General features: G+C 43.8%; 2 protein-coding genes across 3 annotated transcripts; one reads left to right on the forward strand and one right to left on the reverse strand.

The window, feature by feature from the left end:
* Nucleotides 1-46,209: 46,209 nt before the first annotated feature.
* On the forward strand, nucleotides 46,210-61,060 carry ACP6 (acid phosphatase 6, lysophosphatidic). The gene is made up of 10 exons (XM_060234446.1): nucleotides 46,210-46,733; nucleotides 49,794-49,922; nucleotides 50,005-50,135; nucleotides 50,461-50,540; nucleotides 52,081-52,168; nucleotides 53,818-53,950; nucleotides 58,632-58,732; nucleotides 58,956-59,051; nucleotides 60,191-60,350; nucleotides 60,577-61,060. Exons 1-10 carry the CDS (start codon nucleotides 46,539-46,541, stop codon nucleotides 60,700-60,702), a joined length of 1,239 nt encoding a protein of 412 aa, XP_060090429.1. The 5' UTR covers nucleotides 46,210-46,538; the 3' UTR covers nucleotides 60,703-61,060.
* Nucleotides 61,061-62,651: 1,591 nt separating this feature from the next.
* Nucleotides 62,652-105,814, reverse strand: BCL9 (BCL9 transcription coactivator). 2 transcript variants are annotated; one of them, XM_060234448.1, is made up of 10 exons: nucleotides 105,001-105,277; nucleotides 95,161-95,240; nucleotides 83,298-83,379; nucleotides 78,969-79,274; nucleotides 77,060-77,376; nucleotides 75,345-75,534; nucleotides 74,689-74,785; nucleotides 72,255-74,484; nucleotides 66,551-66,811; nucleotides 62,652-64,812 (listed from the first exon to the last, which is right to left on the reverse strand). In XM_060234448.1, exons 4-10 carry the CDS (start codon nucleotides 79,019-79,021, stop codon nucleotides 63,704-63,706), a joined length of 4,257 nt encoding a protein of 1,418 aa, XP_060090431.1. In that variant the 5' UTR covers nucleotides 79,022-79,274; nucleotides 83,298-83,379; nucleotides 95,161-95,240; nucleotides 105,001-105,277; the 3' UTR covers nucleotides 62,652-63,703. The 2 variants fall into 2 exon arrangements, with proteins under 2 accessions (XP_060090431.1, XP_060090430.1); XM_060234447.1 differs by lacking the exons at nucleotides 95,161-95,240; nucleotides 105,001-105,277 and adding an exon at nucleotides 105,646-105,814.
* Nucleotides 105,815-110,728: the final 4,914 nt, after the last annotated feature.

Raw genomic sequence — 110,728 nt, forward strand, 5'->3', positions numbered from 1 at the left:
GTGTCTACATCCGCTATCGCACTGATGGCAGCCTGTTCAACCTGAGGTGACTAAAGGCTCACTCCAAGACAATGGAAAAACTTATCCGAGAGCTACTGTTTGCTGATGATGCTGCACTCGTCTCCCACTCGGTATCAGCTCTGCAGCATATGACGTCCTGCTTTGCAGAGGCTGCCAAGCTATTCGGCCTAGAAGTTAGTCTGAAGAAGACAGAAGTTCTCCACCAGCCTGCACCCCAGGAAGATTATCACCCTCCCTGCATCACTGTGGGTGAATCAGTTCTGAAGACAGTCCAGCAGTTCAGCTACCTGGGGTGCATCATCTCCTCAGATGCCAAGATCGACAAGGAGATTGACAACAGGCTGGCAAAGGCAAACCGTGCATTTGGCCAACTGCACAAAAGAGTGTGGAGCAACAAGCATCTGAAAAAAGGCATAAAGATCAATGTTTACAAAGCAGTTGTGATGACAACCCTCATCTACGGCTCCGAATCGTGGGTTTTATACCGTCATCACCTGCAACTCCTTGAGCGCTTTCATCAGCGCTGCCTTCGCACCATCCTCAACATCCACTGGAGTGACTTTGTGACCAACACTGAAGTCCTCAAGAGGGCGGAGGTTACAAGCATCGAGGCACTGCTGTTGAAGACGCAGCTGCGCTGGGCAGGGCATATTTCTAGGATGGAAAACCACCGCCTTCCCAAGATTGCTCTGTATGGCAAACTTTCCACCGGCCATCGAAATAGAGGGGCACCAAAGAAGAGGTACAAGGACTCCTTGAAGAAATCCCTTGGCACCTGTCGCATCAACCATCACCAGTGGTCTGACCTAGCCTCAGATCGCAAAGCATGGAGGCACACCATCCACCAGGCTGTCTCTTCCTTTGCGAACGCACGCATAGCTGGTCTTGAGGACAAAAGGAGATTGAGGAAGAATCGCACTGCTACAGCACCAACCCCAAATCAGACTTTTCCCTGCAGCCACTGTGGCCGGATCTGCCTGTCCCGCATTGGTCTTGTCAGCCACCAGCGAGCCTTCAGCAGACGTGGACTACTGCACCCTTCTTAAATCTTTGTTCACGAAGTCAAGCCGAGATAGATGCTGCATCAGGGCTGCTGCCATTGCATCCTAGAAATATCAGCTTTTTGAATTTGCTCTGATTTTAAGCAAAATCCCTATCAAATTTTGATGGAGAGTAGCTCCTGTCCCTCCTCCACTGGTATGACTTCTCTGCGCACAACACACATGCTTGAAACTTCCAGTGTCTGACTGCTGCAGGTAAGAGGGAAGGGGTTTTGAGTAGAGGACTGGGGGAAGGAAGGCTGTCTTTTACCAAACAGCAGAGTAGTGTGTCCCAATTCCCATAGGGTATTATGGAGAATTGATTTGTGGCTCTGGGGGAACTGTGTTTTGAGGTAGAGTCACCAAATTTTCAGCATAGCATCTGATGCCTCTCCTCAAAGCACCCCCCAGGTTTCAAAAAGATTGGACCAGGGAGTCAAATTCTATGAGCCCCAAAAGAAGGTGCCCCTATCCTCCAGTATTTCCAAATGGAGAGAAGGCATTTAAAATGTGTGCGGTCCTTTAAATGTGATGGCCACAACTCCCTTTGGAGTTCACTCATGCTTTTCACACCCTTGCTCCTGGCTCTACCCCCAAAGTCTCCTGGGTCCATCCCCAAAGTCCCCAGGTATTTCTTGAGTTGGACCTGGCAACCCCATCTAGCATGAATGGAGAAAAGGGAGAGGGGCTGGGGAGGTGAATCATCTCTGATGGCTTCAGCTTTACCTACCATTCTTATCCCCCAAGCCAGGTTCACCTTATGTCCAGAGTGAATGGGGAAGGCAAAACAGCTCTATCCACATATAGAATACATCACCCCTCCCCCACACACTCTGTTTGTCACCCAGAACCTCCGACATGACATGGCCTTCTGCTGCTGCTGCTTCTATTCCAGGGTTCCCTGTAAGAAAGAATGCTGCTGAGGCTTAAGGATGCAGCGCTGATTCTAAAGCCCTTTGATGATCAGCTGTTGAGTTCTGCATGCCACAGCTGAGTGAGCAGCACCAATATTGAATTCTGAATCTAGCCAAGGTCTTCCAGCAAAAGCATTCCAAGTCTATAAAAAGAAAGCCTATCTTTTAAAAATTCCATTAAATAAAAAAGAATTGCTATTCATTTTGGTATCCCGGAGTTCTCTTCATCTAATAGCAGAATTCTTTTTCATAACTATTGCCTAAGAGCCTATCTTAAGTGGAGATGCCAGGAACTTAACCTTGGAACATTTATACACAAAGCATGTTCTCTACCAGTTTTCCACTATGCATAATCGATTTAGGGTTCACTGATAGACCTCAGAAAGCTTGTGGATCTATAACAAAGTAAAAGAGGTGGAATGCTTACTTGGCCTTCTCATTTCCAGAAGCCCAGCTTACACCTAGTCACAATTCTGACTGAACCTTTCTTTAGTCCAGATTCTCCTGTGTAAATTCACAGTTCTTCTTAATCTCCATGCCTGTAGACCAGAGGAGAGCATAGCCAGAGCCAAGGGTTGCCAATCTCCAGTTGGGGGCAGGGGAACCCTTGGAGGCCCTCCCCCCACTTCAGTTATCAGAAAGCAGGAGAGGGAAGTGTTCCCTGGGCGCTCCATTTTACCCTATGGAGACTGGTTCCTGTAGGGTATAATACTAAAATGATCTGTGGGTATCTGGGGCTCTAGAAGGGCTTTTGTTGAAATAGAGGCCGCAAATTTTCAGCATAGCATCTGGTGCCTCTCCTAAAAAAACCCCCCATGTTTCAAAAAGATTGGATCAGGGAATCCAATTCTAAGAGCCCCAAAATTAGGTCCCCTCCCCCATCCTCCATTATTTCCAATGAAGGGAGGGCATTGAAAAGGAACACTGTCCCTTTAAATGTGATGCTAAAACTCCCCTCAAAGTTCAATCATGCTTGTCACAACCTTGCTCCTGGCTCTACCCCCAAAGTCCTCAGATATTTTCTGAGGTGGATCTGGTAACTCTATGATTCCTTTTTTAAAAATGCATATTAGCTGTGCTGGACAGGGCACTCCATCACACCCCTAAAGTCCCCAGACATTTCCTGACCTGACAACTCTACCGGGACCCAAAAGTTTATTAAAATTAATACATTTGTATGATATCCAACTTGTGTACATAATTAATTTGCATAAATAATTTCTAACGATACCTAGAATGAAATCAATGGACAAGAATGTAGAAGGGTAGACTAGATTGGACCTTTTTCCTACAAGAAAGCTAGAAAGGAAAAGACTAATTTCTCATTCAGGGGCTAAAAGGCCCTTCTTTCTGCCACCTCCCTGGGGAAGGGAGGGGCACTTAGGAACATGACTAGGAGGCACATGGTGGCTGTGGGAGTGGGGCTTCCCCACCAGGGACAGTTAAAGGGACAGTGTTCCTTTTCAATGCCCTCCCTTCATTGGAAATAATGGAGGATGGGGAGGGGACCTAATTTTGGGGCTCTTAGAATTGGATTCCCTGATCCAATCTTTTTGAAACCTGGGGGGTTTTTTTGAGGAGAGGCACCAGATGCTATCATTTTTGAGGAGAGGCACCCGATGCTATCATTCTATGAAGAGTCCTTGGTTTCGACCCCTGAAGAGCAACAGCTAAAAAACCATAGCAACAGAGAGGTCACCCGCAGCAACTTTTGTCTCCTGAGATTGTGCTTTCCAGAAAATTGATTCTTGGCATTCTCTTTCAGTGGGGGAAGTCATCCAGAACTGGTTAGGTCATTCCTCCACTCACTCAGGTAGGGCTATGCAAGTTTTTGTGTAACTCTTGTTGGAGAGCTCATTGGCTGACCCTCCAGTTTTGGATAGCCCTACTACTTGGGTAGGAAGCTAGAGCTCCGCTCCAAGCCATAACCTTTGGGTTTAATAAAAACCAGAGCAACATAACCCCACTGAAGGAAATCCTGAGAGGGGAAAAGAAAGTTTAAAAGGAAAAGTTAAGACACAATGGAGGTGGAATTTCAGCAAGCTGTAGGGGCACCAGTGACGACAGCAGCCAAAAACCAGCTAGCAGAAGCAAAACAAAAGAAGGAAACAAAGGACAAGCCACCCCCACCTGCTGCTTCAGGCAGCATGGAGGCAGCCAAGCAGGGCCCATCAGGGCTGAAACAGCAGGCCTCGCAAGGAGAGCTTCCCAAAGCTTCAGGTTGTAGCTCCCTCAGCATGCAGGACAATGATGTAACCTCAAAGCTCCCCTCAGCCACTCAGACCATGAAGCACAGACGTATGGATATCTGAGTGGAGAGCCTGTGTAATAGGAGTACCTCCCCATGGAAAGGGCCCTCAGGAACATGACTTGGAGGCACATGGTGGCTGTGGGGGTGGGGCTTCCCCACCAGCCAGCTGACTGGGGGAGGAAGTAGCCTGCAAAACCAGGGGAACCCATGCTGGGACCTAGGGACTGGCAAGCCTACCAGGACCCCACATAGCACCAGCCAGGGCCCATGGAGAGGAGTGGAGATGGGTTTTTCCTGGGACCCAGCAGGACTACTTTTGTGGCCATGAAGGCAAGCCCCAATATGACACTGCCCAGAGTAGTGAACCCTAACATAGTGGCCACCCATTTTTTCCAGTCTTGTTTCCAGCAGCCTTACCTGCCAGCATGGAGTGCACCATTTCCCAACCTGGGTGCCCTCTTTCCCAACCCGGGACTGGCAGCAGCCATGCTCACTTACCAATTGGCCACATGGCCACCAGAGGAGAGGGAGCTAAAGCCAGGGTCCAGAAAGGAAAGGCAGGATATCAGAAGCCCCTGGAGGAGGGCACACCCTCCACCATGCAACTCACCTGGGTTATAGACAAAAGTGCACGTTTATTACAAAAAAAACCATACAAAAAACCTTGTGGGGGCCCAAATGAAGCCTCATAAAATCATCAAAGTGACAAATGCACATGAAAGAACCATATACGAGCTGACACATTTTGGCCTGCAGAGGCCTTCTTCAGAGGTCAAATAGTACAAATTTCAACATACAAAGTCCTGTTATGCTTGTAAATCAATAAACAATTAATATAGGACCCAAAATGGAATGATGGATGAATGGATGAAGGGATGGCTAGATAGATAGATAGATAGATAGATAGATAGATAGATAGATAGATAGATAGATAGATAGATAGATAGATAGATAGATAGATAGATAGATAGATAGATAGATAGATAGATAGATAGATAGATAGATAGATAGATAGATAGATAGATAGATAGATAGATATCATACTACCCAATTGGGAAATCCCATCAAATATTGATGATGTTTTATATGTTTTTGTAATACTAGTATTCTAAACTTCCTTTAGAGACAAATGCCAAGTGCACCATGCTGGTGTCTTCCAGCAAGGCCAGATCTCCTACACCAAGGTCCAGTATTCCACCCAGATCCAGCACAGCTACAGCTGATGGCCTGGAAAGCAAGAGGCCATACCTAGAGACTCTAAGGCTCCCAAGTGAAGTGGTGGACATTGCGCTTCAGTAAAGTGTGTTTTGGATCCTATTACTGTCATGTGCAGGGCTTTTTTTGTTACAGAAACTCCTTTGCATATTAGGCTGCACCCACCTGATGTAGCCTGTCCTCCTGGAGCTTACAGTAGGTCCTGTACTAAGAGCCAATCTTGGAGGATTGGCTAGATCAGGGGTGTGTGGCCTAATATGCAAAGGAGTTCCTACTACAAAAAAAGCCCTAGTTATGTGGATCTGTAACTGGTTGACAGATCGCACCAAAGGAGGGCTTGTTAATGGTTCCTCATTTTCTTGGAGAGGAGGAACAAGTGAAGTGCCTCAACGATCTGTCCTGGGGCCTGTTTTGTTCAACATCTTTATAAATGATTTGGATGAAGGGATGGAGGGAATTATTATTAAATTTGCAGATGATACTAAATTGGGAGGGGTAGAAAATAGTAGAAGATAGAATTAGACTACAGCATTAGACTACAGGATGATCTTGACAGGCTGGAAAACTGGGCTAAAAGAAATAAACTGAATGTTAACAGGGATAAGTGTAAAGTTCTGCATTTAGGTAGGAACATTATAGGATGGGGGAGACTTGTCTTTGCAGTAGTATGTGTGACAAGGATCTAGGGGTCTTAGTAGACCTTACACTGAACATAAGTCAGCAGTATACGGCCAGACCTACCTTTTTTTTGAGTGGGGCCAAAACCAAAAATGGCACCCACACTCAAAAAATGGGAAGCATTGAGGCACTGTGAGGGCCAGTGGGGGGCGGCATGAGGGGCGTGGGCCGGAAGCCTGCCTGGAGCACTATGTGGCCTCAGGCCGGCACTGCAAGGAGGCTAAAGATCCTGTCAACTAACGAACACATAAAGTGTTTCATAAGGGGTAGGACAGTTGGCTCCTCAGGTCTAACACAGATTCCCCATTAGGAGTCTCATGAAGGCACTACAAGCTCTCACATAACCACCCTTTGAACCCCTATAACTAGTTGAACTAGTACCTGTCATGGAAGGTGGTTTTCCTGGTAACAGTAACATCCACCAGAAAAGTATCTGAGTTGGCCACATTGTTACAGGCAGTGCTTTAAGTCTCTTATTTTAATGGGGAAATTAGCTAAGAGACTTGGTAGAGCGAATTAGGAGCGAAGATCTTTGCTTTCAATAATACGAAGCTCGGGTTTTTAGCCAAGAAATAGACCAAGCAATTGTATCCTTTATAATGTTTACTCAGAGGATGTAACAAGAGGAGTCATACACACATATCTTTTACACAATCAAACAAGAGTCTAAGAAAAATAGAGGTTATCAATAGAGGAGCTCAAGGGTTGTTGAAGTGGGTAATATTCACCTGATCCAGAAGAGGAGACATCTGTCCAAAGGAAAAATACATGGACGATCAGCGTAATGCGCCCTATAGACCTAATTACAGGAGTAACGGGTGGTACAGACTGTAAAATGGCACCCTACAGAATGCACACCAAGGTAGGTTTTTGACCCATACTTTATAGGGGTATGAGGATGGGGGGGGGTCAGTAGTTACCAAAGGGGCTTTGATGTTCCATCAATGACTATCTTGAATCGCTATGTTGGGAAACTTCGCACATTTTGCTAGGATGATAAGCTTGGAGGGACTGCATAATTTGTTACCGGGTTTTTTCCGACACTCGGAAAAGCAATCAAAGACCTTAGAGGTAGGATCCATCAAGTTATGCATTTGATTGAATTTAGCAAGGTAGAGGTGATAGACTGGAGGAAGACACAACTGGCAAGTTCCAGGAGATCAGAGTGAGAGTAGTACTTACTCGCAGTTCCCATGCTATTATGCATCCCGTTTGGGTGGGGACGCTGGAGGGGAAAATGGGTGAGATTGTGCTGAGATACAGACTGCAGGCGCCAACCAAACCAGACTCTCTACTGGGTCCACTCCACCCGTTTAAATGAAGTATTGTCTTGGCCTGTCTTTGGTCGGACTCAGTTTTGTTTACCAGAAATAGGAGACCCTCTCTCTTTATTTGCACTGGGGTACTCCGTTTATATCAGGCAGCACCTCTAAATAACAACATTATCAGCCAGAAATGAGCAATGTGTATTCCAGTAGGATTCAATGACTCTCAAAACAGACCCTCCCTTCGTATCCAAAGTAAACTCAGCTTTTCATCTAAATTAACTGCTGGTTCTGCCATCATCCTGTCCCAAGTTAAAACACTCAAAGGAAAGGAACTGGCACCAACTAGATGTGCAGAGAGTCCTACGCATCTACTTAGATAGAACAGCTGCCTTTAGATTACTGGATCCTCTGTTCATCTCGGTAGTCAGAATCTGAGAAAGAAGGTCTCAAAGTCTACCATCATCTTCTGGGTAAAACAGTGCATATGTAAAGTATATGAAGCACTTGGATTGACACCTCTCACAAGGGTCACAGTGTATTCTATGAGAGCAGCAGCAGCAGCCACAGCAGTCTTTTCATCGAGAGTGGCAGTGGAGGACATTGGTAGAGTGGCCACATGGGCCTCTTTCTCAACCTTTATCAAGCATTACAGAATAGACCAGGCAGCCTCAGCAGAGGCAGCCATTTGAAGACAGGTGTTTCAAGAGGTGGTGGAAAAGGCCAAGAGAGGACTCCCACCCAGAGTTACAACTTGAGTAAAGCTTATCAGTTCTTGATAACTTCCCCCACTGAAGGAGAATGAAACATTGGACCTTACGTAAAGGTTTCTTCACTTCAGTGGGGTGAAGTCATCCACTTCCCATACACCGCCCCCAAAATACAAATGAGACCACAAAAGGAGCAAGATCTGCCCTCTCAACAGATGAAGCAAAGAAAGATATATGTACCTAGACCACATGAAGCAGGGCTTGGACATGATTTATGGTTGCCAGCCTCCAGGTGTAGCCTGGAGATCTCCTGCTTTTACAACTGATCTCCAACTGGCAGAGATCAGCTCCCCTGGAGAGCCATATGTAGATCAACTGAAGATTATGTGTTAATCCATGAGTGAATGGTGTCTTTCTGTGGCTCCAAGAAGAATATTTGTATTATTATGAGGCATTGAGCTGACAAAGATATACAAAACTATCTTTAAGTTCTGGAAGGATGAGTTCTCTTTCTCCCTCCTGTTAAATGTTTTCTGTGGATTCTCTCATATGTTCACCATCGCTCCACATCACTCCATAGGAAATGGATTTCATCTAAGAAGTTATAGGTACTTGGATTTTTGTATGAACATTGGGAGCAAGAAAAAGTGATTTTGGTTAAGTTCCCTTGGTATAAATTTGGACTGTAGAAATTTTAAAGAGACAGTGTCAATATGGAATCCCAGAATAGTGGCTATTGAAAATAGATATAAATTGTCATTGAACTGTATTTTGTATGATGCTTGACTGGGAATTTTGTATATGTAAGCGGCAGTGTTTTTCACTTTAATGAATTGTAGTAAATAGTGGTGATTATTTTAAAAAAATTTCTTTGGTGAATTTACCAATTTGTCTCCTAGATAAAATGGCTGCTTCGAAGGGTGGATTCTATGGCATTGTATCCTGCTGAGGCCCTTCCCCTCCCCAATCCCCACCCTCTTCTGGCTCCACCCCCAAAGTCTCCAGGTATTTTCCAACAGAGACCTGGCAACCCTAACATGATTGGAAGGTCAGCCAATAAGCTGTCCAATATGAGCCACACAAAAATTTGCATAGCCCTAGCTGAGCAAGCAAAAATGTGACCTAATCAATTCTGGATGACTTTGCCCCATTGAAGAGAAGAAACCTTCATGTAATGTCTAATGTTTTGTTTTCTGACAATCCTCTCTTTTTAAGGTATTGCCGTTCCAAAATACAGGATCACGGAAAACTTTGAAAATGTAGTCTCAGATGAGCCAACTGATAACCATCAATGGGTAGGATTGTTTTTTAAAAAAATGAGTAGGTATTTGTGAGCTGCAAATAGAACGAGACATTATAAACCTTTCAAAAAGAAGATTTATAATGGAAACTTTGACAAACTTAACTATTCTAGCTGGCCTGCCAGGCATAATTATAACCCACACCATCTTTCAAATCAGTTGGAGCCTTCTGACTATATGCATGTGCGTATACACACTAAAAATACATTTCAAAATTGGAAAATAGATACTGTATAGGAAGAGCAGTTGCTGCTTGGAAGCAAAACTCAAAATGTTCTGTATACTGTGATTTGCCCTTGCAGATGCAAATAAGTGCCTTCCCCTGTTTTCTGCTGCATTATGTTAACCAGCAAATTGAAATCATCTCTTCCCAGTGCTCTTCCACTACAGTGCAGGGAAACTCTTGTGCTTTGCACCCACTGTTGCCCCTCCCCCACTATTCACACTATCCCCCACACAACCCCCTTTGGGATTACTGAGTTTCTGAAAATAACATGCATCCAACAGCTGGGCAGACTAGCAATGTCTTGAATGTGCATACCATGATCCCTGAGACACAGCTAAAACCCTTTCCTATCCATTGCCTGATCCCCACCCACATCAAATATCGGGGTAGTAATTAAAATAGAAAGCAATAGAAGGGAGCTGATGAATATGGAATATGCAAGATCCTGCAGGCTTTCTTATGCCAGTTGCTTGTTATATGGAGGAGGAAACTGTGGCCTTTCAAACCATTGCTTAGAGATTTCTCCACCTTATACACTAATAGAGAGATTTTGTGAAAGCAAATAAGGATGATAAGTATTGTGATGTAAGTATTGTTCCTGGGGCTATTAGATGAGACAGAATTATAAGCTTATGGTCTCTCTATAATATTTGCTTTAATTATGATTATGCAAGCAGAGCCTATTTAAAACTAAACACAGGAATAAGATCCCAAGAGAACAATTTGTAAAGCCCTAGGACTACAGCCAGGGTTTCAACTATTCAGATAAACATTCTGCCCTTTATCCTATCACTAAGCAAAGTTTGAAGCCTTTTTCCAGCAGGAGACGGTTCCTTCAGATGGAGGAATTATCTTACATCCCAAAGTGCTGTTTTTCACAAAAATACTTACCTTTATGTCCACTCCATAAGTAGGGTTGCCAACACCAGGTTGGAAAATTCCTGGAGATTTGGGTGGGTTAGGGAAGTAAGGGAGATCAATGAGATATAGTGTCATAGAGTACACCCTCCAAAGCAGCTGTTTTCCCCAGGAAACTGTCACCTGAGTTTTATTCCAAGAGATCCCCAGATCCCACCTGGCAACCTTATTAAGGTTTTCCTAGGTACAGTCCTAGGTCCGTTGAGCATCTGGGTTCTGGGAGCCCAGGTCTATCAGGTAGGGTTGCCAGGCTTTGACAGGCAACTGTTGAAACAGTAGAAAGGAGCTGCAAAGTCAAATAGACAGCAATAGAAGGGAGCTAATGAGTATGGAATATGCAAGATCCTGCAGGCTTTCTTATGCCAGTTGCTTGTTATATGGAGGAGGAAACTGTGGCCTTTCAAGCCACTGCTTAGAGATTTCTCCACCTTACACTCTAATAGAGAGATTTTGTGGCAGCTGGGTTCTGCCAAGCCCCCAGCAGAGGTGGGGGAATGCCCTGCCCCAGATCCCATTTTTAAAAATTAAAATAAGGCCTCTTCTATTTACCGAAAATTCTTACTATATTGTTTCTGGCAATTCATATAGCTACCCAGAAGTGACAAAGGGTAGCTCTAGGAATCTCCAAGAACTCTATGGTAAAAACTTCCTGTAAGTAGATAAGGTTTTGTTGTTTTGTTTTTAAATCTCCTGGGATGCTGCGCTTCCACAACTCTCCTGCTGGTTGCCAGACATTGTCTAGCAACCCTACAAGACTTGGAGGGGTAGGGATGGGGAAAATGATGGCACACCTATAGTGTAATGTCAGTTTTGGCACAAAACCAGAAATGATGCAGGCCTGTAGCCAGGGTTTTTCCAGTGGGGGCATTGGGGAAACTGAGAGGGGGGGGAGGCTGACAAAATTAAAACGTCTCCTCAACTCCTCTACACCAACCTTTGGCTTCATTTCCCTCCAAAGATTTACTTTTTCCTCCCCTCCTATCAATTGCCTGGGCTTTCAAAGGGCCAAGAGGCTGGTCTCTGTGCTTTTGTAGACAGCTTTAAAGTCAGTAGCGAGAAGCAGGAAGACCCGCACAGCTCCCTCTCGCCATCCCATCCTATTCAGACAGGTCAGGGGGCCCTAAATGGGAGGGGGGCTCAGCTGGAAATCAGGGAGCTGGGCCCCCAGAAGCCCCCCTGTAGCTACAGGCCTGCTGTGTTGGAGTGATACTGTAGGATCTCCACAAAACTCTAGAGTTTTGCATCAGAAATGATGCTGCAGCATCAACACAAATCTCTCCCCAATTTCCATAAGAACATAAGAGAAACCATGTTGGATCAGGCCAATGGCCCATCCAGTCCAACACTTTGTGTCACATTGTGACCAAAAACCCCAGGTACCATCAGGAGGTCCACATCCTAATGCCCTACTGAGAAGCAACAGGGGCAGCAGGCAGGATAACTGGTAAGTCTACTGCAAAGTAAACATGTCTTGGGATAGTTGGTTAATATAGCAGAGTTTTGCCCAGTCCTAGAAACATGATACTGAATGCAGCAAACAAATCTCCCATGATGTGTACTGCATAAAAAAGAGAGGTAAACTTACATTTATTCAAGTAGATCCAGTTCACATTCAAGTTGCAATCAAAAGGAAAGAGAGAGAAGCTTAACCTAAGAGTACTTTCCCTATCATAAAGGCCAGCTTGGCCAGCATCATGTCTGTGAGTTTGAGGGTATTGCATCTACAGGAGAGACTTGCAGAGAGACATGTGTCTCCATGGAAGGTCATGTGAAGAGAGGAAGTGAGAGGACAAAGAAGAGGAGGAGAAGGGTAGCTCCCAAAGAAGGGTAGCTCCCAAGTTATGACAAAGAGAGGCATTCCATTCAAGGAGGTAACACCTATACACTCTTAGAGTGATGTAGTGCCCTCCAATGTCCAGGCATGCTGAGTTGTTCACTCCAACAACATGGACTCAGTTTGGATTGGGACTAGAGTGTGTCAGGAGAGGGGGCTTTGACCTTCCCTCCCGCACCATTGTCTGTGCACAAAATGGCCTCAGGAAGCCATTCTATGTCCTATGTACTCAATCAGTACAAGGCACAAATAACACTTCCTGCGGTTATTTCAGGTCAGGATAACAGTGCAGGGGAGAGCTTCAGCTCCCTGTCCCCATCTGAATTGGACTCATGCACGTCCATGTTCAATGGACTTTCAGAATATGTCTGCTAACCCAGCTGGGGAATGTACCCAGTAAAATGTATCATGTGTCCTGCAAATGAATTGCCTATTCAGAAAATCACAGGCAGGCATTCATGTTCTTTTCTCAGGCCTCTGATTACTCATTAATGGTGACCAAAGTAAGCCAAATACACAACTATGCCTACTGCTGAGATAACTTAAAGGCACATACTGTGATCAGAGAGACATTTTATGGGTAGATCCGGTTGTAAGGATGCAATGTTCATCAACTGAGGAATGCCAACAGCCACCATAGTCACCACCACCAAACAAGAAACCCTGCTGATGGACCTCCAGGGATTTTGGCCACTGTGTAACACTGAGTGTTGGACTGAATGGGCTATTGGCCTGATCTAACATGGCTTCTCTTATATTCTTAAGGGAGACCTGTCAGCATATGCTTGCTGCTTGATAAGACATCTGGAGTCAGATCCCAGTGATCTGTGACAGTTCATGACAGCTTCCCTTATCTGGTTCATACCGGTTCTGTTCAGAGTATTGTGCCTATGCAAGATGACTCAGCACTGAGTGCTGATTGGTGCTTCTGTATTGCTGCAATGTATATAACTATGAATAGACTGTACTGTTCATCTCTGCTCTCAATCGTGTTGTCTGGCGAAGCACTTTGTCAGTGTATACCAGCATAACTGTAAACTTGTAAATAAATGTAAATAGTTAGCACAAGTCAGAGTGCCACAGTTGCTTTCTATTATTAAGCGTTGCAAGTCCAGGGCATACCCATGGATACACCAACAGGGTTATGGGTCCAGCAAGCTTCTGCTGCGCAGTGCTCTGGAGGTTCTGAACGAGGCTGGACTGGAAGCGATTCTGGGGACCAGCTGCCGGACAAAGATGGCAGCATGGCCCAAGCACCGACTGTTCTGCTGGTAGAGAAGCTCACCTCTACTAATTATAATGTGTGGGCTCTTCGGATGGAACATTATCTTAAGCGTGAAGGTCTGTGGCTGTATGTTGAGGCTCCCCCAAACCCGCCACCTGCTGGAGATGATGTCAAGGATGAAAAAGCCCTTGTGACCATCATTTTGAGCAAGGCAGACCAGCTTGTGCACGTGTCCGGTAAGACTAAGGCTAAGGAAGTGTGGAACAGTCTGAGGGCAGTATACGTGCAGAGCACAGCCGGGTCTCTAATAGCGATCACCCGTCGCCTGTACTGGATGGTAATGAGACTGGGGGAGTCTATGAGGGCTCATCTGAACACTTTGGCTGAGTGCTTTCAGCAACTGGAACAGTGTGGAAAAACCGTACCAGATGAGGATAAGGTGTTTATTATTCTCAGTTCCCTGTCAGTGGATTTTAACATGCTGATAACTTCACTCGGGTCTACTGAGGCAAACAGATTATCCTTGACTTACGTCACTGGATGGCTGCTGGAAGAAGAATCCAGGCAGGGGAGTCAAGTTTCTCGGAGACATTGCAGCGTTCAAGATCGGGGGAGGCGACTAAGGCCAGCTGCAAGACCGGCCGAGCAGAGAGCACAAAGCAATGTGGAGAGGTGTCTCAAGTTGCCTTAAAAGTACACAGCTGTTTCTGCTGTGGATCTACAATACACCTGAAACAATTGTGGAGGAAGAGAGGCAGACCTGGGGGACCGCCTCACAACTCTTTACACAGCCAGAAGGCCACATTGGTGGTCACTGACATGGCTGCTGCACATGGGGTGTGGATTTTAGATTCAGGAGCATCTCAGAACTTTTGTTGAGACGAATGCCTGCTACATGATGCACAGTGCTCAATGCTGCAGCATGTGAGTTTAGCTGACAGCAGGAACTCTGAGGTACGGTGTCAGGGAAGTGTCACATTCCCAGCCCTTCAACACACATTCACGGAAGTGCTGTGTGTCCCTGTGCTTGAGAACAATTTGCTAACCATGCTTGCTTTGGACAAAGCTGGCTTTACTGTTACTTTTGCCAGCACCTCTTGCAAAATAATGAAGGGTGGTAGGGTGTTTGCTGTGGGAAGGTTGCAAAACAATGTCTATGTTATTGATAATTTATCTGTGGGAGCACAGGTGGTAACTAACAAAAAACCTCATGATAACTGTGTTCATTTGCTCCACTGAAGGCTGGGGCATGCCAATTTTAACACTATCAGCAAAACACTTGCTATAGTTGGGCATGAGGGAGTGAATGAGTGCAAGCGAGGTGATTGTGAGGTGTGCAAACGCACAAAATCAAAAGCATTTCCGGTTGCCAGGAAAAGTGAAAGAGTGTCTGCAAAACCGCTGGTTTTTGTGCATGCAGATGTAATAGGATCTTACCCCAAAAGCCATTCTAATAATAGGTTTGCACTAAGAACATAAGAGAAGCCATGTTGGATCAGGCCAACAGCCCATCCAGTCCAACACTCTGTGTCGCACAGTGGCAAAAAATTTTATATATACACACACACTGTGGCTAATAGCCACTGATGGACCTGTGCTCCATATTTTTATCTAAACCCCTCTTGAAGGTGGCTATATTTGTGGCTGCCACCACCTCCTTAATCTTAACTGGTGATTTTTCCAGATTCTCATGCGTGTATGTGCTCAAAAAGAAGTCTGATGTGTTCTCAACAATAAAATATTGGGTCCGCACTGTACAGAAACAACTGGGTGAATTGTGTGCTTTGCAAACTGACATGGGGGAGAATTTATTTCTTCTGAATTTAGCAGATGATGCAAGCACAAGGTATAACCCACAGAGTGGCAAATGTGTCAACGCCACAGGAAAATGGTGTGGCTGAAAGAAAGCGGGCGGGGGGGTTGCAAGACATGATGCAGTCTATGCTTACTGATGCTGGTTTATCTATTACTTACTGGGCTGAAGCATTAAAGGCTGCGAGCTATATAAGCAACAGGATTTGGTCTAGGTCCATAGATAAGATTCCCTACAAATGTTGTACAATAAAAACCCCAGTTTGGGACATTTAAGAATTTTTGGCACCAAGGCCTGGGTGAATGTTTCTTTAAACCAGAGGCGAAAACGAGGAGCTCGCTCCAAAAAGCTTCTCTTCATCGGTTATTAAACAGGAATGAAAGCATACAGGTTCGCAAACAAACATCAAACACTAAGCTTTAACAGGTCTGCCAATTTTTGTGAAGACCAGAATTGGCACAGAGTGCATGCTAACGAGTTGCCTTCACAGGTTGCGCGCTCCATATCAGAGGAAACCAAAAGTGTAAAACAGGAAATAGTCTCTCCTTGGTGACAATCCTCTGAGTGTGAACAGAGGGAGCAACAGGTGCCAAGAGTTTCTACCAGAAGTACAAAGGGTATACCACCAATCAGATTTGGGTTTGATACCACTACTGTGAACCATGTGTATGTAAGAGAGCCGAAAAGTTATCAAAAGGCGTTAACCTTGCCTGAGTCAGAGAGGCAAGCTTGGCAGACTGCCATGCAAGCCGAACATGATTCTCTTTCTGCAAATGGGTGTTTACTCTGACTAATTTACCTGCTGACAAAAATGTTATCAGTTGCCACTGGTTATTCAAACTGAAATCTTTACTGGATTGTGGGATGCAGAGGAAAGCCAGGCTAGTAGCAAGGGGGTTTTCCAAGTTGAGGGGGGGGGGGGACTATGATGAAGTGTTTGCTCCTACGGTCAAATCTGATATGCTAAAAACAGCATTGTGCAAGGCCAGGCTCAATAAGATGCAGGTGCACCATTTCGATTTCACAACTGCCTATTTAAACGACCGAATAGATGAAGAGCTCTACATGGAGCAAATTCCGGGGTTTGAAAGCACTAACCAGAACCTTGTGTTAAGACTTAACAAAGCTCTGTATGGTTTGAAGCAGAGTGCAAGAGCGTGGAATCAATGTTTGAGCAAAGCTTTAACTGATCTTGGGTTTACACAAGGAATTGCAGATCCATGTATGTTCAGCAAAACCATTGGGAAAACGAAATGCTATCTGTTTATATTTGTGGATGATTTATGTTTTCTGTTCCATGATGACATGCAACTGCAATGGTTTACACATACAACTCAATGCCTGTTTAAGATTAAACTTTTGGGCAGTATTCAGCACTACTTGGGTGTAGGCATTACAAGGAACACAAATGAATGTTTTGAGCTCAGTCAGGAGAATAAAATAACAAAGCTGCTTGAAAAATATAATATGACAAATGCAAACTGTGTTACCACACCAATGACAACAGGCTATGGAAAAGAGCCTGATGACAAAGCGTTTGAAAGCAAAGCATTGTATCAATCACTAATTGGGTCCCTATTATATATAGCATGTTGGTCAAGACCAGATATCTGCATTGCAGTTCATATGTTGTGTCAGAAGTGTGCATGCCCTTCTATGAAGGATTAGACTGCAGCAAAAAGGGTATTGAGGTATCTAAAAGGTACTGCTGCAAGCAAATTAGTGCTAGACACTACTTCAGCGCAACAAGTAACAGCTTACAGTGATTCAAGCTGGGGGGAGAGAAAGGATGGAAGGTCCACAACAGGCTATGCTGTGTATGTGCATGGGGCTCTTGTGTTGTGGAAATCTTTGAAACAAACACACATCTCAACCAGCACTTGTGAAGCAGTTTTCTGCATTAAGTGATTGTGTTGTTCAGCTGGAATGGTTATATCAGCTACCAATAGACCTAAACATGCAATGTAACTTACCTATGTGTGTATTTTGTGACAATACTGCTGCTCAACAGTTGGCAGTTGCACAAGGTGTCAAAACAAGAAGTAGACACATTAACATTCGCTATCAGAATGTCAGGGAGACTGTAAATAGAGGCTTGATTATGTTACAGTACTGTTCTTCTGATGTTAACATAGCAGACATGTTCACTAAGTGTTTAAGTGTGGACAGATTTGTAACTTTGAAACAAAGACAGGGACTCGGCACCTGAGTCTTAGGGGGAGTGTCAGCATATGCTTGCTGCCTGGTAAGACATCAGGCTGGAGTCAGATGCCAGTGATCTGTGACAGTTCATGACAGCTTCCCTTATCTGGTCCATACCGGTTCTGTCCAGAGTATTGTGCCTATGCAAGATGACTCAGCAATGAGTGCTGATTGGTGCTTCTGTATTGCTGCAATGTATATAACTGTGAATAGACTGTACTGTTCATCTCTGCTCTCAATCGTGTTGTCTGGCGAAGCACTTTGTCAGTGTATACCAGCATAACTGTAAACTTGTAAATAAATGTAAATAGCACAAGTCAGAGTGCCACAGTTGCTTTCTGTTATTAAGCCTCACAAGTCCAGGGCATACCCGCAGATATGCCAACAAGACCAGGGCTTTTTTTTGTAGCAGGAACTCCTTTGCATATTAGGCCATACACTCCTGATGTAGCCAATCCTCCTGGAGCTTACAGTAGGCCCTGTACTAAGAACCCTATAAGCTCTTGGAGGAGTGGCTACACCAAGGGGGTGTGAGCTAATATGCAAAGGAATTCCTGCTCCAAAAAAAGCCCTGAGGGAGACCAAAATTATTAGGGGACTTGTCCATCATTTGTACTAAATAACCACTTAAATATGAGTAGTTATCAAGAATCATTTCATTTACCAACTTGCCTTCTGACCTGTTTTATCATATATAAACAGATAACAGTAAATGCCTCCCTGGAAGAGGTGGTGGTCACTCTTGCCTTGAAGAGGGGCAATGGTGCATCCACTACTACAGAAAAGAAACCTATTCTGGACCCAGGAGAGCTGAATAGCTATCACTCAGTCTTGAATATACCATTCCTGAGCAAAGTGACAGAATATGTTGTGACTGGGCAACTTCCTGAATGAAGGAGATTGTTTCAATCAATTCCAATCTATTTTCAGGCCTGGTTATATGGTTCAAATGCTTATAAGGCTCAAATCACTCTGGTGGATGACCTGATCCAAGAGATGGATGGAAGCGTGCAACTCTGTTGATTCTTCTGGACTCTCAGAAGCTTTTGATACTATTATTCATGGTATCCTTCCGGACCAGCTATTCAGGCACAGTTTTGTGGTGGTCCAGTCCTACCTTAAAGTTGCACTTCAGAGTGTGGTGCTGAAGGACAGCTACTTTGGCCCTTCGCCCCAGGCCTACAGGGTACCACAAAGTTCCATCCTGTCACTTTGTAACACCTATGTGAAACCACTCTGAGAGGATATCTTGACTGAGTTATCACTAATATGTGGATGACACACAGGGCTATCTCATACTTCCAGCAAATCCCAGGGAGGCTGTGGAAACTTCTGTCTTCTTCAGACTAACTTCTAGGCCGAATAGCTTGGCAGCCTCTGCAAAGCAGGACATCATATGCTGCAGAGCTGATACCGAGTGGGAGACGAGTGCAGCATCATCAGCAAACAGTAGCTCTTGGATAAGTTTTTCCATTGTCTTGGAGTGACCCTTTAGTCGCCTCAGGTTGAACAGGCTGCCATCAGTGCGATAGCGGATGTAGACACCATCGTCATCATCTAGATCTACTGCGGCTCTTTGAAGCATCATGCTAAAGAAGATCGTAAAGAGAGTTGGTGCGAGAACTCAGCCTTGCTTTACACCTGTGCCTATTGGGAAGGGCTCCGAGAGGTCGTTGCAGTGTCTGACTTGGCCTCGCTGGTCTTCATGTAGCTGGATGATCATGCTGAGGAACCTTGGGGGACATCCTAAACGTTCCAAGATTTGCCACAGGCCTTTCCTGCTAACGGTATTGAAAGCTTTGGTAAGGTCGACAAAAGTCACATATAGACCCTTGTTCTGTTCCCTGCATTTCTCTTGGAGCTGCCTGAGAACAAATTCCATGTCGGCGGTGCTCCTGTTAGCTCTGAAGCCGCACTGGCTCTCTGGGAGCAGTTCTTCTGCAATGGTGGGCACCAGTCTGTTCAGTATTCTGGCAAGGATTTTGCCTGTGATGGAGAGCAGGGTTATCCCGCGGTAGTTGGAGCAGTCTGACTTTTCCCCTTTGTTCTTGTGTAGAGTGATGATGATTGTATCGCGAAAGTCCTGTGGTAGTTTGCCTTATTCCCAGCAGCCATTTGCTAGGGGAAAGCAAAAGGGACCACTCAATTGGCTGCCAGCCATTTCACAGCCTGTTTAGCCCCCCCCCCTTCTAATTAGGAGGGAGGGGAGCAAAACTGATCGCTGAAAAGGCTTGCAGCCAGTTTGTTAGGCTAAACTAGCTGCAAACCTTCTCAGCATGATCACTGAAGGCTTGCATCCATTTGAGTTGTCCTGAAGCAAAAGGGACCACTCAAATGTCTGCTTCAGGAGTGGCACCTCTAGGTTTTGGGAGGTTTTACTGGAAGTAGTCCAAAAACATCATTTTGGGGTGGGAGTTCCCTCTGCCAGCCAGCTGACTGGTGGATGGGAAAGCCCTCCCTAAATTAGGGGATCCCCCATGTCAGCTGGCGTGTTGGGATCCCTAGCCCCTGCTATGTGGAAGAAACTGTCAAAGAATGCCCCCCATTGGTCCAAGCACAGCCGCTTTATGGTGTTTGAATATGGTGACCATGCTGGATTGTCTGCACCCCCATGTGCAAATGCTGATCCCCACAGCCATTTGGGACAGCATCCCTGGAGCTGCAAGCTGAGCAGAGAGGCATGTGACCTCAATTTGGAGTTCTGAACTGGCATGAATCTGGCTGCTGTGGCTCCCAGTTTACCAGTGAGGTTGTCACTGAAAAAAGGGGTTCTGCTTGACTGCTGCAGACAAGCTTGTTCCACACTACAGTTGGAGCCACAGTCAGAGTGGCTCTGCTCAGTCTCCTCTCCCAAACAGCCTCCTGTTCCCTCCCTCACAGGCTTGATAAGAGCTCTGGACAGGTCAGTTGTGGCCCTCAGGCCTTAGATTTTGAAACCCCTGGGCTTTTTTACTACCTATAGCTTTAGATTGTCTCCCAGGGCAGCCCCGTGTACAGATCATTGTAGCAATCTAATCTCTATGTTACCAGGGCATGTACCACAGTGGCAAGATCTTTCCTGCTCAGGAACTACTACAGCTGACTCACCAGTCAAAGCTGGCGAAATGTACCCCAAGCTATGGGCCTGTTTTGTTAGAAGGAGAGCAGCCCCATCCATAACAAGAAGTATCTAGTTTCCTGGGTCAGAACCCTCCCCCTCCCAGTAATACTTCCATTTTGTTGGAATCAAATTTAGCTTCTTAGCCTTCATCTATCCCCAAACTGCAGGGTTCATGGTTCTCCACCAGCCTGCACCCCAGGAAGATTATCACCCTCCCTGCATCACTGTGGGTTAATCAGTTCTGAAGACAGTCCAGCAGTTCAGCTACCTGGGGTGCATCATCTCCTCAGATGCCAAGATCGACAAGGAGATTGACAACAGGCTGGCAAAGGCAAACCGTGCATTTGGCCGACTGCACAAAACAGTGTGGAGCAACAAGCATCTGAAAAAAGGCACAAAGATCAATGTTTACAAAGCGGTTGTGATGACAACCCTCATCTACGGCTCTGAATCGTGGGTTTTATACCGTCATCACCTGCAACTCCTTGAGCGCTTTCATCAGCACTGCCTTCGCACCATCCTCAACATTCACTGGAGTGACTTTGTGACCAACACTGAAGTCCTCAAGAGGGCGGAGGTTACAAGCATCGAGGCACTGCTGTTGAAGACGCAGCTGCGCTGGGCAGGGCATATTTCTAGGATGGAAAACCACTGCCTTCCCAAGATTGCTCTGTATGGCAAACTTTCCACCGGCCATCGAAATAGAGGGGCACCAAAGAAGAGGTACAAGGACTCCTTGAAGAAATCCCTTGGCACCTGTCGCATCAACCATCACCAGTGGTCTGACCTAGCCTCAGATCGCAAAGCATGGAGGCACACCATCCAAGAGGCTGTCTCTTCCTTTGCGAACGCACGCATAGCTGGTCTTGAGGACAAAAGGAGATTGAGGAAGAATCGCACTGCTACAGCACCAACCCCAAATCAGACTTTTCCCTGCAGCCACTGTGGCCGGATCTGCCTGTCCCGCATTGGTCTTGTCATCCACCAGCAAGCCTTCAGCAGACGTGGACTACTGCACCCTTCTTAAATCTTCGTTCGTGAAGTCAAGCCAAGAGAGAGAGAGAGCGAGAGCAAATGGCTGAATCTCACTTCCTGTTTTAGTGGTCCAAAACATCATTTGTAATGTCCCCACCCACCCCCGAAATGCCCCCCAAAGACCCCTCACTGGCAAGGTAAGAGGACCTGGCAACCCTATTGGGGGCCTAGTCATGCCACCCAGCATGCAGCTTAGTGGCTGCACCCTGCTGTAGGCAGCTGCTGCCTCATGGGAGGCAGTGCTGGCTATCTTTGGTAATACTGGTTGCTGGGCAGCCTGGGACCTCTGCCACATATGTAGACTTGTGTGTGCAGTGCTCACTCCCCCATCAGATATTCTGGCAACCTTCATCATGGGGTGGCTACTACTGCATTGGGGTGGCATGGCTTGCTGGTAGGGGTCCCAACCCTCCTGCCCTAGCGGGGGCCCCCAGGTTTTCCAGCCTCTTCCCCCGCCCCCCCCAAAAAACGGAAGCGGGGGAAGAAACGGCGCGAAGGAGCGTGGCGAGACTCCCCTTCTTCGCTTCACCATGGCTGCTCCTCCGAGATGGGCTCAGGCTGCGCCCATCTCGGAGGAGCAGCTGGGATGGGGCGGGGAGAGGGCGGCAGTGGGCAGCGGCATCGCCTGCGCCGCCTCTGAAGTGGAGTGGGGGGGCGGCCCACGGGGGCAGGCCAGGAGCGTGGTGGGAGAGAGAGTGTGCCGCTCTAGGCTGCGCTGGGAAGTGCCTCCTCCTCAGACGCCTTAGCTGCCCGCCCACCTTCTGGCGCGGCCTCCTGGGGGGGGGAGGAAAAGCGAGAGGGCCGCTCCAGGACACGCGCGGAAGTACCTCGCCTTCCTGCTCGGTCTCTAGGGCAACGCCAAGCAGAGGCTCGCTCTCCCGCCACCCGGCAGCTGCTGGCTTGGCCTCCTGGGGGGTGGGAGTGCGGCTCCCAGGGAGGGCGGGTGGGGGTGGCTCCTTGCCTGCCCCCTGGGTCCACTTGGGATAAGGGGGGAGCCGCTGGTGGGCGAGCTGCTGCCATGGCTGGTCCTGCCGCTGCTGCCGCCACCATCCGGATCGGGGACCAGCTCATCTTGGAGGAAGACTATGACGAGACCTACATCCCCAGCGAGCAAGTTATCCCCTCCTCGCCCTGCCCAGGGGTGGGGATCGCCCGAGGGGGGTCTGGGCCCTCCTCCTCCCGCTGTAGGGTTGCCAATCCCCAGGTGGGGGCAGGGGATCCCCTGGTTTGGAGGGTCGTCAGAAAGCGGGGGGGAGGGGAGGGGAATGTCTGCTGGGAACTTTATTATTCCCTATGGAGATGTATTCCCATAGGAAATAATGGAGAATTGATCCGCGGGTATCTGGGGCTCTGGGGGGGCTGTTTCTTGAGGTAGATGCACCAAATGTTCAGTACAGCATCTAGTGCCTCTCCCCAAAATACCCCCCAAGTTTCAAAATGATTGGACCAGGGGGTCCAATTCTATGAGCCCCAAAAGAAGGTGCCCCTATCCTTCATTACTTCCTATGGGAGGAAGGAATTGAAAAGGTGTGCCGTCCCTTTAAATGTGATGGCCAGAACTCCCTTTGGAGTTCATGATGCTTGTCACAGCCTTGATCTTGGCTCCGCCCCAATGTCTCCTGGCTCCACCCCAAAGTCTCCTGGCTCCACCCCCGAAGTCCCCAGATATTTCTTAAATTGGACTTGGCAACCCTACTTGCTGGCAATCTCTGGCTTGAACCCCCAGCATCACCCCGTCATGGATTGCCTGGTGGCCTTAGCTGGAGGTGGCCTCTGACGCACAGGCATCTTTGGTTTACCAGTCTTTGCTTGGCCTGGGTCTCTCTATGCATATGGCCTTGATCCTGGGCTCCACTTCCGCAGCCGGTGGGTGGGGTGGTGGGATTAGTTCAACTTGTCTTCCTAGTCCCCTTCCATGGTGGTTTGGGGGCAGCGGGGAGCTTGCAACACCCAGCTGCTTTGTGTTTTTACCCTGGGGCCTGGGATCACAGCACTGGCAGCAGAAGCAGGTTGAGGGAGGGAGTTGCCCATTTCCAGGCACCCAGGAACATCTGCTCAGCACTGACCAGTCTGCCCATGTGGGTTTTTCCTCTGCACCCCCCTCCCCCAATCCCATGAGGCCTTGCAGTGAGAGCACACATAAGAACATAAGGGAAGCCATGTTGGATCAGGCCAATGGCCCATCCAGTCCAACACTCTGTGTCACACAGTGGCCAATATATATATATATATATATATATATATATATATATATACACACACACACACACACACACACACTGTGGATAATAGCCACTGATGGACCTCTGCTCCATATTTTTATCCAATCCCCTCTTGAAGCTGGCTATGCTTGTAGCTACCACCACCTCCTGTAGCAGTGAATTCCACATGTTAATCACCCTTTGCGTGAAGAAGTACTTACTTTTATCTGTTTTAACCTGACTGCTCAGCAATTTCATTGAATGCCCACAAGTTCTTGTATTGTGAGAATGGGAGGAAAGTACTTCTTTCTCTACTTTCTCCATCCCATGCATAATCTTGTAAACCTGTATCATGTCACCCCGCAGTCAACGTTTCTCCAAGCTAAAGAGCCCCAAGCTCTTTTAACCTTTCTTCTGAGGGAAAGTGTTTCAAACCTTTAATCGTTCTAGTTGCCCTTTTCTGCGCTTTTTCCAATGCTATCGTTGTGTCCTAGGCTCAAATGGGAGAACTGTTACTTTTGGAGGGAACTGTTACTTTTGGAGGGAAGCTGAACAAGCCAAAGCTCCACACCAGGGTTCCAGAAAAGGCCTAAGCGTGCCCAATCAGGGGAAGGATTGAAACATAAGTAGCCAATCAACATCTAGGCTCATACTGTACCCTGATAGGCCCTTACGGCCCTGTAAATAGCCAATCCATGTACATAGTTAAGGACCAATCAGAAGGGGGCAAGAATTGTATAAAGGAACAGGAAGTTTGAATAGAGCTCAGTCTGTGTGTGTGTTCCTGAAGTAAAGCTTGCTGAAATCACTCTCCGACTCTGGTCTCTTACTGCGCCGACCCCAGTACTTTACACTGGCGACGAGGATGGGATGCCAGTAAGAACCAGCAACAGAACCAGGAACACGGAAAGGTGGCTAAATCCAAGCCATCTGGGTCCGCACCTCCGCTCTGCTCACACCCCATCTCGCAAGCCGCCCAGACACGCTGCCAAGAATGGAGGCTCCAGCCAACCTCCTACAGCCCTTTAGCATGCCTCGCCCCGAGCTGTGGGACTCGTGGGTCGAAGGCTTCCAGTCATACCTGACCTTCCGGAAGATTACAGAGACTACCATGCAGAGAGCTCTGCTTATCAGTACGTGTGGCACGGAGACCGTGGACTTAGCCAGGGCTCTTCTCCAACCCAGGAAGCTCTCAGAGACGCCGGTGGACGACATCATCAGCGCTCTGGAGAAGTATTTCCAGCCCCAGCCAACCAAGCTCACCCGGCACTGGGACTTCCGACAAAGGACACAGAAGGCAGGCGAAACCACCATGGCGTTCTTGACAAGCCTGCGCCGGGTGGCAAGCCAATGCAGTTTCGCAGACCTCAACGAAGCCCTGCTCGACCAGTTTGTATGGGGCTTGAGGGACGAAAAACTAGTACAGAAACTCCTGTCCCTCTCCGAGTGCGACCTAACAAAGGCAATCGACGTGGCCACCAGCTGGGAGAAGGGCAGATCAGCAGAGCCGCGGCTGACAAGACAGGCTGCGACACACCAGATCAACCCTGAACCATCTATGGAGGACTCGGACGAGCACAGAGCTCTACAAACCGGCTATCGTTCAGCAGGAAGGAAGACCACCCATGCCCCACAGGGCATGAGACACAAGACACCACCTGCATGTGCAAGCTGCGGGGGCCAGCACGAGCGAAAGACCTGCCGATTCCGGAATGCCACCTGTCGACTCTGCAACAAGGAAGGCCACATCGCCTGTGCCTGCAGATCCACATCCCGAGCACGCGTCCCACAAAGATCTGCGCACTCCGAAGGCCAGCCAGACTTCGAGACCGACGCTCTCCACGCCCACCCATACCCGGTACAGTACCTACCCTCGCCAGTCAGGCCCTCCAAAATCCGGGTCAATGTAGGGATCGGGGGGGTGCCCTGCCAAATGGAGGTGGACTCTGGGTCAGCATCATCTATTATAGCGGCAGAGACATTTTTAAAAATCCCCACCAGGCTGAGGCCTCGTCTCAGGGACCCGGGGTTTACCTTAGTGGACTTCCAGAAGAATAAGGTGCCTATCTTGGGAGTGGGCCCGGTCCCAGTCCAATACAAGGGGTTCAAGGGCCAGCTACAAGTGCTAGTGGTCAAGAACCACCTTACAAACCTTTTGGGTCTCGACTGGTTCAAGCCCCTGGGAATAGAGATCAGGGGGGTCAATAAGACTGTCGGAGTGGACTTTAACAAGGTTCCCGGCCGTTTTCGATGGCACCTTGGGCTGCTACATGGGTCCCCCGGTTACACTACACCTCTACCCCACAGTGCGGCCTATTAGGCTTAAAGCGCGGTGAGTTCCATTCGCGCTCAAGCCTAAAATTGAGGAGGAACTGGATAAACTGATTGCACAGGGAATACTAGAGCCTGTCACCCACGCAACCTGGGAAATTCCCATCGTGACTCCAGTCAAGCCCAGTGGGGACGTGCGGATTTGTGCAGACTATAAGTGCACCCTCAACAAGGCTCTTCAGGCCCACGCATACCCTGTGCCCATCATCAGCCACGTTTTAGCCACCCTAGCCGGCGCAAAAAATTTTGGCAAGTTGGACTTGGCCCAAGCTTACCAACAGCTGCCGGTGGATGAGGCCACGGCCAACGCCCAAACAATTGTGACCCACCGGGGGGCCTTTAGAGTAAAGCGGTTGCAATTTGGCGTGAGTGTGGCTCCGGGGTTGTTCCAGGAACTCATGGACTCTCTTTTAAAAGGACTTCCCGGAGTCACTCCATTCTTCGATGATGTGCTGATCGCGGCAGCCTTACCTGAAGAATTCGCCGCCCGCCTTAGAGGAGTCCTACAACGTTTTGAAACAGCCGGCCTCAAGGTCAAACGGGAGAAGTGCCTCCTGGGCATGGATCGGGTGGAATTCCTGGGGTTCTCCATCGATGCCCAGGGGGTCCACCCCTCCGACGCCAAGCTGCGTGCCATCAGAGATGCTCCAGCGCCCACCAACAAGCAAGAACTCCAGGCCTTCCTCGGCCTCCTAAACTTTTATCATGCTTTTCTCCCCCACAAGTCAGCGCTGGCCGAACCCCTGCACCGGCTTCTAGACAAGAACCGACCCTGGGCGTGGGGCCGCCAGCACGCTAAAGCCTTCCAGGATATCAAGGGCCTCCTGATGTCCAACTCCGTCCTTGCCCATTTCGACAAGACCCTGCCCTTGGTCCTTGCATGCGACGCATCCCCTTATGGCGTGGGGGCAGTTCTGGGCCACCAACTCCCTGATGGGACCGAAGTCCCTATCGCGTACTACTCGTGGACCCTCTCGTCGGCGGAGCAGAACTACGCCCAAATCGACAAAGAAGGGTTGGCAGTCGTGGCCGGCGTCAAAAAATTTCATGATTACATCTACGGCCGGCCCTTTACCCTCTATACGGACCACAAACCCCTCTTGGGCCTCTTTGCATCGGACCAGCAGACCCCTCAGGTGTTGTCCCCACGGGTCCTCCATTGGTCCATTTTTCTAGCCGGCTACACCTACACCCTAGTGCATCGCCCGGGCAAGGCAATTGGCCATGCTGACGCCCTGAGCCGCTTGCCCTTGCCTGACGTGGATCCCGATCCAGCCCCAGCTCATCAGATCCTACTGATGGACATGCTTCCGGACAGGCCATTGCTCGCCCGCGACGTTGCTGCCCGCTCCGCTCGTGATCCAGTCCTCTCCCGTGTCTTGGACTGGGTGGGGAGGGGGTGGCCCAAGGGCTCGACTGGGCCGGAATTTACTCCGTTTGCAGCCCGGAAAGACGAACTATCCACCCACAAAGGCTGCCTACTATGGGGCAACAGAGTCGTCATCCCCAAACCCTTGCAAGACCAAGTGCTGAGAGCCCTGCACGAGGCACACCCGGGCATAGTCCGCATGAAGGCTCTCGCACGGAGCTATGTCTGGTGGCCCGGCCTCGATGCAGAAATTGAGGCTTGGGTTAAAAGGTGCCCGACATGCCAGGTGTCAAGGCCTGACCCCTCACGTGGCCCAGTGCAATCATGGGAATCCACCAAAACCCCCTGGTCAAGACTGCATGGGCGGACTCTACTCATACTAGTGGATTCATACTCCAAGTGGTTGGAGGTGGTCCAGGTGCCCTCGCCATCATCGCAGGCGACCATCACAGCTCTGAGGGCCATCTTTGCAACCCACGGGTTGCCGGAGACCATCGTCACTGACAACGGCACAGCATTCACGTCCGCAGTGTTCCAGGACTTCTTGGCCAGGAACCTCATCAGGCACATTCGCTCTGCCCCGTTTCATCCAGCCACCAACAGCCAGGCAGAGCGGATGGTGCGCACAGCAAAGGAGGCCTTGAACCGTCTGGGCCCCTCAGACTGGCCAAAAGACATGGCATGTTTCCTAATGGCCTACCGGACCACACCCACCGCCTCCACAGGTCGCAGTCCAGCCGAACTCCTCATGGGCCGCCGCATCACCACCCTGCTGGACAAGCTGCACCCTGACCGAGCCCCAGAAAGGCGACCGGTGCCGGAACACCTTAAAGCCCCCAGAGGGTTCTACCCAGGTGAGACAGTGTGGGCACGGAACTATGCCACCACTGGCCCCGCCTGGCTCCCTGGAAAGGTGGACCACGTCACCGGACCGGTCTCCTATGCAGTGGCCTTGGAGGGTGGACATCTCCTGAGGCGACACATCGACCAACTCCGAGGTTGCCTGCCTGCCGGGGAGCCAAGGTCAGAGGCTCCAGATCCGGACAACGTAAGTCCCCGAGAGCCTGACACAGAACAGGGTTCTGTGGAGCCCGCTTCAGCCCAGCAGGAGGAGACCCCCGACTGCGCAGCTGAACCCAGGTCTCCCGAGGCCGCCGTCCCAGATGTCTCCAGCTCTGCAGCCGCGGAACCACCAACCAAGTCGGAACGCCCAGTCCCCTCGGAGCTCCGACGCTCGACACGAGACCGCCGCCCTCCGGCATATCTCCAGGACTATGTCACCTGATAGCTGGAACTATGGGGGGAGGGGTGTTGTGTCCTAGGCTCAAATGGGAGAACTGTTACTTTTGGAGGGAACTGTTACTTTTGGAGGGAAGCTGAACAAGCCAAAGCTTGTACTCCACACCAGGGTTCCAGAGAAGGCCTAAGCGTGCCCAATCAGGGGAAGGATTGAAACATAAGTAGCCAATCAACATCTAGGCTCATACTGTACCCTGATAGGCCCTTAGGGCCCTGTAAATAGCCAATCCATGTACATAGTTAAGGACCAATCAGAAGGGGGCAAGAATTGTATAAAGGAACGGGAAGTTTGAATAGAGCTCAGTCTGTGTGTGTGTTCCTGAAGTAAAGCTTGCTGAAATCACTCTCCGACTCTGGTCTCTTACTGCGCCGACCCCAGTACTTTACAGCTATAATATCCTATTTGAGGTGCAGTGACCAGAATTGTACACAGTATTCCAAACGAGACCACCATCAATTTATACAGGGGCATTATGATACTGGCTGATTTGTTTTCAATTCCCTTCCTAATAATTCCCAGCATGGCGTTGGCCTTTTTTATTGCAATCGCACACTGTCTTGACATTTTCAGTGAGTTATCTGCCATGACCCCAAGATCTCTCTCTTGGTCATTCTCTGCCAGTTCACAATCCATCAACTTGTATTTGTAACTGGGATTCTTGGCCCCAATGTGCATTACTTTGCACTTGGCCACACTGAACCTCATCTGCCACATTGATGCCCACTCACCCAGCATCAACAGATCCCTTTGGAGTGCCTCACAATCACACCAACTCAGGACTTGCCAGCTGCTGTCCTTTATAAAGTTTATATCTTTGGTACCTGGCATTATGTTTTATGGTACACATTTATGTCAGATCCAGCTTTTATAACAAATGGGTCTGATACCTTTGCATAGATAGTATGCTGACTGGAATGGAATTATACAGGGCCATAACACTTGTTCTTAGGCCGGAAGGATGGTAGGGCTGCCAAGCCCCCAGTCTGGGCTTGGATTCCCCCGCCCAGGAGGTTCCCAACCCGCCGGCCAGCAGGGGGAACCTCCGCCTACATCGCAGGCACAATGACATCACCCAGAAGTGATGTCATCAAAATGGTGGTGGGGCCACTCTAGGCATTTCCAGGAAAACTCTATGGTACAATAGGTACCATAGAGTTTTTACCTCTCAAATGGCTAGAACATCCAGGAAAACCATAGAGTTTTCCTGGAAACACCCAGAGCAGCCCCACATGCGCATTGCCATTTTAATGACATCAGTTTCGGGTGATACCATTGCATTGCATGTGTGCTTCGTGCACACACGAAAGTCCCCCACTGCAGGAAGCAGGGGACTTGGCAACCCTAAAGGATGGCAACATGAGAAAGGATCTTCTCGGTTGTGGCACAGAAACATTAGAATGCCTTCTCAAGGGAGATTCCTCTCTCTCTCTCTGTCTCTCTCTGTCTCTCTCTCTCTCTCTCTCTCTCTCAGTATAGTTGTTTTTTGCCAAATGAAGGGGTTTTTTGCTTTTTTTCAGCATTCCCTCATTACACTGGCCCTCATCCCTTTGTGTGCTTTATGTCTTTATATTTTATGTTTATGTGATAAAGATATTTTATGTTTATGTTTCTATATTTGTATTTCAAATAATGTTTAATATTTTAAAATTTGTACTTAACATTTGCCTCCTTGGCAGTACAGAATTGATTGCAAAGCCTCCTAGAAATGTTTTCAATAAAATACATGTGTTTAGTTGACTGATCCAAAGATACTCTTCTCTTAGTAACTTCACTTGGAATATCTTTTAGATACCTGGAAGTAATTCCTGTTTTCTACCACCATGTATGTAATGGAATAAATTTATTTCATAATTGCTTAATTACTATTATTCCATTGAATAAATTGAGAACTAATTCACTGATCATAAGCCACAGAATACTCAGCTATTGCAAAGAAGCATAATCTTCAGCCCAATTAATTTAGGACTATTGAGACAGTTATATCAAATGACAGATCACAGACATGTTGGTTTCGATCTCATTAGGAAAGCTCTCAATCAAATCTTGAGCCTCCAGGGAGAAAGGCATATTTCACAGAGGAAGCATGGGCTCTGGAAACCAGCTCCTTAATGTGGAAGATTCATCTGAATGAAAATAAGATTAAGACTGAACAAAATTTTAAAATAATGTAGGAGGCAATGTTAATTCCCCAGGGTCAATATTCCGCAGTGTCTTAGTTAAAGCTCTCTTGATGTCATAAATTCAGCTCAATCCAATTACAACTAACTTAAAATTTAAGCTAATATTAAAACTATCCAGAATTTGCAATTAGAGGTTCCACAATTTTTCTAGTGCTGTAACACTGATGCTAGGAAAACCGCAGTGGCAGAGGAAAGTGCAGTCAAGTCACGGATGGCTTATGGCAACCTGTGGGGTTTTCAAGGCAAGAGATGTTCAGAGGTGGTTTGCCATTGCTTGCCTCTGCACAGCAACCCTTGGTGGTCTCCCATCCAAAGACTAACCAGGGCCAACCCTGCTTAGCTTCCAGGTTCTGGTGAGATTGGGCTAGTCTGGCCCATCTAGATAAGGACAGTAAAACCATATAAAAAAAATTTAAAAAAAAAATTCTTGCCCTCTTTTTCCCAAAATGCATTCCAAGTGCCTCTGGCTGCCCATCATTTTGGCCTATCTAGGGGCTGGAGATGGTAGTTGGATGAAACAGGACTCCTGGTGAATGCCCTTTTCAGCCAGGTTAAGACTGAACAAAATTTTAAAATAATGTAGGAGGCAGTGTTAATTCCCCAGGGTCAATATTCCGCAGTGTCTTAGTTAAAGCTCTCTTGATGTCATAAATTCAGCTCAATCCAATTACAACTAACTTAAAATTTAAGCTAATATTAAAACTATCCAGAATTTGCAATTAGAGGTTCCACAATTTTTCTAGTGCTGTAACACTGATGCTAGGAAAACCGCAGTGGCAGAGGAAAGTGCAGTCAAGTCACGGATGGCTTATGGCAACCTGTGGGGTTTTCAAGGCAAGAGATGTTCAGAGGTGGTTTGCCATTGCTTGCCTCTGCACAGCAACCCTTGGTGGTCTCCCATCCAAAGACTAACCAGGGCCAACCCTGCTTAGCTTCCAGGTTCTGGTGAGATTGGGCTAGTCTGGCCCATCTAGATAAGGACAGTAAAACCATATAAAAAAAATTTAAAAAAAAAATTCTTGCCCTCTTTTTCCCAAAATGCATTCCAAGTGCCTCTGGCTGCCCATCATTTTGGCCTATCTAGGGGCTGGAGATGGTAGTTGGATGAAACAGGACTCCTGGTGAATGCCCTTTTCAGCCAGGTTTGGATAATGGAAGAGGCATGGACAAGATAAGGGACAACCTGCAAGGGAGAGGGGCTTGGTAGACTAGTCCTGGAGTGATCCACTCCATCAAAGAAGGGACTGAAGGGAACCAGCTGCATCTTCAGCTCAGGGGTGACCAAATTGTGGCTTGGAAGCCACACATGGCTCTTTCACACATATTGTGTGGCTTTTGAAGCCCCCACCACCCCATCAGTCATTTCTCTCTTTAAATCACTTCTCCAAGTCAAGTCAGCCAGCAGCTTGGAGAATGCATTGGAAGTTAAAGTTGCTTTCTTTCCACCTCCCTCCCCCTTCCCCATCTATTTTCACTCCCTCCCTCCCGTCCTTCCTTCCATCTTGTGGCTCTCAAACATCTGTTGTTCATTTCTTGTGGCTCTCAAACATCTGACTTTTATTCAGAGAGAGCCAGTTTGGTGTAGTGGTTAAGTGTGCGGACTCTTATCTGGGAGAACCGGGTTTGATTCCCCACTCCTCCACTTGCACCTGCTAGCATGGCCTTGGGTCAGCCATAGCTCTGGCAGAGGTTGTCTTTGAAAGGGCAGCTGCTGTGAGAGCCCTCTCCAGCCCCACCCACCTCACAGGGTGTCTATTGTGGGGGAGGAAGGTAAAGGAGATTGTGAACCGCTCTGAGACTCTTTGGAGTGGAGGGCGGGATATAAATCCAGTATCTTCTATCTTATTCTATGTGGCTCATACATTAATCAACTTTGGCCACCCCTGTTCTAGCTGATAACCGAGGAAACCGTGGACAGGCAACAAGTGTCTCATTTAAGGGACAGGTGGACTATCTTCTCATGGTATCTTGTACAGTATCTTTGGCCTGCAGGTATGCATTTGGATCAGTCTTTCTTTGAGTCACCACAAATACAGAAGTTTATCTAAGTAAATATACACAGGATGTCCAATGCAGAAAAAAGGGAGGAGTACCTTTTTAAAAAAAACAATATACCAGTAAGATTCATTTTTTATTTTGCTGAATTAAAATTTATCAGTAGGTTTAATTACATTATTCTGAGTTTAAATACAGATCATACCTTCCATAGCCACTACAGGGGTTAAGTTGCTTAATAAAGCTAGACAGCTCGTGTTATTGCCCTCTACAGCTGTTGTAAATGGTTACTGTGCTTTTCTTGTACATTTCTGAGTTTTGTATAGAAGTTTTCCCATGAGTCCATGGTCTTTTTGCCCTACAGTTCACATTTTTTCCTCTTTCTGCGTAGATATCCATATATTGAGGTTTTACTTAATGCACTGGATGAAGGCTTTAGCCTCAGAAAGCTTATACCTTAAACTGGCTAGTCTTTAAACTGGTGCAAGACTTTTTTTTGGCTTGGCTGCAACAGATTAACACAGCTATATCTCTCTGAAATTAGTCTTGGAAATGTCACAACTCTTGCTTGTTTTTATCCCAGTGCTGATATCTCCAAGGCAATATATTTCAAATATTATGAACTTGCATTGACATTCTAAAAGCACTAGGACTTCACTGACACACACACACCTCTGCCTAGAAATCAAAGTAGATATGTGGTCTCTATGTTGCTGTTTCCACACCCACTATCACCCTTTTTCCACATATACACCCTGCCTCTGTCACCTGACTCCTGATAGCAAAGACAGATCTATTTACAACAGTTACTACAGACTTTTGACTACTTATAAGCCTTTATCTGCACCCTTCCGGATGAGCACCTTGGGTTTTCAAAATTGGAGAAAGAGCAGTAAATATAAATAACTGTTTACACTCATTTATACTTATTTTCAATTGTACATTTTGGAAGGAAGTCTCCCCACCACCACCCTCACTTGTAATAGATTTTTGGAGAGGAGATCAGCAGCTAAATCTTTATCTGATTCTCTGTTGTTAAGAAAAGAAATTATTTTCCCTATACGGTTTTCCCATAAGTCCTTCTGAGATAGTCATTTCAAACCCAACACCGCATCCTTACCCAGAAGACACATATAGATGTGGGTCATAAAATACTCAGCTTGGATAGTGGGAAATACCGCTTTGCTTCCCCCAACATAAAAAGTGAAGATACTACTGTTTCCCCTTGATTTTCTCAGCAGAATGGACTTTGCCGTGCAATCCATTGCTCTCTAGTGGCCAAAAAAGTTATAAATACTTTAGAAAGCCCCATACATAAAATTCTATCAAAAGGTGGGTCAAATTTTTTGGATGAATTAGAAACCATACTATATCTTTATGCGTATTTATATTATTTTATAAAATTCCAATAAACAGAATGTTAAAAATAAGTCTGGCTTACAAGAAAGTACTAGTGAATAGGGCTGGCTAGCTTAATAGCTTGCTGTTTGCTTTTGAAGACCTGTTTGCTAGGCTGTTCTACTAGGCTTGACTGCATGTCTGTATATAAGCAGCCATCAAAAACATGTCCTAAGAACACCTTTCTCACAAGTGATCCTTTAGATAAACTGCCTTTGGAACTTCATGCCCCTAAGGGAAATTAAAGCATGAAACAATTGTTCACATTGGCAATTCAGAGTTATATAGAACATTCAGGTTGTTCATTGGGGCTGCACGGCATTGCTTTGTTATTTAGTAAATGGCAACTGACACCAATAATGACAATAATCAAAGAAGACAGTTTCAACTGGGTAGCCCAGTAGTTGTAGAACAATATTTTTGTGGAGGTCTATTGTGGAACTATACAGAACTATTTTTAAAAAAATTATTCTGTTTTTACAACAAAAGGAACAGCAAAATTGGTGTCATCGATACCAAAAACATATGGTTTGACACCAATATGAGCATCCTACAACAATGTGAAAATCTACCATCTTGAAAAATGGTGGCTACAGGGGAAATGACTGTCTCTACAATTAGTATAATAGTATTTGACTTTATCAACCTCAAAAACCTTTTAACACCAAGATGAGCATCATCTTCTAATCATTCATTTTCCACGTTTTCCCTTGCTTTGCTCTGATCTTTCCCAAACCTAATTTTATACAATATTTTGGAAAGCTCACAGCCAAAGTATGTTGGCATACCATGTGGATGGGAAGGGGCACATTTTTGAAGGGTCAGCTCATATCAGCACTACTTGCCTCGACTCAACAACCTCACAGCCTCCATTCCTCCCATGCTTCTAGTAGGGTGTAATGAAAGTCATTTTCTCCTGGAAGGCTTTGTTGCTTGCTGTTCAATCACACAGTCAAGTCCAACTCTTTGCGACCCCATGGTCAAAGTCACACCAGGCCCTCCTGTCTTCTACCATCCTCTGAAGTCTGCTCAAATTCATGTTAGTTACATCAATAATGCTGTCCAGCCATCTCATCTTTTGCCGTCCCCTTCTTCTTTTGCCCTCTGTCTTTCCCAGCATCAGGATCTTCTCCAGTGAGCGCTCCCTTCTCATTTGGTGGCCGAAGTATTTGAGCTTCAGCATCTGACCCTCCAGGGAACAGTCAGGGTTCCCTTAGGACTGACTGATTTGATCTTCTTGCAGTCCAAGGGACTCTCAAGATTCTTCTCCAGCACCACAGCTCAAAAGCATCTATTCTTCTGTGTTCGGCCTTTCTTATGGTCCAACTCTCACAGTCACACTTTGACTATACGGACTTTTGTTGGCAGGGTGATGTCTCTATTTTTTATTATACTGCCATAGCTGTCCTCCCAAGGAGCAAACATCTTTTAATTTCATGGCTACCAGAAATGTGAAGTCTGTTACTACTTCATTCATTCATTCATTCATTCATTCATTCATTCATTCATTCACATTTTATTTGTATCCCGCCCTCCCCAACCAGGTGGCTCAGGGCGGCTAACAACAAAAGCTTGATACATACAATATAATAGATAACAAATAATTACAGTTGATTAAAATCCATTAAAATTCTAAAAACATTAATACTTTGTGCTACAATCGCTGGCAAGTTTACTAGTAATTTAGTAGTTTCAGCTGGTGAAGGCCGTCTGGAACAGGATGGTCTTGCAGGCCCTGCGGAACTGTTCAAAGTCCCGCAGGGCCCGCATTTCTTCTGGGAGCTGGTTCCAGAGCAGTGGGGCCATGACAGAAAAAGCCCGAGTACGAGTGCTCTGGAGTCTTACCTCCTTTGGCCCGGGGATAGTCAGCAGGTTCTTCCCTGTTGACCTCAGTGCTCTCTGGGGTTCATGTGGGGAGAGGCGGTCCCTAAGGTAGACAGGTCCTTGGCCATATAGGGCTTTAAAGGTGATGACCAGCACTTTGTAGCGAATCCGGTATATAACTGGCAGCCAGTGCAGTTCACGCAGCCCCGGCTGTATGTGCTCCCGCTTTGGGAGCCCCAGCAACAGTCTGGCAGCCGCGTTCTGCACTAGCTGCAGCTTCCGGGTTCGGCACAAAGGCAGCCCCATGTAGAGGGCATTACAGTAATCCAATCTCGAGGTGACCGTTGCATGTATCACTGTTGCCAGGTCCCGACGCTCTAGGAAGGGGGCCAACTGCCTTGCCCGCCTCAGATGAAAAAAGGCTGACTTGGCAGCGGCTGCTATCTGGGCCTCCATTGATAATGAAGGCTCCAGTAGAACTCCCAGGCTTCTGACTTGGCACGCCGCTTTCAGCGGTGCCCCATCAAAGACCGGGAGAGGTATTTCTCCCCCCAGAGCGCCCCGACCCAGGCAAAGGACCTCTGTCTTCGCCGGATTCAGTTTCAGCCCGCTCAACCTTAACCAAGTTGCCACAGCCTGCAGTGCCAGGTCCAGATTCTCTGGGGCGCAGTCAGGCCGGCCGTCCCTTAGCAGATAGAGCTGGGTGTCATCTGCATATTGGTGACACCCAAGCCCGTACCTCCTGGCAATCTGGGCAAGGGGGCGCATATAGATATTAAATAGCATCGGCGAGAGAACTGCTCCCTGAGGTACCCCACAATGTAGTGTACGTCTCTGAGATAGCTAACCCCCGATTGCCACCCTTTGTCCCCGATCCTCAAGGAAGGAGGAAAGCCATTGTAGGGCCGACCCCCTAACCCCAACATCGGCGAGGCGGCGGGTCAGCAGCTGGTGGTCGACCGTGTCGAATGCAGCTGACAGGTCTAACAACATCAGCACCGCCGCACGGTCTTCCCCTTCTATTTGCCAAGGAATTCTTCCATGTCTTCCCCTTCTATTTGCCAAGGTGTGATGGGGTCGGATGCCATGATCTTAGTTTTTTTGATGTTGTGCTTCAAGCCTACTTTTGCGCTCTCCTCTTTCACCCTCAACATGCCCTCCCATGCTTCTAGTAGCATGGGAGGAATGGAGGCTGTGGGGTTGTTGAGTCAAGGCAAGTAGTGTTGATATGAGCTGGAAGGCTGGCAAGCAGCAAAATTCCACTTGGCATTTTAAATTTTTTAAAATATTTTCTCTGGACAGAGCATGGCTGGGAAGAAGGAAGTTCATCAATGGGTTTCCAGGCTCACCTTCATACAAATACTAATGGGTTTAGTTTAGACAAAGGGATGGTGAAGCTTCCCCTTTTTCCCCACCCCTTCTTCAGGCAGGGAACAGAGAGTCAAGGGTATCCAATTCTAGAAAGGCTAGGAAGGAGCTTTCTGGAGACAACAGGAAAAGCCATCTTGACCTGGGCTGACCAGGGTCAAGTAGGGGGAGAAAACACCTCCTTGCATGAAAAATAGCTTTTTTTCTTTGGGACGCTGACTTGAGGGTAACTCTGAGCTGTGGTCTGAAAGCATGAAGCCATTGACCATGTACTCACCTGAGAGACTTGTAGCAAGCTGGAATGTTAACCTTGTACAGAGCTGTAACTTCCTAAGCTAAAGAGCCTTCTCTGTTTTGTCATCAGATAGGGCATGTATAGGCAGAGGGACAGAGGATTTGCATTTCTACCAATGTATTTTGTTTTCGTTGTTCAGTCTGCCTTAGTGTTAAAAGTATGCTTGTAAACATTTTCTTTCTAATAAATACTTCAAACTTTTGTTGCTGGAAGCTGTTCTCTTTACCACATAGTCCTCTAACCATTTCAGACATACTGTTTTAAAAAGGGATTCCAGGTGGGTTGGCAAAAGCTGTTCCTCCTGAGGTGCCCAGGGCATTAATCTGCTGCTGTGGTGGCCAGGCACTGGGAACAGATTAAGGCCTCAGAATTTAGAAGGAAAGCTGGGAGACCTCCCAGCGGGCAATTCCTTGAAAAAGGGCAGGTGGTGGTAGTGGCTACCCTAGAGAGAGAGAAAAGCCCCTCCAGAGAGTCGGAACCTCTAGGAGGGCAGGGTGGAACAAGGCCTGCAGGTCAGAGTTGGCATGTTTTGCCACAGAGGGCTTTGAAAAAACCCTGATAATTGCTAAACTGCTACAGTGCTGTAATGCTATAGCAACTTATATCCATGATCTATTCTTCTGAATTCCCAGCTTTTATTGTTTAAAATCTCTAGCACTTTTCACTGTGGCTATATCAGGGGGAAAGTGTACCTATTTTTAAAGAATAAAAGCTAAGAATTCATAGGAATTAATAGATTGTCACAAGAGATCATTATAATGTTCAAGCAAGGGACCCACTAAGGGCTATTATGTATGGGTGTTTCCCCTCTCTTTCATTGTGGATGACTGTTGGGTTTCTTCCCTCATTCTGCATTGGTTTTCCTCCCTTCAGCCCTCAATTCACTTTCTGTTCGCTGTTTCCTCAGGGTTTTTTAGTGCAATTTTTGTGCTGATTTTTTCCTTGTTTTGCTTCCAAGCCAAAGGTAATCCAAAAGCGTAAGATTCCTTCAGATTCCCCCACATCCTTTTGCTGCCTCCTTTTTTATCCCTCTTAACCCATTCCCCCATACATCAGGGTCATTCCACCCACTCAGCACCCTCCTCCATCCTTTTTCCTTCATTGACATACAAGCACCATTTTTAATTTTTTTAAAAAAAAAAATTACAAGTGGTACAAGACTAACAATAAAACTCTAATCAAAATTTAAATACCCATGACTCTTTTTCTTAGCACTTAGAATTTGGCGATAGGATGCTATCAAGTGGCCTCCTCTTGGAGGTTCAGAGCGGGGTACTTTGGGATGTTTTCAGAAAGCTATATTGGAGGTACTTTTTTTGGTCAAAGCAGATCAATTTCTCCGCAGTAATTTCTGTAATATGGGTGTGCTCTAGTAAGTCTCTGCAATGTTTTTATTACATGCATCATATGGGACTTAGGACTTTGCCAGCCACATGTATGTAACCCTCATGAGTTGTTCTATGTAGACAGGAATGTTTTAACACCACTGTTTCCAAACTTTTTTTCATTGGACCATGGTCATTAGAGTGGTAATACATGTTTACTCCATAGGGGGAATTTTATAACTCTCATTTTTTCCCAGAAGCCACACAACCGCATACCAGAGAGTTCCTTTGTGGTCACATTGTGGTCAACGACACACCAGAGAATTCCCTTGTGGTCTCCTTCTGGCCAATCCAGATTTTTTGTGGTTTGCCCATCCAATAGGAACAATGTTAGCTGAGGGCCATAACCATGGCTGTAGCCAGGATTTCATGTCTGGTGGGGGCCAACAGCAGGATTTGTTGTTTGTGGGGCTGGGGGCCACCCTGTTTGGCGGCCCTAGGCTCTCAGCACTGTAAGCTGCCTTTAATTCCACAAGCTAACCCCCCCTCCTCCTGGGCAGTTACAGCAGCTCTGCTCCTCCATCCCTTTTCTTATGTGCCCTTCTCATGGCAGAGAGACCAGCAGCAATGCTACTACTTGTTCAGAGTGGCAGTGAGCAAAGGGGACAGATTGAAAGGATGTTGAAAGGATGGGCCTGGCCCCCTCAGGCCTCACTGTAGCTACGGGCCTGGCCATAACTTTGAAGATACAAAAGGGATGAATCACACAAGTACCTCAGGGTCTTTATGACACCATTTTACTCTGCTGTTTAAAGCAGGACAATATAGCAACCAGCAGCAAACCTAGTAGTGGCAAATATGGAGTGGCCTGTTGACAGTCGGAGACACTGGCTCTCCTCTCCCTCTGGGGAGAGCAGAAGGTGCAGTAGGCACTGGGGTCTTCCCATAGAAATATAGACTTTTTGAAAAAGTTTTCAATAATCTGAATATTTTTGATCACAGTTCTTGTACTGGCCGCAATGCAGATAGATCCAGGTGGGTAGCCATGTTGGTCTGAAGCAACAGAATAAAGTTAGAGTCCAGTGGCACCTTTAAGAGCTACAAAGTTTTATTCATAGTATGAGCTTTCATGATCAAGCACACTTCGTCAGACAAAATAAAATGGAAGAAAACCATTCAAACTTATAGACAGGGCTGAACAGCAAATTAGCATATAACATGATGAAGACATTTTGAGACAAAACAGAAGCAACAAGGCAAGTGTACAGGGTCACTGTATGGATCCAATTAAAAGGGAACAATGGTTGAAGCAATAAGTAAAAATAGGAGATAAGTGTGTAAGCATGGCTTTTTTGTAGAAAATACCCCACAGGAACTCATTTGCATATTAGGCCACACCCCTTGATGTCACCATTCTTTCACACAGGGCTTTTTGTAGAAAAAGCCCAGCAGGAGCTCATTTACATATAAGGCCACACACCCCTGCTAACAAGCCAGCCGGAACTCTTGGGAAAAAAACCTCTTTGTGTAAGAGAATATTTTCTAATTGTGGGGATTTAATTCAGATTCCTTTACAATGTCCCACTCATCTCCTCTCAAGCATGAAGTTAACAAACAGCAATTTTTCTTTTTAGTTGGAATGGAGTGCAGTATATTTCAAGCTTCAGTGAATTACATTATAATCACTATATGTTGTTCTAAATACTATACCAATATATTGTTCTTAGAGGTGTTATATCAGGGGAAAAATCTATTCCTATATATTGCATTGCATTACAAACAGTATTCCATTATATTATTCAAAAAAGAGAGAAAGAAATGCATAAAAATACAGAGGATGTATAGACTTTCTTGGTGAGAATGAGTTCAGTATATGTAATGAGATAAGAAAACAATATCCCTGTTAAGTCTTGGGGAGGTGTTTGTTCCTAGTGCTGTAAAAACTTGTAATTCAGCAATTTCCCTTTTGATTTTATTCCTGAAGTTCCTTTGCAATAAAACAGCTACCTTGAGGTCACCCACTGAATGTTCTGGGAGTGTTCTCCTACAGATTTCTCAGTCTTGTGATTCCTGATGTCAGATTTGTGTCCATTTATTCTTCGGCGTAGGGTTTGTCCTGTTTGCCACAGTGCAGTGATGCTGACTCTCACTATTATCTTATACAAGTTTGGCTTTATTGATGTTGTGTTTTTCTGCTGTTTAGGAGGCTTATCTGGAGATCCAGGTCAAGAAGAGTTGCCCAGTTTGCATCCATTGCCAGCCAACTGAAAAATTCCAGTTGAGACTTGCTTATGCCTTATGACATTAAGTTCTTGTACACAATAGTTATGATTCATTGAACTGATCAAATTGCAGGAATGCTGTTTCCCATCTGTCCTCCGTCCTAGATCCAGTCAGCCTAACAACAAAGTAGAGTCTGGTCTTGGGAGCATATCAGCCTGTTTCATCAAGCAGTGTAAGGTTGGGGTGCAAATGTGGGTATAGAATGCTAAGCAACTGTGGCACATGTAGTCCAATTATGAGACTGCAATGTGGCCAGTATGGATCATAATGAGGATACACTGAGACTGTCTGGCCATGGCAGGTGACTTTCCACTGATGTTGTATATGGGGGGGGGCCAACATTTCTAAAAACAACACTCATTCTGCTTTTAGCTGACAAGTCTGATGGACAGCAAGAGGGGTCCCTGGGGCACTTGTCACCAGCCACACATTTGGCCAATGCCAGGGATTCAGCAACGTGAGGAGTTTATGGCAGCTGAAGAGAGAAGCAATGAATAAATCCTGGCCAAACAAAGGCAGTGATATGACTGCATGGTGGAAGAGACAAGCATGGACAGACAAACTTTTAAAGATACCACGGACAGGAGCACCCAAGGGATAAATGTTGTAAGCCGCCCTGAGCCTGCTCCGGCGGGGGAGGGCGGGATATAAATAAAATTTTACATTACATTACATTACATATCCTCTAACCCTGCTCAAAATGATTCATCAAGATGGAATCACCAATGGTATTGACTGTAGGTGACAGAACTATGAGGATTAAAAGGAACACATTTCCCTTATCCTCCTGTAGATGGAGATCAACCTCCAGTGCCAGAAAGCTGCTTTCATCCCTTAACTGGGTCGAAAAACAGATTTAAAATGGCCAAGGGTAGAAAAGTTGCCTGAAGTTGCTCTGTCACTATTTGTTCTATAAGTTTTCTCCAAACAAGCATGTTAGTGGCTCTTTATTTAGTTTGCAGTAGGTCACCCTTATCAAGTTTTTTTATGCAAAGCATGTTCTTCAGGTACCTAGCAAACTGACTGAATCAGTTTCCTGTTGCAGAAGCTTTTATTTTTTCCCAAACAAATTTTAACTTTACAAGAGGCAAGTTTAGAGTTGCCAATCCTCAGTTGGAGGCAGGGGATCCCCAGTTTGGAGCCCCTCCACCTGCTTCAGGGCTATGAGAAAGTGGGGGGAATGGCCACTGGGTACTCTATTATGCCCTATTGAGATCAGTCCCCATAGGGTACAGTGGAGGTCCAATCTGTGGGTATCTGGGAGAGCTGGTTTTTGAGGGAAAGGCACCAATTTTTCAGCATAGCTGCTGGTGCCTCTCCTCAAAACCCCCCCAAAAACCTAAGTTTCAAAAAGATTGGACTAGGGGGTGCAATTCTATGAGCCCCAAAAGAACATGCTCCCATCCTCCATTATTTTCAGCTGAGGGAAAGCATTTAAAAAAGAATGTGGTCCCTTTAAAACAAAGTTAGAATACAGTGGCACCTTTAAGACCAACAAAGTTTTCTTCAAGGTGTGAGCTTTCACGTGCAGGCACACTTCCTCAGACAAACTGGTATGAAATTTACCAGCCCATACATCTAAGGCAGGTGCTGAACAGCAAATTAGCATACAATATAATGAAATATTTTAACAGATTTAATTTCAGGGAAAAACATTGAGGCAAATAAAGATGTCAGAATTGGCAATAGATGTGAAAATGTATCCTTAATTATGAGCAATCATCTGACCCTGCTGCCACACTATCACCTGTTAAGATTCAACTTCTGTCTTATATGTATGGACTGGTAAATTTAATTCCAGTTTGTCTGAGGAAGTATGCCTGCACACGAAAGCTCACACCCTGAATAAAATTTTGTCAGTCTTAAAGGTGTCACTGGACTCTAACTTTGTTCTATTGCTTCAGAACAACACAGCTACCCACCTGTAGCTATGGTTCCTTTAAATGGGATGGCCAGAACTCTCTTCAGAGTTCAATCACTTCTTTCCTTCCCTTCCCTCTCCCAGAGCCCTTTTCCCCTCTCCTAGAGCCTCCTGATAAGTCCCCTACCATCTTGTCAGCCTCACTTGGCAGCCCTAAAGTTTCCAGGGGTGGCATTCAAAGCCTCAAGGACTCTGTAATGCAGCTGGGTAATTTCAGACTCAGAACCACTGTCTTATGGTACCTTTTAGAAAAGTTTCATTTGAACCTTTAAGCAAGGACCCTCAATTTCCACCTCAAAGTATAGCCCTAGCACCATCACTGCAAGGATCTTGGTCATTTCATTCTGGGTGACCTATTTTAAACAATCTATACAAATCTGACAAGAAACTGTTTCTGAAACCTTTACCTCAGGAACTGCCCCAAAATTGTTCTTAAAATTGATCTGAGAGATTTGTAGCGAAGAATCATGTAAAAGAGCCCCAAAAGACTACAGATTTGCTGGATTTAGATGGGATATTGCTACACTTCTTGTGGACTTGAAGCATTACTGAACCATTCTGGCAAAAGACAGAAAAAAATAGATTAGTTTTGTCCTGGACTCTGCTTATTTTATTTGTTAGATTTATATCCTGCCCTCCCTGCAAGCAAGCTCAGGGTGAGTAACAACAGAAAATTTTACATAAATATTAAAAACAATTATTACAATAAATTAATTAAAAACATTTTAAAAGATAGCAAAGCATACATTACTTATAAGAATTCCAACAAGCAAGAATCACAACAGAATGACAGTGACATCTCTTTACATTCTTGTTCAGTCACACAGTCGAGTTCAACTCTTTGCGACCCCCATGAACCAAGTCATGCCAGGCCTTCCTGTCTTCCACCATCCTCCTAAGTCTGCTTAAATTCATGTCCAGCCATCTCATCTTTTGCTGTCCCCTTCTTCTTTTGCCTTGTCTTTCCCAGCATCAGGATCTTCTCCCTTCTCATTTGGTGGCCAAAGTATTTGAGCTTCAGCATCTGACCTACGCAGATGTAACAGGGCAGTTATCAATGCTCAGCTTTCAACCTAGTATTAGGCCACATACCCTTCACGTGCAAAACATAACTGGGACAGACCTTCAGATTGTAAGGGCTGTCCTTCAGTCAAACACTTCAGCCCCCAGTGTTGGAAAGTTGCAACTACACCAACACACATCCACAGTATTCCAGTGTATTTCTCTTTTAGAACAGTGTATCAGAATAATATGTTTCTTTTGTATTGACATACTCTAATAAGGGTTTTGGGCTGTTTGTCTCATTACATATACTAACCCAACTTCCACTATATTTTAATGTAACCTTTTTTCTAATGGCAAACTAGAATGTATTTCTTTTTTAGAACAGTGTATCGAGTGGTAAAGCTGCAGTACTGCAGTCTGAACTCTTTGCTCACAACCCGAGTTCGATCCCAGCGGAAGCTGGTTCAGGTATCTGACTCAGGTTGACTCAGCCTTCCATCCTTCCGAGGTCGGTAAAATGAGTACCCAGCTTGCTGGGGGGGAAGTGTAGATGACTGGAGAAGGCAATGGCAAACCACCGTGCAAAAAGTCTGCCGTGGAAACGTTGTGAAAGCAATGTCACCCCAGAGTCGGAAATGACTGGTGCTTGCACAGGGGACTACCTTTACTTTTTATCAGAATATTGGGGGGGGGGGGTGTTGTATTTACATACTCAAATAAGGGATATTGGTTGTTTATCCTATTACATATACTAACCCATCTTTCACTATATTTTAATGCATTCTTTTTTTTCTAATGGCAAACTATAATGATGTTATAACCTCTTGAGAAACTAATGCCTTCTATTTAAACCCACAACAAAGCCAGAATGATACCCAGATTTATAGCACTTCACACCTACGACATCTATCTGCTTTTTATCACTCTCCACTGTTGTTTCAGCCCAGTTAACAACATTAACAGACCCCAATTTGTGATTCTTTTAATCTGCTAAAAACATTTCCATGACTCTACATACCAGCTCACTACCCACTTTCTATATAGGACTGCTTGCCATTCCATTTTTGTCTGATGAAGTCTGCTTAGAGCATACGAAAGCTAATATTCTGCATAAAACTTAGTTGGTTTTAAAGCTGCAACTTGTCTATTGTTTTGTTCTATACCTTGAATAATACTTCGTTGGTCTTAAAGGTGCCACTTTGTTCCACACCGGAGCTTGAACGAAATAACGATTGGACATAGCAAAGAATATAAGTATAGCATGCAATACATGGCTTGCAGGAATGAAATTCAGTTGTATTGGGGCTGATTTTTTTATCCCCTTAAGAAAATTATTTGTTTGAGCCTGCTTGAACCGCTCAGTACCTTCAGCCTTATAATTAATTGTGGTTTTATTTCACAGAACTGTTATACAAAATAACAAAGCTGTTCTCCTTGAGAAAAGCAGGACATAAATTTTCTACCTAAAAGCGAAAAGACTCTCAAGCTGTTAATAACATTCAAAATCAAATTCCTCCCGCTCAGCAGCCAACCCGTCCCTCACCTGCCCCACTTACAGACGCTTACTAGCCACGCCTCCTTTCCCCAGGACGCACCACCCCCTACAGACGCTTAAAGTGCCCCGCTACCCTCTGGGAGTTGTAGTCCTGAAACGGCTTCTTGCGTCAGAAAACAGAAGTCTCCGGAAACCTCATTTCCCACAGTCCATCTCTGCCAGCCCAGAGAGACCCACCAGCGCAGGATTATCTCTTCTCGAAGGCAGCCCCAAGCCGTAGAAAGACGTGCAGGCTGCAGCTGGGGTCTAATGAGGGAGTTGTAGAGGGGAAGCAATTAAAGCAGAAGTGGATTTCTTTCGGGCGGCAGCTTCTGCCCGCTCGGATCGAGCTACAAGGTGACAGGGTGTCCTGACTGTTCTTGTCTCTCTGTTGTCATCATCCTCGCCCACAACTTACTCTGAGACTTTGTCCGGCTTCCCCGAACGATTCCTCTCTTAGCATGAGTCTGTGGGCTCGTACGGGCATCTTGGGCGCTCTCGCTTGCTACGTGCACGGCAGGCGGAGAGCCCTGGCCGAATCCAGTGGCAAGTTCAGCCAACAGAGTGGCAAAGACCAGCTGCAACTGAAGCTGGTGCTGGTTCTCTTCCGGCACGGAGCACGCACGCCTCTCCGGGCCATCCCTGATGTAGAGCAGGTGAGCCCGGGCTGCTGGGATGGAATCAAACCCGACTGTGCTTTACAAAGTGGGACAGTGGCGGCACGGGAAGCGGAGACGAGAGGGGAAAGGGCAGCTGCATGACCCCGGGGAGGGGGGCGGGCCCCCCTTCACATCAACCGTAAAGGAGGACTCGGGGGGGGGGGGGATGTCGCTGCCCTGGTATCAGGTTATAATAGGCAGTGATCTTTTTTTAAAAAAGTGATCCTAACAAATAGCAGACCTTAACGTAGAGCTTTGGAGTGTTTAGAGCACTTCACTTACATGATCTCATTCATAGTTGTCAACCCGGTATTCTGTGGCAGTTATTTGTAAATTGCTTTTGTTCCCACTGCTGGGGAGAAAATGAAAGGTATAATCATCTGAAAAAAATGTGCATCATTTTGCAAACGTGAGGTGAAGATGAGAGCCAAGTTCTCTGGTGAGTTAAGGACAGAGGCCAGGTGTCAACTAGGGACTTACAGTTTCTAATGACAAGACTAGCTAGCTATCCCACCCCTTGAAGGGAATGCTGCAGTTTTTCAGGTGGGTTATAAAAGCAGGCTATTTAAAATGGCAGGCCTGGGCTGGCCTAACCAGAGCAGGTGGACTGCTTTGCTAGTGGATAAACATACAGAAAGTATGGAAACAACCCAACTTTACCCTGCATGTCTAGTCTTGTGTATTTCCTGTCAGGTCTGGAAACATAAGCTGCTGTAGAAAACACATTTTGGTGGTGGTGGGTAAAGTAACTGTGCAATATTGGTAACAGCCTGCAGTGGAAATACACATGAATTCATGTCAGACTAGGGCAAGGAAGGCCTGATTTCAAATTCACACTTGGCCATGAAGCATGCTGGATGACTTTTGACTAGTCACTAAGTCATCCTAATGTGTCTATTACATATTGCATCCTTATTTTGCTTTTCCATTAGGGTTTTGCCTCAGGTGACTCAGGATTCCTTATGATTGAGTGGGGGATCTGTACTCTTAACACTGCATCACGTCACTTTTTAACAAGGTTATTTTGAGGATAAAATTGTGTGTTTGTGTGTGTGTGTGTATATATATATATATATATATATATATATATATATATATATATATATATATATATATATATATATATATATATATATATATATATATATATATATATATATATATATATATATATATATATATATATATATATATATATATATATGCAAGCCATTTATGCAGCCCCAAACTCCTTCACGGAAGAGTAGGGGGAGGGAATCTTGTAAATACCTCATGACTATTTTATTTTTTTTATAAAACTGTTATGTATTTCATATTATTACCTAGAACAGCACTTATTTAAATTTGTTAATTTCTACAATAGAGACGGTACCTTACCTTCTGGTTTTCTCTACTGTACATGGTAGACTGTTCGGGACCAGGGGAAGGAAAGTATCAAGCTAGACTGAGAGTTTCTGATCCTCTTTTGATCTTCTTTTGATACATAAATATTGAACCTGTTGCCAAGGTTTTGCAGCTTCTGCTCACACAATTCCTGAGTTTTACTAAATTAAAAAACCATTTGTATGGGGTGGGGGGAGGTGGGAATAGCCTTTAGTTTCTAAGCACATACTGCCCCTGAATAGCCATGATTTATTAACAGCAGATGTATTTTCAAATATAAACACAGAGAGGAAAGGATGAATGACATTCCAAAGATGAAGAAAGCTCTATTGAATCATTCAATCATTCAATGAAATGTTGTTAGCCGCCCTGAGCCGCCTAGGCGGGGAGGGCGGGATATAAAATTTATTATTATTATTATTCACGTTTAAGCATTCTCTGCAGTGTTTCAAAGGCAAGTATTCAGCACATGGACTTCTGTAGCTGAATGCAAAGGAGTCCAACATTTAAATCAGTGGAGAAGACCCATCTCTGAAGTTGCTGATGTTCTTGTTCTCTTTGCATGACTAGAATAATTAAGAGAGCAATTCTAAGCAGGTCTAATCAAAATCCTACTGTGGCTGGTTCAATGGGACCTGCTATGAAGAAAACATTCTTAGGAATTTATTTTATTTTTATTTTATTTTATTTTTAGTCCGCCCTTCCCATAGAACAGGCTCAGGGTGGGTTACATCATAAAAACAGTCAACAGTAAAAACAATAAAAGACCAGTTTAAAATATATAAAATCTAAAATTAGACTAAGATGGCAGATTTTGCCTCCCAGATGTGAGCTATTGTCCAGGTCCAGCAGATCTTGTAACGCTGGGTTGGAATGAGGGGGGGAGGTGACACCCACTGAGGAATGGGGGGGGGGGGAGGTAACAAGTGATGCCCACTGGGGAATGGCCAATGTGCAGTATTTCAGCCAGGACTTTCTCTAATGGTTATGATTTAGCACAACTTTCAGACATTATGTTGTATGTTTCAAAATGCTAATCCTTATGTCTTATATATTTTGCATCAGCACAGCCTGCCTGTTAAACTAGATACAACTGTGTAATCCAGGGGTCCCCCGTGTGGTATCCACCAATACTTTTCCTGGTGCCCACCAAGGGTTTATAGAAAATGGACAAGGCCAGCAGGCCTTCTGATTGGCTGTGCAGATTTTTTAAAATGTTGCTTTGACAGCATCTGCCACCATAGTATAACTGTCTTCACTGCATGGCTGACGGTTAAGCTGTGTGCATGCAAGAAAATATTTTTAAAACACAGTTTATTTGTAAAGACATCCTGTTAAACAGAGCTTCTGCCTGAAATGTTGGAAGTGTTACTATTAGAATTAAGCATAATCTCACTCCCTGACCTTTTGTGGTTTGCTTCATTTCCCACAGCAGCCACTTTACGCTAGTGCCCAACATTTGATGTCAGAATTTCAAAGGTACCTAAAGGCTTAAAAAGATCAGGGACCTTGGTGTATTCTGTAACTGCCTAAGCCTATTGAGAATTAGCTTTCTCTAAGCCCATTAACAAAAAACTAATTCTGCATAGGAATGGTCAGCCGACCTGTTTTCTTTAGCTATTTGGAGTGTCTATGTTTTTAAAGAGCCACTCCCCTGTTGTTGTTGTTGAACAGGTAGAATGGAATCCTACACTGTTGGAGATCCCGGCTGAAACAGAGCTTGATTATTCAGTAACTGATCTAGCTGGAGGTCCACAGCCTTATTCTCCTTATGAAGACCAATACAGAAATGTTGTGCTGAAGGTGAGAGACCACTTTGAGTGTGTGCACTTTGCTTCACCGGTGTGCTACTTAACACAATTGAAGACAACTTCTCTACTTTCAGGGTGGTGTGATTGCTGGGCAGTTGACCAGAGTGGGCATGCAGCAGATGTTTGCCCTGGGGGAACGGTTGAGGAAGCGTTATATTGAAGACATTGCTTTCCTCTCTCCATCATTCAAGCCTTCAGAGGTCTTGTGAGTCTCTTCTTATGCCAGTCTATTTCCTAACTGCTTCCCATTAAGAACCTCAGCGAACTTCCTGCAAGATCTTAACTGGTCTCCTCTCACACAACAGTACTGCAGTGCGTTCTTTGCCTTCCAACTTGCACAGATGCAGGCATCAAGTCCTGTGTGTTTCTAAGAGAATCTTACAGAGTGATATTGATAGCAGTTGTCCAGAGCTGGTGGTTACCCATAGTCTCCTCAAGTCCATTAGAGACTCTCCCCCTGCCCATTAGCGTGTATGGGAACAGACAGTCACATGTTTTCTCCACTTCATAGGCTATCTTCTGTCTTTCAGTGTTCGTTCTACTAATATTTTTCGGAATCTGGAATCCACACGATGTTTGCTAGCGGGGCTCTTCCAGCAACAGAAAGAAGGTTAGAAATAAAGCTTCTGTTCTTAGTCCTGCCTTTGTTTCTCCTGTCATAGATCCTTGTGGCACCAGTGTTCTTTGAACATCTCTCCTTCCCCCCCCACATCAGTTCCTACACTGGTGATTTTTTTAGACTGCATCTGCACTGTAAATGAGGAACTGACATTTTATGAGTATGACAAGAATTTCTGTAATAGTTGCCTAGGCCATCGGTTGTAAAGGAGCTGTGACTTGCAGTATTCATAGTGTAGACATGTTTTGTATTTTGCTAACTAACCCTGAAAGAGTGTCCTCCCCTTGATACTCCCCTGGAGCGGCAATCCTGGTGTGATTAAGAACAGGATTAACAGTTTCAGAAATGAGCAAAGGCTGTTAAGTAACTCATCAAGCTTTTTTTTCTGTACTGAAAGAAACCCAGCTTAGAACCTAACTGTCAGGCAGAAGTTGGTGAGCCCAAGTTTTGAATCTGGAGAAGCAAAGTAGTCTCTGTTTACCTTCTAGCAATATAAATGAGGATTTATAACAGGATTTATTATTACATGAAGAGACTCCCACTGGGTTGAGATGGTTATCATAAGGATAAGGTCAAACCGATGGAAATGGTGGTTCATTTCATTTTATGATTCATTTGATTTCTGACCTGGTTCAAGAGGTGTTAAACTCACTGGGAGTCTTCAGCAAGCTCTCTTCCACCTGCCGTCCAAGCAGTGTTCCCTCTAAGCTGAGTTAGTGTGAGCTAGCTCACAGTATTTTAGCTGCCAGCTCACACATTTGTCATAGCTCAGGAAAAATGGCCCCAGAGCAAACTTATTTATGCAGTAGCTCACAACTTTAATACAAGTAGCTCACAAAGTAGAATTTTTGCTCACATGACTCCACAGCATAGAGTATAGCCCCCAAGGTAGATGAAGATTGGATTTGGAACATCCAAGTTATAGCCCCTCAAATCAGGTGCCCCCAGGAAAGCACAGCTTCAGCTCTCACTTACAACTTGTGATGCAGAATGGAAGCTCCATGATCAGCTCCCAGAGCTGCCAATCAAGCTATAGGCAACTGTTAAGGATATTTCTAGGAAGTCCATCCCCAGCGTTGCCTAGCAGTTGATTGAATCAGTGCCAGGCTGTCTGGAAAAACAAACTGCAAAGGTTAAACAAATGAAGCACCGTAGTCAGAAGCAGTTCAAAACAATCCATAAATTGGCCCAATTCATGGTTCGGTTTGTGCCCATGTCTAGGTTATCATATATATACAATATGAAAAAGTCTATATTGCCATGAGGTATGTTAAAGCACATATTAATGTTGGCATATTTTGCTTCATACTTACTACTGTGGGCTCTGTCTCTTGTAGAGGCTTGACAGCATACAAAGCACATAGGAAGTTCCCTTTAAACAAACCAGGGTAGATGGAATGGTTGAGTTATGCTACATCCCAAAAACCCAAATTGAGCCCGTGGCTTGTAACAATCATTAAATTAGTATGAAGTTCAATATGTCATAATTACTTTCACTTTATTGCACTGAGACAAATATTATATTATACAGGGCCTATTACCATTGTCACAGATGAATCAAAGTCTGAAGTCCTCTATCCTAATCCAGAGAGCTGCCAGCGCCTAAAACAGAAAAGCAGGTAAACTGCCATAAAGCTGCTGAGTGCATTGGTGCCACTGTGTTATGGTGTTTGAACTGTTATGTAAATATACATTTTTAATCCCACCCCTTCCTCCAGGAAGCTGAGCATATGTATCACTTTTCCTGTCCTCTACTCCTCAACAACCCTGTGGTCAGCTAGGCTGAGCATGCGTGACTGTGGGGCCAGGACCTATCAGCATGTTTGTAAGCCACATTTGGTTTGTCCTGGAATAAACAGGCAGTTGCACCTAGTGACTAGAATTGGTTTAAGAGAAGCCATGTTGGATCAGGCCAATAGCCCATCCAGTTCAACACTGTGTCACACAGTGGCCAAAAAACCCAGGTGACATCAGGAGATCCATCAGTTGGGCCAGGACACTAGAAGCCCTCACACTGTTGCCCCTCCCAAGCACAAAGAATACAGAGCATCACTTGCACCAGACAGAGTTCCAACAATACCCTGTGGCCAATAGCCACTGATGGACCTCTGCTCTGTATGTTTATCTAATCCCCTCTTGAAGCTGGCCATGCTTGTAGCCGCCATTACAACCTGTGGCAGTGAATTCCACACTAATCACCCTTTGGGTGAAGTACTTGCCTTTATCCATTCTAACCTGACTGTTTATTGTGGCATGTCCTGTCAAAAGCAATATTACTTATTTTAGAAACACATCCCCCCCCCGCATGTATGCACTTGATCCACTGTACAGTTTCAATGAGAGTGCTTCTGTACTCTGGCTGCTGGAGTGTATTCTTCTCTGAAGCAAGTCCTGCTTTGCCTCCTGCATTCTGTGTAAAATATAAGCAACCCCAAAAGCCTTTGAGAATGTCCATGCCAGATTCTGCCGTAGCCTCAAATAATACTATGTGGGAGGACTTCAGAATGGAGGAGTTGCCCTATAAGACACTAAAGGGGGAGGGAAGCTAAGTTGTTCCTATTCTCTACGCAAAAAAGGCAAAAATCTGGGCATAATTTGCACTTCTCATATTCACTTTGGTAGGTAGGCAGGAAAGGAAAGGTCCCCTCTGCAAGCACCAATCGTTTCCAACTCTGGGGTGACGTTGGTTTCACGTTTTCACGGCAGACTTTTTACGGGATGGTTTCCATTGCCTTCCCCAGTCTTTTACACTTTCCCCCCAGGCAAGCTGGGTACTCATTTTACCGACCTCAGAAGGATGGAAGGCTGAGTCAACTTTGGGCCAGCTACCTGAATCCAGCTTCCGCCAGAATCGAACTCAGGTCGTGAGCAGAGAGTTCAGACCACAGTACTGCAGTACTGCTTCTTTACCACTCTGTGCCACGGGACCGTTTTTGTTGAATGGTTATAAAACTCATTTTCACTTATAGTCATCTACTAGTCCAGTTGCGATCTCTTTATATTTCAGGGAGTGGATGTTTGCTGTAGCATCTTTTAGGAGTAAGTTGATGTAAGTTTAAAAAAATCTATCTACTGCTGGATCACCCCAGTGGGGGTGCTAAACTCCAGCAGCATTGCCCAAATGATCCAAGCAATACCAAAATTTTAAAACTTCAGTGGCAGGGAGAAAGCAAACTCTGGCTCCTTCATTTCTTGTCTAAACTAATGTCTTCCACTCCCATGACAACTTTTTTTGTAGTGCCCTGAAGATTTTTCTTTTCTTTACTAGAAAGAGGATGGCTACCGTGTGTTTACAGCCAGGCATCTCTAATGATCTGAAGACAATTAAAGAAAAGGTGGGAATCAACAGTGAGAAGCAAGTGGATTTTTTTGTCCTTCTTGACAACATGTTTGCAGAACAGGTATGCAGCACCTTCCTAGAAAGAGGATAGTAATTGCCAGGGGCGTAGACTTTTCAATTTCTCAGGGGTAGGGCTGGGGCCCAGCCAGAGGCATTTGATCCAGTGACATCATAGGGAGGAGCCAGTGACATCACAGGAAGAGGCCTTCATTATCACTACCTATGAATTTAAAGAGAAGCTCCCTCCCTATAAATTTAGAGAGCACCGCCCCCCCTCCAACAATGCCCATGGACTGGGCCAACCCAGGAAAAAGTGGAAGTTTGCCAGTGGTTATAATGGTATCTCAAAGGTCTCTTGCTGTGTCCTGTTTTTGAAATTCACTTTTAGAATGGTTACTTTAAGATCTGCATAGAACAAACCAATGGTCAGAAATTTGACAGTAAAAGGCAATACAGAAAAGCTTTAGGGGAACAGTTTATAAGTTTCCCTGGACGTTCACTTACAGGTGTCTTGTTTCTGCCTCATTAATAATGTATGATTGTACTGAAATTAACAAAACTATGGCATCACAGATACCTTTGTTTGATAAATTCATGGGTCTCTGACCCAGGGCAGAATACAAAACAGTTTCTGGGTGCTCAATTTCTGAGCAATGTGCAAAGTTCAGAGTTAGTGGCAATGTTCTTCTCACTTCAAACTCATATCCTACAAAGTGAGTGCAAGTACATTTGGGGGCAATTCAGAACAGTGCCATGGCCCATGGCCCATGACCCCATACCACCTAGGATTTTATATACCTTGGCCTCTTAGAACACTGTTTTGAAATTCCACCTTAAAAACACAGATATTCAGAATAAATCATTAATAAAAATCACATGATTCAATTTATGAGAAATGACTGCATTCCTGTGCATGGTATATTTCTGCTCTTTAGGTTCAACTTGCAAAACACATTGGGCTTCAACAAATGATCTTCAGACAGCTGAAATACAACTTTAACTTTTAATTAACAATGCAAACTGTTTCTTTAGAAATTACACTACAATCATATATTCTCCCAATCCTGTTACCCCTTCTGCTCCCACCCCTGCAGTTGCCATGTGCTGCATGATTTGTGGTAAACCTTAAAGATTGCTTCATCTAAGTACAATCGATCTCTATAGGGAGTAATGGAGTGTCTAGCAGACATTTCCCTCCCCCCCCCTGTTTTCTGATGACCCTGAAGCAGGGGGAGGGCCTCCAAACTGGGAGATCCCCTACCCCCAACTGGGGATTGGCAACCCTATGCCTAGGTGGTGAACAATTGTCAATACATAACTACTTGACCAAGTCTTTAAGAGTGTAGTCATTTTGGGGGGTGGAAATAGGCTTGCTGGTGCCATTAGTTTTCAAAAGGATCTGGTTCAGCACCCACTTAAATGAATGTAAACAATCACAGGCTTGAAGAAGACACAAAATATCTATCTGCCAAAAGAACCTCCAAATACTATAGCAATATGTATGCAACATAGCAATACAGTGTTATACTTCCCCCAGTTTCTTCTGCAATCATTAACTAGTTGAACAAAGTTTTGAGTCCAGTATCACCTTTAAAACCAACAAAGTTTTATTCTGAGTATTACCCAGAAACATTATCAAGCTCTGACTTTCTTTTTTTCAGCCTAGAGGAAAAAACATGGAGTAGGGGGCTACTGCTTCACACACAGGATTCTTGTCTTTGAAGATTATCTCTCCTTCTTGAAAATCTAAACTCAAAGAAGTTTGTCACTATGCCTGGCATTGGTTGATTGGTTGCTGAGCCCTGAAGTCCTGTACTGATTGCCCGGCGGGGCTGAGCCCCCCCTGAAAAATTCAGCGGGGGCCAATGTCCCGGAGGCCCCCCCCCCTAGTTTGCGTCTATGGTAATTGCAAGCATGTGGAAGAAACCTCATTGAAGGCAGGTTTAAATACCATTTGGCTGAATGATGCTCATAATGGAAAATGGCCTGTGCAGAAGGCTGACAGAGGAGCTCATAACATGGGGAAAACTGCTGCTCTCCTCCTCCATCTTAATTTCTTCAGAATTCACCACTCTCAATGCTTTAGTCATAACCTCTTTAAACTTGGTTAAAGCAAGCATTATATACATTTAGATCAGATTGTGCCTGTCTTGTTCATCTCTCTCTTTCCACCCTCTATTTTATCCCCATTGTCAACTTTCTCTCAAGGGATGCTCATGAAACTCTCTGCAAATGGCTGTAGTGCCTATATAAATAAAATTATATTCCTTCCCCGTCTCCCCCCCCCCCGCCCCCTGTACAGTGGTTCTTCAGAGATATGATTCTTGCAGCATAGAACCAGATCACACAGAGGGATTTCCCATGCAGCAACTGTGTAAATGGGCTCAGTCATGTAATTCTGTTAACAGATTCTAGTGGATTTCTTCAGAGACTAGTTATATTAATGCACCAGATCCATAAAGATCATGTACTCTAAGCAGGAGTCAGCCTGGATCATTTAAGCATCACAAGTTGAGATATTAGCATTAGGGACTCCTAAACAAAATGGTTTCCTTTTCTCCACATACATACACAGCTTTGGCATTTTTAAAAAAGTATTTTAGGCCAGAAAAAATTATTGTGTCAAAACACTTTGGGGAGTGACTGTAACAGAAACAAAGGGAATATGGCCCTGTTCAAGTAAGTCATCTTTTCTATGTGGATTCGTATGCCCAAAATCCTTCATGTAAGTATTGGCCAGGCCTGTGCACCTAACCCTTCTCCAGCATAAACTGTAAGTACAACTCAACACTCCCATTGCTGTCAGAGAAAAGTCAGTTAACAGCAGGCAAACTTTCAGAGAAACTTGTCTACCATTACTTGCCTCATTTAGAAGTCAAATATGCTTCTAAAAACAAACCAGACATAGTTTGAAATGTATCCTTGTAGTACACTCTACACGCTGGACCCGATGTTGGTAGATCCCAGGAGGGTGCTTCACCTTTTATCAAAAGAACACTGATAAGTGTATTCTCAATTTTCACATTTTTCTCTCTCCAGGATTTCCCTACATCCTACTGCTGCCTTCCTGATCAAGTCATACTTGCTTTAACCTTAACAAAACTCTACTTCTTTGGCTTATGTACCAGTGATATCTTTTTGCAGGGCAAGCTGTTCATACTAATAGTAAATATGGAAGAAAATGATACCAGTGCTGACACATTCAGGAAACATGCTGCGTAGTTCAGGGTTCTGCAGATCTGGCAGCCACAGCCCCACGATGACAAAATTTCCTTGTGGCACTTGGGAGTTCCATTGTAGCTCCAATCCCATCCTGGACCATCTGGATGCAATCATGGGTCAACTCACCTGAAGGCCACTTGAAAGAAGCAAAGGAGCACACCTGGAGAGATGCAGTTCGGTTGGGCATCAGCTGAGAGTCAGAAAGGGGATGTCTGCAGCCAGGTGCAAAGGCTGGACTGGGGGAGAAGTGTAAAAATCATTTTCTTTTACATTCTTTTAAAATGATTAAAAAGGTAAAGGTAGTCCCTTGTGCAAGCTACAGTTGTTTCCGACTCTGGGGTGATGTCACATCACAGTGTTTTCATGGCAGACTTTTTTAACGGGGTGGTTTGCCATTGCCTTCCCCAGTCATCTACACTTTACCCCCAGCAAGCTGGGTACTCATTTTACTGACCTCGGAGGGCTGGAAGGCTGAGTCAGCCTTGAGCAGGCTATGTGAACCCAGCTTCCGCCAGGATCAAACTTAGGTCATGAGCAGAGCTTGGACTGCAATACTGCAGTTTACCATTCTGTTGATCTATGCTCAACAGGTTTTTTTCTGAATAAAACTACAGGGGCTCACCCACAATTCTAAAGATAAGGCTATGAAACTGGAATTCCCACCTACCCAATTCCAGTAAAACTCCTGGGATTACATAGATTTTAAGGGTTATTTTGTGCATGCATTTCTGTTCATTGACACTTTCTACTTCTCTCTTTGTGCACCACCTTCCATCTAAATCTAGATTGTAAGCTTCCTGAGGAAGAGACCTGTCCTTTCTGCTGACATTTACACTGAAAGGAATTGTGCATTTGTGTTGTGATTTATGAGATGGTTTCTGTAAACAAACGTAAGAGCAGGGAAAATGCATAAAGTTTTTAGGAAACTAATTTCTTCGTAAACTTGTCAAAAGGAATATGTAGGATTCTTAATACTGCACTGCCATAATCACTCCAGTTGAAGTCCATTGAGATCAGTGGGCTTAGACTTAGGTAAATCTGCACTGTCACAAAGACCACCCCCTGGTCTCTTTGTCAACCCAGCCCTGTACGTTTACTTGGAAGTCAATTAAACCCAGTACACCTTTGCTCCTAAGTACACATGCTTACTGTTTCAGTTTGCAGCTTTCTTTTGGCAGATCTTCCCAGAATTGTATTAATCTCTTTTCTAAAGTACATAATCAAGAAAGAAGCCTAACCAAGAAGTATTTGGATAGCAAATTGTCTGCCCCCTCCCAATCCATTCCCCTGGTTGGAGGGAAGTCTGAAAATGAATGTGCACACGTGCACAACAGAAGTTGTTTCACTACTAAATATTAGGGGTATCTCGAGAAGGGTGAAAAATGAATCTGGCTCCTAAACTCAGTTTGTCAAGATTTGGTTCCGGTTAGACACTGATGTTAAGATACCTGATTATGGTCTGTGCTTGGATGGTGAACTGCTTGCAAGATATATTAATTCACACACTGCTATCTTTTCAGGCACACAATCTGCCTAGCTGCCCTCTTCTGAAAAATTTCCTGCAAATAATTGAACAAAGGGCCATTGATTCACTCCTTTATGTCACAGAATACAATTTAAGGTGAGCAGCCCTTACTCTGGAGTGGCAGTTGTATGCAGAGAGGGTGGGATGAATGCTGGTGAGCGAGACTGGTATCCTGATTTCTGCTAATCAAGCACAGCTTCATTTTAGTATTTAGAATACAGGCACCTCACTTAAGCCAGTAGTTTTCTAGTGTGATACTCAACCATAAATTCAAGTCTTAATATAAGCATATGTGTTCCTAACTATCCTGTTTACCTAGGGAAACTCTTCAGATGTCTGTTGGTCCTCTTCTTTATGAACTTCAAAAGAACATTAGAGAGGCAATAGAGCCTTCCTCTGCCAACATCAAAGCCAGGTAAATCCTTATCTTATAAGAAACAACTTGGCCCCATCATGGATCAAAAAGTCCACAAAATGGGTCCAATTCCAGATACAAGTTACTCCTGCATACAGAGAGGAGTCTTCAGCTTTGCAGAAAACTCCAGTGTATTTTAAGTCAATGGAATGCTAACAATCCTAAGCCAGGTAATGGTTGTACATGCACCAGTTCAAATAATACTCAACCATTATTTTTAAAGGCTGTTCACAAGATACTGTCTCATAGGAACTGGGATGTCATGGCAACCCTTCTCAGCATAAACATCCCCACCTCATATTGTATTTTGGGGAAACTGACCTTAAGAGTTTACTTTCCTCTCCAAACAGATGGCAGGTGAGTCACTTAGTGCTCAAGAAAAGAGGATACTACCTGTACAGCTGTTTCAATGAAGCAAGCAAGGTGAAGGCCTTAGCAATCCAGAATCTCCTGCACCTAGTGGCCACTAGGGGAAGGGGCTGCGTGATAAAGCTGAGAAATAGAGGTTTTGCTCTTTAGCTCCTGTGTGATTGAGCAAGCTTTGCAAAGAAAGCTGTTATGCAGAAGGAAACAGAGAGGGAGGAGATGACAGCCAGTTGCTCGGGGGCCTGATTGGAGCCCTCCAGGGGCCTGATTTGGCCTCCGCGCTGCATGTTTGACACCCCTGCTCTAGTTTCTTCCTGTCCTTTACATCAGGTTATGCATAACCAAATGCATCAGATTGGCACAGACCAATCCATTAAGAACATACAATATATGCCAGGGAAAGAATTGTAGAAATGGGACTAAAGCAACTGGATACACACAAAGTTCGACAATAAAAAAAGTATTGTAAAGATGGAGTGCATTAGACCTTTGCTTTCTGATAAAAACTGTTGGAGAGATCTGGCAAAACCATCCTACTTCAGATATTTGTAATATTAGATAAACCTAAGTTACTCACAAGTGGCTTCTACCTGATTAAACATCAGTACGAGAAGAAACAGTGATGACCACCTCAACTGTTTTTGTTAATATCAGAATACTACATGTAAATAAAGCTGAGATGACCAAAGGCTAACACCCAGAATGTGTGTGTGTGTGTGTGTTGGTGGTAACAGCTTCGGTTGTGCTCATGTAGTTTCCTCTCCCCCCTTTAGAAAGCTGATTCTGTATGCTGTTCATGATGTTACCCTCTTGCCACTATTGATGGCTCTAGGAAGCTTCAACTACAAGTGGCCTCCATATGCTTCAGATGTGACACTGGAACTCTACCAGCATACCAAGGGCTGGTTGATACGACTGTCTTATAATGGAGAGGTAAGGAATCCACATTGATGTACAAGCACATTACCTTGGTGGATGTGCAGAATGCAAGCTCTGGCTTGTGCTTCATGTGAATATCAAGTAGTATAACAAGTCAAGCTGCCTGCTCAAGTTAGCACATGGGGCCTTAGTACTACTTTGCTTTGGGTTCTCTCAGCTGTCTCAATATGTTCTGGAAATGCTTCAAACATGTTGCTTAAGCTTCATTTTCTCTCTGCAGGAACTGACTGCAAGAGACTGCAGAGCTGGTCTCTGCCCCTTGGAAGATTTTCTGAATGCTATTTCACATTACAGCACAAATCCGGAGGAATACAATCTGCTTTGCTCCAAGTCTGTAAATGGATGACTAGAATTATATTCTTAACTACATACATTTCTAAATATATAATGAAAATAAGGCCTGTTATCTCTCAACATTTCAAGTGGCACATCCGTAGAATGTTTTCTACCGGAACTGAGGAAATACTAATCCATTTTGGAAACAGATTTATCTTGATGAAAAGATGTCTAAGACTCCATAGCATCTTCATAGCCATATTACAGCTACCCAACAGAAGCTGATGGAGTACATAATTCTGCTTGCTTGAAGGGAATCAGAGGTGCCTTAAACATCAGCTGTCTTTTTTTTTAAGCTCCTGCACTTTTTTGGCCTTTTCAGAAGTTTTAGATACTTTTTTAGTGAAGATAGATTTATATTGAATCTAGTCCTAGTCTTTGTGTATTATTTCTCCACAAAAAACTGAATACAAACACCCAGAGAACAAGAATAATATGAACACTTTAAAAAGGAGAACTACCATCAGCTCTTGGCAAATGCTCAAACTCCAGGGTTTTTGTCCACTGTGTGGCAAAACTACCTAGACTCACCATACTGTGTAGTTCATAACAGCGTCCTCATACAGGACCACTTCTGTGGAAAAGGACATACACTAATGCTGAATTTTCCAGCATTACTTTGGAATTTAATGTACAAAATTCCACACAAAGTGTGTTCCCCTTTCTGTTAACTTCAAAACTAGTCACACAGACCAATAAGAATATGTACCATGTTTGGTTCCAGACCCCTTCAGTCATGTTTCAGAAGTTCTAGAAGAACATATTAATTTACCATACAAAAGGAAATGGCTCAGCCAAGTAACATCACCGTTCCTTGACACAGACTAGAACAGACTTTGAAGAGATAACAAGAAAAATGCTCACAGAGCTGTTTTAAGATTAGCATTGGAATGTAGCACAATTAGCTAAAAGGCAACAAAATATGTAAAACAGCTGATGGGTACCTAGAAAGATGTTTTTACTTTTATCCAATTCTAGTGCTTGGTAGCAATTGAAGGTGAGACTGTGATTATTGCAAGGCAAAGGGGCATATGACTAACCCAAAGTTGTTAAGTCTGACAAATGAACTCAGTGGGAATTCCAAACAGCTTGTTCCTGTAGCAAAAGGCAGTGTTGTACATTTGGGACATACTGAATCAGAGCACAGGCCCAAGAGATGACAGTGCAAATAGCAATGGTACTGTTGTCTCTAAACATGGCATTACTCTTTGTACTAGGTTTGTGCAGAACTTCCCCATCCAGCCCACTTCCTTTTCATCCAAGAAGCAGTGTGGTAGTGCTTCCTTTGAAGAGCAAAAACTGCCCCTTAATATATCTCAGCTTATAAACTACTTTGAATGGTATTTTCAGGATTTTAAGATATCCCCTAGAAATTTTCAGGCAACTTACTGATATTTAGTCATTTAAAATGAATTGAAAAAAGAGGCAAAAGCTGAAAGAAAGTCACCACGGGTTGGACTGCAGTAAATGTTCCTCAGAAAACAGTTACGATGTGGTAAGCAGAACTTTGTGCAGACAGGAATCTCCGTTTGCTAACACTTCCTCCTACCATGAAAATCCTCACCATTTTTGGTTACTGGGCACAAGTTGTTTTCCTCAAACAATTCATTATTCCAAGCTGTTGTTTTTTTTGTTTTTAAGAAGGCTTGCAGTATACAAATGCTACACACTCCCTGGTCAGACATGCAGTTTACCTTTCTCACTGCAACAGAACGAAGTTGTGCAAGTTTGTACAAACTCACTTTTCAGTGAGACTGTTCTGGCACAAACTGAGTAGAGATACATAAGCCTGAATATGCATCAGGAGTTATCACCCGTTGCTAAACTTTACTCAAATGAAATGATTTCATACCTTGATGCCCAGCTTTTTAAAAAAAAATCTGCCAAAAATCATGTTTGGAAATAACTCAAATAAAAAGCAACACTGGGCTGTAGTAATAGAGAAAGGAACCGGTTCTATTTTTTGTAAGAAACAATATATTTTATTTTTCTGACACCACAGCCCTGGCAAGTGGTTTTGTACCAAATTTAATGGAGGTTACACAGAGAACGTTTTACGCTGGGGAACGAAAAAAAAATAGCCACAAAAAAAGTCAGGGTAACTTTTAGTGTCTGTTCCACTCCCACATTAATAAAGTCACTTGAGGGGTTCTAAGAAAAGGAGAATAAGAAACAGCAAGACTACTGTAGAATGTAACAGTGTCCAAGTCCAGCCTCTTCCTGAAAGTGGCAACACTCCCAGCATGAGAAGTGGCTCTCCTAGATTTACTCCCCAAAATAATACAATGTATTGCAGCTGCCAAAGGAGGAGACAGTAACAGTTGGGGGAGGACCGAGATTTTTTTTTTTAAGAGTGGGAGGGAGAGACAAAAGGTGCTGGACAGCACTCCATAATTTTGAAAAATATGTCCTTAACTTATTTCTTTTAAAAGTTTCCCCCTCTTTGAACTTAAGTTCCTTTTGTGCTTTTCATTAATACTCTGCTCTGAGGTCGTAGTTTGGTTTTTCTATACATTGGAGTTGAAGGAAAATAGTCCAAAGTTCTGAAGATGGATTTTCCATCTAAAAGTAAACAGCCTCTCACCCCAAAGACTAAAGTCTCTGCTAAAATCCCTTTTACAATATAGTACAGTACACAAAAATAACCCCCCAAAAATAACCAAGAGTCCTGGGAGAAGCCAGTCCAAAGGACGTAAACATACAGAGAATGGTGCAACTTGTGACAAATGGCAATTCTCAAAATACAGCTACAGATTCTCAAAGCAGGTGCCATCACAGGATACCCAAGTACACAAAAATAATTTTTAAAAAATAAATCTTAAAAAAACAACCTGTTAAAATGAATTCATTTGTTTTCAGGTAATTCCATACATTCGAGATTTCCCAAAGCATCCTCTGGTCTGTTTTCACCTATTGCATGGCAAACTGTGCTCCTGGAGCTTTCAGACAGCCCCCAGGACCTGGAATCTCATCTCAATAAGGATCAGAACCATCCAGTCTCATGTAGCAGCTTAAAACATCATGTTCCCTGGATTTCCAGGGCCTTGGCTAAATCCTCCCATTCCTACGTCAGCAGCCATACCCCGAGGTCTCATCTGTGGAGGAATCATGATGTTCTGTTGGGGGCCTATCATGCCCTGCATTGACATCATCATACCAGGTGAACCCACAGGTCCTGGGTGGCTGTACAGCCCAGCAGGAGCTCGGTCCTTGCCTGGAATCATACCCACTGGATTGCTCATTAGAGTGGGCTGGCCAGGCATTGCTGTTTGTGCTGGTGACATCATTCGATGGTGGGGTCCCATCATGCCTTGTTGCAGAAAGGCAGGCGGTCTCATTGGGTTATGGCCTGGCATGGATGATGCTGTTCCCAGAGGAATGTCAGGAGTTCCCACTGGCCCTGGTCCTCCCATGCCAGGTAATGCCAGCCCCATTCTTGGATTCTGTTCTGCCATCATTCCCTGCATGTGAGAAAATCCAGGACCAACACCCTGTGGCTGCTTGCGGCCTGGCACTTCCCCACGAGGGAAATACTGCAGTGTCTGGCTAGGCTTCTCTGATGGAATAATCCTGGACAGATCAAATTCTGGTATTCCAGTGGCTCCAGGGCGAATTACTTCCTGCAGCTCTGGATCAGTAAAAACTGAAGGCATGTTGTTTCCTAGAACAGTGAAAGAGTCCGGTCCCCCAGGCCCTCCAGACTTGCAAAGTGCTGGATCCGTTGAACCTTGGGGCATATTGGTGGGACGCCCCAAAGGTCCTTCACCATGGAAGGTCATTCCGGCTGGAAAGTTGCCTTGTCCTCCACTAGGTCCATTATGGGGAAATGGTACCTGCTGTGGAGGGGACTGTACTGGAGGAAACCCTTGTGGAAAGCCCAAGCGTCCTTGAGGTACCATTGGAGAATCTTGGGAACCATGGCTCATCATTGAATTGTGTGACATTAGGCCAGGTCCCACAGGGACACCATGAGGAGGTATACTAGGTCCCATAGCATTTGGAGAGGGCATCTGGTTACTATGAGACAGAGGCTGAGTCATTCCCATTGGGCTAAGTGTTGGCATTGGGCCTGTCTGGTTGGGACCAGAAACACGAGGATTCTGGGAGTTAATGCCCATTCCTGGAGAAAACAGAAAGAATCAAGTTTAGAAATCATGGAAGCTTTATATCATGCAGCATAACCACTCTTTTCAGAAACTGCAGCTATCAAAAAAGTTCTTCATTACTATAACTCACTCGAAATCCTGCATAATACACCATAGAAAAACAATACTGCTATGCCTGACTTTTTTTTTCATGCTGTATATGTCATGGATGCCATTCTGTACAACGGCATTTCATGCTGCTAAAATATGCCACAAGAGTGTTGTTCCAGTGTTACTTTTTCTCCCAAGGAATTCCTTGTTATACAGCAACACATGCTGTTCGTACAGAATACAGCTATTGCTTTGATTGTTCTTTATCACCCAGCACTCATCTGTTGGTATGTACTTCAGGATAAGACCAGGAACAGTAGCCCAAGCTTTTGGGGGGGGGGGGGGCACACTGCTTTGCCATATCAGCTTCCTATTATGGAAGATGTACATAATGAAGTAGCAGCACAATGGTATTCAATCCTACTCTCAAATGAGAAAAGATGCTTTCTTATTCCTTGCCCTTTTGCATTAGAAAGAGAAAGATCTGTAGGCAAAGACTACAGGTAAATGTCTGAAAATGAAGACACAAAAGCAAAAGTGTAGTTTTCTGGGGTTTCCTGTCAAAGTACCTGTTCCTGGCCACAGGGCAGGTAAGAAAGTCAACCAGCCATAATACTGCCCCTGAAGGACTCTATTCAACCTGATTCCCCTCTCTCATCTTTTCCAACATGCTTGAAAAGGAAGGGTGCCTACACAAAACAAAAGAGAACAGAGCTCCAGCATTTAACTGCCCAAGAATCTCACAAAAGCATGCACACTTGCTCTCTCCAACTAACCCTAGCATTTTTTTTTTTGCTTTAGAAGGAGGAGGCCCAACGGCATTCAACTGAGCCTAATTAAAGCTCAGCAATTTAAGTTTCCCTTAAACTGATCAGAAAAAGTCAAATAAAGCCACTATCTGAAAAACAGGACTGCTGGGCTGTTTCTACTTCCCAGTTCCTGGATATTCACAGACACAATCCAGTCCCATAGCTGATATTCACAGATGCAGGACCAAACCCACAGCTGATAACATATCAACAATGAACAGATTTGCAAACTGGGAACTAGCTCTCATTTGCCTATAACGAACTCTCAAAGAAAAAACAGGGCCACACAACGATGTTCAAGGAGACACACTCTGTTGTCTACTTATTTGTAAACACTGTTGGTTGGAAAGGTAATCAGTCTGAAGAAACTGTTCAAGTGTATGCATGGGAGCAATACTAAAAAGAATCTGAAAGATTCTCCCTGATGAAGCTGCGCATGAAGTATGTACAGGTTATATAATTATTAAAGTTTTTTTCTTTTGCACCATTTCATCTTTTTCTTCTTCGACTGGAAAGGTAAGCCAATATGTGGGAAAAGAGGAAGGAAGATATTAACTAGTTTTCAGAAAAGCCTTCTGGTAAATCCTAATTAATTACAACTTAACACTTTTCAAAATCCCATTTTAGCACACTGCTAACTGAAGCTTCGTCAAATATTTGGAGAATTGACACCAACAGGTCTGTTTTAGTAAGCCAGAGTTCACAGAGCTGGATAAATTATCCAAACAAGGAATTAAGTTTACTGCAAGGAATTAAGAATTTTATCCAGTTCTCTCCTATCACATCTTTCTCACTGGCTAAAGATGAGAACTACGTGTTACATGTCCCATCCCTGCTGGCACTCGTTTTTTACCGGAAAGATTGTTCATTGGTGGCAAGTTTGGGGAACGTGCTGGAGGAGAGTCATCATCTGATGAGGCTACAGTCTTGATAGCATCATGGTAGAGTGGTGTAGAGCTGGGCATGGCAAACTTGGACATCCGAGACATCATGATGGAGAGAGGGTTCTGAGACAGGGTAGGTTCTGGAGGCATTGTGTATGGGCTGCTAGAAGGAAGATTTCCAGGAAGGGTCACAGGAGCTGCTTGGCTAACCGTTGAAGGGGGTGCACCACCTAAAAGGAATATGTTCAAGTTACTTTATTATTAAAGTCTGTATTTTACCCAGAATGTGCCAGGAGCATCACCAGGAGCATCACGAACATAGCAATTTTCTGAACTCCAACCTAGGTAGGTGCTATTGTTACTGTTTGTTTTATACCAACTCATATTATTGGTTATCCCGTACTGACTGCAGGGAGCTCTCCATGGTCTCAGAGGTCTTTCTCAGCTCTGCTACCCACACTCCATGCCCACTGAATGTTTCTGACGCAGTGCACTGCACCAGGGACCTTCAGCATATACAGCTCGTAATCTACCACTAAGCTACAGCTGTCCTAAATGAACTTCATTTGTGTCAAAAGGCTGACTTTCAGCTAAGCTGCATACATGAAACCTTAATCCAGAATTTGTTCATTTGCATAAACATAGGGTACGGGGTGGCCCCTTTCTGACCATGGCTATCTAACATCAAGCCATGTGGCCCACTTCTTAGGGCCAAAGACTTCAATGCACTATCCAATTTTCTTAAAAGGTATCATGGTAAGAACATAAGAGAACTCATGTTGAATCAGGCCAATGGCCCATTTAGTCCAACACTCTGTGCCACACAGTGGCCCCCCCCCCCCAAAAAAAGGTGGTTTACAAGTGGGGCTAGAAGCCCTTCCACTTCCCCCCCCCCAAGCACCAAGAATACAGAGCATCACTGCCCCAGACAGTTCCAAAAATATGCTGTGGCTAATAGCCACTGATGGACCTCTGCTCCATATTTTTATCCAAACCCCTCTTGAAGCTGGCTATGCTTGTAGCTGCCACCACCTCCTGTGGCAGTGAATTCCACATGTTAATCACTCTTTGGGTGAAGAAGTACTTCCTTTTATCCATTCTAACACTACTGGCTCAGCAATTTCATTGCATGCCCACGAGTTCTTGTATTGTGAGAATGAGAGAAAAGTACTTCTTTTTCTACTTTCTCCATCCCATGCATAATCTTGTAAACCTCTATCATGTCACCCTACAGTCAACGTTTCTCCAAGCTAAAGAGCCCCAAGCGTTTTAACCTTTCTTCATAGGGAAAGTGTTCCAACACTTTAATAATTCTAGTTGCCCTTTTCTGGACTTTTTCCAATGCTATAATGTCCTTTTTGAGGTGCGGTGACCAGAATTGTACACAGTATTCCAAATGAGACCGCACCATCAATTTATACAGGGGCATTATGATACTGACTGATTTGTTTTCAATTCCCTTCCTAATAATTCCCAGCATGGCGTTGGCCTTTTTTATTGCAATCACACACTGTCTTGACATTTTCAGTGAGTTATGTACCACGACCCCAAGATCTCTCTCTTGGTCAGTCTCTGCCAGTTCACAACCCATCAACTTGTATTTGTAGCTGGGATTTTTGGCCCCAATGCGCATTACTTTGCACTTGGCCACATTGAACATCATCTGCCATGTTGACGCCCACTCACCCAGCCTCAACAGATCTCTTTGGAGTGCCTCACAATCCTCTCTGGTTCTTACCACCCTGAACAATTTAGCGTCATCTGCAAACTTAGCCACTTCACTGCTTACTCTCAACTCCAAATCATTTATGAACAAGTTAAAGAGCATGGGACCCAGTACTGAGACCTGCAGCACCCCACTGCTTAGTCTTCCACTGCGAAGATTGCCCATTTATACGCACTCTCTGTTTCCTATTAATTAGCCAGTTTTTAATAATTTAATAATAATAATAATTTTTAATTTATATCCCACCCTCCCTGCCGAAGCAGGCTCAGGGCGTCCTTTTTGATCCACAAGAGGACTTGTCCTTTTACTCCATGACTCTCAAGCTTACTACGGAGCCTTTGATGAGGAACTTTATCAAAAGCTTTCTGGAAGTTAAGGTAAACAACATCTATTGGGTTCCCTTTGTCCACGTTTGTTCACCCCCTCAAATAACTGTAACAGGTTAGTGAGGCAAGATCTTCCCTTACAGAACCCATGCTGAGTCTTCCTCAATAATTTGTGTTCATCAATGTTCCTACTCATTCTGTCCTTGATAATGGTTTTTACCAACTTTCCCGGTATTGAAGTCAGACTGACTGGCCTGTAATTTCCTGGATCTCCTTTGGAACCCTTTTTAAAGATGGGGGTGACATTTGCTACCTTCCAGTCCTCAGGAACGGAGGCAGATTTCAATGAAAGATTACATATTTTTGTCAGGAGATCCACACGTTCATCTTTGAATTCTTTCAGAACTCTTGGATGTATGCCATCTGGACCTGGTGACTTATTAGTTTTTAATTTGTCTATCAGTTGTAGGACCTCCTCTCTTGTCACTCAATTTGACTCAGGTCTTTCAACACCCCTTCCAAAATTTGCGGTTCTGGAGTAGGCAAACACTTCTCATCTTCCACAATGAAGACGAAGGCATGCTCCTCATGGTCCCTTTTTGCCTGCCTGATCACAGTCTTGCATTTGATTTGCCACAGCCTGTGTTCCCTTTTATTAATCTCACTTGGACTAGCTTTCCACCGCTTAAAGAAATCCTTCTTACCTTTTACAGCTTCCATAACTTTGTTTGTTAACCATGCAGGCCTTTTCTTATACCTGTTTGTGCCTTTCCTAACTTGTGGTATATATTTTATCTGAGCTTCTAGGATTGTAGTTTTAAATAGCCTCCAAGCTTCCCCAAGGGTTTTGACTGCATTTACCTTTCCTTTCAGTTTTCTCTTCACATGCCCCCTCAGCAAATTTATCCCTTTTAAAGTTAAAAGTGGTAGTGCTGGCCTTATGGGGCAACTCCCTATTTATACAAATAGTGAAACCAGTAACGTTATGGTCACTGCTCCCAAGCGGTGCAATCACTTTTACATCTCTCATCAGGTCTTGGGCATTACTTAGGACCAAATCCAGGATCACCCCACCCCTTGTAGGTAATTCTGTGGATGGGATTTCACTATGATGAATTAGACACAGATTGCACAAATAACTTTCTACCCATTACATTAAAGCAGTTCAGAGGGTTGTTGTTGTTGTTCAGTCGCAGTCAAGTTCAACTCTTTGCGACCCCACAGACAAAGTCATGCCAGGCCCTCCTGTCTCCCACCATCCTCTGATGACCCCCAGATAAATGCATCACTCCATTGGATATGTATTCAGCTGAAGAGCCAATGTCCAGAAACAAAGCTTGCCACTGAACACAAAGATTATTCTCTTTTCTTACAAAATGTTCTCCACCAAGACTCCTTCAGGCTAAAAACTAGCTTTGCCAATAGCACAAACTTGTGGATCTGAAATGAATACACCTATCAAAGTATGAAAGTTTTGGATCTCCTGAAAATGGAAAAAAAAATGGCAGAGTTCACTAATTTCCCTCTGAGTGTCACAAAGTAGCTAGTAAGATGATACTGTAGTAACAACATACATACTGCACAGATACTGTAGTAACAATTTATAAGACTGAGTTTCATGCCAACATCCAGTTTTAAGTTGGAACCCAGTTTAATTTATCAGGATCTTCTAGACATTAGCCTTCTTTGATGGGCCAGACACCAGCTACTATTCCTGATAAAGCCCTACATCTCAGCAATGAGGTAGTTAATTTGAATTTCTGGAAAATCATTAATGTCCTTCCAAGTGCCATATGCTTTTCTAGTGGAGAAAGCATGTGTGATACAAGCATTTAATATACAGTGTCAATCAACACCATTACAAGCCACATCAGTAGGGGGTCCCACATCAACCTGCACTAAGGTTTCTATGATTTTTTCCAAGGGCAGACTGGGGTAGCAAGCTGTAATACAATTATAGCAAAGAGTCCAAAGAGGAGAGAAAATACACAAGAACCCCATTTTTATAATTAAAACAAGATAACAGTTTTGCTTACTCTGAAGCCAAGTGTATAATGAATTCCAGTTACCTAACCGGTAAACACCAGTGCAGACACAGAACCATGGCATATGTAAAGGAAAACTGAGCATGTGTCAGGCTAGGCTTTGAGAAAGAGCCAACCAACTTGTCACAAACCATGTTCTCTACCCAAGTGAAAAGTTTATTCAGCAATACAATCATTACAGGTTTTAGCTGTCAAGCAAAGTTGCTTTCCGCCAAAAAGCTAAGTCTTAAAAATAAGATTTCATTGCAGTTTTGTTGGAATGGAATTTCAACTCTCTTGAATTAGCATGAGGAAGGGAGAACTAGGAGAGTTTTAGTTGTCAACTCTGAATCTGCTACCATCCAAAATCATATCACTACTGAATTTTTCTAAAGTATCAAGTGGATGGCCCATGCCACTAATTTAAAAAAAAATTGCAGAGTTCCACTAAACATCTTGGCTCAGAAATGCCTGAATGCTTGCACTTTTGTAAAAAGGATATTATTGCAGTGATCACTTTAAAGCACTAGAGGGCAGTGTAGCCAAACAGTTGAGCTAGTTGCTTTCCTAATTCTTGGAATAACGATTTCACAGACTGAAGAGCTCCCAAGGCTGGCTCCATCAAACAATTGCAAGCAAACACTGCACACTGGGGACTGACTTGTTTTATTAGCACCTTGCAGAATGAAAACTGCCAGTCGCCTTTAAACTATAAATCTGTAAGATTAAATAGGACTTGAAATTCTGCAGGGCAACTTAGTCCCTGTGAATTAAGATAAGGGACTACTTTTGGTGGAATGGCAAGATCTATGCAGAATCCAACAGGCACCTGCAATCAAACAATCAAGAAGCATGCCAACCCCAAATCAATTGTTAGCTTCTTCCCAGAAAGGATGGGTGAAGATAAGCAAGGGGGCAGAGAGTTTACCAAAAGCCATTCCCTACCTGAACTGTTTACTGATAATATTCTTTCCCCACCTGCTCCACCCACCCCAATCTGCAGTCCTTGGTCACTTTCACCAGTTCAACTGGCAATTGTCTTTATTTTATAAAACTGCTACCTACACAGGAATTTCCACAACACAAAAATGCTGAAGAAATCAACTCATGATATTAACTCCTCCCCCAGTGAAAAAACTCAATATACCACTCAGCAGCTTTGCTTTGGAATTAAAGAATGAAGGGCAAGACTATATACGCCCCATTGGGACCATGCAAACACATCTTGAATGGAGTTCTTTTCACACTATTTAGGACATTTTAATCTAGAAAGTAAATGAAGGAAGTCAACATTTCTAATCTAGGGAGACTGATCTGTTTCAGAAACCATATTTTTGTGGCTTAAGACAAACCCATACATCACTCAATAGTTTTACCTCTCTGTCTCTCTCTCTCTCGCTTTTTAATTAGCCTTGCTCCAATACCTAATGCTGACAATTAGCAAGGGATGGATTTTCATACAATTCCTCTATATGGGAAGCAATCTGACTTCCTAAACTTCTGTACTTCCAGGTTGCTACTTAAGCCACAAGATCAGAGGATTTTAAATAGTAGCAAGCAACCTATGCCCAGAAAAATACAAAGAGGAAAAACTAACCTGACTCAACATTCCCCATCATGGCTGGCGAAGACATGGCAAGAGACGCTTTGTGGTTAGGGGGGATTCCAGGACTCTGCAACGGAGGCTTTGGAGATGAAGTCCACCCTGGGGAAGGTGCAGGGAGGGATGGAGACTTGAGATGGACAGGAGAAGCGGCAGCAGACCCCATAACAGGGGGAGATTTTATTGAAGCCGCAGCAGCAGCAGCTGGACCTGCAAGTATCCCTGCCAGTTGGGATGGAGTCTGAGGAGATTTGAGATTCCCAGAAGGTGAACCCAACATTGGAGATTGGACCTGCCGCATTGTGGGAGATTTGAGTGGATTTATACCCGGCGAATGAACCTGGCTGGCACCAGAGACATCCAAGGGCTTGCGGCCAAGGTTGCGTTGAACAGGAGGAGCTGTGTTGAGGCTGTTCGGGTTGCTGGCGGGGTTCAGAGGTAGTGGTGGCATGTGGCTAAGCCGGTTGTTAGTCCTTTGGTCAGGCCCGATTTGTTCTCGATGATTCCGAAGACTGACTCCTGGGCCCTGAGGCATGGGATGGAAAGGTCTTGGGCCCATTCCGTACTCCTGCTGTGGATGGTCACCAAATGGCAACGGTACCATTTTCTGCTGAGAGGGGAGCATTTCTGAGACACCTGGACGCATTTTCATAATCTCCTCTGGGCCCACTCCAGCTTCCCTCATCTTTTGAGGTATCATTGGTGGATTAGAACTCATGTTAACATTCAGATTCACATCCCCCTTCAAGCTACCAGGGCCCATCCCAAATTCCAAATCCCGTCCAGCAGTCATCTGAGGTGGCATTCCTTTTGCGAAGTCTGCCCTGGAAGGGCTCATTGATCCTTCAACTGGCATACGTGGAAATATGGGGTTATTGCCAGGCTCTATGTGTCGCTGAGGGGGAATCATCCGGTTAATTTCCATTCCAGGTCTGATTCCTTCTATGCTCATGCCATGGGGAAGTCCTAGCTGTTTTTCAGCTAACTGCTGCTGAAATATATCCTCAGGCAAACCCTGAGGATTTGGAAACCGCTCCCCTCGACCAGGACCACTGAACACCCCCTGACCAGGAGGGAAGTTTCGGCCATCTGGAATTTTTGGCACATCTTCTGGCCAAGGGACACCTGAAAGCCCAGGTCTAGTTGTGGCATTTGGGACAGTGGGGCCTTCTATGTCAGGATTTATCATTCCAGGAAATCCAGGCAGACGCATCTGACTGCCAGGCACATTGGGATGGGGTGCCATGCCCCTTGGGGGCAATGAATGAGAGATAGTCATGCCATCAGAAAAGGCTTCTGGGCCACTAGGTCCCCAACCCTCACCTGGGGTTATCTGGTATGGCGGTGGGGGACCTCTGACCAACCCTCGAGGCCCATGCTGGTGAACCATCATATCCTGCAAGGAACACTGCTGTACAACTTGTTCTTGCTTCCTCCTCTTTTCTTCATAGAACTCCTGTTGAAGCTTCAGCCAGGCCACCTGTTCAGGAGTCATGTGGTCCAAGTGGTCTGGTCCTATAGGGCCAGGCTGAGAGTTCATGGATGGTGGCCCAACTTCATCTGGTGAAAAGGGCATGTCTCTGTGTCCTTGGGGGCCAAAGGGAACCCCTCCTTCAGTCCGGGGCCCTGGCCCTTTACCTAAACTTTGGGACTGAGCCATCATTGCTTGTATTGGCCCTTCAGACTTCTTTTGGGGTCCATCCAGTACTCCTGAATTTGGCTGAGGCCCACCAGGTTGTCCTCCAGTGAACTCTTTCTCATCTGGAAAAAGCATGCGCTGAATATCTCGTAGAGTCTGTAGTGAACGTTCTCTATGTTCCAGCTGCTCTTGGGATAGCCCATCTGGATTTTCACCCATATTTTGTGGGTCCCCTCCAGATACCTGCTGGTTGGGACCTTTAGGATCTGCAGTGGAACTATTACTCCCTTGAGATAATGGACTTACTGCTCGATTATTGGGGGTTGAGGTTTGCCCAAATCCTTCAGTTTGCAAAGGAGTGGAGCTTGCAGGACTTCCTGCAGAGATTACTTTATTTTCTAACTCAGGATTGTCCTGGTCAATAGGACAAGGAGGGCCTGTAGATTTGGGTGCTGGTGTTGGAACTGGAATGGGTGGAGTCTGCTGCATTTTGGCATTCTGGGGTGGAGTTTGCTCTTGGGAAACAGGAAGCTGCGACTGAGCCTGGGGCTTTGTATCATTGCGGAGTGGTGGAATCTGAGTGTTCTGTGAAAGGATAAACAAGAAATTTCAACTGGCTCTAGTAAACGGAAAGAAAAATAGATGGAGAACACACAAGGAAAACACAGCTTTTGACAGCTCAACTAACCAAGCTGAAGCATGTCTTTGGGGTGCTAAAATTCTCATGCAAGTCAGGAGCAACCTCCCCCCACTCCAATATTTTTCTTCACCTATGAATATGTTACCTACCAATGGCAAAGTATTTCGCTCTGCCTTATTAGAGATGTTCTGAACGTGAAAAGATACAATGGTTTCAACTTGTCCCTTCAGCACAGCTTCTGCAGCCCTGAGAAGACAAAAAAGAAGTCTGGATCTCTTTCTACAAGTTAGGATCACACTATCTAAGGGGGCAAAAAAATCCTAAGGAGCAATATATTTTACTGTTTGTTCATCCACCATATGTGCTGGATCACATTCAAGAACACAGCCACACCAATCTTCATTCACAATGAGGTTTCAGTGGGTAATAAGAGAGCTTCAATGCAAGGCTACAAATACATTTTCACTGGCCTTCATACCCACCAAACTTCAACCAGACTTTTCAAAGAGGTATTTAAGTATTTCATTTTAAAGTAACTTTCCTACATGCTTACTATTTCAGTGAAGAAAGCTACACAGTTCTTCATGTGATGTGGGCATACAAGCAACTATGTGATCATACGTGCTTGGAATACAACATCATAATTAGCTGCCATTTCATTGTGTACTAATGCCTTAACAGACTCACTTGCAATGCATCACATGACGAAGTGATAACCACAGAAAAAAGTAATCTGGTACAAAGGTGTCCAGTCTCATATCTTAGGCTAATCTTGAAATTGTAGCTGTGTCCAAAATTCACTTACTTATTTGCCATCTCAGTTGAGAAGACATAAACCACTTTGGATGGTGTCTTCTGCATGCTACCTGGATCTGATGTGGCAGTCTGACCATGGGAAGGTGTGGAAGATCGTGGGGCTGAGGCATTTGAAGAAGCCATGGAGTGTGCTGAATGCTGGGAATCCTGTGATTTTGCATGATCAGTGACGCCAAGATCTGGAATGAAACATTTCAGTACTGAAGCACAGAAACTGTTCCCATGTCTGTGAAAGTTTACTTTAAACACAGGAAATCCAGAAGTATATTTTGTCAGTTCATATTGTTCAATTAAAAAAAAAATAAGGATCCTTTTTTATGTCAACAGCTATGTCAAGCAGTTTTTCACCATGTATACTACCTACTACATGCTATAGATCATATTGCAGAATATTTTGAGGCTATCTTTAGGGACAAAATTCTTATTTAATGCAGTGTAGCAAGCTGATGTGCAACTTTCATTCCACAAGCTTTTTCGGATTGATTAACCAAGTTCTAAGAGAATGGCACTGCACAAATTCAAACCTTTGGCTCCTTTTACTTTGTTTAGCTAGATAAGAGGTGTTTTAAAATCATGTACTTAAAGGGAAGAAATTCATACCAATATAAAGTTGCCCTGCCACTATTACTACCCATCTTTAAATATTAAATACATGTGAAAACAGCATGTTTCTGTAGCTTTCCATCAGGTGCCTTAGCTACCTTCCTTACAGAAACATACTAGAGTTAAACCTGGGTTTTTTTCAAGAGCACCAAAATGTTTCTTTAAGCATCAATAGAGTAGAACATTTCAGTTACGTGAATTCTCTTACCACATTTACATATTTAGATAAATATTAACTTCCACCATGAACCTGAAGAATAGGAGAGAGGTTCTAAGGCCAAAAAAAGATAACTCTGGAGCTTTTGAAAAAGAAAGCAATACCATGAAGTAACACAGGACTCATACTATCCTCCTTTGGAAGAAAACAAACATGCAAAATATCCAGGCATGCAAATTGTTCACAAAAAGTTAACAGCTAGATAAAATGAGAAAGCTGCTTACTAACTGTTGCAGTAAGCAACCTGATTTTAATTTAGGAGTCAGAGGCTAATAAGTATCTTGAATCTGCACTCCTGTTAACACCAGATAAGATGAAATGTATTAACTGAACTATGAGGAATGTTACTGTTAAAAATCTAGCTACAAAAAGGAATTATCTTGCTCAGACAAAAATGGATCTTGCTCAGTCAATAATGAAACACCAGAGTACAGGTATGCCATCCTGTCTCATTCAAGCAGGTGCTGGTGGGAAGAAAAAAGGAAGTTCTCACATTATTGGCATGTTTCTATCAGTGGTTCACCCCCACAATGATTTGGGTAAAAACATATTGCTATGACCATTCAAATCATTGCAGCCCCATAGCAACTCCCACCCTCCCTGAGGCACCAGTTCATGCAGAAGTGTTTCCACATAAGTGCTGCTGAGCCACACCCTCAACAGCAGCTGCCCAAGATACTCGGAACACTATCTCCAATACTCCAGTCATTGCAGGGCCTTCAAGACCTATGTTCCAGAAGTCTCTGCGATGCCACACTGCTGCTAGACAGGTCTTCCCCACCTCCATTAAGGTTACATTCCAAGTGGCAATGTACAGATCTGCTATAAGTCTCAATCAAAATCAGCAACCACTAATATTGCTGCCCTTTCTTGTATATGCATACCTTTGATTTCAGTTTCATCACTGGGAGTTCCAGCATCTCTCTGTTCAAAGGAATCCGCTGAAATGCTCCTCTCTCTCTTTCCTTTCCCCTTTGAACCATTGCCAGCCCCATTCTTCAACCCCATGCTTCCTCCTTGTCCTGGGAGCACTTTTGGTGTGTGGCCCCCACTCTTGGGGTCACAGGGAGAGGGCTGGGATTGGCCTGTTGAGCCCCCCTGTTTACCCTGGTTGGAGAATTTAGAGTCCAGCTGGGGGTTACCAGATGGGGACATCACTGTAGGGGGACGTACCATCACCTCCTGCTTTGATTTGGGACTACTGAAAAGGAGAAACAGAACAAGAATGCCAATTCACTCAACTGCCACCTCCTCAGTCTGTCTTTATACATTGCGGCAGGCACCAACAAGTCATCTGCATGCTTAGCATCACCTAACTGCTATTTCAAAAATGTCTTGCAACAGGTACTACCCAGTTTAAAGTATCACTATTTGGGGGGGGGGAGCAAAGCAGCAGCCACCCATACCCCAGGAACTAGCCAATCACATGAAGATATACCTCTGCAGCTTCTGTTAATAAAGACAATGGTTTCTATGTACAAAAACGTGCCTCATACTAAGAGCAGCACGAAGTAATCAAGATACCATAAAGTCACAACGCCACTCATCTGGATTCAAAGCACAGTTCATTTCTCAGAGAATTCAGGCTAATCTAGAGAGCTCTGTCGTGTTTGATAACTACAATTTAATTTACGTACATATGAATTTAGATCCCAAGTTTACTGCTAAAAGACAGGTGTAGTAGATAAAAATAACCCAACTCAATTGCTTTTAAATGGCAGCTAGATGCATAATTTACATATTTGCCATCAGAAAAAGAGCAGAGTCATAAAATAGATTTGACTAAGCCTCCTACCTTATACAGTGATTGCGAAGGTGGTGAGAATATAATTTAGAGTTGATCTATAGAGCAGCTAATATATGCACTAAGCAACACGTACAGGATCCAAGATCAGCTTCAATGTGAGGGGAAACTTAATTTTAATATCATTAATGCTAATTGGTTTGTTAAGATTATACTGTAATGTTTAAGGTAACCCTTCCTGCATACTTCACAGGGTAAAAGGAATAGAATAGAAATCATCTAAATAAAAAAAAATCTGGAATATCATACAAAGTTGCCCAAATATTACAATTCCATGTAAGCAGACCTCTTAAATGTGTACATCAGTGATCATCACACATAACATATGGATCTGTCTTCATATAGGATATACTTAGTGCGAGCTATAAGGCAGAGTAGAATGAATTTAAAAAGCAAAAGCAGCAGCCACACAAAACATGCATGAGTTTCAGTTATTTTAGCCAGACTTCCTTCAATCAATCAATTAATTTAGTCAAGTTCAAAGGACTCTGAGTGTCAATTTGCTGGATTTGCAAAATCACTTTGGGCCACCCTGTATTCTCTCTGAGGGAGCAGCACATTTCCAACACTAGAGCACTTCCTTCCCATTGCAATATTTATTTCCCCCATGAATAGTGTCAGGCATATTGATCAGATCTGTCACCTCCCTTCAAAGTTCTCTAACAAATCAGAAGGTTGTATAAAATGTTCAATGGGTCAAACACACACACAGGTCTGTACTGAAGCAGTTAGTTTCCTTGACCAAGAAGAGAGGCTGGGAAACTTTGGTCTTGAAAGTAAACCTGAAGAGGACACCGGCACAGACCATGCTTGGCGAAATAACACACAGAAAAGGTCAGCATGTGTTCTCCCATCTCACAAAATTCAATAAAATTAGCTAATGAAGCTCATATGACAGAGTCTCCCACGGTCCAAGTACAGAAGGCAAACTGCCCTTCACATGCCACCCTGTTGTAACCTTTGTGGACAAATTAAGACTTACAACTTACTTCTGGGCATTTCCTGATGGGGAATTTCTCACTTTGGGGTTACTGGAATGCATTGACAGAAATCCTAAGCACACAACCACACACACTGATTGGCTTCTGTCAAGTTCCTCTAGGGTGCCTGCTATTGCTGCTGGCAGTTTTGAAGCACTTTCTGTCCCGTGCTTTCCTCAGTGCTGTTGATATGCTTGTTTTTTTCCTCTTTTCTTCTCTCCGTTGTTGCACTGGGCCTTTCCGTCTTGCAGCTCCAGCATTCTCCAAATGTGTGACTCCTGCTGCTGTGAGGAAGTCTCGCATCTCCAGGGCACACTGCACCAAACCAGCCAAAGAACAGTAGACTAGTAAAAAGAAATCTCCAATTAACTAAATTAGATCAATCAGTACCTGGTGATTCTCCCAGCTTTCAACTGAAAAAGGAGGGTGAGAAGTGTTCAGCTAAGTGGAAGTTGCATGAACATAAACAATTCAAAGTAAATGTTTTTCCGATATCAGATATTTAAACAACCAGGTGTACTAGATTTAACAGATAAGAAAGGGAAAAGGTTTCCTGTAGTCAAACCATGTACAAACACACATCAACAGCAGCAAATGTTTTATAAGTCTGAGCCTTCAAATATATATCTTTATGTGTGTGTGTGTGTATATATATATATATATATATATATATATATATATATATATATATATATATATATATATATATACATACATACATACACACACACACACACCAGCCACAGCAATAAAATCTAGTTCTAGATTTACAAGACCAAATCTAAAACTAGGTTTAAGCACAGGCAACAAATACTCTAGTGCAATGGATGTTAGAACTGAAGAAAGGAGACACGGGGGAGGGGTGTGTGCTTTATTCCTAATTCCAAATAATATTCAACTGGGATAAAAGTACTTGGCTTCCCCAATCTGACCAAAGGTACATTGTTTCTACTGAAAGTGTTATGCATTCGCTGAGCTGCCAAGTCAAGTTTTCCAATCTGTTACCAACAATATTTTTAAAAACACATTTACCACAGAAATGTAGAGACACTAGGCATCATGTCAGGTATAGATTTTTAAGCTGTTTAATCATTGTTACTAAATAGATCTGAAGTGTTTTGTCCTTCAGGCAAAAGAATTCTGGAATAATTTTGTATCTTAACCATATCAAAACTAGATTTATCGCTAATATAGCACAACATAAATTTTCACTCAAAATTAAATATTCCTTTTGTAATTTAGCAAACAGTTTGACAGGCTCCAACATGTTAAGAAGAAGCTACTGTTTTAAGGAAACAGCATTTAACAGACATTTGTTTTGAGACAAGGAAATACCACTGAAAAACTAAAGTATCTGGTGCTGCAGGAAAATACAGTAAATTATGAGACCAACTAGTTATGATAGTAAATTACTGGTACTGAATTTTGCCTCAGCATAATGTCACATCAACATACTTTAATGAGGTAAGTTTCATGCGTTGCTTTGCTATCTCTTCATCTTTTTGGAAGAACAATGCTTACCTAGAGTAAGAGATACTTAATGGTCTCTACAAGTTTGCCAGAGGATCCTAACCTTTATTGAATTACACAAATTTATTTATTTATTTATTACATTCTACTTATATCCCGCCCTTTCTGCAAGCGGACTCAGGGCAGCTCACAACATCATGTCAATACAATTAAACCAATAAAACATATAAAACCATAATTTACATATTTCAATTTTTAAATAATCATTCTGTGGTGCTGCATCAGTACAATATAGGCGGCTTTGAATTTTCGAACAGCGATCGCCAGCATTCTATGCGATGTCCGGTGGCAGCCCTCTTTCAGTTAAACATTGAAGGCCTGCTTAAACAATTCGGTCTTACAGGCCCTGTGGAACGCAGACAGATCCCACAGGGCCCTTATGGCTTCCGGAAGAGTGTTCCAAAGTTCTGGTGCTGCCACCGAAAAAGCCCTAGATCTTGTCACAAATAACCTGGCTTCTTTTGGTCCGGGGGCGGACAGTAAGTTTTTTGCCCCTGAACACAGTGCTCTCTGGGGAATATATGGAGAAAGGCGGTCCCGTAGATAGGCAGGTCCCTGACCATAAAGGGCTTTAAAGGTCAATACCAACACCTTGATGCGAACTCAGAACACAACAGGTAGCCAGTGCAGCTCTTTCAGCACTGGCTGACTGTGCTCCCATCACTGCAGCCTCATTAACAGCCGTGCCGCAGCATTCTGCACTAGCTGTAGTCTCCGGGTTAGCGTCAAGGGTAGCCCCATGTAGAGAGCATTACAGTGATCTATTCTTGAGGTGACTGTAGCATGGATTACCATCGCTAAATCATTGAGCTCCAGGAAAGGAGCCAGCTGCCGCACCCGCCGAAGATGAAAAAAGGCAGCTCTAACAGTGGCTGCTGCCTGGGCCTCCATTGTAAGGGAGGACTCAAGGAGCACACCTAAGCTCTTGACCTTAGGGGCCAGTATTACTGGCACCCCGTCAATAGTCGGCAGATGGATCTCTCCCCCTGGACCACCCCGACTCAGATAGAGAACCTCCGTCTTTGTCGGATTCAGTTTCAGCCGACTCAGTCTGAGCCAAGATGCCACGGCTTGTAGAGCCAGGTCTAGATTTTCCGGGGTACAGTCGGACTGGCCGCCCATCAATAGATATAGCTGGGTGTCATCCGCAAAGAGAAGTTCATTGTTTTGCACATAGCAAAGAACAGAGTGTGCCAATCAAACCTATTAATTCTAGACAAGTCACATCACAAGATAGCAAATACTAACTCTGATACTCAAAAAGATACAAACATTTCTGTGCCAAAGATAAGTGTTGTACTTTACATGAACTGTATATAGACAGCAATACCGAAGACCATGTTCTCACAACAACTTGCATTCTACCTGGGAAAATATGCTAATGTTCATAAATCCTTTATTCTTATCCCACTAATAATTATATTAAGAATGCATTCTCAATCATTAGATCAAGCCCACTGACAGACAATATGCAGCACAGAATGGCATTTACAACCAATGTCAACATGCAAGTAAGATCACATACCTGTTGTGCCTGCTTTCGTTCTTAACTAACATCCTTTGGAGCAGGGATTGAAGATGATACAGAAATGGTATTATACACCCATTAAGATGTATTATATTTCTAAATCAGGGAGTAAAAATTGTTGGAGGAAATGTGGAGAAATTGGAACTTTCAGTCACATGTGGTGGGATTGTCCCTTAGTGAAAAAATTCTGGGTTCAGGTTGGCATAGAGATGACAAAGATTATGGGAAGGAAGATAAGTATATCTAAAGCAATGGCAATTATTAATTTGGATGGTGTGGGATTAGGATCAAAAGAGGATAGTAAATGGATTAATTTGATGTTAGTAGCAGCAAGACAAATGATAGCAAGGAATTGGAAAGAAGCTGAGGAACTGACAATTAATCACTGGAGGGATAAAATGAATAATATAATAATATTGGAGTATTTAATGATGAAGATACGAAGAATGAATGGATTAAAGGTTAGGGAACAAGAGGAGGGCTGGTTTAGAAAGATGGTGAGGTATCTGGAAAAGTTTAAACAATTTAAGACGATTGGTTGGTTAATAAGGAAATGAATGGATAAGAAGGTTAAATAGAGGGAAGGAGTTGTATTTGGATGAAATGTTTATAATTATAAATATATGGAATATTATAATGTATCTATGGCCTGGGACTCTCACAGAGGTGTAGTGGTGTTGGAATATATAACAATAAAATTTTAAAAATTAAAAAAAAAAAACTAACATCCTTTGTTAAAGCCAATAATAAAATCTTAGCGCTGACCATCATGCTATATGGATTTTTACACTATCAAGCATTTTTTATACCTAATGAAAGACCACGATAGGTTGGAAACCTGGAATGAAGTCAAACGAAATTCAGTGGAGACAAATGTAAAATTCTGCATTTGAAAAGGATCTTGGGATTGCAGTTTATCACAAGCAGAACATGAGTCAGGAATATGATGTGTGAGAACATGGTCTTGAGTAGATATTTGAAGCACATTTCATATTTGAGGCATGCTGGTATATTTGATATTTAAAGCACATCTGGGGCACACTGGTATAAAACACAAGATCTTCTACATCATATCTGGTGTTGTCATTGCCAATCCTCTGCTGTGGGTTCTTGTCATTGGGATAGCGAAACTTATTCTGCACAGAGCTAGCCTTACTGCACTGCCTCATGTGACGGCTAGCCTATAAGTTTAAAAGAGATTTTAGTAACAAATACTCAAGTCATCTTGAGAGCCTATGTCCTTGTAAGTTCCCTAAACTTCATATTTACATGCAACTTACCAGAACTTCACTGTCATAACATGATGCTGCTCATCCTGAAGGAGCCCCTTTCAGAAGTCCTTTGCAAAAAAATTAAGTTCACCTGAAAGAAAACAAAAGTATTACTAAAGAAGGATCCACAGTAAAAGAGAGTCTCCCCTTCCCACACATACCAACAACTGTTATGCCTGCTCATACATAACAGTGTGTCTGGGTACATATTCAGCAACCAGCTAACAAACAAAAGTCACAAATTTTGGCTGGTCTTTAGTTCATGAAAGCGATGTTCACAAACTGAAGAATTGCTATAAAGTCCCACAAATGTTGATGTAGTTAATGGAGGTTTATGAATGAAATGATTTAAAAATAGCTCAGCTGCTTGGGTTAAGTTTCCTGCTCCCTGTGAGAAGTCATGGGGAGCAGAAAGCAGGGGTTCAAACTGTAAATGGCTCACAAACCAATGCAAATTGATTCAGTTTGTGAATCAGCGTATCGGTTTGTGGTTCAGTTCACAGTTCAGCCACGAAACACCTCTCCCCCCTCCCCCCCCAAAAAATGTGGTTCATGCTTATCCCTATTTAGCAACTTTCTGTGCTCCTCCCTTCTACTTCAGAAAACAGCAGGGGGTTTTTTGAGCAGGAATGCAGTTCTGACTGGCCTGGTATCAGGGGTGTGTGGCCTAATATGCAAATGAGTTCCTGCTGGGCTTTTTCTACAAAAGTCCTGGAAAACAGTAACAGGAAACAAAATTGAAAAGCAGTCAAAAATAGCAAGAGAGGCAGGTGCAGCTGCTAACTGATATTCACCAGGACTGCATGATGAAAGTCCCCTTGGTAGGCAGAAGGCAGAGCATCGAAATAGCTGGAGTGCCCTTTAATGGTGGTAATAATAGTAATAATAATTTTTATTTATACCCCACCCTCCCCGCCAAGGCAGGCTCAGAGCGACTTAAAAAGCATGATATAAATATCATGATATAGCAATAAAACAAAGAAATACAATCAATAAACAGGTGACATAAATAAATACAATATATAAGTTAATGTTAAAATTAATCTAAAAACCATACAATGGTGCTACAATCTCTGTTTGTACAAAATGGCTTGATACAGCAGAAAGCTATGAAGTTCCAAGAACAGAAAATGGTGCCGTAAGCAGAACAGAACATCCAGTTGCTATAATACTAATGTATATTTTTTCCTACATATATTGAATTTAGCAAAACGCCTTGTAGTTCTTTTATATTCTGTTTATTGATCCACTAAGGCACAAACTCCACCCACAGCATACACAATCAGGATGGATAGTTCACTTGTTTTAGTAGCAACCACCAGCACGATCAATAGAAGTATCATCCTGTATCTGCAGCAGAGTTTAATTAACCAAAAATATTTTGTTTAGATACTTGGGCTTAAAGTAATAATTGCTGTAGATTATCAAAGCCTGCAGAGCAATACTATGCAAGTTTTCTCAGCTGAAAGTCCTATCTTGGGGCTTACTCATAAAGTATTACACAACAGAACTATCCAATGGTGGCACAGTTCTAGAATAAGATCTGAAAACATTCCTTTATCTTCAGTATTAAGAGCATGCAAAAAAAAAAAATTCCAATTCAAGTCTTAGAAAAAAGGTAAAGGTAGTCAGTCCCCTGTGCAGTTGTTTCCAACTCCGGGGTGACACTGCTTTCACAATGTTTTCACGGCAGACTTTTATAGGGTGGTTTGCCATAGACTTTCCCAGTCATCTACACTTTCCCCCCAGCAAGCTCATTTTATCAACCTTGGAAGGATGCAAGGCTGAGTCAACCTGAGCCAGCTACCTGAAACCAGCTTTTGCTGGGATCAAACTCATGTCGTGAACAGAGAGTTCAGACTGCAGTACTGCAGCTTTACCACTCTGCGCCATGGGGCTGTAATTTAAGTCTACCTGACCCCCCCCCCCCCCAAAAAAAAGCAGTGTTCCCAAGTATTTCCAATTCCTACTATTGCAGGGGTGGCCAACGGTAGCTCTCCAGATGTTTCTGCCTACAACTCCCATCAGCCCCAGCCAGCATGGCCAATGGCTGGGGCTGATGGAAGTTGTAGGCAAAAAAACATCTGGAGAGCTACCGTTGGCCACCCCTGCACTATTGTATTGGGATTTGGGTAAATTTTGGGGAAACCAAAATTTATTCAGCTCCATTATACCCTGGGGTATATTCAGCTCCATTATACCCTGGGGTATAATGATGTTCAGAAAGCATTTAAACATTAAATGCCTTCTGAGCAATGTTCTCTCTATGCTGAGTTAATGCAAGCTATCTCACAGTTTTTTAGCCTCCAACTCACACATTTTTGACTCAGCTCAGGAAGAATGGCCCCAAAGAAAACTAATTTATGCAGTAGCTAAATCATTTGCTCACAACTTTAATGCCAGTAGCTCATGAAGTAGAATTTTTGCTCACAAGACTTCACAACTTAGAGAGAGCATTGCTTCTGAGTTCATTGCCAACCTGTCCTGTGGCTGCAGCACAACTTGAGTTCAGAAGACATTTAATAATAAAGGCTGAATATTTTCATATTTTATTTGGGCACAACTATTTTGGTAGCTAAATCAGATTCTTAATTTGATTCAAGGGAATAAGTATCTGAAAAATACTCAATAAGGTATTTTGGGGGTATTTATTTGACTCAATATATATTGAGCACATACCCCTATTTGGTACCCAACACATGAAGTAGTCATGAAGCAGTTAAAAATACTAACAGTAATCAGAAGTTTAAGATTTGGGAAACAGAATGGTCTTTCCTCAAAACATTGTATCTACCAGTATTATTCCAAGAATCATATGGTGTCTGCAACATATTGCAAGAAATCTTCTAACTATCAGAACTTGTATCTTCTCACCCACATTACTTGTCTACATGCAGATATGTGCTACTCTGAAACAAGGTGATATCCTACTAAACTTGCTTGATAATAAAAATATTATGACTGATGGTTCCCAGTATTCTGATGCAGGTGCTGGGGGACGTGGAGACAGAATAGCCCCATAAGCCTCAACCTCGTGTACAGGAGAAACTCTCTGAGGTTACAGATTCTCTTTATCTTTTCCAACAGGAAAGAATAGAGTTCTATGGTTTGATACATGATGATCAGAACAAAACCTGCTCTGCTATCCCATCTCTTTCCTAGTAAGCCTTAGGAAATACAGTATAGCATTTTATTCCTACAGGTTTCAGCAATGCAATGACTTTTGCACTGAAATTGAATGCAACGTTAGGTCTGGAGCTAAATGGCCAAGGACTGATAGGTCATAACATGTTTTCATGGAAAGAATACACAAACAGAAAAGTGCCAGTGCAACAGGTCTGAGCAAAAACTGTTCAGAATGTAAATCTTCCCTTGTTCTGTAAGACACCACTACTTCAGCAGTTTATTTGATGCATTTTATCCCACCCTTCCACTATTTTTCCCTCACTTGTGAAGAAAATGTTGAAGAATAGCAACTAGCTCGAGGACATCCAGCAAGTTTCATGGAAGCATGGATATATGAACATAGGTCCTCAAGACTCTAGTCTAACCTCTATATTAAAGCATTGGAGGCAAAATGAGGACCCAGTTGTAAGTATAGCTTCCACAGAACTTTTCCACATAATACATATTGGGGCAACTGTACTTGGAAAGGTAGCCCAACTATAGTGTTTTACAAGTATACAGATTTTAAACGAAAGATTTTATCATTTTAGTTTGATTTTTTATGGTCTGCTTCTAGCCTGAGGTGTTTTAAGGAGACTATTTTAGGTTGCTTTATGCCCCCGGCAGGCTCTTGACTTATTTTCATATAGGCAATTTTAGTGGGTGGCTTTTAATGATTTTTATTGTTTTCGGTTTACAATCCACCTTAAGCCTGTCTTTGGAGAGGCAGAACATAACATTTACAGTACTGAATACCACTTTTAACTTGGAGAGATGGAACAAAAATCAGGTTTGATGTCAGCAATTACTACTCTATGAACATGCTTAAGCTACAGAGACAAGGCTACTGACTTGTGCTGCTGTAGTGTGATCCAATGCTAGAAAGCAGGGCAGAGCTGACAGGCTGATTTGAAAACACTATACAAGTCATACCAAAAACAGGACATAAGAAAAATCACTGAGAATTAATCTTATGCTGTGGATTGATTATAGTAGTCATAACTTGGACAACTTCAGCCATTAACACATCCAAATGGCCACCTACACCAGAAACTTAAAAAGCTGGATTCACTGACATACTTGAGACACTATCTATGCAGTTAATATCCTATGACCATCTGATTACAGAGAGGTAGCCTAGGGATTTTAAGCCTCTGCAGGACCTGGCCAGCTGGTATAGGGGGTCATTTATTTATTTATGTTATTTATAGTCTGCCTCTCTCACAGGAACTTGAAGCGATTACAGAAAGGAATCCGTACAATCAACAAAACGGAACATTCACTAATCAATGTATTAGGATTTTAGAGCCACCAGAAAGAACTGAGGTATAAATACTAATAGGACACGTTGAGTGGTACAAAAATTATATAATAGGAACCTACTTACAATACACTACACACAGTAGTATAGACCACAGTCTCTAATCATTTATCCAGTAAGTTTGTGAACCATTTTACAGAGCACAACCCTATTACTTATGCAGAAAAACCCTCTTGAATAATTCAATTCTGCATAGTTTGCAGAAAGTCAGGAGAGTGTGAGTTTTCCTGACCTCTTTGGGCAGGCCACTGCATAAGGTGGGAGCCTCAATGGACAGAATACACGTACAGGCAGTTGTTGAGTTTGCCCATTTGCAGACTGGCTCCCATGGAAGCCCCTACTGATATGAGTGAAGATGATGTGGTGCAGCATAGGGGAGAGTCAGGATTGCAAACAAGAGGTGCCAAAGCTATGAAGGGATTTATATGTGATAGCCAGAACTTTAAACTGAGTCCAGTAACAACAGGCAGCCAATAGAGTTCCTGAAGAATGGGAGTAATATGCATAGGACCTGAGAGACTTAGGTTCAAAACCCCACTCCGTCATGGAAGGGTGCTGAGCAACTGTGAGCCACTCACTCTCTTTCTCAACCTGGTAGCTGTCATGAGGATAAAATAAAGGAGAGAACAATGTAAAGTTCCCCACTGAGAAGAAAAGTAGAGTATAAATATTTAAATAAACTGTGCCCAAGTATAAAGAAGTCATAATCAGTGACCAACTCAGAATGGGAACTCAAAGGGCTTTTAAGGGCACATTCCAAAAAGTAATCCCTACGAAGACAGTAAGGTAGCCAAAGAAGGTTTAATATATAGAGTGTTAAAACGGGAGACAGAAAACTGCAAAGGCAGTTTGCAAAAACATTTATCAGGGAAATCAATGGTTGGAACTCCCATCTTCTGTGTCACTCCACCAATTCCTTAGTCTGTAATATGGACTGGTGGGATTAGTACTGTTCCCCATCTGATTTGTTGGTGTTGGTTTCACTTAATCAGCATGTCTGATAGCTAAAAATTCCTCCAAGTGAAAGCAGATCTAATCTGAAGAGAAATACAATTTATAGTACTGTTTTGTTTTACACTATTATTCTGAGAGCACTCCTGCTAGAAAGAGCCCTGGAACAGCCTAAGGCAATTCAGATAGTCTCTACAGCTGACTTGCCATAGAGTACTTTAACATGGCAAATATTTTTCTGTGGTGAAGCGTCAATGGCCTAAAACATCAAATTACTCATGCCCCCCAGGAAAGGCATTTGGCTTTCTTAGGATGATACCCACACAGGGATGTCAGACTCCAGAGGTGGGACCTGCGGATCCCCCATAATTACAGCTCATCTTCAGACTACAGTGATTAGTTCCTCTGGGGAAAATGGATGCTTTGTAGGGTGGACTTTGGCACTGTACCCTACTGAGGATCCTGTCCTCCCCAGATTCCATCCACAAATCTCCAGGAGTTTCCAAGCCTGGATCTGGCAATCCTACCCATCCCCCTCTGGTAGCTGGAGAGACCACACAACCCCATTCCACACCAAAAATGTGTACCTCAAGCTAAGTATTAAAACTCTACTATAAGCATATGCAAAAGAAAACCTTAGTGCCACTTCATCAAATCCGGAAATGGATTTCAACTCCTATCAAGATGAGTCACATCATTTGATTTTGACTACTGATGTTAAAGGCCAATTTCTTCACTAAATAAGAGCCAAAAGAATATCATCTTAACTTATCACTTAGTTTGCGCTCTTAGCATTAACGTCATCTGTACTACCATCCTACCTTCAAACTAACATGACAACAATTTAAGGAACTCATTTAAAAGACTACTACAGCTACTCTTGGGAGGACACAGGACCCCACAGATCTGTATTCATCTTGCATGTGAACATTTAAACTGTTGAAAATAGTAAGATAATTTGAGGCAGCTATTAAAAGACTACTACAGCTACTCTTGGGAGGACACAGGACCCCACAGATCTGTATTCATCTTGCATGTGAACATTTAAACTGTTGAAAATAGTAAGATAATTTGAGGCAGCTATTTGGTGGGAAGTGATTCAGACAAGAGGTAAGTTACATAAGAACATAAGAGAAGCCATGTTGGATCAGGCCAATGGCCCATCCAGTCCAACACTCTGTGTCCCACAGTGGCCAAAAGTTTTTTATATATACACACTGTGGTTAATAGCCACTGATGGACCTCTGCTCCATATTTTTTTCTAACCCCCCCCCTTGAAGCTGGCTACGCTTGTAGCCGCCACCACCTCCTGGGCAGTGAATTCCACATGTTAATCACCCTTTGGGTGAAGAAGTACTTCCTTTTATCCATTCTAACCCGACTGCTCAGCAATTTCATTGAATGCCCATGAGTTCTTGTATTGTGAGAAAGGGGGGAAGTACTTCTTTCTCTACCCTCTCCATCCAATGCATAATCTTTGTAAACCTCTATCATGTGACCTCGCAGTCGACACTTCTCCAAGCTAATGAGCCCCAAGCGTTTTAACCTTTCTTCATAGGGAAAGTGTTCCAAACCTTTAATCATTCTAGTTGCCCTTTTCTGGACTTTTTCCAATGCTATAATATCATTTTTGAGGTGCGGTGACCAGACTTGCACACAGTATTCCAAATGAGACCGCACCATCGATTTATACAGGGGAATTATGATACTGGCTGATTTGTTTTCAATTCCCTTCCTAATAATTCCCAGCATGGTGTTGGCCTTTTTTATTGCAATCGCACACTATCTTGACATTTTCAGTGAGTTATGTACCACGACCCCAAGATCTCTCTCTTGGTCAGTCTCTGCCAGTTCACACCCCATCAACTTGTATTTGTAGCTGGGATTCTTGGCCCCAATGTGCATTACTGTCCTTTTACTCCATGACTCTCCAGCTTACTAAGGAGCCTTTGATGAGGAACTCTATCAAAAGCTTTCTGGAAGTCAAGGTAAACAATATCTATCGGGTCTCCTTTGTCCAAATCATTTATGAACAAGTTAAAGAGCATGGGACCCAGTACTGAGCCCTGCGGCACTGTATTGCTTACCGTCCTCCACTGCGAAGACTGCCCATTTATACTCACTCTCTGCTTCCTATTAATTAGCCAGTTTTTGATCCACAAGAGGACCTGTCCTTTTACTCCATGGACTCTCCAGCTTAGTGGTTCTGGAGTGGGCAAATACTTCTCGTCTTCCACAGTGAAGACGGAAGAAAAAAATGCATTCAGCTTCTCAGCCATTTCTCTATCCTCCTTCAGTAATCCTTTTATCCCATGGCATCCAATTTCTGTTCTTATTTTGGGGTGTATTTTGCTCGGTTTGTTTTATCTGTGGTCTTCAGTACAATTTGTTTCATGGTTATATGATATTTCACTTATACTGTATCCCACTGGTATATTTTATCTTCATGGATTTTTTTTTATATTTTTGTTTGTGGTAGCCTATGACTTAATACAAATAAATATAAGTAAGGTAGAAACTGAATCTCTTTCTCTCGACCAGAACACATATTGACTCAATCAATCTGTGGGTAGTTACAATCACCTATGATGACACAGTTTTTACGTTTAGCCACTCTCTTTAAGCCTTCCATCATATTATAGTCGTCCTCTATCTTTTTGATTTGGTGGGCGATAACAAACTCCCATAGTTAAATTTACTTTTGGGCCCTCTATTTCGACCCATAGCATTTCTAGAAGGGAATCTAATTCTCTGACCTCAGTCTTACTGGACCGTATGCCCTCTCTGACATACAGAGCCACCCCACCTCCAACCCTTCCCTCCCTATCCTTCTGATATAACATATCCAGGCATCACCGTGTCCCACTGATTCTCCTCATTCCACCAAGTTTCTGAAATTTCCACAATGTCTATGCTTTCTCCCAACACTAAACATTCCAACTCACCAATTTTACTTTGAAGACTTCTAGCATTTGTGTACAAACATCTATAATTTCCCAGGCAAGCTAGGTCCGCCACCTTCTTCCTGCCGCCTCGAGATTCTGGCAGGCAGTCCATTCTGTTTGTCACCATCTCAGTGGACAACTCTGATCCATTACCCGGTAGAAAAGTAACAGCTAACCCTTCATCTCTTTGAGATGAGTCCTCCTGAACCAGAGACATTTCATCTCCTGTCGGCTTTCCCCCAAGATTTAGTTTAAAAACTGCTCTGCCACCTTTTTGATTTTAAACGCCAGCAGCGCCGGTTCCATCCGGGGACAAGTGGAAACCATCTTTTTTGTACAGCTCCCGCTTGTTCCAGAAAGCATCCCAGTGCCTAACAAACTTAAACCCTTCCTCCTTACACCATCGTCTCATCCACACACTGAGACTTCTAATTTGTGCCTGTCTCTCCAGCCCTGCACGTGAAACAGGTAGCACTTCTGAGAAGGCTACCTTGGAGGTCCTTGGCCTTAAGTCTCCCGCCTAGCAGCCTAAATTTTTCCTCCAGGACGTCACAACTGCATTTCCCCACATCATTTGTGCCAACATGCACCACAACCACTCGCTTCTCCCAGCACAGTCTATCAGCCTATCTAATACACACGTAATGTCCACTACCTTTGCACCAGGCAGGCAAGTCACCATATGGTCAGTACGGGGTTTTGCAACCCAGCTGTCTACTTGCCTAAGGATTGAATCTCTCCCTGCCCAGGGATGGTTCCTTGGCGCGATAGGATTCCTGCTCACCAACTGAAGAAGAGGTCCCTTCTGAGGGCACATTTCCCTTATCCTCAGCCCGGTGCCCTGTTCCCTCTCTCGACCCTCATGCTCCCTGGCAGCAAAGGGGCTGCCACATTCAGAGCGGGGCTCATATATAATAATAATAATAATAAAAATAATAATAAAATTTTATTTATATCCTGCCCTCCCTGCCTAAGCAGGCTCAGGGCGGCTAACAACATCCATAAAATTATACAATGCTGACCTCAGTGTTCTCTGGGGCTCGTATGGGGAAAGGCAGTCCCTCAGGTAGGCAGGTCCTCGGCCATATAGGGCTTTAAAGGTAATAACCAGCACTTTGTAGCGAACCCGGTATGTAACTGGCAGCCAGTGCAGTTCGCGCAGCCCTGGCTGTATGTGCTCCCACTGTATGTGCTCCCACTTCTAACACGTCCCCGAGAGTCTTCTCCGAGTGCCTAACTGACTGTCTCTGCTTCTCCAGGTCAGTCACCTCAGCCTCAAGGGTACAAACTCGTTCCCTGAGGACCAGGAGCTCCTTGCATCGAGCACACACCCAAGACTTCTGTCCTGCGGGCAGATAGTCATACATGTGACACTCAGTGCAAAACACTGGAAAGCCCCCACCCCCCTGCTGGCATTCTACCTTCATGATAGCTTTTTAAAAATATACAGTCCCCTTTTAAACCCTGTTTGTTTATGTGGCTCCCCGACTGGAGAGTCTACTTACCTTATTGGGAACACAAGGAATCTGGGTTCCTGGTCCTTACATAGGCCCCAAGCTAAGAGCCACAGGCCAAGAGCCCTTTAGCTCTCTGGCAAGGCGCAGGTTAATAATGCAAAGAGGGTGGGGAACACAGCCACTCCTAATCAATCACAAACCTCATGCTTGTAGCACTTCTCAGCTCTATTCCAGAGCTCTCTGCAATGTGAGTTACCTACACAATAGAAATGGTGAAGATACACAAAAAAAGACTGAGAATGAAGCCACAGTCCTGTTCCCTTTGCCAAAGATTGAGACCTACCCACAAATAGCCAGTATTTTAAAATTCAGTTTAAGTCTCTTGAGAACTAATAGTTATTATACAACACAATCTAGTCACAGCTGGAAATACTGCAGTCTAATTCATAGGCAAGACTAGTTCCATATGCAAACGCATGACTAAAGCAACAAAATTTTGAAATACCCATATAAGCGCTCTACTTGAATTAGCAATAATTAAAAAGTACTTAAAATTACTTAAAACCAGAGCAACATTTTACATTGATGTACAGAAAGGGACAATGCACCATATAACATCTACTACACTTCTTTTACCTATGGTTTAGGTTAGCCAACTGAAGGAGATTGGCGTTGCTACTATGAATACATATCCACCACTCTTAGAATGAGTTTCTGGTCTTCTAATATCAGTGTAAAGCCATAATCCTTAAAAAAAGAATACGTTACAAATCTAAAATAAGTAGCAATAAATTGTAATGTGCAATAGGCTCTTATGCCTATTTTATAAGACCCACTTGTTATGTTGCTCTTATTCTTAAGTGTCTAGTCTACAAAATCATACTCTTCTCTATGAACACACACAAAGCTATCTTATACTGAACCAGACTATTGGCCCATCAAAATCAGTACTGTCTACTGAGACTGGCAGTTTTCCAATGTCTTGAAGGGAGGTCTTTCACATCACCTACTACCTGTTTTACCTGGACATACCAGGGATTAAACCTGGGACTTTCCGTATGTCAACAGCCCTTCAATTATGCACTGTCAGACTGTTGTCATCTATTTAAGTAATGCTTATTTTGACTGGCAGAAGTTTTTCCTAGTCCCTGAGCTTTCTCTTCCTTAATCTAAAGATATTAGTTATTTCCAGACTCTTCTGTATGCAGAATATATACTTTACCTGGACATACCAGGGATTAAACCTGGGACTTTCTGTATGTCAACAGCCCTTCAACTATGTAATGTCAGACTGTCGTCATCTATCTATTTATTTATTTATTTATTTTATTCGATTTATATCCCGCCCTACCCCACTGAGGCGGGCTCAGGGCGGCTGAGTATTAAATTATCTATTTAAGTAATGCCTATTTTGACTGGCATATACTTGTCCCTCTACAAAATCAAGGACAAGTTAAGTTATTCTGACATGCAGTTTCTCATTCTAGTCTTGATTTCTGAATGTGCAAGAACTTGTGCACAACTAAAGCCATGACAGCTGCTATATTATGACTATATTATGAATTCATCCATTAGTCAAAACCTCACTGATGACTGCCTGTACATAATGAAATCTGCCAGGCTCTGAAAGATTAAAAAATGGGGAACTGCACAGAGATACATCATTAATACTATCTTAGCTAACAAAAAAGGCTAACCAACTCTGAACTACAACTATTGGGGTACAAACTCAATGGGTATTATCAGACTGCATGTTAATCACCATATTTCCTTAATAACTGGCATTATAGATGTCCTAAAACTCAAGGGAAGTTTTAGTGGAGCAGAAACAGAAATTTCACTAGTTAATGGTTTGCACATGAACCATCTAGAATACAAGATGGAAAAACATTAACTCTACCAGGATTCATTGGGGAAAAAGACTGATTTCATAGAAATATAGGAATTAGATTAATTAATCTATTAATGCCGATTCACTCCTATGAACTGAGTTCAGAATCTGAAATTCTTTAAGGAAAGCTGTGAGACCTTACCATGATCAAAACTTTACAAAAAAATTACAGCTTCAGTTCTGCTGATCTTTGTTCATCTGATGGACACCTCCAACAGTATTCTAGAAGAGAAAAACACAGGAATGTAGCAGCCTTTTTCTTCTGAACCTAAACTACAGTTTAATACAAATGTTTAGATACACACAATCTGTATAGACAAAATTCCTTTTCACATTGGTAATGGCAAGTGAATTATGAAGATGCATATTTAGAAACATTTATATGGAATAACTCGGCAGACTAAGCATTTTCTTTGCACCACCTACACTACGGTAGTTATATAGGGAGAGAACATAAAATATGGATTTCCTTTTTTTGCAACAAACTGGTTTCCTTGCCACTAAGCATTTCAGATTTGTAGACACCAGCATAAGGTTTCAGATGCTCAACAAACTGGATTCTCAACTGTTTTTCAGTCATGAGCTCTGGGAACTTTTAACTCCAAAAGATACATGAATGTAACAAGCTCACAAAAGTGATTTCTCAGCCACTTCCCATTTCCCAGAAGGTTCCAGTGGCCACAAAATGTTACTGCTGAGTGTCAAGAGACCATAAAAACAGAATATTATATTTATGGAGGTAGAGTGAGAAGGACTCTACAAGAATTACCACCTCTTTCTTGTAAAGATTACATTCACAGAACAGGAAGCGAGATCAATTCCAAAGAAGTTTCTCCCCTCTAGAAGTTCCCTTGTCCCTCAACAGTGACATTCTGGAGGGTGCAGGAAGCTGCTGGAGGAGAGGGGAAATTGAGAAGAAAGTACAACTGTGCTACATTGACATAACTTGGATTCAACCCTGATCTGGAGATCTAGTAGGCATATATCATGTTTCCCTCATCATTTTTCCATCTGAGCTATATGAAAACCACTGTGTTCCTCAACTTTAAAAGATACATGCTCCTGTTAATAAAAATGTAAAGTGGACATTATTAATTTAAAGAGACAAAATCAATTCAAAGCATTTATTTCATGGTACAATTACAGCCATGTATGCTTCTCCACAAGAGGAGAACTTCCATTAATGGATCACCAAAACACAACTGGAAAGCATTCAATGAGAATCCTACAGTTTAAAAATTGAAGAACATGATTAGTAGACTGAAAATAATCTACTAGATAAAAATGATAACAAACTAACCTATTTCAATTAAGGTGCTAAAAGGTCCTCAATACACTACTACTATTTGGTAATTTGGATCAAGAAAGTAATTTCCCCAGCAAATTCCCTTCAATCTGGAATCAGATCTTAGCAAAAACTTTAGTAAACAAATTAGCTTTTCCAAACTTAAAATGCTGGAACATTCATGCTTACTGCCCCCAAGGAATCATCATTTCCACTACCAGTCATGGTAAACAGCCACTTATAAGCTACTGCCACACGCTCCCTCCCAACAGAACAAGCACCCAGGGAGCCCAAATGCTCTCAAGTTTTATTAACCAAACCCTGCATGTGGAGTTGTATTAGCCCTCACAACACCCCGGCTTGATTTTAAAGGAACTATGCCGTCCTCAAGCCCAGGGAGGCTTCCAAGCTTTGGAAGCAAGGGAGCTCTACAATTCCTGATCTTGTCTGTCTAATGCCAGGAAAACACCCTGACCCCTATATGAGCTGAAATCTAGGCAGAGTCCTCCTCAAATTACATATACCTATCATTCTTGGAGGCAGAAATAAGGCAAAGCAGCTGAGCAGGAGAGCTAACAAACAAATTCCATGGATCCTGGTCACTCCAGGACAGATACTTACACAATGGCTTTCATGCACTGAGCACTGCTGCCCAGTGTGACACCCACCCACATTCCAGGAAAATGGAGAAGCCATTCCCTGATGGGTTTGTAGTTGGCAGATGGTTTGCACCTTTTAACAGCTGCCATGCAGGTACTGAAGATAGGTTAGCTCCGAGCCTCCTGTGCTACAAGCCCTGTGCCAGGGATTGAAAGGCCCATCCATTCTAGCAACTTCCCCACACACACATTCATTCCAGTACTCCAGCAGCTGCCAACAGGAGAACAAGCTGGCTGCAAACAGAAAAAAGGAACACTGAACACCACAATGACAGCCACCCGGGAAAAAGCAAGCTGGCCCCAGGGGGTTTGTGGTGGTTTTACTCCCTTTTTCTTTCTCCACTGCCTTCAGGCACCTTGGCAGCCTCTTGCCTGACTTCATGCTGAATTCTAAAGGAAGGCAGAGAAGGAAACCCTTCACTGTAGATACACATGAGTTGGCTAAAATTCAACAGTAGTGGGAGAGGAAGGCATAGAATATTCTACATGCAAAGAATATTCTGGCAGTTAAATCTATATATAGTTGTATATTTAATGAAGGTACTTATATTTTTATATGTGTTTGGTGGCACACAGTAGTAATGTGGCTGTTCTGGTTGATGGAAACTGCAAATATGGTTCTTCACAAGTCACAAAGTAGATACCACTGCCCTAGAGACCCATGAAAGCCAGACCAGAAATATGATTTGTTTTCTTATGATTCTGGGGTTGGATGGCTAGGTAAAACAATGCAGGAAGAATCTAGAGGCCAAAGGTGGGAAGGTCTCTTACCAATCACATGTGCTGACCTTACACAGAATATATCTATTAGATACACTACCTACACTTCAGCTCACTCAAACTAAGATTCTTATCTAAGCTTGGTCAGTGAGGCTCAAGCATTGCACTGCTCTTTTGCTCCCAAGGATGAAAAGCTTCCCAAAGCTGTGCCCTGTGGAATACCTCAGGAACTGATCAGTTTCTCAAGAGCCTTTATTTACGTCTTTACATAGTGCCCTTCTTCAGCAGGTTTTCCACCACAGAGCTGTTATTAGTGCCTAGAATCTGAGCAAAAATGAGAACTTTTGTATACAAACCTTCAAAGCTATTTAGTTAGCTTGAATACTAGCTGCATGTGTAGAATATTGTTTTATATTCCCAGTTGAAGAACTCAAAAGCACTCCATCTGTAATACTTTCAAGCATTACAGGCTAGCCAATTTCACATTTTGAACCAGATAATTGCAAGCGTTGGTAACATCACTAACTAAACACACAAAAATGTGAAAAATTAGCAAGAAGCAAAATAAGAATTCAAGATATACCACCAAAATTGTTCAAAAAAACCCAGCACCATATCTACATTTGATAGAGTAGCTGCCTATCAAAAGCTCTGTACACTTCCAAAATACCCTTATCCAACACCTTTATGTTGACATCAAAAATAACCACATACAATGATAAACCCTGAGGAGTCTCGTAAGACAATAATTCAACATGGCACCCACTTGCTGGCCCTGATTCCCAATATTTTCCACACTCACCTTCTCACTTTCCAAGCTCTTAACTTTGTCATCAGTCTCTCTATTCCCACTGTTCTTTTCATCCCCATTCACACACCTGGTGAGCCAGTCTGGTGTAGTGGTTAAGTGTGCGGACTCTTATCAGGGAGAACAGGGTTTGATTCCCAACTCCTCCACTTGCACCTGCTGGAATGGCCTTGGGTCAGCCATAGCTCTGGCAGAGATTGTCCTTGAAAGGGCAGCTGCTGTGAGAGCCCTCTCCAGCCCCACCCACCTCACAGGGTGTCTGTTGTGGGGGAGAAAGGTAAAGGAGATTGTGAGCCGCTCTGAGACTCTTCGGAGTGGAGGGCAGGATATAAATCCAGTATCTTCTTCAATATCTTCTTCTTCCACCCCCTTTCTCTGCTCATCTTTCTCTCTTGTCTTGTTGCCTTTATCCCCTATGCTATGCCACTTTTCAAGTCAACTGAGCAAGGTACTAAAGGTGTTGGAAGGGGAAGCCAGACCACACTCACCTTCCACAAAGTCAGTAATTGCAGCTAAAAGGATAACAGGCACCTTGCAGCTTGACACCATTTGTCTTTACTAGGATCATGTGTTTCCTTGAAATTATTTTGCCACAAGAGCAGCTTCTGTACCAGCAAAAGGGAGGACAGGGAGGACCCCGGCTACCAGGAGTGAAATAAATACAAGAACCACCAGCAAAACACCAGGAAAGAAGAAGACAATGTCAGAATTTACGCTTTGATGCAGTCTCAGCCAGGGAAACCCACCCTACACTCCTAGCACCTTCCACATATAGAAGAGATGCATGAAAACGTTTGCATAACAGGCATATGGACTCTTCAGTACTGGCTTTAACTGAATTCCTCTACCAGATTTCCCAATCCCACAATGGCTTGCAGATAGTAACTGAGGCCACCAACATAATTTATTTTAATTTAATATTCATAAACTGGATCAGTTACAAAAGGGCTTAACAAATCCCAGGCGCCAGGTTGCCACAGTGTCTAGAAATTTAATTGTGGTGTCTAGTATTTTTAACAGTGATTTCAATGTAGTTCTGTCAGCAATCATCAGAGTGAGTCCAAAGGACTGTATACAACCAGTTACATCAGTGGTGTAAAAGGGCACAAGAAGACCCTTTTGGGCCACCACAAACGCTGTGCTTGGGACAACAGGAAGAAAGAGGCATGGAGCAGGGGTTGTAATGAGGAGGAGAACTGGCAAAGTCAGAGCAAAACGATGGCTGGAATTAACTCAAAACCCATTTATTACTGTATTTCACATTACAATGTTTTGTTATATGACATGATACATGATCTGTAAACTTAATTTTAGACCATTCAGAGCTAGTGGATGAATCTATTTCTTAGAGTTGCTTTCTATATTAGCTACAGAATTCAATTTAAAAGAATTTTTACATCAGTACTGGAATTATAAAAAACTGGGGAGACATTAGCCAAAGTGGTCAGTTTATGGTTGTGGTAACCTCTACATTTATTTACATACTTCATTATTTTTGTCATAGTTTTTGAAAAATTGTGAAAGGGCTAGGATTATGTTTGTGGCAGTAATAATCAGATAATCTGATGATTAAAATAGGAAAACCTGAAAGCTAAAAATCAGTCCGACTCCTAAATTTTTAGGCTGGCTCCTAGATTTAAAAAATAATTGTCAAGGCCTAGAAGTCTTTTTGGCTATCTATTAAAAACAGAAATCTTCCTCACACAACAATCTCAAAAGTATTTTCCAATAAAATGAAACAGAGATGGAGGAGGTTAGGCCTTCCATGAGTCTCTGTGCTCAGGCCACTTTTAATTGGCTCCCCTCAGATCTGCAGCAGCTATAAATCCCTGCAATTCTACTCGCCATCTCCTCATATCATTCAGCCCATAGAATATAAGATTCAATAGCCTTGTTGATCTGAAGGAATGGAACAAAGTTTGAGTCCAGTGGCAATCTTTAAGACCAACAAAGTTTAATTCTGAGGAAATGTGCATATGCACAAGTTATACCCAGAATTAAACTTTGTTGGTCTTAAAGGTGTAACTGTAGTCAAACTTTATCCAGCACATAAACTAAGATCCTTCTCCCAAGCCCTGTTCTCTGTGATTATACATGCAGCAACCAGAAACAGGGCTTTTGTAGGGTCCTTATTTTACCCTTGATATGCTCTCTCACAAGACTCACATGACGTTTTTTATTGTCCTTTAGTTGCCAACCCAAAACATTTCTCTTTATCCCACATTCTACCATTTTTAGCCATTTTTACAGTGTGCCCTAACCTGAAGACTGTTTTCTGGCTTGTGTTAATACTGATAGTTAATGAATATTGTCATGCCACTGGACTCAACTTTGTACTGCTACTTCAGATCAACACAGCTACCCACCTAAATCAATAATACTTCAGACCAACATAGCTACCCACCTGAATCTAGCTTCATGATTTTACTGCTTATGCACTGTAAGCAAGTTGCTGAAGAGGCAGCATATTAAATTTTTTTGACAAATAATAACCAGTTCATGCAAATGAGGTTGCTGAAGTGTGTGACCATGTTGGGAACCTTCTAGTTCAGCATACTCTACCAAACCAGGAGTTTCACCTTTTACATAATTTGGACCAAATTTATATATTGAGAGACCCATGGTTGACATGTTGACTATGGAGTTCTATTCCATTCCAAATCAAGGGTGGCGAGATTCAACCGCCTTGGGGTTTCCAGTGCTAGGCTTGTGACTATTTCTTCAAGCTCACTTAGAGAGTCTTAAAGTAGCAGAGTGGCAGCACACTGGGGATTGGAAGTCACCTTTTGAACAAGTCAGAATTTTTGAAAAAGTCAGCAATTTTTGGATCACAACTCCACTTCCTTACACTGTACTGACACTTTACTGAGACCCTGCCAAGAGGCAGCTATCGCAATACAAAACTGACTGCCTTGTCCAGCTATTATAAGCTAGGATGGCATTTTCATGCAGCATTTAGTCCTGAGATATTCTTGTGTCATTACCAATCCGGCATTCATTAACCAGTATTAGCTAACAGAACAGAAAAGCACCCCAAGTCCACAGAATTGGATTGGTGTATGTGGGGGGGGGGGGGCACTAGAAAAAGTGACACCTCCAACCACCTGACCCTGCTTCCTGGCTTGGTCTGACCTCCCCACTATCATAGCTTCCCTTCCCCAAACGTAGTCAGATATGGTATCCAGCTGTACCTTGATTATCAGTTTCTTGTGCCATCACCTCCAATCTATCAAATCCAAATAGTTCAAAAAGGTTAGCAAAAAAAAAGTTTAGTCAACCATAGAATTGGAAGGGACCTCCAGGGTCATCTAGTCCAACCCCCTGCATAATGCAGGAAACTCACAAACACCTCCCCTTAAATTCACAAGATCTTCATTGCTGTCAGATGGCCATCTAGCCTCTGTTTAAAATCCTACAAGGAAGGAGAGCCCACCACCTCCTGAGGAAGCCTGTTTCACTGAGGAATCGCGCTAATGGTCAGGAAGTTCTTCCTAATGTTGAACTGGATTAAATCATCCCATTGGTTCTGGTCCTACCTTCTGGGGCCACAGAAAACAATTCCACACCATCCTCTATATGACAGCCCTTCAAGTACTTGAAGAAGGTGATCATATCACCTCTCAACCGCCTCCTCTCCAGGCTAAACATCCCCAACTCCTTCAACCTTTCCTCATAGGACTTGGTCTCCAGATCCCTCACCATCTTTGTCGCCCTCCTCTGGACCCGTTCCAGCTTGTCTATAGCCTTCTTAAAATGTGGTGCCCAAAACTGAACACAATACTCCAGATAAGGTCTTACCAGAGCAGAGTAAAGCGATAGCATCACATCACGTAATCTGGACACTATACTCCTGTTGATACAGCCCAAAATTGCATTTGCCTTTTTAGCCACCACATCACACTGTTGACTCATGTTCAGCGTATGATTCACTAAAACCCCTAGATCCTTTTTGCACATACTACTGCTAAGACATAATTCCCACACATCATTCATCCTCTTTTTGGAAAAGAAGAAACATGGGTGTTCACCCCCAACCAATATTCAACCAGTTCTTGGAACCCTGGAAGCAAAATAGAGAAAAACTAGCCACTCAATTATCAGTACCTTCAAATATACAATTTCCCTATAAATTTGGCCAAAAATCCTGATCTTTTCCATGTGCCATTCAAGGGTCAGTCACTGTCATTACCAAGTAAATCACAGGTTCTCTCAAACTACTTATGCTGGTAAAATCTCTTCCAGATTGCAGGATGGGTTCTATGATGTAGGGCAATGAGGAATTAATGGCAAGGTACAGGCTGTCTAAGGTTACCCCACTCCCTGGCTCAGTACTGGCTAGAACAGAGAGGGAAAGGCATAATGGGCACTCTTGGTTCCTCTCCCCACTATTAGTTAGTGCTGAGTTTAAAAACAAAAAAACAAAAACATTCTACACTAGCTAGATGATTTCCATGTTCAGTGCATGTTACCCAGAATCCTTTTTACTGTATGCAAATATTAACCCAGGCCACTTACAATCATGAGCTAGAAAAAAAATCATTATTTAACAAACTGTACTGCTATATTCTCTCTGCCCCTTTGTTTTAAAAGTGTGATGATAAAAGCTAATAAAGCACAACAAAGACATGTAAAACAGTCTGGACTTACTGCAGCTCAATATCAAGCCTTACTTTGCATGGAATTATGTAGAAAAGTTCCATCTTCAATTCCACTACCTTTAACTTGACATCTAAATGATTCACCAAATATACTGATTATGTACACATAAGACATTCCTGTTATCCACAGCTCTTTCCCATGTTTTTTGTTTGTTTGGTTTGTTTTTTCAGGACATGTTAATTCAGTTGTTGGGCTGTAACCAATATTTAGTAAAAGACCTGAAGACACTGTATTGCCATGTGAAGATAATACTGAACTGGAATTTAAATTCCAAGTTTGTCATATTCATCCAGTGACTATGAGCACAGCTATGATTCATCACGTCATCCTGACCAAATTTCACACATATGGAAATTGAATGAGAACCACATTAATTGCAGAAATGCATAAAAGCAACATATATGCAACTTAATAATGGCCATTCTACTGGTTTTGTTTTAGAAAACCACACACATAGAGAGGTATTCAAAAGTCAGGCATAAAAAGCGATGTCATCACTTGTGAAAGTGCCCTCAAGTCCCCTCAGAGAAAACATACTGTTGACTCCCAGAATTGTTGAAGTGATTATGAACAACTCTGCACATTTTCAGTGCTATATTAAAAATGAAGCCAAATGGAGGTAAACGATATTTATAGAAGGTACTATGTGCCCAAGCTGCTATACTCTAGTGCGTTTCTCAGTTTATTTTTATACAAATGTTTTCTAGCTTGCTACCAATTTACAACACGTTAAAGTAATTCAAGAATTCAGTGTCGCCTAAAATAGACACATTTTCTTCATCTTTTAACTCATTGCACTTCATTACATTCTAGTCAATTTCTGATGATGTTTATTTACATGGGTCTTTAATGTAATAGGCAGACAGTACTTGAGGCAAAATTGAACCAAATAAAACATGCCAACCTTGGCGTAGTGTACTACAAAAAAGCTGAAAATATTTAGTTTTTCAAGAACACAGAAGAACTCCTGTTTACAGGCTCCCTCTTCCAAGCTACACCACTGTTCCACTATTGTCATCTGAATTATTTAAAAGATCAGCCACACCAGTGATATTCAGTGGCTCTTCAGCCACATGTAGATCTTAGACATCTCATCTAGGGTTCTTCTTAGTATTATTCCTCACTGTAGCCACAAGAGAAATGAGTAAACTGTGTGCTGCCATGAGGTGCAGGCCTCCTCCAAGGGATGGAAGTAAATGTGGCTTTTTTCATTGATGCTAATTTCAAATGCGGCTCTCTGTGAGCTCCAAAGCAGGTAGCACTGAGCCAGACATAAGAAATCCAATGTAAGATCCTTCTCCGTTTTGAAGGTTATTAACTTCACCAAATAATGGCTGCCTAATTATTCTTGAGCACATGAGCAATAAAAGAAGATTTTAATTTTACCTGAAAACTCATGCTTTTGTAGGATCATTTCTATGAGCAGTACAGAATTCAAAGAGTTAAAAATCAAACTGGAATATGAACTTCCAAGGTGGACAAAATCTCAGTCTTACATTAACAATATTGTTAACTACAAAGCAAATACTGAAGTCCAACATTTCCAGCACTGAAGGAGAAATTCTATCCTAAGATTCTGGGCTCACTTTTAAGCTACTAATACAAGCACTATTTGCATACAGAACCAATTGTCCACCATCACCAGCATGGAAAGAATACTATGCCTGAAGCTCTAAGCTCTCCAGCTCCACAAGTCATAACTCCACTTCCTGAATTCCATGCCAAGGGAGTCGAGAACCCATATTCACCCAGCCCTTTACTTTTCACCTTCCCTACTCAGGCCCCCTAGAAACTGCCACATACCACCGCAACGTCTCTCCCACCAACCTGAAACAATTAAAAGCTTCTCACCTCTAAAGGCAGCGGCAGGATCCTTGGCCGTTGCAGAGTACCCCAAAAAACAGTCACCCCCTTCCCCCGCCTCAACTTAGTAAATAAAAGGAAAGACGACGACTATGGGAAAGACGTTCCCTCCCCCTTACTCCCAAACACGTTCTCAGGTGTGCTTCGTTTCTTAAAACCACCCCCCCCGCCCCTCAATGGACACTGATACAGTCGCACCTCCCCCCCTCCCCACTTTCTCTCCCAGGCTCAACGTCGTCCCGTCCGCCCCCCCCCCGACTCGTTTGTTCTTCCCCCTCATGCCACGGACACGCCTCCAGCCTCCTCCACAGCCTCTCCTCCCCTCTTCCGAGATCCTTATCAGAGCTGCCCCCTCCCCAGCCCCACGCAGCTAAACACCGACCCCCCCCCCTCACAGAGCCGCCTGCCTGCCTGCCTTCCGTCCCCAACACGCTCTCCGCGCCCGCCCGCACCAGGTTTGGGACCAGCCCCTAAACTCTGAAACTTTCCCCCAAACAAGCAAGCAGGCGACAGCCCAGAGCCGCGCCCCCCCCCCAACCTGCAAGTGCTGCCTCGCCCCCTCCTCCCCCCCCCCCCCGTGGCCCGCAGTTTCCACGGGTGCTGGCGCCATGCGGAGCCTCCTCTCCCACTCACCGCTTTCCGCGCGGGGGCCCTGGCCCAGCCGGGGGAGCACCTCTCAGCCCCGGGAAGGAGGGGATAGCGCGGCGTCTCCCCCTGGCGACGGCGAATTCATTCCCTTCTCGCAAACACACACAGGATCCATTGTCCGCCAGCCACCCTCCCTGGTCTCCCACATGGTACCGCCCATCTCTTCTCCACCTCCCCCCTCCTAAACGAATAAAACCGCCTCTCGTGCGCTCCCCCGCCCCACCCAAGCAATGGTACGTCCCCTACTCACCCTCTGAGTCTCCTCAAACTATAGGACCGCCTCCCCTTCCAACAGCGAGAATAGAACTGTCCCAAGGGGGGGCGAAGTTCCCTCTTCCCCCTCCCCTTTCTCTCTAATGGTATCAACTGGTTCCTTAAAGAGACAGGCCTGAGTAGGCGGCCCTTCCTCCCCTGTAAACCGTACCGCCCTTACCTCCCTCCATTCATCCTGCACCGCCTCCTCAATTAGCATAGACCAACCCTGTATCTCAAGGTAGTTTCCTTTCCACCGCCTCTTCCTTTTAAAGATGCAGCCACCCAAAGGCACTTCTTAAAGCTACAGATACGATTTTTGTGTCCCCTCGCCTGCCCCCCCCCCATCTCCATCAGTAGCTCCTTAGAAACATTCTAACTGCACCACGTTCCTTTGGCTGGATCAGAGGCATTAACAGTCTCTGGTACCAAGTTTGATCTAGCATTTTACGTCTTCCTCTTCGCAAAGGGACGAAAGAGAACACGTCCTAAGCCACACCCAGGCAGGATATTCCATGCAGTTTCCACACCTCATGGCTCCTGAGAGCAGGTATTGCTGTTGCAACCATATCGCACTCTTCATAAGAGACGACTCGTCGCTACGGCGGGATGTATAAGCCTAATACAGGCTCTTGCCAAACGTATAAGAGACGTAGGAAGACAAACAGCGGTGTAGCACAATGCGAACAAAGTACGCCCCCCACCGCCATAGCAGCCACTTTATTCAATCGTCCACAATATTACACAATCTATCTCAATTGTAATCAGGGACTTTGATTTAACTGAATAAAAAGCAAACATGAGTGCATTAGATGGCGGGGAGTGGTCACTGGTTCAGAATTTGCACTGCAGATACAATGGGTGAGTAGGAATTTCGTGGCACCTATTCCCAGAACAGTTCTCTCCCCTCACAAGCCCCCTGCCCTGCCCTGTTATGCAACCAGGAGGGCTATCTACAAAATCAAACTGGTATTTTGCATCATCTCACTGGATACAACTCCACTCCATTAAAATCTGAAGGAAATTTGTTACTTATGTAGATATGGCATGCATTGAGACATTATAGGTGAAATAAGTATAGAAAACATTTGCCTTGTGGGCTATTGGCAAGCTATAGCCATCTGGAAACCATAATGGTTTTAGGAATTTTTGGAGGCTAGCTTCAAACTCTTACAATTTCCACCAATTAAATAGCAATGAAACCAAACAAAATACCTTGCCCCCTATTCTTCACTTTCCTTAAGATTTTCCCCTCTTCATTCACCATTCATTCTTACAAACAAATCCCTCAGCCCAATCCCCAGCACCTTTACTCCTATTTCCTTCTTTCACTCTCATCTACTGGGTTCCATTCACCCATCCCCCTATCTCTGAAGAAAGACCTGGAGCAGAATTTGCACAAACTCTTTCCATCCTGCTTTAATCCTTTGGGCAAATCTCTCTCTCTCCCCCACCCCCGTGTGTGTGTGTGTGTGTGTGTGTGTGTGTGTGTTCGTTCAGACTACAAGTAGCCACCAAGGGTAGTAGAAACAACCAGGAGCAGAAAGACTGAGACAGTGGCACAGTAGCTCCCTTTCCAATTGAACATTGTTGTTCATCATTATCTGAACACTGTTGGGGTAGTGGGAAGAGAACACTGTTGGGGTAGTGGGAAGAGAAGACAACTGAGATATAACTGAAATTGTATTATTGGTTGAAATGCATATTCCTCCCCAGAACAATGTAGTACATGGTCAATAAAGGCCAACTTACAAATTTATATATCTTGCCTCTCTTTTTACAGCTTTAAAATGTCATCCTCCCTCTCTGATGCCCACACAAATAAAGGTTAGTTTATTTGCCATAGCCCTTTAACGCACTTGCACTCCCTAACACCACTTTAGTACCAAAACAGAAGCATGAGGAAGGTTGTCTGTCTCCCTCCTTTAACAAAAAATGCAAAGTGGTTCGAGGGATCCTTCCACTGCCATTGTGTGTTGGGTAATTCAAGGGACAGATAACAATGGCTCCAGCTTTCTCCACACCATGTCTCTGTTTCTGTTCAATTCTTAATAAATGGGGGGGGGGGGGGACCCAGAGAACATGGTATTATATATAGTGAACTTGACTTCATGAAAATCTCAGGGTTTTTAAATTGACTTCATGCTTTCAAAGATGTTTGAATGTGTATGAGCGATGTTTGTTGACCTATCAAAAGCCAGAGAAGTGGAGGAATAGGATTTTCTGTAGTCTGGCCACTCCATCTGCTCCAAGTTAATTCATTTAGCACTTTGTAATGTTGAAAGTGTTTTACATACATTATGTCCTGGTAAAACTTTACAACAACCCTTTAACGTAGGTATTATGATAATACTTTCAGTATTATCCCCACTGAATTTCTGTGATCATCCTAGGCATATCACAGTCTCAGTCCCCCTCCCATTGTCTGCAATATGGGAACAATAATACTGACCTTTACTAAAGGCATGGGGAAGGCAATGGCAAACCCCATTAAAAGACTGTTGTGAAAATGTCATGATGTGACATCACCCCAGAGTCAGAAACAACTGGTGCTTTACCTTACTAAAGACAACATAAGTGAAGCGCATAGAATACTCTAAAATGCTATATCACTGTTATTATTATTGCAGTATTATTTATTATTGTAAATATTCTAAAATGCTATATCACTATTATTATTATTGCAGTATCTACTCAATAGCTTACTTTTTGGGAAACATTCACTTGCGCAACACACAATAATTCTGGTTAGGCATCCTAGTTTTTAAAACATACTCAGGGGGTCGCATATTCATCTTCCCATTGTTAATATTTGTATAATTTCTGGCTTCAGCCCCAGTGCTTACCGTTTTGTTCTTATCTATTTGTGATAGGATCATTTACTCAACCTATTTGCCAGTTCATTTCCTCCAATGGGCACAGATTTGAGTTGGCAAATGATGGGTTCTGCTGTTTCTGCTCAGTGTTCAAAAGTATTTCTGTAGGGGATACATCCATGAAATTCTGTGGATACAGGCTGTATGCAGAGAACAGGTTTTCAGAAGTTTGGAAGTGGCACTGGACATCAATGATTCTTTGCACTAAAAATCCCAGAAGATTCCAGTGTTGCCTTCTAAGCCAGTGAGCTCCATACATGCACTAATACCTCTAGTTTAAAATACCTCTTTTGGAAAACCTATTGCTAACTCCTGGCCCCTCGCCATTTCCAACAATATGCCTTGCTGATTCCTTCCCATAACTGCATCTTCCATGTAAGTCTAGAGGAATTACATGCAGCAGAAAAGTTTTCAATTTGTGTTCTGGAACCTTTAATTAAAGTGTGAAATTCTGATCTTCAGCAGAGCACACACATGCAGAAGATATCTCTTAGATGCTGACATTCCAGAAAAATTAACACTCCTGTTCTTTGCCTTGGATTATATGCATTGTGCAAAATGATGCAAAATACATATTGCAGAGATGAAATTATTATCCAGGCTATTCAAGGAGGAGTTTGAGAACCAGTGTTACTCATCTTACTGATGAGAAACATTTTATGTCCACTCATTACTGAATAAGCATTGATGCAGCTGGACTTACAGAACAGTTGTGGGGTTTTCAGTGGTCAGTGCACTTTGTGCACAATTAGCCCAGCTACTGAAGCAGTTCAAGAGAGACAGTATTTTCCTGATGATGATGCCATCCACGCAAACTTTATCGTGTAGAAGGGCGCTCAAAGCAGATGAACTTAAAAATGGCAAGTCGGAAACCTATCACAGACTACAGAGACCATGGGAAATCCATTCCTGGATGCCTTCCCAGACTTAGTAATACTTGACAGATGGAACTGCTGATGATTCAATTGTTGATTCAGTTCACAATCTATAAGTTATAGGCAAAAATTACCCCTGGTACTTCCAGAATGACATTCAAAATTGCACAAAGTCAAAAAGGACTTCCTTGTTCTTTTTAGCAGTCCACAAAAATCATGTAAGAATAAGATGACCACAAGGTGCTGGGTGGTGCTGTCAGTGTTCATTGTTTGCCTTGGCCACAGGCATATTTGATGCGATTTTTACACAGTGAATTATAATATGCAAAGAGAGTGGGCACTGTGTGGACTATTTACATTTAGGACAATTTGAAAGAATTAACCAAATAGACAGCCAAGTTCCTCCATGAATCAAGGAGGGATGCTGTTGAACAGAATTATCTTTCAAGTAAGCCTGCATAGTATTGCACTCTTATCCTTCCTTTAACCTGACATGGACAGTCCAGGCTAGCCTGATCCCATCAGGTCTTGGAAGCTAAGCAGTTCTTGGCTAGTATTTGAATGGGAGACCAAGGAACATATGAACATATGAAGCTGCCTTATACTGAATCAGACCCTCGGTCCATCAAAGTCAGTATTGTCTTCTCAGACTGGCAGCAGCTCTCCAGGGTCTCAAGCTGAGGTTTTTCACACCTATTTGCCTGGACCCTTTTTTGGAGATGCCAAGGATTGAACCTGGGACCTTCTGCTTCCCAAGCAGATGCTCTACCACTGAGCCACCGTCCCTCCTCCAATACCAGGAATACCAGGATTGTCACATAGTCAGGCAATGGCAACCCACCTCAAAATGTCTCTTGCTCTGAAAACCCTCTGGGGTTGCCATAAATCAGCTGTAATAATAATAATAATTTTATTTTTATATCCCGCCCTCCCCCGCCAAAGGCGGGCTCAGGGCGGCTCAGTGACTTGACTGCACTTTTTTTTTTTTTGCCCTGACCTGGTTAATCCAGGCTAGGCCAATCTCATCAGATTTCAGAAGCTAAGCAAGGTCAGCCATGGCAAGTA

Source organism: Heteronotia binoei, chromosome 3 (assembly GCF_032191835.1).
Source record: "Heteronotia binoei isolate CCM8104 ecotype False Entrance Well chromosome 3, APGP_CSIRO_Hbin_v1, whole genome shotgun sequence".
NCBI classification, from domain to species: Eukaryota; Metazoa; Chordata; class Lepidosauria; order Squamata; family Gekkonidae; genus Heteronotia; species Heteronotia binoei.

Excerpts from the sequence above, each read along its gene's own strand:
- ACP6 (XM_060234446.1), top strand. The coding sequence starts at position 46,539 with ATGAGTCTGTGGGCTCGTACGGGCATCTTGGGCGCTCTCGCTTGCTAC. Across the intron at positions 59,052-60,190 it reads TCTGCCAACATCAAAGCCAG|AAAGCTGATTCTGTATGCTG; the intron begins GTAAATCCTTAT and ends TCCCCCCTTTAG. Across the intron at positions 60,351-60,576 it reads GACTGTCTTATAATGGAGAG|GAACTGACTGCAAGAGACTG; the intron begins GTAAGGAATCCA and ends TTCTCTCTGCAG.
- BCL9 (XM_060234447.1), bottom strand. The coding sequence starts at position 79,021 with ATGCATTCCAGTAACCCCAAAGTGAGAAATTCCCCATCAGGAAATGCC. Across the intron at positions 77,377-78,968 it reads CCATCAGGAAATGCCCAGAA|TAGTCCCAAATCAAAGCAGG; the intron begins GTAAGTTGTAAG and ends TCTCCTTTTCAG. Across the intron at positions 66,812-72,254 it reads GATGGGGAATGTTGAGTCAG|GTGGTGCACCCCCTTCAACG; the intron begins GTTAGTTTTTCC and ends TATTCCTTTTAG.